The sequence below is a fragment of the Salmo salar genome, chromosome 01 (assembly GCF_965601325.2).
Source record: "Salmo salar chromosome 01, fSalSal1, whole genome shotgun sequence".
Classification (NCBI taxonomy): Eukaryota; Metazoa; Chordata; class Actinopteri; order Salmoniformes; family Salmonidae; genus Salmo; species Salmo salar.
The window spans coordinates 70,383,582-70,497,673 of NC_138291.1; the positions used below are offsets into that span (position 1 = coordinate 70,383,582).

Here is a 114,092-nt window from a genome sequence, read left to right on the forward strand (position 1 = left end):
AATTCAGACCATAACAGCAGCCCGGGCAACTGTACATTCCTCAGTGCCCCAAATTCTCCAAAGAACTGTGTCAGTCTTGGCCTAAGGTGAACTCAAGGTTCCATGTTTCAAGCCTTGGACCATCATGGCTTCTCCCAAGGAGTTGGGACTGGACCATGGACCCTATTGTTGCGGCTATAGTCCTCCCAGACAAGGAGATCATTGGTAGGTCTCCCCTCTGTCCTCCAGGACCTCATCGGGCTGCTGACGACCACTTAAAGGACACGTTCCTGACCTTGGCCATGGTGGCTCGCCTCATGAATGCAACCCCTCTGCTGCAGGCATACCTGCACGGTCCGATAGCTGGCCTGTCCACCGACGGTGACTCTAGAGCTGATGGCTGAAATGACTCAGATGTACACACTCCTCTCCCTATTAAACGCTGAGATATCACGTGCTAATGGCATAGCCCTGTCTATGGTCATCTTGTCACGTAGACAGCTTTGGCTCTCACAAAAAAGATGTCAGCCTCCGTGAAGAAACCCTTTATGGAGCTAACCATCTCCCCAGGCCAAGTTTTTGGTGCTGGTGTGGATGACATTTTGGACCAAACGGCGAAGCTATGGAAGGACAGAGACCCTGCAGTCTTTCATGGGTCCCCCTGCAACACATTACCCTACCCAGAGACCATTGCAGTCTAGACCTCAGCCCTCCCCTGCCTTGAAAGGCCATTTGGGCCCTTGCCATAATCAGCCACCTCAACAAGCTCAGGGTCAGCAGTGGCACAAGCAGCACAGGCAGAGGCATAACAAGCACCATCCCTCTGCTCCGAAGAAGGACGGGCCCATCATCCTGATGGGTTTTGCCCCAGTTAGAAGCTCTCTAACTGGAAATTGCCTTCTTCTCCAGCAGGGAGGCAATCAGACAACTCAAACCATCAGAACAGCACAGTGGATTCTATGGAATATATTTCCTAGTCCCCAAGAGGAATGGTGACTTTTGCCCCATCCTGGACTTGAGGCCTCTCAACCAGTGCTTGAAAACCCTCCCCTTCAAGATGTTATCTCTGTCCCGCATTCTACAGGCTATCAGCCCAGGCCAGTCGTTCACCAATGTTGACCTAAAAGATGCTTACTTACACGTACTGATCCACCTGGCTAACAGGAAGTTCCTGCACTTTGCATTCAAAGGGATAGCATACAAGTACCAAGTGTTACCTTTCGGCCTCTACCTGGCACCAAGAACATTGACAAAATGCACGGATACTGCACTAGCACCGCTAACATCAGAAGGGATGATAGACTACATTTCCTAGACGATTGGCTAATCTGCGCTCAGTCACGAGAACAGGCAGCAGCAGACACGACATCTCTCCTGAAGCACATCTCAAAGCTAGGCCTCAGGTTGAACATGCAAAACAGCCACCTTGTCCCCACACAAACTGTAGTGTTTGTGGGCATGCGGATCGACTCGTCTCTAATTAGGGCTCACATCACCGAAGAGCGAGTCTAGAAAATTATAGTTCACCTCAATCCTTTTGTCCAAGACCAGAAGGTGACTGTTCTTCAGTGTGAGAGACTGATGTGTCTTCTCTCTGCATCCTCTCTTTTGACCCTATTGGGACTTCTACACTTGAGGCCCCTGCAGAGGTGGTTCAATGCTCAAGGTTTACACCCCAAGGAACACAGGTATTGTCACCTGACTGTGTCCAAGGAATGCAAGTGAGCACTGGCCAGATGGTGATCCCTGAAATTCCTGTCAGGCGGGATACGCATGGGCAGAGTCCATCGGAGGGAACGTTAAAACATTTGCCTCCTTGACAGGCTGGGAGCAATATTGAGGGAGAGGGAGGCCAGCGGGACATGGAATACCAGCAGGTCCAAACACCACATCAACATGCTGGAGATGAGAGCACTCCAACTAGCTCTGCTAAATTTTCTCCAACAAACATGTGCTGTACAGACAGACAGTACCACACTGGTAGCGTACATAAACCACAAAGGGGGTCTGGGTTCCATCCACCTCTCCCAGATGGCACATACCCTTTTGCTGTAGTCACATAAGAATCTGGCCTCACTAAGAGCTGTACACCTCCCAGGGTTCCAGAACATTGCAGCGGACATTCTGTCCAGGGAAGGCCCTCCGGACCGTGAAGTGGCAAATACATCCCCAAATAATGAGTCTCATGTGGGGGAAGGGGAGGTGGATCTGTTTGCCTCAGAGAGGAACATACAGCGAGTGCCTCCTCTGGTTCTCAATCTGGTCACTTGGTCTAGGAAGAGGCTACACACCTTCCCCCCCGATCTCGCTAATTCCAGAGACTCTGGACAGAAGCGGGCCACCAGGTCCTCCTGATTTCCCCAAGATGGCCAAGACGCCACTGGTTCAGCACAATACTGTCACTCCTAGCGAGGGCACCATGGGAATGACCTCGAAGCCAGACCTATTTTCAAAGGTGGAGGGCACATTGTGGCATCTGAATCCCTTCTGCCTGCAGCTATGGGCCTGGCCGCTGAACAGGGAAAATGGTCTGGTTTAGATCTTGAGCCCTCTGTTGTTAACATCTTACAGAGTGCCAGGGCCCCGTCCAGTCATGGCAAGTTTTCTTAAGGGAGTCCGTCGATTGCACCCCTCAAGTGCCCCCTCAGTTCCCAAATGGGATTTGGATCTGTTTCTTGGACATTATCCAGACCTCCCTTCGAAACGTTAGACGTTATAGACTTCAAACTTCTCTCTCTCTTAAGACTGTGTTTCTGGTGGCCATCGCCTCTACCAAGACAGTTGGCGAGCTACATGCTTTATCTGTTAGTGATGAGTTTTATCGTCTAGACCTGGGTAAGGCGAGCGTTACTCTGCAGCCAAATCCTGCCTTCCTAGCAAAGGTCCTTCCCCCAAGGTAACGTAAACAGGGAAATGGTGCTAACAACTTTGTCCACTTCCATACCCCCTGGGACTCATGATGTTGATGTGTGCGCTCTGTGTTCTATGAGATCCCTAAATGCATACGTGGAGCAGACTCAGGCGATCAGTCACCCTGATCAGCTGTTTGTGTGCTTTGGAGTTAGAATACAGGTTAAGCCTCTCTCAAAACAACGGTTGTCACATAGGACTGTAAACACTATCCTGCAAGTATATAGCCTAGCTGGCTGCCCAGTGCCATCCTCTGTGGTAGCACACTCCACCAGGGGAGTTGCCACCTCCTGGGCACTGCTTAAGGGAATCCCCCTCTCTGACATATGTGTGGCTGCCAGCTGGGCATCCCCTAGTACCTTTGCAAGGTTTTACCGGGTGAATGTGTCTGACCCTCACGGTGTGAGCTCAGCTGTGCTTGGTGCTGCCCTTTCCTCCCAACAGTATCCTTTAGTTCGGCCGGGTTCTGCCTCGAACACCTATGGTGATGTGTTACTCTAGGCTGTGCCCTACGAGAACTGACTTACTCTGGTATTGTCATCCCATTGAGTGACTAGCATAGTCCCTCAAGCTTAATCACGGTTCTATGCTGGGGACTATGCTAGTCCAGATGTCGGTAAGGGTCTTCGGGAAGAGTCTTGAGGAAGTGATGCTACGTGCCCAGGTATTTATAGGGGGTGGGGTCACGCGCATCACACCCGTCGGACGGAAATACTCTGATATTAATAAGCTGCTCGTCAAACATCTCACATACTTTTGTATATATCAAATAAAATAAATGTTATTTGTCACATGCGCTGAATACAACAAGTGTTGACCTTACAGTGAAATGCTACCTTACAAGCCCTTAACTAACAATGCATTTTTAAGAAAAATAAGTGTTATTTACGAAAATAAACGGAAGAAAAAAATAACTCAAATAAAAATTCATAAAAAGATCAAATAATTAAAGAGCAACAATAAAATAACAGTAGCGAGGCTATATACAGGGGGTACCGGTATAGAGCCAATGTGCGGGGGCACAGGTTAGTCGAGGTAATTGAGGTAATATGTACATGTAGATAGAGGTAAAGTGACTATGCATGGATAATAAACAGAGAGTAGCAGCAGAGTAAAAATGGGGGTGGGGGGGACAATGCATATCGTCCGGGTAGCCACTTGATTAGCTGTTCAATAGTCTTATGGCTTGTGGATAGAAGCTGTTAAGAAGCCTTTTGGACCTAGACTTTGCACTCCAGTACCGCTTGCTGTGCGGTAGCAGAGAGAACAGTCTATGACTAGGGTGGCTGGAGTGTTTTGGCAATTTTTAGGGCCTTCCTCTGACACCACCTTGTATAGAGGTCCTGGATGGCAGGGAGCTTGGCCCCAGTGATGTACCATGCAGTCATGGGTGAACAGGGAGTACAGGTGGGGACTGAGCACGCACCCCTGAGGGGCCCCCATGTTGAGGATCAGTGTGGCAGATGTGTTGTTACCTACCCTTACCACCTGGGGGCGGCCCGTCAGGAAGTCCAGGATCCAGTTGCAGAGGGAGGTGCTTAGTTCCAGATATAGTGTATCTCATTGAGTGACCAGCATAGTCCCTAGCTCATAGATCCGTGGTTATGTGAGTAACCTTCATTCAAACTCCTATTAGACAGCTCTGCAAGCTTTATAATGTAAAAATATGTTCGTAACTCACCAAATATGGAGTTTCGCTAAGCAACTATCTTAATTTAATCCCATTACAGCCGGTATGTACTTCCCCCAAAAATGTACAAGCAACGGGGAAAAAATACTCTGACGGGTCATTCTCAACATCTATAATGCACAGATACTGAAGCAGGCCATACCCCATTTCCAGCAGATATTGTCCAAAAATGTTAGGGGATCACACTTATAGGTTCATCTTGCATAGGCCTACTGTATAATGTCAATCCTTTTATCTGTTGGTGGCTTTTTATCCACTGAATAATTCTTTGTCATTTTCCCCAATACATTTTTTTTATTTTTTAAGTAATGGTGATAACTGGAATGGGATCAATATGCCCTGCCGCCATAATTTGAAAAAGCTTATTGCATAAGACTGCATTTAAAAATAGCCTGTGTCAGTCATGTTGTTGCTTCTCAGGTAAAGGGAGGGCAAGGGTGGATAACGAATGAAAAAAACACAGTTGGCGACTGGAAAAGGCTCTATCGGTGAATGACCCCTTCAATAAGCACTTTTCATTAACATACTTCAAATCACGGTCACCATTGACAATCGTGTTAATTAGAATTTGTTTGAAACTTGCACAGATCCTAAGAAATATCTACCTCAAACTGTGTAAAAGGGAATACTATCAAAAATGTTATCCCCTGGGTCCCCTACACAGTTTAAAGGTTTAACTAATTTTAAAACCATTGACATTAATAGTCCTCCTAATCGATTATTGTATATCGGTCATCAGCACAATTGAGAGTAGACTAGCCTATGCACTACCTATAACCTAGAGAGTTGCTTGTTATTTCAGCATAATCGCATGCTTCATACATTTCAATAGGCTCTCGTGACGCTTGGCCAAATTTGTGTTTGAACATTATGTCACTTATTATTTATAGACTACGTCGTTCGAGAGCACAATCGGACGTCTTTGTTCCCACATTAGACTACATCTGAGGAAACATTTGATAGCCTTTTTAAGTAGTTCAGAGTGTAACATTGTTTCTCGAAGGCATCCACAGCGAGCGCCCTTAATCATTACTGTGAGAAATGTTCTTTCATACAAACGATCTTTACACAGGTCCTGGAATAAATATTTTTTCATATTTAAAAAAAAACAATTATATGGTAACAAAAAATGTTTCCATTGCGCATAACTTAAATACACTATTGAGGAATTATCGGACTGATGCACAGTGTTAATTCCATAGTTATATTTGTCGAATTCCATGAATTCAATGATAGTAATAGGCATATGTGGTTTTCCTAAGTGAATACGGACGATTGTATTGGTACACGATTATCTACTGTGGAGTTGTATTAGTTTAACTGATGCACAGCAACAAAAGCCATGCAGTTTTTTTTTATTTGGGAGGAACTCAATATTTTTTACAAGTGTTCTATATTGACAACAAACTGTTTTTGAACTTAAAAAATATAGGGTCCTTACAGGACCTTCGGCAATCCATTCAATCCAACAAGTTTGGAGAGCGTGTTGAGTTTAATCAATTCAGAACGTCGAGATGGAGCCCAACTCACCGAAGGTAACGTACTAACATAATCATACACCAACATATTCTACTTTCGCATAATATTAACAATTTGGAGACAGCTCATTTACAATACTTGTATGTTTTATTGTTTTTACATATTACATATATAGTTACATGGTTCTAAATCAGTCAGGTGTTATTAGTGCGTTATTTAAGGTTTTGGCAAGCCATAGTTATTGCGCATGTCGTGCTATTTTATCGGTTTCCTCATTTATTGAATATGAATAAGTCATTAATTAAGTTGTTTATTGCTATTTTCTCCACAGTGGGTAGGCTCTTCTTGCGGTTTACACGGACCATATATATTCTACAAGGCGTTTAAATTTCACCGGGACGGTAAACCAAGAATTCTGTCCCTCGGAGACTTTTTCTTCGTGAGATGTAAGCCTGGGGATCCGATTTGCATAGCGGAGCTACAGCTGTTGTGGGAGGAAAGGACTACTAAGCAACTTTTATCAAGCTCAAAACTTTATTTCTTACCCGAAGATACTCCCTCGGGAAGGACAGTTTACCATGGAGAGGTAATAACCTATTTTGCTCTCACGACGTGCCTTATGCACCCAAATGAATAACAGCGTATAGACTAACAAATATTCTGTGTTGATAAATCAATGTGGCATTTTCTGCATTCTTTGGTCATTAATTGTATAATATGCGCATGCATTATGTGATTCCCACATTGATCCATCACAAACGGCATGTGTCTATTACTGTGTTATTGTCTACTTAGCCTATTTGTTCATTGTGTCGACTGCTGAATGTGCAGTTCAATCTTATCCAGCTGTGCGTAATAACTCTCGTGCGGGGATAATTGTATTAGGGGAAGAAAACCCCCTATAGCCTACGAATCCAGCGTTTGTCATTTTATTTCATGATGGGTGACATATAGGAGGAAATTGCGAAATGGTAAAGCATGAGATCATAACTCCTACATTCAACAACAGTCTTTCATCATAGCATATGAATGGTTGCTGAATAAGCGCACACGACCTATTGAAAACGAGTGCTAACATGTCTAACTACTTAATCATTTTCAAAATGTCAATGAAATCATTCGCATTCCTAACGATATGATATTGTTGTCAGATCAAATGTACTGCCCTCTTACCCGAGGATCAGGACATGTCGAAATGCCAAAGCATTACAAAAGGACACTTACTGTAGTCCGATATGTTGGCATTAGCAATATGATTAACTGAGGCATTTTGCTAAGTGGCCAAATATGACGCCTGTATCACATTTCATAAGCGCGTGGCAGAGAGCGAAAAAGCTTGGGTTAGTTTTGTATATGCTTTTCTTGTGCGGTATATAAAACAATCACATATTTTCTATATGCCACTGTAACCTACCCAAATACTCTATTCGACACAACATCAAGTTGAAATATTTTTCGATCACTTGATTTTATGGTCACATGAAATATGCCTGCAGTTGCCATTAGGGAGGACAAAGCCTGGTTTGTATTTGATTAGCAATGCAAACATAACCATCTTTTCCTTTGCTGATGGTAAGCATTCTTTCCTCTTGAGTAATACAGTAGCTATCACATTTCCTTTTCATGAGAAAGGTATTTATAGTGGATGTTGCTATGAATAAATGTAACTTAATCCTTTTTTCTTCTTTACTCAACCAGGATCATCCAAATCCTTCATTTGCATTATCCTTTAGTTAACACAATGTAATGACTTTGTAATTACATTGAGTGCATGCACAGTCCATCATTTAGAAACACACTTCTGCAATAAGGACAAGTCAGCCCCACCCCTTGAGAAGCCTGATTTGCATTGGAAAGCGGTAACATCCACATGATTGGATATCTGGACAATATTATTTGACTCCTTCCAGGATCAAACGACAGAGTGACTCTAGAGTGTTGGTAGTGGTAAATGGATAGTTATAGCCTACAGCACAGCTGAAGTAGAGTATGACATAACATATAATGATATCTAAAACTGTGATGTTGATGCCAAAATCATGACCCCATTAAATGTGATTTTAAACTTGACCCTCAAAGCAAATTGCTCTACTTAGATTACATTGGACATTTACTCAAACAGGTAAACTGGCTGCAGTTATTACTAGTCAGTTAATTATATTTATGCAAATCTGCATAGCCTGAGACAGCTTTCAATTTCCAAGATTTACTTCGTAGTTATAGCCTCTGACTAATAGGTATGTCTAAGACTACATATCTACAGCACAAATGTACACATGTCATGAGTACAATAAGTGTTTTCCTCAGTGTGATAAAAGGAGGTTATAAATCTCTCTGGATATCGCTTCTTGAGTTCAATGCTCAACGCATTATGTCATTTCCCCTCTGGCTCGGGTATTTGTATGCTCTTCGCCCCTCCCAGTGTAGGCAGGGACAAGAGAAACCCATGTCCTACTGTGCTCATTTTGCGTTCGCTGACAACCCCTCTACTCCACTAGCTAAAAAATGCCTGCATGCTAATGTGAAAAGGCATTATGTTGTGTGGCACACCCATTGTGAATATCATACAACCTCTATTTGTCACTCTGCATTCTGTGGTCTGAGAACCGCCTATTGCAAAACAGTCACATGCGTTAAACTACTTATTGAGTGACACAGTATTAGGTATTGCCCTCAACGCCCCCCTCCGGTACATGTTGGCTCAATGCACTGTCTTTATTTGGCTCATGTTTCAAGAGAGCTGTTTTAGATAACACTTACAGCTACAACCGCCAAAGTGCTGCTACAGCTAATTGCTTAGGCCTTATCTTTGCAGTACTCTAGGTACCCTTCGTGGAAATGGAAAATTGGCAAGTAGTGTGGTATTTTTGCATCATAAGCTAATAATTTGTTATTATCTTGGATGTCACTGCTTCTCCACTCTATTACTATAAATGACAAAGCAGTGAGGTAGGAAAGCAGTGACTGCAGCAGTTTTATTGATTGCAGTAGAAATAAATGGTGGAATCTGTCCAGAATCAGCTTTGGTTCAAGGCAAAAATCCATACTGGTTGTGTTTGAGTGCTTGGGACATGTTTGTAGGGAAATCAGATGATATATTGTTTATTTGCTTTTTCTCAGATTTTCCTGGAGGGAGTATGTTTGCAAAAGTAATTTTCCAGTTATGTTATCTGGTGGTCCAGATATTCAAACAGTAACTCAATAGAAGGTGTTATGACAACTTACACTACATGACCAAAAGTATGTGGACATCTGCACGTCGAAAATCTCATTCCAATATCAATGGGTATTAATATGGATTTGGTCCCCCCTTTGCTGCTATAACAGCCTCCACTCTTCTGGGAATGCTTTCCACTTGATGATGGAACATTGCAGCGGGAACTTGCTTCCGTTAAGCCACAAGAGCATTAGTGAGGTCAGGCGCTGATGTTGGGCGATTAGGCCTGTCTCGTAGTCTGCGTTCCAATTCATCCCAAAGGTGTTTGATAGTGTTGAGGTCAGGTCTCTGTGCAGGCCAATCAAGTTCTTCCACACCGATCTCAACAAACCATTTCTGTATGTACCTCGCTTTGTGCACGGGGGTATTGTCATGATGAAACAGGAAAGGGCCTTCCCCAAACTGTTGCCACAAAGTTGGAAGCACAGAATCGTCTAAAATGTAATTGTATGCTGTAGCGTTAAGATTTCCCTTCACTGGAACTAAGGGGCCTAGCCCGAACCATGAAAAACGGCCCCAGACCATTATTCCTCCTCCACCAAACTTTACAGTTGGCACTATGCATTGGGGCGGGTAGCGTACTCCTGGCATCCACCAAACCCAGATTCGTCCGCCAGATTGCCAGATGGTGCAGCGTGATTCATCACTCCAGAGAACACGTTTCCACTGCTCCAGAGTTCAATGGCGGCAAGCTTTACACCACTCCAGTCAACACTTGGCATTGTGCATGTGATCTTAGGCTTGTGTGCAGCTACTCGGCCATGGAAACCCATTTCATGAAGCTCCCAACGAACAGTTGTTGTGCTGACGTTGCTTTCAGAGGCAGTTTGGAACTCGGTAGTCAGTGTTACAACCTAGGACTGACCATTTTTACACACTACTCACTTCAGCAGTCCCGTTCTATGAGCTTGTGTGGCCTACCACTTCGTGGCTGAGCTGTTATTGCTCCTAGACATTTCCACTTCACAATAACAGCACTTAAGGTTGACTGGGGAAGCTCTAGCAGGGCAGACATTTGACAAACTGACTTGTTGGAAAGGTGGCATCCTATGACAGTGCTACATTGAAGGTCAATGAGATCTTCATTAAGGCCATTCTACTGCATAAATGTTTGTCTATGGAGATTGCATGGCTGTGTGCTTGATTTTATACACCTGTCAGCAACAGGTGTGGCTGAAATACATTTACATTTTAGTCATTTAGCAGACGCTCCTATCCAGAGCGACTTACAGTAGTGAATGCATACATTTCATACATTTTCTTTCCCGTACTGGTCCCCCGTGGGAATCGAACCCACAACCCTGGCGTTGCAAACACCATGCTCTACCAACTGAGCCACACGGGACCACAAATCGCCTAATCCAATAATTTGAAGGGGTTTCCACATACTTTTGTATATATAGTGTATGTGAGATGCTTACTGTTTAGTGAGCATGACACCAAATCACCCTATTCATTCAACAATGGCAGGAATTTGAGGCAGAGGGGGAGGGAGGAGCCATTAAGTCTGAACGTTGCCCTCAAGTGAATTCCTTTTGCATTCTAAAATACATGTAAATTATTATCTTGTTTTATGGCATTACTGGTGGTAATTTAAAATGTAATTTAAACTGGATGTCATGCACTTCAAAGACAAAAACACATCATTTTGGTTTATGTTATTTCCATCCACATAAATTAGTTTTTTATATTCTGCTATTCTTTGATATACTGTATGTAAGGATGTGTTATAACAGTGACTTTTCCCTCCACACATGAGAAATTGGTGGTATTTGGATTGGTTCACACCTTGTCATTGACAAACCACTAACATCAAACATTTCCCATAATGCATGACTCTAAGCCCCAAGCTATTGTGGATCATTATAACCTTAGAGGACTGAAACCACAGATGAGATGTTTGAATGTGCTTAGCATAATTTCATTCTTTAGTGAATGCTCATAGCACTGCTTCAACCTGATATGATTTAGTCTTTGATTACACACCCCACAGTCAAACTAAGTCAGATAGTATTCAGTACTGTGTGTTTTAAGTATTTTTGAAATGACACACTGTACAAAACAACATGGTAGCTGCTTATAGTTTATAGCATATCTGATCGCCAATATCTTGCAGGCATATAGATTGCAGGCATAAAACAACTATTTAACCCAGTTCCATTTTAAAACAGTCTCAGTAGAATATATTAGCCCCTTAGCATCTCCTGGCCTCTTTTTTTTTTAGATAGTTGAGTTTGTTTTGAGACACTGTAGCCAAGGTCAGTGCTGAGGAGGAAAGATAATGAACTCATATTGCATTTCACTCCCTCAGCCGAGCGCACCATGGAGCATTGTTCATGTCACCATGCCCATTACTCAATTACTAATCTCCTTTTGGCCCAAGGAATTCCTGGGTTGACCCCCTGAGCCACCAGACTGAAACCTTCTCAGCATGACAGGGGCTGTCTGTGGGACTCTTGACTCTTAACTGAAAGACCTGTCCAACCAATGTACCACTTTGCCCTACAATGGTGACATTAAGGAATGTCCCTTACAGTTCAAAAACGGTGGTGTTCTTTTTATGGAATGATATGGATATGGATATGGATTTTATGCAATTATTGTGTAGTAGCATTAATTGTTGAATTTTAACAGTCATAAAAGCACACTGTTTCTCTGTAGTCAATAGGGCCTTTAACGCTACTTTAGATTGCTTTGAGATTGCTCTTTAGAGCTAGTCTTCCTAACATTACATATAGACATCCCTTGTGACCTTTGCTTCATGTCAATGCATCTGGAGCTTCAAGCACATCTGAAACTGGCTAATGACTCATTATCACCTAATTTATATCCTGTATCATTTATTAGTAGTCCTGGGAACGTTAATTGCTCTTACACAGTTGACATTCCATACATGTCATATAAGCGCTCATATATTATTTGTTTTAAAGTTTTAAAAAAAGGGGTCATATCCAGTATGTCCTGCAGGGGTTAAAGTAGATTACATTTCTTACAGGCATTTAAAAAAATATATCCTACTACAAAAATGATAGGGTAGCCTTCTCTGCTGACACTGACAAACAGATCAATAAAAACCGATAGGCTACTAAGATAGGCTACTGTTCGCTCAATTAAGTTATGAATTTTGATAACTAATAGACAGTCTTTTCATTGTCATCTCTTTACAGCAATAGCCATATGCTTTCTCTGCTTTTCACTGACAGTCGCAACTCAACAAGGATCTATTTAGTATTTGCAGCGTGCGCTGCCCATATTGTCGGCCCTTCTAACTGTAGGCTATGCAATTTTTTTGGAAGCAAACGATCCTCTATGGCCAAATCATGCATTCTGGTGTAGTAGCCTATTTTGAATTTTATTTATTTATGTATAGACAGGGGTAAGCTAATTAGGCTATAGAATTTTGGCACTTACATTTACTTTAGAGAAAGTTTAGCTTCCCCTAGCCTTATGGACTTGCTGCCTATGCCTTTTAATGTGGCATAAACACAACCAGTCATTATATTTTCAACTGATTATCAAACTATCACTTAAGAAATGTGCTCCGGTAGGCTACCTGGGCACATTCGTTCACTCAGAAAATAATTTCAACATCCAAACCCCAACAGTGCACCCGCAATTTGATGATTGGAAAGAGACATCAGTTACAAAACACCATGTGTATTGTAATGCCATTCTGCGATTAACATTAGGCCTACATTAGGCCTGAATTGATGCATCGACTGTTGTCCATGCACGCCTCGGTCTCGGCCACTCATCTCCACCTTGACAAAATGTGTTCTTCTCAAACCACAACGCAATTTGGAGCGTATACCACCCAATTTCCAGTCAATTCGCACATTTTTCATGTGGCTGACATGCAGTAATGTTAAATTAAGGTGTAATAGCCTATCGTTTTTTGGGCATGTTTTATTAATTGTGATAGGCTCACGTTTACCGGTACGGCGTACCTCCACTATTTCTTTTGCCGTGACTCTGTAACAGACCGTATTGCCATTCTTTCACTCTCGATGTCCTATATTAGTAATCATGAACCTTTTGTAATAAATCACATTGTAATATTATTGCTCCATAAACATCTATGGTTCTTGTAAGCCTATTGTATCGTATGATAAAGAGCATGAAATGATATAGCAGCAACTTCTTGTGAATTGTTTTATTTGAAGTGTCACTTCTTTCCATTGGTAGCCTCACGAGACCTCTGACCTATATATGCAGCTTGGTAGTTTTATCTTCCAGTTCCTTCCACTATCAGTACCTTAACTCTTTATGGTAACTCAATGTGGATGTTTTACTGCATTTGAATGTGTGGTCTGTTCATTAACTAACTCATGTCACTCAAGTAAATCAAGTTACAAAATAGGATAGTTGGTTACATGCTGGCACCCACACCTGTCACATAAAATGAAATGATGTTAGAGAATACTTTCTGTGAGGAAAACTATAAAGTATGTTATGAATACACTCACTCAAAATACATAATCCATTGTGAAATCTTCTGAGTGACGTAGTATCAAATATAATATATCCCTTATAATTTGCCGGTTTAGTATGTTTACGTAGGCAATTGCTTCAAAGCACAGTAAGAATACCAGAGGATTTTTGGCTGCTGGCATCACTGCTTAACAATTTCAGCTATCTGCTGTTGATTGTTACTAAAATGGAGGTCTATGTTATGGAAATGTGTACCTAAAAAAAAAAGAGTCTTCCTTGCGTCACGCCAGCACGCAAACAGTTTCAACCACCAACCAACCACCACTTGACAGCTCATTATAGGAGTGAAAAAAGCGAATGTCTTATGTTTCCGTTTACTGAGAAGACACTGCTATAGGAAGCTAACCATTACAGCTTTTCTTATTTACAGATTTGTTTTTGATTATCTCAGTTTTGTTAGCAGTGGAACGAGGATTATGCAAATTTACTCTGTATGAAGAGTAGTAAAGGCACTGTACAGATGTAGGATTTTAATTTGACACCCTGTTGCAGGAAATGCAAACTGGTAGTGTGTTTGAGGTTTAAAAAGGCTTCTTAAGTTTGTAATTTCCACTTTAAAATTTTAGACTTGATTTGCCCTAACAAATAATGTATCGACCCCTACATAAATTAGAATCCACACAATAATTCTAATTTCCTGTTGCTGCAGGATTATGTTCCTGCTGTGAGAAAGTGGTCAAATTAAAAGATCCTGTGTGTGTGTGTGTGTGTGTGTGTGTGTGTGTGTGTGTGTGTGTGTGTGTGTGTGTGTGTGTGTGTGTGTGTGTGTGTGTGTGTGTGTGTGTGTGTGTGTGTGAATGCTTAAAGGTAGCTTCAAGGGAAAGGTGTACAGACAGATGCAAGGTAAGCGTTAAAAAGTGTGTTTCTCCAGATGGACACATCTGTCCTCCAGATTCCGCAGCTTAATAACAATCTCGTACCACTCCGGCCCGATAACAAGCACAACAGCGCCCATTACTCCTCAAAATGAAACCACATTTCAACATTTCTATGTTACAATTTTTTCATTGCAATTCCTCAAAAGGGAAAGATTGAAAAAGCTATTTTAGTTTGCCTCAAAGGGTTGAAACAACCTGGAAAACAACTTGTTCAAGGGTGGTAGACTCTAGAATTTTACATTTAAACAAAAGGTTGTTTAGAAAAGTTCACCCTAGTTACCATTACAAGCTATGACCCCATCTCTAATAGTAACTATTATATTAGTCTTAAGGTGGTGTTAGGAGTTGACATATCCATGGTAGTTATTTTACTCCTGACCTCACACTCCCTGCCCTCGCACCTCTGATTCATAAGGGTTGGGTTAAATGCGGAAGACACATTTCGGTTGAATGCATTCAGTTGTGCAACTGACTAGGTATCCCCTTTCCCTTTCCTTCTCTTGTCTCTCTTATAGCATGAGGTCATTGCTGTGTCAGAGAAGGTGATTGTTCGGTTGGAGGACCTGGTGAAGTGGACAATCCCAGAGTTTTCGGAATGGTCCCACGGGCTGCGGGCAGCGCCTCTGAAGCCCTCTGTCCTGAGGGAGCTGGGCACCAACGGACACAGAGAGGCCCTCCACAGATACAGGGAGAGCACCTTCACCAGCGGCCTCAACTTCAGAGACATCCAAAGGGAGAGGTCTCAACTGGGTGAGGACAGCAGCTTTCCTGTCTTTCAAGCTATTTTGTTTGGCTGTCGATCTGTAGTTTGAACAAGCACTAGAATTCTGAGTTATGATTGAAATAATTTATACATGGAATTATAACTGTGTAATTATAAACCTCTTATAGATAGTAGTAGTCCCGTGTGGCTCAATTGGTAGAGCATGGTGTTTGCAACGCCAGGGTTGTGGGTTCGATTCCCACGGGGGACCAGTACGGAGAAGAAAAAAAAAGAAAAAAAAAATGTATGAAATGTATGCATTCACTACTGTAAGTCGCTTTGGATAAGAGCGTCTGCTAAATTACTAAAATAAATGACTAGGCTTTGTATAAATAGTTACCAGTTTGGATTACACATCACTGTAAGAGCCACACATGCACAATAATACATGTATGACCAATTCAAAATGGTTTCATTATGCATTTATTTTTGCTCCTGTTACATAATTGTACAGTTATAATTGCATGTACATTCTGTATAATTGCCTCAGACCTCTGACATCCTTAATTTGTATCATTGATGTCATTGAGGTATTTGATAGCTGCATTGTAGCAGTGGCGAAACGTGGCTATTGGACCTAGGTCTTCAGTGGGGGAAAATAATCTTCCAACACGTTGTACCAATATAGCAACAGTTAATGCGCCCAACTGAATCAAACAGGCCTAAGGCTGAGCCATGCTTCGGGATGCCACTCACACAGAGGCAGCACCCGCATGGACAATGCTACCAGCAACAACAACCAAACTGGTAGCCTAATGCCATCACTGTCACACTATCATCAAAAGAGAAAACAGTGACACGTAAAAGGATGTGAGATTAAACAGGTTTGTGATGCTGAAAGGACAGTGACTGTAATATGCAGCACGCACCATGGAGTGTTTCCCAGTTGATATGTACAACTATTACTTCCCATTGTAAACACCTTTTTCACGTTCAGCACACAAAATCTAAAGTTTAAATGCAACAATGTTTAAATGCAACAATGTTTCACACAAAGTTGTTTTCAAAGAGAGCTAACAACAGCAAGCGAGCTTTAACCTTTATTTAACTAGGCAAGTCAGTTAAGAACAAATTCTTATTTACAATGACGGTCTACACCGGCCAAACCTGCACGACGCTGGGCCAATTGTGCACCGTCCTATGGGACTCCCAATCACGGCCAGTTGTAATACAGCCTGGAATCAAACCAGGGTGTCTGTAGTGACGTCTCTAGCACTGAGATGCAGTGCCTTAGACTGCTGCGCCACTCAGGAGCCCTCCACTTACCAGATGACAATAATTTGAAACTTAACATCTTGTTGAAAGTTAATTTTTGCCACGTCCTGACAATATAAAGCTTTTATGTTCTATGGAAGAGTAGGTCAGGGCGTGACAGGGGGTTTTGTCTAGTTTAAATTTTCTATGTTGTGTGCTTCTAGTTTCTGTTTTTCTATGTGGTTTTTTTGGGGGGGGTGATCTCCAATTAGAGGCAGCTGGTCATCGTTGTCTCTAATTGGGGATCATATTTAAATTGTTGTTTTTCCCACTAGGTTTTGTGGGAGATTATGTTGAGGTAGTGTATGTTTCACCTCTTCGTCACGGTTTGTTATTTTGTTTAGTAGTTTATTTGTATGTCTTGCATAGTTTCACAGTTATATTAAAATGTGGAACGATACACACGCTGCGCCTTGGTCTCCTTCATCATACGACAAACGTGACAATTTTGAAAAGGGCAAAGCTAACAAATTAGCAACAACGTCCTCTTCGATAACACCTGCCGCAGCCGCTGCACACTAGCCTACAACAAAAGCTAGCTAGTTAGATCGTGCTTGCTATTGCGCAATGACCTGTCGGCAAAGGGTTCTTCAAAGGGCTCTCCTGCGAGGTCAGCCGAAGAACCCTTTTAGGTTCTAGATAGCTAATTTTTTACTAAGAGTGTAGCTTCTGAGGTCCCAGCCAATGGCTGACTTAGATAGCTAGATTTATCTCCCCAGAGACTGCCGAAGAAAAATCCTGATTAGGTATTTTTTTCTTTTCAGTGTTAATAATCCTTTCTTTTCCAACACAAACTGAAGATATGAAAATGATTCTATAATTTCAGCCAGTAGTTTTGAAAGTCGTACTCACGAGCCAAAACAGGTCCCTGTTTTTTGTACACTCATCCAATTGTGTACTACGTCATCCACTTCGTATGATATGTTACATTCTGCAAAAAAATGTAATGTATATATATCTATTTTTTGCAATTCGTATGATATGTTACTATACCAATTTGTACAATATGTTACGATTTTGTTGTGCCTTTTCCACTGAAGACCCCTGTCATCCAGTATACATGTTAAAAATGACAGATTTTGTGATTGATAAGCGCCTGAATTGGAACGCATTGGCTGTAGAGTAACATGCTACACATGTCAGAGCGCAGGTTCTCCATTTCACAGCGCTGTATTCGTGTTGACAGCTGTTATAAACTTGAGCGCCGCGCGACTTGAATATTCCCCATTCCTCCCTCTAATTGGCTACTTTTGCACATTTGCTGTTGTCTGAGTAATGGAAATGCTGTAAATCGAGACGAGTCTTTGTTCTGAAAGATGAGACGTTGATGATTACAATAAATACCGCTTTGATGTCATACAAGCAAGCCAAACACATGTGCACTTCACATTTCCATATTTGAAAACTCATGTCATTTACAGTATCAACTATATACAGTTGAAGTCGGAAGTTTACATACACTTAGGTTGGAGTCATTAAAACTCGTTTTTCAACCACTCCACAAATTTCTTGTCAACAAACTATAGTTTTGGCAAGTCGGTTAGGACATCTACTTTGTTCATGACACAAGTAATTTTTCCAACAATTGTTTACAGACAGATTATTTAACTTATAATTCACTGTATCACAATTCCAGTGGGTCAGAAGTTTACATACACTAAGTTGACGTTGCCTTTAAACAGCTTGGAAAATTCCAGAAAATGATGTCATGGCTTTTGGAGGTGTACCTGTGGATGTATTTCAAGGCCTACCTTCAAACTCAGTGCCTCTTTGCTTGACATCATGGGAAAATCAAAATAAATCAGCCAAGACCTCAGAAAAAACATTGGAGATCTCCACAAGTCTAGTTCATCCTTGGGAGCAATTTCCAAACGCCTAAAGGTTTTGACCACGTTCATCTGTACAACCAATAGTACGCAAGTATAAACACCATGGGACCACGCAGCCGTCATAACGCTCAGGAAGGAGATGTGTTCTGTCTCCTAGAGATGATTGTACTTTGGTGCGAAAAGTGCAAATCAATCCCAGAACAACAGCAAAGGACCTTGTGAAGATGCTGGAGGAAACAGGTACAAAAGTATCTATATCCAAAGTAAAACGAGTCCTATATCGACATAACCTGAAAGGCCGCTCAGCAAGGAAGAGGCCACTGCTCCAAAACCGAGATAAAAAAAGGCAGACTACGGTTTGCAACTGCACATGGGGACAAAGACCGTACTTTTTGTAGAAATGTCCTCTGATCTGATGAAACAAAAATTGTTTGGCCATAATGACCATCGTTATGTTTGGAGGAAAAAGGGGGATGCTTGCAAGCCGAAGAACACCATCCCAACCATGAAGCACGGGGGTGTCAGCATCATGTTGTGGGGGTGCTTTGCAGCAGGAGGGACTTCATGAGGATGGAAAATGATGTGGATATATTGAAGCAACATCTCAAGATATCAGTCAGGAAGTTAAAGCTAGGTCGCAAATGGGTTTTTCAAATGGACATTGACCCCAAGCATACATCCAAAGTTGTGGCAAAATGGCTTAAGGACAACAAAGTCAAGGTATTGGAGGGGCCATCACAAAGCCCTGACCTCAATCTTATCGAAAATTTGTGGGCAGAACTGAAAAAGCGTGTGCGAGCAAGGAGGCCTACAAACCTGCCTCAGTTACACCAGCTCTGTCAGGAGGAATGGGCCAAATTTCACCAAACTTATTGTGGGAAGCTTGTGGAAGTCTAGCCGAAACATTTGACCCAAGTTAAACAATTCTAAGGCAATGCTACCAAATACTAATTGAGTGTATGTAAACTTCTGACCCACTGGGAATGTGATGAAATAAATAAAAGCTGAAATAAATCATTCTCTCTACTTTTATTCTGACATTTCACATTCTTAAAATAAAGTGGTGATCCTACCTGACCTAAGACAGGGCATTTTGACTAGGATTAAATGTCAGGAATTGTGAAAAACTGAGTTTAAATGTATTTGGCTAAGGTGTATGTAAACTTCCGACTTCAACTGTATAGCCTGAGTTGTCTTGAACAGAAGGAGCCTATGTTTGTCGTATTGTGATGAAATTTTGTTGCGGAACACATACTTCAATGCAGTCATGACTCCATTTTATGCGCACCAAAATTAGTCTGTTTGTCTGAAGTGCCTTGTGAATGCCTCACACTGTAAAATCATATTTTATGATTTAGCTAGCCATGTTGGCAATAGAATAAGCTTTCGAATGATGACCACCTTACCCAGATTGTGATTTATAATATTTTTTGATTGATGGTGGGGGCTGTGTTTCAAACAAAAAACTACATGTGTGCTTGCCTCAGTTCCTCAACGGAAAAGCTAGGAGAGCTCAAAAAAGCACCTTATAGTTGAAGGCTCTTTCCTTGAGTCATAAAAGTGCATTGAAATTATTTAGGAACTGTGCACAGTTTGGAGAGGTCCATGGCCAGTTTGGAGAGGTGTGTGGCCAGTTTGGAGAGGTGCGTGGCCAGTTTGGAGAGGTGCGTGGCCAGTTTGGAGAGGTGCGTGGCCAGTTTGGAGAGGTGCGTGGCCAGTTTGGAGAGGTGCGTGGCCTAACTGAGACATCAGTTAGACCTTTCATTCAAACCCTATTCTTATTATGTTACTGAATGTATCCAGACTATTTTCAGATTTGATTATTGACAAATGCTGTGAAAGGTAGACTAAATGTCAAATGCACATAAAATCAACAGTGTAATGTTTGGATTCAGTTGTGTGTCAGTTGAACTGTTGTGTCCTCACTTTTTGGTCTGATAAAGTGTTCTCTTTCAATTGCTACCATGGTCATGCATATGCTTTTTATAGTTATTTTAGAAACATTTCAAACTATCCATATAGGCCAATTTCCATGAGTGTAAGGGTTTGAATTATTTTATTTTATTTTGTATTTTACTCCCTTTTTTTCTCCCAAATTGGGATCAAACCCAGGTCTGTAGTGACACCTCAAGCACAGCGATGCAGTTCCATAGTCCCCTGTGCCACTCGGGAGGCCAGTGTAAGGGGTTTTAATTAAGATCCCGGACTGCATCTTTAAATCAGAACATCATTAAAATATGATTGAAAAGATTAAATAAAAAAGGACAATTATTTCATAAATCCTTAGGCCTTCTCTTAAGGCATAGAAGGCCCTCATGGTTCAACACTGCTCATTGTGGTATTTTACTGCTGCATTGAACAGAACATGAATCACAAGATATAAAGGAGGCTGATGAGTCATGCTAATCCTTGCAGATATTAAATATTTGCTGGTTTATTTAAACAGAAGAAATGTGAAGGACTTTGAGTATATTTTAGTTTTTACCCCTTCAGATGAAGTAGCATAATTGTCATAGAATGTTAGTGACACATTCCACATTCTCTAACTCCAATTTCATGTTTTTCTATTTAGTTTTTTCTTTTAATTCGTAGTTAACAGAGTCCTTTCTGTCTTCATATAAAAATCTCCTATTGACGTCAATACAAGTAGAAGGTCTTGTCACACATAGTTGTATCAATTTGGGATTTCTAGAGATACTGCTGTAATGTTTTGCAAAAAATTATTTTTCCACTACCAAAAACATTTGACTAGAGAATAACTGAAAGAAGGTACAACATAGACAAAGAAAATTGAGAAAAAGCCCTTCAGAATGGGCTATTGATGGGTGGTATTGTTTTGGGTGTTGTATATGATGCATATATCCTCCAGTAGCTGGAGAGCTTGCTTGTTTTTTCATTTGAGTGTTACATTGCCCTTGAATACACTCTATATCATTACATTTTCATACAGAAAGTGGATTGGAGAATCAATAATGGCCGCTTTGTCATTCTACTACATGAGGAATCAATAGTGTGTGTGTGTGTGTGTGTGTGTGTGTGTGTGTGTGTGTGTGTGTGTGAGTGTGTGTGTGCGTGTGCGCCAGTGCTTCTCTATATGTGCGTTTGTGGTGATTATGTAATAGGAATAGCAGAAAATATCAGAGGGACAAAAAAAGCTGTATCGATTTTTCTGATGTCAGTCTCGTCACCTTCTAATATTGTCTGTGTCTGTGTGATGCTAATGAGCGATGTAGCCATTAATGACTCCATCAGGCTGTGTAAATGCACTTGTCCCTCCAGTGGAGTCTCTCACTGGCTGCCAGCTGAATGTGCCGGGTCAGCAGAACTCCCCTGGCAGGGCACCAGCAGCCCTAGCCCTGTGGCATGTGTTCCCTCGCTTGCCTGCCGTTGGCTCTCTAACGATAAGAGAGGAATCATTCAACAAAGGCACGCTATTCCAGTGAGCTGCAGTTTGGCTGTGATGAGCTGATGATTGAAATTAAATATGAATCAACAAGAGATATTGCATGCTTTCCTCGAGTGTCCTGCCACTAGCAAAGTAGGTTTTGTAAAAGCTTCTGAATCATTATTTGATTTTAGATATTTGGGGGAAATTATTATTTATAACTCATTGAGTTTCTTATTGTTGGATAGAGCTTTCGTGCTTTATCAGTTCTATTCATAACATGGATGATCTACAGTATATATCAGGGCCATTTATTCATTGAAAGAACAGGATACTGACAGAGATTGCATGGAAATCAATTGTGCGCTAAATAGTAATACACTGTTCTATTGTTCGAGGGAAACATTTTGTATGCTAGTGCATCCAAATATTTCCTGGCAGACAGTCAATGAGAAGTGCAGTGCATGGAAAGCTTAAATAATGCTCTCTACAAATGTGTCATGAATAGCAGAATCACAGTGCTATTGTTTATGTGAATTATATGATGTGATATTATAGCAACTAAGCTATGTGCTCTGATCACAAAGGATAGGAAAACCGAGATCTCCACTGTAATTAATTTCAAAAACAGTGCCCTTGCCTTGCCTGCTAGCTAGAGCGCCACATCGACCACAGTGATTTTTTTTACAGCGTGAAGCGAGAGTGGAGATGGCTATTATAATTCAAGTGCCGACTTGAGGAAGAATTAACTGTTTTCAAGGCTCTCCACATACTAAATGGTCGGGGTTAAGAGCAAAATTACACTTATCTGGACTTGCAGGTGTAAAGAGAGCAATTCCACCATGCAGCCTTAGCAGGGAAAGTTTACATCGATCCCCAAGAGAACTGTCCCAATTTTGGGCCTGTCAAAATTGGTTTCTTCTTGTTCTATTCCAGTGGACTGGACAGGAGACGGATAGATGTGTAATACAGTGAGGAATAAAGAGATTGTACAAATATAATCTGGTGTTGAACGGACTACCTGTGTTCTATTTGACAAATATGTAATTTCTGGGGAAGATATAGGAGAACCCTCAATGTGTTGTTACAAGAATAATATGATATGGGATCTCTACCATACAGGACATCTGGTAAAAGATATATGGCTTAAGATGTTTATTTTAATATATATTTTTCACTTCAAGCTTTTTACATGCAGTATATTACTGTGACATCAGTATCTGCATCTAGCCATCTACTGTATGTTCCAACAATTAAGAAAAGCCCCGATGTTGAGGAAGGAAATGAGGGTTGAGAGAGTGAGAGAGAGAGAGAGAGAGAGAGAGCGAGCGAGAAGAAAGAGCAAGAAGAAAGAGAGAACATGTGTGGATCATTTGGGTCATGATTCATTCTTCACAACTGCAGCTCTTTCACCCAGAAAGACTTGTGCTGTGACATGATGACATGAATTGTGCAAGGTCACATTTTTTACTCTTTCTCTAGCCCCCTCTCTTCTCACCTAGCTGGAGGTCGATGATTAAATTATTTACATGAAGAACATTCAACCATGCTGCTTTCTAGTTAACAACATGTACATTCCTATTTGAATGAAAATGGTATGTTTCACAGGTGCTCCATATAAATATAATTAATCCAGTGCATAAAGCATTATACATTATTTATAACTGTCCAGATGCTGCCACTGGCAATCTTCAGAAAATGTTTCAGTTTAAATATTTTGAATTGATACAGCCTATAGATTATAACCTTCGCATTATCTTTCAGAGAGAGCTCAGCGGAATGATAAGAGAATAGAAACCAGATTTCTTTCTCTAGCTTGAATTATCCCAGTAATAAACATATGATTGTAGTTTATGTAGCTTTTCTATTATACTGTGGGAGGAAACAGATGATGACACATATATTGTGATCCTATAGACAATGGCATGGATTTGAAATCAAAGAATGTCTTGTTGTAAAGCATATTCTTCATTCAACTGTGTGTTAATCAGATAGATGCCATACGCTCCCTTTGTCATTTTCTCTCCCTATGCAATTTCCTCAAACTAATTCTTGAACTATCCTAAGCTTTGAAGTAATTCAATGGAGTGTTCTATTGATTGTGTGACTCTGATAGCAGTGGGTTTTGGTTTATGGGCATGTCCTTTTCATTATTTTCAAACCTGTTGGAGAGAGAATCACAAGCTGTTTTTCGCTCACTGATCTGCTCATATCATTAATTCCCTTATGACTGAAGTTTGGCCGGAAGCCAAATAATTCTAAATCTGTAAGCAGTAAATTGTGTGGCGGGGTGGAAAAATCTATTAGATGTGGGGAGCGTTTGAGCATGCCTGGAATTTGAATGGGCCAGAAAAACACGTTCTAGCAGGCATGTGCTTTGTAATCAAATTTGGATTCCGTTGGCAAAACCAGTTTATTCATTTCATTTTCTTTCAAAATGTCAGATAATGTTTGTAATTTCAAGCTGTTTTTCACCTGTGTGCTTCAGGGGGTGAGAGGCTTTTCTGGTGGACTGTTAAACAATGGGAACCCAGGGGTGATCTCACAGAGGAAATGAAGGGTTTTGTCTGTCCATTAACCAGCTCTGAAACAACATATCTGTTATTGATGTGACCTCTCCTATAACATGAAAGCCATCCCAAACAGCTAGACACATAGAGGGAGCATTACTCCACTCAAAGATTCCCTAATCAAGTTATCTTTATTGGATTCGTTTCATTACAGTTGAGCAGAAAAAGACAGGATAAATAGACGTCAACATGCACACATGCATGCACAGACACGATACACAGACACACGCATACACAGAACCAAACACACACACACACACACACTTTTCTTAAAGCCATCATAGTGACATTATTAATTTCAACTTGAGGGCATTCACTTTGTTTGCGAATATACAATGTGGCTTTTATTATATAGGCTGCTAAGGCTCGTAGAGTCAGTATGCCTTGCCCTTTAGTTTTTATTGCCAGCCCATCATCCCACCATAATATCATTGAATATTTCATGAGAACATATATTAGTCTATCTTCGTTATGAATGCATTTCATGCTGCTCCAGTTGCAGTCTTTTTGTGCAGATTACAGTTACACGCTGGAATTCAATCAGAACTGCACTGCGAGAAACCCACACTGCAAAAACAGCTTTGCCATTCATATTCACTGCACAGGAACAAAGTCATTTTTGTCAGTGGGGGGTTGTTAGTGCTGTCAAACTCAGGGTCAATGATTGCCTTCCCACTGACATTGTTTAAGAAAAGTTTCAGTATTTGTAAATCATATTGAATAATGTGGATATTTAAAGGTGGACTCAGCGAAATGACGTTGCCACAAGCAGCACCACAGATATTCCGATGAGCGAGATGCAAGATTCCGCTCTCACACAGTCACACACATTATCTGCGCATGTGCATGGGTTCCCTTCATGTTGTTAGAGCGTGGTAGGTACAGGACCAAAACAGCTAAGAAGTTTAGCCTTGCGTTCAATGCTCTTAGTTGTTGCGGAAATTGACCCACTATTCTGTTTACTTTGTGCACCTGCGTCATATCGCTGAGTCTACCTTTAAAATGTTACGGTTAGTTTACCCATACGAAGTGTTACGTTTGGGAAGTACCTTTAGACAGTATGAGCAATGTTTTGTTGTTTCTAAAAAGTGTGATACTTCTCACAGGTAGAACAAAGAAAGACATAGGGCTAGTTCATAGACTTAATAATTCATAGACTCTTTTTTCCATCGTGTTGTCCTGGGAGTTATTTCATTTCCATCTTCTATGTGTCGGCCACTTGTTAAGATCAGTTTTATTCATTAGCCCTGTTACTCCACCATTTATCCCAGTTATTGTTGTGAAAACGAATTAAAAAGGAGAGTGAACAGTTTCTTTTAGGCATACATCATGGATTTTTGGAGGCACTTTATGCCAATCTTATTTTTACACAACAATATTATTTTTGCACAACAATATGAATATTTCTATATGTAACTGTTCAAGGTTTTACATTTTGGGGACAAAAAACAACATTGTTTCATCAATATGGCACTAATATCATTATTCCGTTATTAGAAATAAATGTTCCAGTAGTTGTTCTTACATTCATCCATGTAAATTGTTCATTGTACTGGATGTAATTATTTAATTAGTTCCAGTTGGCTTAGCCTATCTACTGTTTATTTTAAGCTTCCCTGTACAGATCTGCTAATATGAGAGTTTCTTACATAATGACAGGAATTCACAATGGGCTCTGTTGAGTGACAGCCCCCACCCCCTCTTCTCTCATTATAGTCCGTAGAATAGGAAACATGCATGTCCTCAATAGTCTGTAGTTTACTCCCCTTTCTTTCTGTCTTTAACTGAAATATTAAGTCATGTTCTTTTTTATACTCTGTATGCCCTCAGTGATCTACCATGATTTTTCAATTGGGGGGGGGCTTTGAGGAAATATACACAGCAAGTTTCATCAGGAATGACATGTAATTCCCTCTGACCCAATTTCAAATCTTGGCTCAAATGGGAACTCTGTGTCCCATTAAAGTTATATTTAAAGGAATACTCTCATCAATTATATTCTAGAATGCACGGAAAATGTATAGGCCATGAACTCATTCATGATCGTTATGATCCAAGATTACAGCTGCTCAATTGAGTTTGTGTCGAACAATGCCGCATGACAAATGCAAAGGCCGGCCCATCAGAAGAGATTGTATATCGTCACCTGGGAGAAAACCCCTTTAAACTTACAGTACCAGTCAAAAGTTAGGACACACCTACTCATTCAAGGGTTTTTCTTTATTTTTACAATTTTCTACATTGTAGAATAATAGGGAAGACATCAAAACTATGAAAGAACACATATGGAATCATGTAGTAACCAAAAAAGTGTTAACCTGTTAGGGCTAGGGGGCAGCATTGACACGGCTGGATAAAAAACATACCCGATTTAATCTGGTTACCACTCCTACCCAGTAACTAGAATATGCATATACTTATTACATATGGATAGAAAACACCCTAAATTTTCTAAAACTGTTTGAATGGTGTCTGTGAGTATAACAGAACTCAAATGGCAGGTCAAAACCTGAGAGATTCCTTTACAGGAAGTGGCCTGTCTGACCATTTGTTGAACTTCTTTTCCATCTCTATCATTTACTAAGGATCTCTGCTCTAACGTGACACTTCCCACGTCTTCCATAGGCTCTCAGAGCCCGGGAAAAAACAGAATGTCGTCATTCCAGCCCCAGGCTGAAACACATTATCGCCTTTCTCAAGTGGCCGATCAAGAGACACTGGCTTATGCGCGTGACCCCGACCGCCCCCGCCTTTGGGATTTTTTCCTCTGTTTGCCGAAAAGGAGATTCCCTGTCGGAATATTATCGCTTTTCTACGAGAAAAATTTCGTAAAAATTGATTTTAAACAGCGGTTGACATGCTTCGAAGTACGGTAATGGAATACTTAGAATGTTATTGTCACGAATTGCGCCATGCGCGTGACACTTCTTTACTATTTCGGATAGTGTCTGGAACGCACGAACAAAACACCGCTATTCGGATATAACGATGGATTATTTTGGACCAAACCAACATTTGTTATTGAAGTAGCAGTCCTGGGTGTGTATTCTGACGAAGACAACAAAAGGTAATGAAACTTTTATAATAGTAAATATGATTATGGTGAGTGCTAAACTTGCCGGGTGTCTAAATAGCGAGCCCGTGATGCCTGGGCTATGTACTTAGAATATTGCAAAATGTGCTTTCACCAAAAAGCTATTTTAAAATCGGACATATCGAGTGCATAGAGGAGGTCTGTATCTATAATTCTTAAAATAATTGTTATGCTTTTTGTGAACGTTTATCGTGAGTAATTTAGTAAAATGTTAGCGAATTCCCCGGAAGTTTGCGGGGGGTATGCTAGTTCTGAACGTCACATGCTAATGTAAAAAGCTGGTTTTTGATATAAATATGAACTTGATTGAACAAAACATGCATGTATTGTATAACATAATGTCCTAGGGTTGTCATCTGATGAAGATCATCAAAGGTTAGTGCTGCATTTAGCTGTCTTCTGGGTTTTGGTGACATTATATGCTGGCTTGAAAAATGGGTGTCTGATTATTTCTGGCTTGGTACTCTGCTGACATAATCTAATGTTTTGCTTTCGTTGTAAAGCCTTTTTGAAATCGGACAGTGTGGTTAGATTAACGAGAGTCTTGTCTTTAAATGGCTGTAAAATAGTCATATGTTTGAGAAATTGAAGTAATAGGATTTTTAAGGTTTTGAAAATCGCGCCACAGGATAGCAGTGGCTGTTACGTAGGTGGGACGAATTCGTCCCGCCTAGCCTAGAGAGGTTAAACAAATCAAAATATGTTTTATATTTGAGATTCTTCAAAGTAGCCACCCTTTGCCTTGATGACAGCATTGCACACTCTTGGCATTCTCTCAACCAGCTTGATGAGGTAGTCATTTCAGTTAACAGACGTGCCTTGTTAAAAGTTAATTTGTGGAATTTCTTTCCTTCTTAATGCATTTGAGCCAATCAGTTGTGTTGTGACAAGGTAGGGGTGGTATACAGAAGATAGCCCTATTTGGTAAAAGACCAAGTCCATATTATGGTTAGAACATCTCAAATAAGCAAAAAGAAACAACAATCCATCATTACTTTAAGACATGAAGGTCAGTCAATCCGGAAAATTTCGAGAACTTTAAAGTTTCTTCAAGTGCAGTTGCAAAAACCATCAAGCCCTATGATGCAACTGGCTCTCATGAGGACCGCCACAGGAAAGGAAGACCCAGAGTTACCTCTGCTGCAGAGGATAAGTTAATTTAGAGTTACCAGCCTTAGAAATTGCTGGGTCAGCTGTACGCCGCCCTATGGGACTCCCGATCACTGCTGGTTGTGATACAGCCTGGGATCGAACCAGGGTCTGTAGTGACGCCTCTATCACTGAGATGTAGTGCCTTAGTCCGCTGTACCACTCGGGAGACTGTTTGGAGTATGTGTGGTTCCCACCGTGAAGCATGGAGGAGGAGGTGTAATGGTGCTTTGCTGGTGACACGGTCAGTGATTTATTTAGAATTCAAGGCACACTTAACCAGCATGGCTACCACAGTATTCTGCAGCGATATGCCATCCCATCTGGTTTGCGCTTAGTGGGACTATCATTTGTTTTTCAACTGGACAATGACCCAACACACCTCCAGGCTGTGTAAGGGCTATTTGATCAAGAAGGAGAGTGATGGAGTGCTGCATCAGATGACCTGGCCTCCACAATCACCTGACCTCAACCCAATTGAGATGGTTTGGGATGAGTTGGACTGCAGAGTGAAGGAAAAGCAGCCAACAAGTGCTCAGCATATGTGGGAACTCCTTCAAGACTGTTGGAAAAGCATTCCAGGTGAAGCTGATTGGGAGAATTCCAAGAGTGTGCAAAGCTGTCAAAGGCGAAGGGTGGCTACTTTGAAGAATATAAAATATATTTTTATTTGTTTTAACACTTTTTTGGTTACTACATGATTCCGTATGTGTTATTTCATAGTTTTGATGTCTTCACTATTATTCTACAATATAGAAAATAGTAAAATAAAGAAAAACCCTTGAATGAGTAGGTGTGTCCAAACTTTTGTCTGGTACTGTAGAAGTAGTGGAATTAAATGCCTCTGATTTTCCCTGGCCTTCTTTTCATCCTTAGAACCAGTCATTTACACTGATAATCTCCTTTGGGTATGGTTTTCATATAACAGCCTGGCCACTGTTAATAATTTGTGAATGAGGAGTAGTGCTATACTGCAGTATCTGGATTCGGAAAGGCAAACAGAGCCATTAATCTCACTGGATGAATAAAACAAAGACCAAGGTACGCTGTTGGGGCCTGTTTACCACGGACAAAAGATATTGACTGTCAGTTCGGTAAAATCTCTGTTTCTGCTTGTCTAAGTCAACTTTCTTGTTCCTAACAATAATACCTTTCTGGTATAGGCAATTATGGGTCTTATGTTTGGAGTATGGTTGTGGTGATGCAGGGTTGGAGCTATAATTTGGTTTAGGAGGCATAAAACCTCTGGAACATTGGGATGCTGCCTTATTTGTAATAGCCATAGTCTTTGATAGTCAAAGGAACCAATTTGGCGCAAGGAGCTCTGAATAATTTCATCATGTATTACAGAGCCTATTAAATGCAAACTTTTCAATCTAGCAATCAATAACGCAGACAGCTTACACTGGCCCCATGCCAACGACATTAGAGCTGCTAGCGCTTGTTGCTAGGGAGCAGAGCCCGCTTAGGGGAAGGAATGTTTAATGTAATAGAATCACATAAATCAACAAAGGGAAAGTGCTGCGTTCTTTTTCTAAACCATTTTGAAATAGGAGTATGTTTTTTTAAATGTCGTTTATTGCAACAAAAAAATGATGTGAACTGTGAGAACATCTGGAACCAAATTAAGAACAGTGTGTAGAGTAATTGTGCAGTTTTTTTCTTCTGTATGCATATAGCTGGCCTGAATTCTTGCGCAGCACACTTGAATAAATGGAGGTGAAAATTATATAAATGTTTATTTTTGTCTCAGGAGGACACCCTCCCCCTCTCCACTCCTTAAAAAATCTAGAACAGAAAGAGGCACTTTAGTGCTGTTAGATAATTAAGAACAGGAACCAACTTGCAGAGAGAGCAGCCCTCTGCTGCCCTTCATACCATTTCAATAGAACATTTCCTCTGGGTGTTTGTGGCCTTTTGTGAGAATACCATTCGCTTTGAAGGCTTTACGGACATGCCTTGTGAATATAACAGGGACTAATAGTTCTCTTAGGGCTGATCTAAACCGGGCCATTTTTTGATGCAGCTGATATTATTGGTTGTTGTGAAGAGGCGAGTCAATACTTGAGTGTAATGTAGCAGTGGTGATTGGAGCCCATTGAATCATGGTGGATACATTATGCGTCATGAATATGAAGGGGTTTTGATTTTTTTTCCCCCCTTAGGGAGGACAAGCTAGTCGTTACTGAAATATGATTGTCTTTTTGCATTCCATCCAATATTTATTACTGGCAGATGCTGTGCTTTTTTGGTTCAATAAAAACAAACAGCTTGAGAGCCAGCATGCATATAGCTCTCTGTGTCGTCCTTTATATGAAAAGTGTATATGCTGCAGGAAAGAGAGTAGGATGAATCCGTTATGTGTTATACATTATGAAAGAAGTCTTTGGTAAATGGAAACAAGGCAACCTCTGAAATCAATACAGAGCTGAACAGCAAAAAGGTAGTGGATGGAGAGAGAATACAAAATAGTCTCCTTCTCCAGTTTCCCTCGTTTATTCCCTCTACTTTGAAAAGCTTTACATGTTGTTTTGATATCTGTGGGGTACCTACTGTAAGAACAGATATCAAAGTGACGTTATTGGCTCATACATTTATTACCTCTCTCAAACCCTATCACATTAAGCTTCAGTAAATTCCTTGGCTGGTTAGATAATGTGGACATTTTGACAACAGCAAATTTCAGCTGAGTGAGTGATTTAGGACTTAGCGACTGACAGATTGTATGAGAATGATGTATGTCCGCATTTTTGCCCCAGTGAACAGAACTTCAGTCACAGTCTTTTGAAAGATCTTGTCAGTTCTTTTGCCTGGTGTAATGATTTTAAGCTTGTTTGAAATGTAAGCCATACAGTTTACAAAAGCAATTTGGTTAATACATTGGGTTTTTCCTAGCATAAAATCGTTTTTTGGAGTCTGTGTTTGAAAATGCATGTTCCTTTACTCTTCACCATGCAATCTCAATGGAAGGAAACCCACAAGTAGGTTTGAAAGGGTTGTTATCAATGACCGGAGAAGTGAAAAGCAAAAATGCGCTCATTGCCTATGGTTGTTCAGAGTAATGGTGATGCAGGAAGCAGCGGTATTATAAATAGTAGGCCTGTATCCCAGATTCATCGACCTTGTCCTTGAGTTACCTTGTAATTGAGTTCTGCACTTAGATTGCTTATGGAGGCACTATAATCCATCTACTGTATAGTTACAGTTGAATTGCATATTGTGTAATACACTCTTATATGTCCTCGGTTATGAGTAGTAATCACCTGTCTTGAATGGTTTTGATTACAACCTGTCACATTGTGTTTATGCTGATGATACAGACACTGTGTTGTGTTTATTAGTTTTGAGATGGCTTGACGATGCATAAAAATAAATAACTATCTGTTACATGGTAGTTTAATCATCATAGAAGTGCCTCTAGGTCCTACACAAAAGCTTCTTGTCAAAAACCAGCTGCTTTAGTCGAAAGTAGTAAAAACAGAGAGAGATCAATTACATAATGTCCTTTCTCTCCGGATTTTAACTCTCTAGTGACAGAGCTAAGGCCCCAGCCAATTAAAATTATTATGTAAAGATAACAATGTCCTTTATTTGGAAAGGTCAGACTTTACGAACAAAGGGACATAAAGTGTGTATACCATTATGCACACGCACTTTCTCTCTCTCTCACACACACACACACACACACACACACACACACACCACACACACACACACATACACACACACACACTCGCACTTTCATGCACACACAGGTACTTAGTGCTACTATACAGTAAATGCCCCATGGCTTCTTCCCCAGCAAGTTGAATCTAATCAAGAGAATGCTGGGAGGGCCCTCAGGAGATTGCCAGGTTCCAGGGTTGGCTAGTTCAAATAAAATCCTTGACATTTGGATAAAAACCAAGTGCCACCAAGCAGTAATTGCATGCGACCACAGAAACACACATCTGTGGTGTGTGTGTTTGAGGAGGGGGCTTTCATCCCCTCCCTTTTGAAGAATTAGTCATGTGTAGTTAACTGGCTCGGTTGTCTGTGAAGGGTGGCTCTATTGGACTATGGTACCAAGTAGGGCTGGGCTGCAAATGAATGGTGTCAAATAGAGGTGTGCCACCTGACCCTGTACGATAGAAATACTCATTTTTGTAGAACTATTCAGATCATATTTCATATCGATGATTATCATCGACAATCATGATATTAATTATTATCCATATCACCCAAAACCTAGTACATGTACAGTACCTCATATAAAAATCCCCATTGTTATGTTATGGAATGTTTGAGTAGGTGCTACTACAGAATGCCTGCATTCAACACCTCATTATGCATAACACCTCCGGCTGGATATGTGCCAAGTAATGCTACCCAGGGATTGTTCAACAAATTCTAATAGCTAAATATTCGGTCTATACTGTATGCAGAGTGAAAGAGAGAGAACAAGAGAAATAGGGAGGGAGAAGGGAGGGTGAATGAGGGAGTGTTCCATTTCTTTATGATTTATCTTTCCCTTGCCCTGGTCTAGCAGTTTTGCCAACTCAACCTTGCATTTCTGTAGATGTGTTGCAATGCATACATGGTGGATTTTAATGCTTATATGGGCCAAGTGGTATATTTTATTATTTCATGTCTAACAGTACACGGTTTGGGCTCAATACTAGTATATTTCACCACCATAAAGTATATGTTTTTTTCCTGTCATATATTGCATGATATACATAGCCATATCAGCTGGTAGATTTTGATGGATTGTCTGTGGTTTTCTCTAAGAAGGTTACAACATTTTCTACATAAACTGCCTGTTTCTGAATGACAAGACTGCCTTAAGGGGCATTTCTTACATGCTTGTTTTCCTAAAATGAACAATCCTGGGAAAACTGCTGCTTGAATTTACCTATAAGTTGCTTGTTAAAACCTGTCAATCTAGATGTGAAAATCTCTGTTGCCTAGACATTTGCTTTCCCTTTGCCTCTGCTATTATCAGTTTACGTCATACATAAAGTATTATTAATTCCCCTATCCAAGTGAAATGTGTCATTATCAGCGTGTGTGTGTGTGGATTTAAACTATATTTGTTTGAAACTAGGGCTAACTGTTTGTTTCTACATTTGTTTTGTTCCAGGCCAGGAAGATGACGGCAAGAAGGTGCTGGTGATGAGCTACCCCCAGTACTGTCGGTACCGCTCGGTCCTGGCCCGGCTCAGAGAGCAGCCGTCTGCCCTGCTGACGGACCACACCGTGCTGGCTTTGGGCGGAATCGTCTCCCAACACGACACCACACGCATCCTCTACTGCAGGGACACCTTCGAACACCCCACCCTGCTGCAGAATGAGAGCATCTGCGAAGAGTTCGGTAAATCCCAAAGCGCTAGGGTGCAGGTAGTAACTGCTCAGTTTCAAAAGGTTTTCTCCAATTTTGCGCCGACTAAACACCACCCAGGGTGGAGTCACTTCTACTTTGATTCAAGTCACTTCAGGGGATGGATTGAAATTCAATTCATGATTTCAAAATGCCCTATGGACTTGAGATGATTCAATTCACTTCCTAAATTGACTGAATTGAAATTGAACTGACCCCAACCCTTCAAAACACACCAGACTGAGTATCATCGGCCCTTAAGATAGTCTTTCTTTAACTTTGTGCGTTTCCACAAAGAGCACTGTTGTATAGCTTAACTCATAGTAATTGAGGAACAGGTCAAATGTTTTGGAGAGATTGTCAGTGTGAGTAATTGAATTTTAAACTGAGAAGCGAGGAGGTGAGGGGAATCAGTTTCATACCTAGGAAAACACTGTATGAATAGCATGCTCACATTCTGCTGCTGCTCATACTACTGGCTCATAGTGCCAGCGCTCATACTACTGGCTCATAGTGCCAGCTCTCATACTACTGGCTCATAGTGCCAGCGCTCATACTATTGCCTCATAGTGCCAGCGCTCGTACTACTGGCTCATAGTGCCAGCTCTCATACTACTGGCTCATAGTGCCAGCGCTCATACTATTGCCTCATAGTGCCAGCGCTCGTACTACTGGCTCATAGTGCCAGTGCTCGTACTACTGGCTCATAGTGCCAGCGCTCATACTATTGCCTCATAGTGCCAGCTCTCATACTACTGGCTCATAGTGCCAGCGCTCGTACTACTGGCTCATAGTGCCAGCGCTCGTACTACTGGCTCATAGTGCCAGTGCTCGTACTACTGGCTCATAGTGCCAGCGCTCGTACTACTGGCTCATAGTGCCAGCGCTCGTACTACTGGCTCATAGTGCCAGCTCTCATACTACTGGCTCATAGTGCCAGCTCTCATACTACTGGCTCATAGTGCCAGCACTCGTACTACTGGCTCATAGTGCCAGCTCTCATACTACTGGCTCATAGTGCCAGCTCTCATACTACTGGCTCATAGTGCCAGCGCTCGTACTACTGGCTCATAGTGCCAGTGCTCGTACTACTGGCTCATAGTGCCAGCGCTCATACTACTGGCTCATACTAGAGGTCGACCGATTATGATTTTTCAACGCCGATACCGGACGATTTTTTTGTATTTATTTGTAATAATGACAATTACAACAATACTGAATGAACACTTATTTTAACTTAATATAATACATCAATAAAAATCAATTTAGCCTCAAATAAATAATGAAACATGTTCAATTTGATTTAAATAATGCAAAAACAAAGTGTTGGAGAAAAAAGTAAAAGTGCAATATGTGCCATGTATAAAAAGCTAACATTTAAGTTCCTTGCTCAGAACATGAGAATATATGAAAGCTGGTGGTTCCTGAGTTTAACATGAGTCTTCAATATTCCCAGGTAAGAAGTTTTAGGTTGTAGTTTTTATAGGAATTATAGGACTATTTCTCTCTATATGATTTGTATTTCATATACCTTTGACTATTGGATGTTCTTATAGGCACTTTAGCATTGCCAGTGTAACAGTATAGCTTCCGTCCCTCTCCTCGCTCCTACCTGGGCTCGAACCAGGAACACATCGACAACAGCCACCCTCGAAGCAGCGTTACCCATGCAGAGCAAGGGGAACAACTACTCCAAGTCTCAGAGCGAGTGACATTTGAAACGCTATTAGCGCGCACCCCGCTAACTAGCTAGCCATTTCACATCGGTTACACCAGCCTAATCTCGGGAGTTGATAGGGTTGAAGTCTGCTGGCAAACACACAAAAGTGCTGTTTGAATGAATGCTTACGAGCATGCTGGTGCCTACCATCGCTCAGTCAGACTGCTCTATCAAATCATAGACTTAATTATAACATAATAACACACAGAAATACGAGCCTTTGGTCATTAAAATGGTCAAATCCGGAAACTATAATTTCGAAAACAAAACGTTTATTCTTTCAGTGAAATATGGAACCGTTCCGTATTTTATCTAACGGATGGCATCTCTAAGTCTAAATATTGCTGTTACATTGTACAACCTTCAATGTTATGTCATAATTAATTACGGCCTTTGTTAGGAATAAATGGACTTCACACAGTTCGCAATGAGCCAGGCGGCCCAAACTGCTGCATATACCCTGACTGCTTGCACGGAACGCAAGAGAAGTGACACAATTTCCCTAGTTATAAGAAATTCATGTTAGCAGGCAATATTAACTAAATATGCAAGTTTAAAAATATATACTTGTGTATTGATTTTAAAGAAAGGCATTGATGTTTATGGTTAGGTACATTGGTGCAACGACAGTGCGTTTTTCGCAAATGCGCTTGTTAAATCATCACCCGTTTGTCGAAGTAGGCTGTGATTCAATGAGAAATTAACAGGCACCGCATCGATTATATGCAACGCAGGACACGCTAGTTAAACTAGTAATATCATCAACCATGTGTAGTTAACTAGTGATTATGTTAAGATTGATAGTTTTTTATAAGATAAGTTTAATGCTAGCTAGCAACTTACCTTGGCTTCTTGCTGCCCTCGCATAACAGGTAGTCAGCCTGCCACGCAGACTCCTCGTGGAGTGCAATGTAAGGCATGTGGTTAGAGCGTTGGACTAGTAACCGGAAGGTTGCAAAAACGAATCCCCGAGCTGACAAGGTAAAAATCTGTCGTTCTGCCCCTGAACAAGGCAGTTAACCCACCGTTCCTAGGCCGTCATTGAAAATAAGAATGTGTTCTTAACTGACATGCCTAGTTAAATAAAGGTGTATAAAAAAATTATAATAATAATACATTTTTAAAAAATCGTCAAATCGGTGTCCAAAAATACCGATTACCGATTGTTATGAAAACTTGAAATCGGCCCTAATTAATCGGCCATTCCGATTAATCGGTCGACCTCTAGCTCATACTACTGGCTCATACTACTGGCTCATAGTGCCAGCCCCTGTTAGTGTTACACCATATTCAGGCACAAGCCTTTTTCACACTCTAACTGAAATTCCTTTATGTAAACACCAGTTCTCTCAATCCGCCACATTAATGTGTGTTTTATTCATGTTAGGAAACATTAAATTCACCCATGTTTAATCCAGATTTTTATTAGGTCAAGTGCCAGGGGCAGTGAATAATGGGCCGTTGTTATAGCTAGAAGTGACCGTAAACGATTGTATTTATGCTTTTCCAACGCTAATCCTGACCTTTATCATTGGCCAAATCTTTTTCTAGGGTTGCCCCTTTAACAGACGTTCTGTTGACAAACAGCCACCTCAGGGCGTGTGGACATAATGTCATTTGTGTCACTGCAGACTTACTGGAACACTGCTGATAATTACAATTCTGCTATCTAGAGGGGGCCAATAAGTGACACTGTCATTTATATAAACTTGAGGGTTTATTATGGTTTGGTTACTCAAGGCCCTAGTAATAGCAAGGCAACTTGACATGATGTCAGACAACTTTCTTCCTATTTCCATATTCATGTAGCCTAATTTCTACCAAACTGCAGAGAGGGTATTTACAATGTGACTATCACATATTATTATCACATTTTCTGTGAAAATACTCTTCTGTACAACCACACAGATATGATAGAACAAAAATGATGAATTACATAAACAAGGAAGAAAAGTTTGAAGTAATATTAGTGTTCCAAGGCAGTTCCACTGAGAGATAGAGGCAGTATGATGACCTTTGCTCTTTGGCAATCATACTAGAATTGTAATTCTGTGGTTAGAATATGCTGTCCGAGAACATGTTGTTATCTTGAACATTGGTATAATTACCTGCCTGACAACTGTGGAACCATGCTTTCAGAAAATTTTGAGTCATGTTATTCTTCTTTTCCTGCAACAAAGTAATAATGTTGCTTACCCTCCCTGCCCCCACCTCTGAGAAACATAATACCCATTGCTTAAACAAACAGTGTTTTGAAAGCTGATGAGGCACTCATGTTTGAGGTGAAACTACAGGCTCGTTCCTTCGTTTAGTCTTTTATTCTAGCTGCTATGTCTGGAAAGGAAATAGAATCTATCTATTTATGCAAAAATGGTTGTTATTGTTTGCCTGTTTGAGATGTTTCCACTCATATTTGTTTTAATGTTCATTAAAGAGGAGCATTTTCTGGAATCCATCTGAATTATTTTAGTAATCCCCGGGGGGGGGGGGGGGGGGGGGCGGGGGATTTATTGCTGGATATTAATGCTTACCAGATGCATAGATCCTAAAGAGATTCTATTTTTAACGTATTGTGAAATGAAGGACACTTGCTCTGGAGTGTAAACTGTGTTAATGTTCCTGTAAAAGCACTGTAGCATGGCCAGTATGAGGCCAGAATGTAAACACACTGATAAAGGAATGATTTCCTTTGTGTGCCTGTGTCACTCCCCTCCACTGAATCTCAGTAAAGCTGGAGATTGCCTAAGACAGGCCCATTTTTATCCTGCTAAACTGTTAACATGTGCTCTCCCATATAGATTGGAATAATGTCTGCTCTGAAATCTTTTTTTTTCTAAGCTAAGATCAGGTTATATAGCTGGCACTGTTTTAATGTATTTGGGTAATCATATAGCTTTTATTTTCTCATATACACTAAGTTTTTCCACAAGATGTTAGCAAGAACCTCACATTGGTATTGAACTAAAAGCATTTTCTGTCCACTGAATTAGCATGACTGTGTGGTGAAGCATAGTATCCCTAATTTTTCATCTTAATTAGAAACATACAGGACAAGCTGCCCAGATGCACATTATTATAGGCCTTTTAGTCTGTACAGAAAAAAGCCTGGAGAGGTATCATTTATCTGGACAGAGCGAGGAGGGAGAAGACTTTCACAGGCTCTTGATGTGGCTTAATTCCTACACAACACATCTTATAGAGGTTGAGGAGTAGAATGCTGGAGCCTCGAGTCAGATCCATGAGTCATGAGTGATGGTATTATACACCCTTGAAGTTTAAGTATGTTGTGAGGGGGCTATTTTGCTCCTCATATTTGCAGGTAGGAGCATGTTGGTCTTTTTGAACATAGTTTATGAGTATCGTAAATAGCATCATTTTTACTTACACTACTCTCTCACATCCTCATTACAGTACAATGGAGGAAGGCCTTTTTGTTAGTCATCGAGGGAAATATCTCACTATTTCTCAGAAGAATAGATTGCCCTACAATCAGACAATAGGTATAGTGGAAAAGCATGCCCTGACCTATTTGAAATGAATATGATTATTTATAATCACCATGCTGGAAGATTTTACATGATAAAGTCGTAACGATAGCTCTTTGGTTAACTCAATCCCATCAAATGTAACCAGAGCGTAATCTATGAGAATAAATATGGTTTATTGATGTATGGGTGCATTTATCCGTGCATTCATTTATTTATAGGTCGCTGTGATTTCTCCCTTCCGGTAATGAATAGCATAAGTCTTGAGCTCCTCCACTGCTCGGTAGTTATATATGAAACAGATTGTTTGGTTATTTAAAACCCCAGACCCATTTAGTTTTTGTTTCACTCTGTCAATAGCAATAATCTGGAAACGTTTGAAGGTTAGCCCATTTTTAGCAAATCCCACATTACGTAATTTTGTCTGTTTTACATTGGCGCTCATGGAAAGACATGCCATATTTGGGACAGCCCCTCTGTGTGTTGTTATGCTTGACTTTCATCCTTAAAAGGTTTTTTTTCTCTTTAAACAATAGCCATTAAGCGACACTGCCAACTCAAAGGCACTAGGCAAATCTGAAACTGGACTTTGTAAACTCTCCAACATGTAAACTCTCCAACATGTAAACTCTCCATATATGTATTTTTAGATCATGACACTATCAATGTATCTGTTTTCATATTTTTAATTACATATATTTGCTAATGGGACAGGGCAGATAAGATGTATGATGGTGGTGTGGGGGCAGAACGTTTGTATGTTAAAATCACACACTGTAACTGGATCTAAATGGAGTAGGGTGATGTTATCAAGATTGAGGTCAGAGTTCAGTGCATTCCTTACTCAGCTTGTCAGCCTTGTTTTGGTTTAAGCTGGCAGAGTTCAGAGAATGATCTGTGTTAATGAGTCCCAATGACACACTGCAAAGAGCATGAGTGTGTCACATGAAGAGGAAAGTGGGTGAAAAGAATGGAAGACAGAGAAGGAGAGATTTAGGTGTGCTTAAGTTACATTTTGATTTGATTCTGAAAGAGTAAAGAAAACGTGTTATCTCTAGGTTTAAGTTAAATGTATTGTATTGTACATGTGGGAATGGTATAGGGGGAATTCAATGGTTGAGTGTACCTTTATATTAGTGTACATTAGTGTACACTCAAGCACTACAACGTTGAGTTTGCACAGCACAAAGCATACACATTCACACCCTCAAACACACTCCATCCAATGAGAATGATTTCATAATAAACGTGTTTGAACAGTTTAATTGGCTCTTCCTGGAATAACTCCGTTTCACTTCATTTGATATGATGAAAGAGTAATGTTCCCTCCCAAGGGGGGCATACACAACACTGCATAAATAAAGCTGCAGTGGAAAATGACAGCAATAATAAACAAGGCAAATTCATCCGCACTCCTGCCAATTTTAGCTCAAATTGCTTTTGGTTTATTTGCTAATCATGTTAATTAGCAGATCTTGTTTTAAGTAAATTGAATATTAATTCCAGAAGGATGAAAGAGCATGGTTATTCAGTATAAGTAAAGTATCAGAGGGTTGTTGGGTAAGATGTCACAAAAATATTCTCTTCACACAACCCTTTTAAAATGACATACAGTAGACACTTTTCTATCTAAGCTAGTTTGAGCCTTTATGACATGGAATGTAGTTCTGTACTAAGGCATTTAGTATATGTACAACTACAAACTGAGGAACAGAGACATGAACAACAAAAAAGAGCCTTGATCTTTGCTTGGGAACTTAAACCTCTGTGTCCTTATTAAACAACATCGAGATATTACGGACTTGTGTCTTCAGCTGCATCATTAGCTTGCAGGGCTGTTAACGTTTGGCTCTGTGGTTAAACCAACCAGATGGAATAGTAGTGGACATAATGGAAGTGTGTATGCCCACTTAAGGGCAATGTAGTTAAATGCTGGCAGTTAAATGCTGTGTTCACCTGTGAGGTAGGGAAGCGAGAGGCTGAACTGAAAAAGGACTGTTCAATTTCCTGTAAACATACATGCTGCGATGTGGGCCTGTTGCCATGGGTACTGCGGTCCAGACAGGATCTTGATGATGATTGATAATTACTACCTGGTGTTTGGTCTTCATCTTCACATATATATGGCTAGATTTGTCCTCCACGATATATCTGGCAAATTGTTCCCTTTGATAATAGGTTTTTAATGTTCGACAGTCAACGTTTGTTGGGTATAGCAATCATTTTCTCATGTAATTATATTTCCCAGAAATAAATTCAATGTAAAATCAATTGTGACTTGTGACTTATCCAGGATGGTGGCAGAATTTAATTTACAAATTCTTGCAACAAACAAAAGGATAGAGGGTGTTGTGTCGGTAGTCGCATATTGAAATTTGAGTATTTGAAAATGGCTATTGCATTTACTTTTATTGTTATTCAAATGAGATTTGTTGTATTTGTCATTTCCATGATAAGAGCATGGCATTGTGCTACTCGTTAGCTCACATAAACACAGGCAATTGGAAGCCATCTCATTTCAGTATTCAGCTCTGAAAGTATAACAAGCCATCACATTATTTCACTACCACTGTCACTTACTAGCATACTACTGTAGGCTACTTGTCACACTATATTTCACATTTCTTAACACCTGCAGTAATAGTAAACCACTTAGATGAGAGGAAATAGTCATTTTCTCACATCAGATGGCGTCACTCCTACGTTCCTTAAGTAAAAATACCTTAATAGAAAATGACTCAAGTAAAGTGAAAGTCACCCAGTAAAATACTACTAAAAGTATTTGGTTTTAAATATACTTAAGTATCAAAAGTAAAGATTATTTCTAAAATATACTTAAGTATCAAAAGTAAAAGGAATGGTACAGATAATTTCATTTATTTTAATTTTATTTTTTAGATAGCCAGGGGCACACTCCAACACATAGACATAATTTACAAACAAAGAGTTTGTGTTTAGTGAGTCCGCCAGATCAAAGGCAGTAGGGATGACTGGGAATGTTCTCTTGATAAGTGCTTGAATTGGAACATTTTCTTGTCCTGCGAAACATTAAAAATGTAACGAGTACTTTTGGGTGTCAGGGAAAATGTATGGAGTAAAAAGTACATTATTTTCTTTTGGAATGTAGTGAAGTAAAATAAAGTTGTCAAGAAAAGTACAGATACCCCCAAAAAACTACTTTGGTAGTACTATAAAGTATGTTTACCTAAGTACTTGACACCACTGATTTCATAAATACTGATTCTACCACCACAAAACACCTTAGCTAGATGTATAATTAGGTAGTGAATACCTAAAGTCAATATTAGCTACAGATTTTGTAAAATTAACTCTGACTCTTTTGAGGATGAAAGGTGGTTTAGTGGACAATGTCACCTTGGTAACATTTTCAAATGTTAGGACAGCATAATGTAGCCAAAATTATTTTAAGCTATCCAGAATTATCAGACAAATCAGTGCTAGCTGACGTGAGGCAATGAGGAAATAGTCTCAACTCAAAACTCTATACGAGTTACAAAGACTGTATGAATGCAAAGATGCCCGGGTTCTGTTAAAGAGATAATGATTACTCAACCTCCCCTGTGAGCAGGTTTGGGGAGTAATACGTTCCATTAAACTGATTACAAAAAAACTGTAACTGTAATCTGTTCCGTTACCAGCAAAAATATTTTAATATGATTACAGAAACAATTGAAAAACCGCATTACTTCTAGAATTTACTTTTAACTTCAGAAAGGATGTGTCACGGCTGTTCAAAGGATCGGACCAACGCGCAGCATGGTTGTAGTTCCACATATTTATTTATTCCGTGAAACATTTGCAACACACCAAAATACTTGTAACAACAAACCGTGACACAGAGAAAATAACACTACTCAAAAATTAACAACCCACAAACACAAGTGGAAAAAACCCCTACTTAAATATGATCTCCAATTAGAGACAACAGGGACCGGCTGCCTCTAATTGGAGATCATCCCAAAACCCCAACATAGAAATAGAAACCTAGAATAACCACATAGAAATAGATAACATAGAAAACCACCCAAAAATACCCCCTGTCACGCCCTGACCTACACTACTATAGAAAATGACATCTTACAAAAGGTCAAGACGTGACAGGATGTTTGTGAAAAAATTATTTGATACCGTTCCGTTTTCTCAATGATATTCAAATCAGCATTGAAAAAAGGTGCAAGTTTAAGTTTGTTCTGCCTGATCGAGTCTGACCACGTCAGAGACCAATGATGACACGCCAAATGTGTTTGATGGATCGTGGGAAAGAGCAGCAATAGGATTTTTTTGTAGGCTACAGTCCAAGCTATGTCTTCCAATGGTATGACTGCTGGTGTAGCCTACGGGTGATACGAATATAACTTTTTATTGATATCTACATAGAGCATTGATGTTAATCACACTGCTACTCTCTCATTTAGCTATTTGCGCCTTACGGATTGTGGTTGTTGTGGATGGCTGTTCACAAATGTTTGTGTATTTTAACCCAATAATGGTTTAATTGAATTGTAAGCTGCTTATCAATCATTGTTTTTTGAGACCAGTGGACAGCCAGTAAAAAATGCGCTTTTGCAACAGCTGCATATTGTGGGAGTTCCTAAGAAGACCACGAGTGAGGATTTTATTGTTCAATATAATTCATACTGATTCAAAAACAAATATCCATAGGCCGACCGGTACACATGCTCAAACTCGCATACTTTTTGATAGACTTAAACAGCTGCAAATGATCGAGATATCAAAGTGTCACCAAAAAAAAAACGTAAACAGCATATGGCATACATTTTTCACATGCAAATAGCACTTTTCGGCAGTACTCAGATCGTGCCATTCCATGAGAGGAGAATTTATTTTTCAACTCAAAGCAATAAGCCCAATCAGTCCTCCATTACAACAACATAAACAGAGTAGGCAAACAATTCCTTACTTTTTGGGTTATGCACAGGTAAAACAATTTGGCTAATCTACTGTATATTTCCAAGTCCTACTCTTGAAGATCAAGGAGTATTTAATTCATTGGAATGACTGGAAATCTGACAGAGTTTGGTTTTTAATGTAAAGATGAAGCCTAACTGTATTATTTGAAGTGGCAGCAATAGGTTAGAAGAACCCTACATAACCAACACATTTAGTAAAATGCACCATCCATTTATGGTGATCTATGTAAACTCTAACATTGATTTATCCTGCAATATATGTTGTTCAATTGGTAATATTTGTTTTTGTCTTCCTCTAATGCATCTTAAGGGTAACGTAATCTAAAAGTAACTGAAAGTAATCAGATTGCGTACTGAGTTTGGGTAATCCAAAAGTTATGTTAACAATTACAATTTTGAACAGGTAACTAGTAATTGTAATGGATTACATTTAGAAAGTAGTCTTAAATAAATCTTTGAAACATACAGTATACAGTATGGTTATGGGCTTAAAAAAGTACACCTGTCTGATATAGAGTTGGAATGTATTACATTTTGAGTTTGCATCCCAATATTACACTTTATATACATCACAGAAGACTGAAATATAACACAACCGTTTGATATTGAAACACCGGATTTTCGGCAGTTGAAAAAAAAAGGTGTATTAATTATGAAAAATATGAATAACATTCCACCCATGAGGACACTAGAGGGTGATTTGGTATTTGACTGCAGGAAAGGGCTGCTACACAATTTGTATAGGAAATTAGGACGTTGGCTGGGGAATAGCATAATGGCAGAGGATGAGTGAAGATCACAATGCTACCCCCATATCACCCCCTCCACCCCCCCACTGTGTTACCCTCACTGTGTGACATTTCTAAATTAAGAATAAAAGCATCCTACATATGGGAGAGAGAGAAAGACTTGTATAAACATTAGGTTATAGACCTTTAGGTTGTGTGGGTCACACCGTAGGCTGTTGTTCACGGGGGATTTAGCTCATTTGTAGAAGTCTGCTTAATCCTACAGTACATGTAATATCATGGCCTGACATGTGTCAGGAGTACTGAGCTGCCCTCTGTTAGAGCCCCCTTTCAAACACATCAGGCTCAGTGACTGTGAAAATGTCACAACAGTGGAGCTACCCAGCAGGAAAAACATACACAATCAGAAAGTTTGCTGCCTGTACGGATTTTGTTATGTGTTGTTATTTGTTAAGTTTTTTTGTTTGTTAGAAGCTTGTTGGCTGTAAAGTTGTACATGTGCTTGGTTTGCTTCATAATCTGTCATATTTAGTTGGGTTACAGAAATCATGAATAATGGGTGTTCACTAAAAGATAATGGAAATGAGGAGGAAAATATGTATGCCAGTCATCTTTCTTTAAACCACCTCCCAGGGCCAGTGTGAGAACAAATCCATTGGATGGGCATCCGATATCCATAAGGAGCACGTTTTTTTCATGGGAACTCTTGTGTGTGCACGCTCTTGTTATAGTAAAGACCATAGGCAGCGCACAAGTGTCAAGTTTTGGGAAGCTTACAATTTATCCTACCATTTCTACCGATCTGCGTGGCAGTTAGGATTTTAATTTGCATAACAAGTTTTTGATTCAGAAAATTATTGTCACGTGGTTAATCATAAAATCTGAATTAAAATTATACAATCTAAAAGTTAAAATTCAACTAATGCAAGAGCACCAGCCTCTGTCATATGGACACATTGATACACTGGGATCCATAGTTGACTAAAGAAATTTGCGCATGGAACTCAAAGATATCTTATAGGCTAACACAGCAGTAGGCCTATAACTAAGATCGTCAACTACACTGAACAAAAATATAAACGCGACATGTAAAGTGTTGGTCCCATATTTCATGGCCTGAAATAAAAGATCCCATAAATTGTTCACAAAAACCTTATTGCTCTCAAATTATGGCCACAAATTTGATTACATCCCTGTTAGCGAGCATTTACACTGTAACGAGGGTCATCTAATGGGGACCAAGACGCGGCGTGTGACGTGCTCATATTTACTTTTATTTAACTCAAAATCAAACAAACAACAAAACGACCGTAAACAGTCCCGTCAAGTGCAACATACACAAAACAGGAAACAACCACCCACAAAACACAGGAAAAAACACCCCTACTAAATAGGACATTCAATTAGAGGCAACGAGGAACAGCTGCCTCCAATTGAAGGTCAACCCAAGGAACTTAAACATAGAAATAGACACACTAGAACAAACATAGAAATATACTAACATAGAACATAAACCAAAACTCCCGAAACACATAAAACAAACCCTGCCACGCCCTGACCAAACTACAATAACAAATAACCTCCTTACTGGTCAGGACGTGACATACACAGGTACACCTTGTGCTGGGGACAATAAAAGGCCACTCTAAAACGTGCAGTTTTGTCACACAACACAATGCCATAGATGTTTCAAGTTTTGAGGGAGTGTGCAATTGGCATTCTGACTGCAGGAATGTCCACCAGAGCTGTTTCCAGTGAATTGAATGTTAATTTATCTTCCATAAGTCGCCTCCAACTTAATTTTTGAGAATTTGACAATATGTCCAACCGGCCTCACAACCGCACACCATGTATAACCACGCCAGCCCAGGACCTCCACATCCGGCTTTTTCACCTGCGGGATCATCTGAGACCAGCCTCCCGGACAGCTGAAACTGTGGGTTTGCACAACCAAAGAATTTCTGCACAAACTGCTAGATACCATCTCAGGGAAGCTCATCTGCATGCTCGTCGTCCTCACCAAGGTCTTGACCTGACTGCAGTTTGGTGTCGTAACTGTCACGTGAGTTGACGCTGCAGAGACGAAGCAGGTACGGGGAGTCAAACATTTAATAAATAACGGACATGGAACGAGACAGGAACAGCGTCAGCAAACCGAAAACAAAGACAAAAAACAATCAATGCAGAAGCGGGGAACAGAGCTGGGGAACTGACAAATATAGGGGAGGTAATAGCAGGTGATAAGTGAGTCCAGGTGAGTCCAATAACGCTGATGCGTGTGACGACAGAAGGCAGGTGTGCGTGATGGATGGCAGGAGTGCGTGATGCAGGGCAACCTGGCGCCCTTAAGCGCCAGGGGGAGGGAAGAGCGGGAGCAGACGTGACGGTAACCGACTTCAGTGGGCAAATGCTTACCTTAGATGGCAGCTGGAGAAGGTGTGCTCTTCACGGATGACTCCCAGTTTGTACTGGGAGTCATCAACTGTACCAGGCAGATTGCCAACAGTGTGTATGGTGACATGTGGGCAAGCGGTTTGCTGATGTCAACGTTGTGAACAGAGTGCCCCATGGTGGCAGTGGTGTTATGGTATGGGTAGGCATAAGCTACGGTCAACGAACACAAGTGCATTTTAGCGATGGCAATTTGAATGCACAGAGATGCCGTGATGAGATCCTGAGGCCCATTTTTGTGCCATTCATCCGCCAACATCACCTCAAGTTTCAGCATGATAATGCACAACCCCATGTCGCAAAGATCTGTACACAATTCCTGAAAGCTTAAAATGTCCCAGTCCCAGGCCTGCATACTCACCAGACATGTCACCCATTGAGCATATTTGGAATGCTGTGGCGTGTTCCAGTGCCCTCCAATATTCAGCAACTTCGCACAGCCATTGAAGAGGAGTGGGGCAACATTCCTTAGGCCACAATCAACAGCCTGATCAACTCTATGCGAAGGAGATCTGTCTGGTGACTGACTGGTTTTCTGATGCATGCCCCTACCTTTTTAAGGTATCAGTGACCAACAATAGCATATCTGTATTCCCAGTCATTTGAAATCCATAGATTAAGGCCTAATGAATTTATTTATATTGACTGATTTTACATGAAGTGTCACTCAGTAAAATCTTTGAAATTGTTGAATGTTGCGTTTTATATTTTTGTTCAGTGTAAGTAAAATACAACGGTCTAAAGCAACAAATAAAAACAGTATGGGACACTTTTTAAATGCCTATCCTTGAGCTCTTCTTGCCATAACGTGGACTTGGTCTTTTACCAAATAGGGCTATCTTCTATATACCACCCCTACCTTGTCACAACACAACTGATTGGCTCAAACACATTAAGAAGGAAAGAAATTCCACAAATTAACTTTTAACGAAGAACACCTGTTAATTGAAATGCATTTCAGGTGACTACCTCATGAAGCTGGTTGAGAATGCCAAGAGTGTACAAAGCTGTCATCAAGGCAAAGGGTGGCTACTTTGAAGAATCTCAAATATAAAATATATTTTGATTTGTTTAACACTTTTTTGATTACTACTTGATTCCATATGGGTTATTTCATAGTTTTGATGTCTTTACTATTATTCTACAATGTAGAAAATAGTAAAAATAAAGAAAAACCATGGAATGAGTAGGTGTGTCCAAACTGTATGGTACTGTATGTATTTGTACAGTTGAAGTCGGCAGCTTACATACACCTTGGCCAAATACATTTAAACTCAGTGTTATACAATTCCTGACATTAAATCCTAGTAAAAAATCCCTGTCTTAGGTCAGTTAGGATCGGCACTTTATTTTAAGAATAGTGAAATGTCAGAATAGTAGTAGAGATAATGATTTATTTCAGCTTTTATTTCTTTCATCATATTCCCAGTGGGTCAGAAGTTTACAAACACTCAATTCATATTTGGTAGCATTGCCTATAAATTGTTTAACTTGGGTTAAATGTTTCGGGTAGCCTTCTACAAGCTTCTTGTGGAAGCTTCTAAATCATTCTCTCTACTATTATTCTGACATTTCACATTCTTAAAATAAAGTGGTGATCCTAACTTACCTAAGACAGGGAATTTTTACTAGGTTTAAATGTCGGGAATTGTGAAAAACAGAGTTTAGAATGTATTTGGCTAAGGTGTATGTAAACTTCCGACTTCAACTGTATATAACGTGACGTAATGATGCCACGTAAAATTTGGCGCTATACGTGCAACACAGCATTCCTAATCTAGCCCACAATGTCTGCTGTGTGGATCGAGCAGTCAATAAGTCAAGCAGTCATTTGAAAGAGTAACACAATTTCAGCAAGACAACTCAAATGCGAAATCCATTAACGCAAAAATAATGCAATTCATTGCCTTTGACAATCAACCATTCTCTGTTGTGGGTGATGTTGGCTTTCACCGACTGGTCAAGCACCGGTACACACTACCAAGTGCGCTATTTTTCAGATGTTTCCCTACCGGAGTTACACAGTAATAGCGCCTCTGCTATTAGCTTCACGACATACATACTATGGAATGCCGTTTGGGTCTTTGCGTGTCAAAAAAGAGACAGTAGCACAGTCAAAGCTGCACAAAAATGTCAGCAAACAAGCAAACACCAGCCACGAACGATGTGTTTACAATATCGCATTGGTAAAAAAGCATAATTTGTTCGACCACAACTTCTGGGGTAGCTAGCTTTATTTTGGTACCTAGCTAGCACCAATACAACCAGCCTGAAAACAATGACCAGTAGAAACTGCAGTAATTTTCATTATTCTTAGCAATGATTTAGGAATCCTTGTAAGTTTTAGCTAGGTTGCCACTTGTTGTTCGCCTATTGAAATTGAATTTCAGTTCATGAAAATAAATAGCTAGCCAGCTAGTTAACCCTGTTTCCCAAAGCTAACGTTATAAGCAGCCAGCTAGCTTCATCTGGCTAGTGAGGCTCAACCGGACCGGGTTATGTGTAAACTGGAAACCACATATCCTGAGGCTGCATTTATTGTAGCTGGGGATTTTAACAAGGCTAATCTGAAAACAAAGCTCCTTAAATGTTATCAGCATATTGAATGCGCGACCCGGGCCGGCAAAATCCTGGGTCATTGTTACTCTAACTTCCGCGACGCATACAAAGCCCTCCCTCGCCCTCCTTTCGGCAAATTTGACCACCACTCCATTTTGTTGCTCCCAGCCTATAGACAGAAACTAAAACAGGAAACGCCCGTGCTCAGGTCTGTTCAACGCTGGTCCGACCAATCTGATTCCACGCTTCAAGATTGCTTCGATCACGTGGACTGGGATATGTTCCGGATAGCGTCGAACAACAACATTGATGTATACGCTGATTCGGTGAATGAGTTTATTAGCAAGTGCATCAGTGATGTTGTACCCACGGCGAATATTAACCTGTTAGGGCTAGGGGGCAGTAATGACACAGCCGGATAAAAAACGTATCCGATTTAATCTGGTTACTACTCCTGCCCAGTAACTAGAATATGCATATAATTATTGGCTTTGGATAGAAAACACCCTAAAGTTTCTAAAACTGTTTGAATAGTGTCTGTGAGTATAACAGAACTCATATGGCAGGCCAAAACCTGAGAAGATTTCATGCAGGAAGTGGCCTGTCTGAGAAGTAGTGTTTCATCTTGACTCTTTTTATTGAAGACTGAGGATCTTTGCAATAACGTGACACTTCCTACGGCTCCCATAGGCTCTCAGAGCCCGGGAAAAAGCTGAACGATATCGAGGCAGGCTCTGGCTGAAACACTTTATCGCTTTTGGCAAGTGGCCGCTCAGAGTACTATGGGCTTAGGCGCATGCCCGAGTCGACCGAATGCTTTCTTTTCTTTTGTCTGTTTACCTAAACGCAGATTCCCGGTCGGAATATTATCGCTTTTTTATGAGAAAAATGGCATAAAAATTGATTTTAAACAGCGGTTGACATGCTTCGAAGTACGGTAATGGAATATTTAGATTTTTTTTGTCACGAATTGCGCCATGCTCGCCACCCTTATTTACCCTTTCGGATAGTGTCTTGAACGCACGAACAAAACGCCGCTGTTTGGATATAACGATGGATTATTTTGGACCAAACCAACATTTGTTATTGAAGTAGAAGTCCTGGGAGTGCATTCTGACGAAGACAGCAAAGGTAATAACATTTTTCTTATAGTAAATCTGACTTTGATGAGTGCTGAACTTGCTGGGTGTCTAAATAGCTAGCCCTGTGATGCCGGGCTATCTACTGAGAATATTGCAAAATGTGCTTTCACCGAAAAGCTATTTTAAAATCGGACATATCGAGTGCATAGAGGAGTTCTGTATCTATAATTCTTAAAATAATTGTTATGCTTTTTGTGAACGTTTATCGTGAGTAATTTAGTAAATTCACCGCAGTGTTCGGTGGGAATGCTAGTCACACGCAAGCGTCCCACCTAGCCCATAGAGGTTAAAACCTTCCCCAACCAGAAACCGTGGATTGATGGCAGCATTCGCGCAAAACTGAAAGCGCGAACCACTGCTTTTAATCAGGGCAAGGCGACCAGAAACATGACCGAATACAAACAGTGTAGCTATTCCCTCCGCAAGGCAATCAAACAAGCTAAGCGTCAGTATAGAGACAAAGTAGAGTCGCAATTCAATGGCTCAGACACGAGAGGTATGTGGCAGGTATGTCTACAGTCAATCACGGACTACAAAAAGAAAACAAGCACCGTCGCGGACCCTGATGTCTTGCTCCCAGACAAACTAAACAACTTCTTTGCTCGCTTTGAGGACAATACAGTGCCACTGACACGGCCCGCTACCAAAACCTGCGGGCTATCCTTCACCTCAGCCAACGTGAGTAAAACATTTAAACGTGTTAACCCTCGCAAGGCTGCCAGCCCAGACGGCATCCCTAGCCATGTCCTCAGAGCATGCGCAGATCAGCTGGCTGGTGTGTTTACGGACATATTCAATCAATCCCTATCCCAGTCTGCTGTTCCCACATGCTTCAAGAGTGCCACCATTGTTCCTGTTCCCAAGAAAGCTAAGGTAACTGAGCTAAATGACTATCGCCCCATAGCACTCACTTCCATCATCATGAAGTGCTTTGAGAGACTAGTCAAGGATCATATCACCTCCACCCTATCTGACACCCTAGACCCGCTCCAATTTTCTTACCGCCCCAATAGGTCCACAGATGACGCAATCGCAATCACACTGCACACTGCCCTAACCCATCTGGACAAGAGGAATACCTATGTAAGAATGCTGTTCATCGACTACAGCTCAGCATTTAACACCATAGTACCCTCCAAACTCGTCATTAACCTCTATGGGCTATGTGGGACGCAAGCGTCCCACCCCTGGTACACCCTATCAACAACAGGTGAAATATCAAGAGCGCCAAATTTGAAAACAATAAAATGTCATAATTCAAATTTCTCAAACATACAACTATCTTACACCCTTTGAAAGATAAACATCTCCTTAATCTAGCCACGTTGTCCGATTTCAAAAAGGCTTTACGGCGAAAGCATAAAGTTAGATTATGTTAGGAGAGTACATTGACAATAGCTGTGTGTAATGTTTTGTCAATTCAAAGACAGGCATCACCAAAAGCAGAAAACCAGCTAAAATTATGCACTAACCTTTGACAATCTCCATCAGATGACACTCCTAGGACATTATGTTAGACAATACATGCATTTTTTGTTCTATCAAGTTCATATTTATATCCAAAAACAGCGTTTTACTATGGCGTTGATGTTGAGGAAATCGTTTCCCTCCAATAACCGTCAGTCAATCAGCACGACAAATTAAATAATTACTATTCGAAAACATTGGTAAAATATTATATTGTCATTCAAAGAATTATAGATTTACATCTCTTGAACGCAACCGGATTGCCAGATTTAAAAATAACCTTACTGGGAAATCACACTTTGCAATAATCTGAGCACTGCGCCCAGAAAAATACGCTTTGCGATACAGACTACCCGCCATGTTGGAGAGATCTAAAATCGAAAATACTATGTAAATAATCCATTACCTTTGATTCTCTTCATCAGATGTCACTTCCAGGAATCCCAGGTCCATAACAAATGTAGTTTTGTTCGAAAAAGCTCATAATTTATGTCCAAAAAGCTCCGTGTTGTTAGCACATTATCTATGCCTGCCGGACTTCTCGTCATGAACGAGGGGGAAAAAAATATTTACGTTCGTTCAAACATGTCAAACGTTGTATAGCATAAATCATTAGTGCCTTTTTTAAGCAGAACATGAATAATATTCAAGGCGGACGATTGGATTCTCTTTTAAAACGTATTGGAACGAGAGTACCCAACATGAACTCGCGCGCCAGAGTCTAATCGGCCACCACCGTTCCAAGGCTCTTGTTCGGTCAGATCTCACAGTATAAGACTCAAAACACTTTGTAAAGACTGGTGACATCTAGTGGAAGCCATAGGAAGTGCTCAACAATTAATAAGCCCCTGTGTGTTTCAATGGCATAGGCTTAAAGGTAATTCAACACATCAGGTATCCACTTCCTGTCAGAATTTGTCTCAGGGTTTTGACTGCCATATGAGTTCTGTTATACTTACAGACACCATTCAAACAGTTTTAGAAAATTCAGAGTGTTTTCTATCCAAACCTGAACAATAATATGCATATTCTAGCTTCTGTGTTGGTTTAGGAGGCAGTTAAAAATGGGCACATATTTCTTTCAAAATTCTCAATACTGCCCCCTAGCCCCAACAAGTTAAGACCCTGGGTCTCGACCCCGCCCTGTTCAACTGGGTCCTAGACCTTCTGACGGGACACCCCCAGGTGGTGAGGGTAGGAAACAACATCTCCACCCCGCTGATCCTCAACACTGGGGCCCCACAAGGGTGCGTTCTCAGCCCTCTCCTGTACTCCCTGTTCATCCATGACTGCGTGGCCATGCACGCCTCCAACTCAATCATCAAGTTTGCAGATGACACTACAGTGGTAGGCTTGATTACCAACAACGACGAGACAGCCTACAGGGAGGAGGTGAGGGCCCTCGGAGTGTGGTGTCAGGAAAATAACCTCACTCAACGTCAACAAAACAAAGGAGATCATCGTGGACTTCAGGAAACAGCAGAGGGAGCACCCCCTATCCACATCGACAGGACAGTAGTGGAGAAGGTGGAAAGTTTTAAGTTCCTCGGCATGCACATCACGGACAAACTGAAATGGTCCACCCACACAGATAACGTAGTGAAGAAGGCGCAACAGTGCCTCTTCAACCTCAGGGGGCTGAAGAAATTTGGCTTGTCACCAAAAACACTCACAAACCTTTACAGATGCACAATCGAGAGCAATCTGTCGGGCTGTATCACCGCCTGGTACGGCAACTGCTCCGCCCACAACCATAAGGCTCTCCAGAGGGTAGTGAGGTCTGCACAACGCATCACTGGGGGCAAACTACCTGCCCTCCAGGACACCTACACCACTCGATGTCACAGGAAGGCCAAAAAGATCATCAAGGACAACAACCACCCGAGCCACTGCCTGTTCACCCCGCTATCATCCAGAAGGCGAGGTCAGTACAGGTGCATCAAAGCTGGGAAAGAGACTGAAAAACTGCTTCTATCTCAAGGCCATCAGACTGTTAAACAGCCATCACTAACATTGAGTGGCTGCTGCCAACATACTGACTAAAATCTCTAGCCACTTTAATAATTAACATTGGATGTAATAAATGTATCACTCGTCACTTTAAACAGTGCCACTTTATATAATGTTTACATTCCCTACATTACTCCTCTCATATGTATATAGTGTACTCTGTACCATCTACTGCATCTTGCTTATGCCGTTCGACCATTGCTCATCCATATATTTATATGTACATATTCTTATTCATTCCTTCGTTGTTGTGAAATTGTTAGATTACTTGTTAGATATTACTGCATGGTCGGAACTAGAAGCACAAGCATTTCGCTACACTCGCATTAACATCTGCTAACCTTGTGTATGTGACCAATAAAATTTGATTTGATTTGAAGCTAGCCACAATAAGGATTAGGCACAATAGTGGAATTTGCAGTTTGCCTTCAAAATAAAAGTATTTCATTGACAGTGATGCAAATGAATACAAATAGTAGAATTATACCATACTTTTATTTTTAAGGCTAACCGCAAAGTCCACTATTGTGGCTAATCTTTATTGTGGCTAGCTTCACATAGATGGGTCCGACCACCATTAATCAAATAAGAACTTATAAATTAGGGTTATTTTAGATGATGACACCTAGCTTTATATACACAGCTCAAAAAAATAAAGGGAACACTTAAACAACACAATGTAACTCTAAGTCAATCACACTTCTGTGAAATCAAACTGGTGTTCTATAGTAGCAACACTGATTGACAATAAATTTCACATGCTGTTGTGCAAATGGAATAGACAACAGGTGGAAATTATAGGCAATTAGCAAGACACCCCCAATAAAGGAGTGGTTCTGCAGTTGGGGACCACAGACCACTTCTCAGTTCCTATGCTTCCTGGCTGATGTTTTGGTCACTTTTGAATGCTGGCGGTGCTTTTACTCTAGTGGTAGCATGAGACGGAGTCTACAACCCACACAAGTGGCTCAGGTAGTGCAGCTCATCCAGGATGGCACATCAATGCGAGCTGTGGCATGAAGGTTTGCTGTGTCTGTCAGCGTAGTGTCCAGAGCATGGAGGCGCTACCAGGAGACAGGCCAGTACATCAGGAGACGTGGAGGAGGCCGTAGGAGGGCAACAACCCAGCAGCAGGACCGCTACCTCCGCCTTTGTGCAAGGAGGAGCACTGCCAGAGCCATGCAAAATGACCTCCAGCAGGCCACAAATGTGCATGTGTCTGCTCAAATGGTCAGAAACAGACTCCATGAGGGTGGTATGAGGGCCCGACGTCCACAGGTGGGGGTTGTGCTTACAGCTCAACACCGTGCAGGACGTTTGGCATTTGCCAGAGAACACCAAGATTGGCAAATTCGCCACTGGCGCCCTGTGTTCTTCACAGATGAAAGCATGTTCACACTGAGCACGTGACAGACGTGACAGAGTCTGGAGACGCCGTGGAGAACGTTCTGCTGCCTGCAACATCCTCCAGCATGACCAGTTTGGCGGTGGGTCAGTCATGGTGTGGGGTGGCATTTCTTTGGGGGGCCGCACAGCCCTCCATGTGCTCGCCAGAGGTAGCCTGACTGCCATTAGGTACCGAGATGAGATCCTCAGACCCCTTGTGAGACCATATGCTGGTGCGGTTGGCCCTGGGTTCCTCCTAATGCAAGACAATGCTAGACCTCGTGTGGCTGGAGTGTGTCAGCAGTTCCTGAAAGAGGAAGGCATTGATGCTATGGACTGGCCCGCCCGTTCCCCAGACCTGAATCCAATTGAGCACATCTGGGACATCATGTCTCGCTCCATCCACCAACGCCACGTTGCACCACAGACTGTCCAGGAGTTGGCGGATGCCACCTCATCAGGAGCATGCCCAGGCGTTGTAGGGAGATCATACAGGCATGTGGAGGCCACACACACACTACTGAGCCTCATTTTGACTTGTTTTAAGGACATTACATCAAAGTTGGATAGCCTGTAGTGTGGTTTTCCACTTTAATTTTGAGTGTGACTCCAAATCCAGACCTCCATGGGTTGATAAATTGGATTTCAATTGATTATTTTTGTGTGATTTTGTTGTCAGCACATTCAACTATGTAAAGAAAAAAGTATTTAATAAGATTATTTATTTCATTCAGATCTAGGATGTGTTGTTTAAGTGTTCCCTTTATTTTTTTGAGCAGTATAGTTAGCTAGCTAACTATATAGCTACTGAAACAGATTGTCATTTTTGCAATGTTTTTGGGGGAAGAACACTGTTTGCATCCATGAGCTAGCTAGATTTTTTTTGTGACCAGCACTGTAGGTGTGCTAGACAACTTTACCAGCATCGTAGCATACGTATCGATGATTCATTGTGACATATGAAGTACAAGTGATAGTGTAGTCAATGTGTAATAACTGTAAAAAATGTATGAAAGCGTTAAATTATTATGTGACGTGCAGTCATATTCAGATCCTGATTGGTCAACAAGCTTATTTGACACGTCAAATAGTGTTATTTGACGTGTATCTTTTTTTCACACACAAAGACCCAAATGGCATTCCATAGAAATCCTGGTTGAGAATGAAACGACTGAAGAAATGAACAACGAAACAGCACTGCAAGTAAGTGAAAGAAATAGGTTATAATTATGTTTTATTGGTACTGGGGACACGTAAATGCCAACAAAATAATTTTTGAGTCAGTGTGTGTGTGTGTGTGTGTGTGTGTGTGTGTGTGTGTGTAACCTTTATTTAACTTGGCAAGTCAGTTAAGAACAAATTCTTATTTACAATGACGGCCTACCCTGGACGATGCTGAGCCAATTTTGCGCCGCCCTATGGGACTCGCAATCAAGGCCGGATGTGATAGAGCCTGGATTCGAACCAGGGACTGTAGTGACGCCTTTTGCACTGAGATGCAGTGCCTTAGACCATTGCGTCCAGGTGTGTGTGTTAACTACTTAACTGTACTAGAATGCTTAAAAGGCTGCAATTTTTTTTAATAGCGGTTATCGTTTTTTTTGGCAAGGAAAATATCGGTATTGGCCAAAAATGTAATATCGGTGCATCACTACTTCAAACATGCATACACCATTGTGTGAAAGAATCATAAAGTATAAACATTTAGAATTAGGCACCATTTTCAAAAAATGTTAAGTAGATGTTTTTTGTACATTTCTATTAACCCCAGAATAATTTCTTACAGCGTGGCTGTGTGGTTGAGTGGATATAATTCCAACTCTCTGCCCTCCTGTTTCTAATCTGTCTAAATAAAGCATTGAAAAAATAAAGGTGGAATTCCACAAAAAATATTATCCATAGGCCCTAATCATCAATAAATATTTAGATTATAAACCATTTGCATTTTTAAACCATTGATTGTATGATGCCTATTACATGCACTGAAACCCTAAAATTGTTTTCACAACACTCTCTTAAAAACACCAATATTCAGGTTGAAGAACCACTTTAGGTGTTTGAGTACACTCTGTCTATTAAAACACTTACATTGGGTTGAAATTCAAACACCCTCCAAACACCAGATCTCAGCTTAGGTGCATTTCTTTTCATGGTTTCTATACACAATCATGGTGTTTTGAGACTTTCTATTTTTACAGTGTATCTTAGCCACACACTCCTCCCCTTCTTCTTGTCTCAACATTTAAAATTATACTCAAAACACATTATCTTCACACTTAATTTTGTTGCTTTTCACTGACACCTGCAACTCAATAATCAGCTAGGCCTATTGCAACGTGCGCTGCCCAAATTGCACGCTTCTCAAATAGGCATAGGCCTACGTACTTGCGATTTGAAACAATCAACAGCTATTTTTATTTTAAATAAGCTCATGATCCTTTGTGGCTAAGTCATGCTCTCTGATAAAGTATTTTATTTAGAGAGGAGTAACTATATAATTTTGGTGAAATATCAATTTACATTAGGGGAAGCCAGCACCTGCCAACATTCCTTTCCAATTCGCAAGTGGTTGACACCAGAGATCGGTATATAATGATGAAATGCTCATGTCTCCGCCTTAACAATGGGAGTGGTTGTCCCAAAGGCGGGAAAGCAGACGACAAGTTTAGGTCTGCATATTAATCCCATAGAAACGCTTATTCTGGACAGATTTTGGCGAGAGTGAGCCCTGTTGCTTCGCCTCTTCCACTCTGCTGAAAATATCTCACTGGAGAAAGCATCCGAGTGAGCGAAACATCACCCCTCTGTCTCACTATATGTAACCCATGTATCTGACACTGTCTGGACAAAAATAGTATGACATGCCATACTCTTTTTGTCCAGACAACATCAGATACATGCTGCAAACATAATGAGACAGAGAGGCGCTGTTTCGCTTGCTCACATGCTTTATCTGAGATTGATGCGTCTTTCTGTCGGAGCACGTCTCAGTGACATATATGATCAATATTTCAATATTTTATTTGGATGGGCAAGGAGGTATGGTAGGGCAGGCCAGGCCCTTTAAAGCCCGCACATAATGCCGGCCCTGCTTCCTCCATCTTACTGTCTTTCTGTCTCTCTTTCACTGGTTAGTGAGAAGGAGAAACAGTAAGTACTAACGCGTGTTTGCATGCTTGGCATTATGTGCATGTGTTGTGTGTCAACATCCCCAGTGTTTACTGAGAATAAGCAAACCACATTCTTCACTAAATGTAGAATAGCTCTCAGCAGCAAAATGATGTCTTGTGCTGTGGTTGCATTATATTATTCATGGCCTGTTCACTAACAAATCCTTTTTTCTGAAATACCTTACCAATATTGAAGTGTACATGTCTATCCTGCAAAGTCTATGTATAGAAGTGAAATACATTTGAAAACCTTAAATTCATAATAAGGTTGTAATAATAAATCATTCCTTTTATAGTTCTGATTTTGAAAACTTTGTCATCTGTTACAATTGCTATTATTTTGTAAATATATCGTATCATTTCAATTTAGAGGCATCTAGAATTGTGGTTTTCTGAACATTTTGTGTTAGCCTTGTATTTTTTGCCTTGTTAGCCTTGTGTTAGCCTTGTTAGCCTTTGTGTTAGCCATGTCCCCAACGGGTGCAGGCGGCGAAGGTCGAGTCATGCGTCCTCCGAAATATGAGCCGCCAAATCACGCTTCTTAACACCCGCCCGCTTAACCTGGAAGCCAGCCACACCAATGTGTCAAAGGAATCACCGTTCAACTGACGACCAACGTCAGCCTGCAGGCGTCCGGCCCACCACAAGGAGTCGCTAGAACGATGAGCCAAGTAAAGCCCCCACGGCCAAACCCTCCCCTAACCCGGACGACGCTGGACTAAGTGACGCCTCAAGCACCCGGGTCTGTAGTGACGCCTCTAGCACAGTGATGCAGTGCCTTAGACCGCTGTCACACTCGGGAGGCTCCTTTGTATTGTTCTAATAATACCCAACACTTTACACACAACTGGCAGTCAGAGGGGATTTTCAGCCTGATGGATTTTTCACTGTGCTTCCCTCCTCTGTATATGAACTTTGGCCTTATTTGGGTCACAGGGTTGTAGTGAAACCATTTCTCCCTTTTGCTGGGAAGATGTCGGACTCTCAAAAGCATATTTGGACGTCAATGAAATATAGGCCCTATAATTAGTTGAAAGTCATGTGGGAATAAAAACAAAGAAGTTGCTATTTTGGACCAAGAGTCAAAGTGGCACTTGCGTCAGTAGTGATTCAGTAAAGAGTGCAGCTCATTTATATGTGGTTGTGGATTTTTATTTCACTGAGTACAGTAGCATTTCATAAGACGTTGTTGCAGCAGCAGTGTATTTTAGCAAGGAAGCATTTTAGTGTTATTGCACCATCGCTCTCCAGTATATACCAATGCCAGCTCAGATTTAAATAGTGCATATAGTTCAAAACAGGATCATACAGTATGTGAATGGAAGCTATAATTTCAAGCTATCAAGACATCATTATGGTAGTATTTAGGTTGAATGTTATTCTTCACTTTTATACAGTGTTCTTTATATTCATTGCTGCATAATCCCAGGGAATCTGTCAGATGAACGTCCCCTGCTGGCGTGTTCTTCAGATCCCGTGGCAACACTGTCAATGTGGAATGTCAGAACCCATTCTGAGGTGTCTAATGGCTTTTTCAAACAAGGCGTCCGCGGAATGATAATGAAGTGCTAGTTCTTAATTGAATTGGAGAAATTAGACAAAGTACTGTCAGACATTAAGAGGAGCATTGGACTGCATCAAAAGATCAAGTTGTCAGCTTGCACCACTGCTGAATTTATTGTGACTTTCATGCCTCCGGGGTGCTGCTCAATGACAGAAATGATGGATTTTCCCTAGGGTGTGATTTTATGTATGCCTTTGCCAAGAGAGCAAGCTTTTATTCAAGGTAACTTATGCATTTGACCTGCACTCTAAATCTCTGCCACTTTTTACAGCTGGCCATTTAAACAGCTGTGTATTCCTCCAGGGGTTTGAACCAGCAACCTTCAAATTCAACCTTAAGTCAGGTCAGTGACCCCCAAAAAAGCCAGAGCAGACCTAATGCCTGTGTGTTATTGTGAGGTGGTTTCCTTATGTAACTGCCATCAGGGAACATGATCAGTGGCATACAGGCTCAGAATAATAAAATGATTCCTCACATTCCTCCACTTGACCTTGAGGCTCATTTGAAGTCGATATGCTGAAAGTCTGAGGGGGGCTTTCTGATGTTTTTAAACTAGCACAGATGTCGACAGATCCATGTCAAACCCATGGCATCAGCTCAAAGACAAACCTCTGATGTAGTCAGAGGAGTTAACACACACGATTAGTTGTGCCCCAGAATTTATTTTTCTCACTATAACCAAATCACACGTTATAAATTGAGACTGAATTGCATTATCAGTTTCTAAATCAAGTGTCAACTCCCTCCATCCAGGATACACTGCTGTGAAAATCAAACAAACTTCTAAAACCACTATCTGGAAATCAGTGAATCTCAGCCATAGTGATCATAAACAGCATGTAACATTTATCTCCCAGTCTTCACATCTGCAGCATTTGATCTGTGAAATGTGCACTGCACACAGTGTTATTACACAATACGCTCTCGTCTCAGTTACATGCTCAATGTCATGAGCTTACGGATTGGGTTTCTAAAAAAGACCCACATTGAGGGCTCTATTTTAACAAACCTAACACAATGGTAACTCTAAGGGCTCTATTTTAACAAACCTAACACAATGGTAACTCTAAGGGCTCTATTTTAACAAACCTAACACAATGGTAACTCTAAGCGCAGACGGTAGCTCTATAGGTTCAGGGGTGTGTCAGAAATATTTTAGTTATTTTCACTATTACAATTATCAGCGTACTTACTGGCGTTGGTGCGAAAGGGCTGGGTTTTGATGACTAAACAAGTTGTGTGTGTGTCGAGGCACTGGCCAATCAGAACGTGCTTCATGGCGATATATGTGGTTGCTTCAAGTTGTGTATTTACGGTCTTTTATATGTTGCCTTGGAATCAACTCCAATTCCAATGTTAGTCTGTTATAGTTTGTTAAATAGCTTACAGAAACGAAATAACAAAATGTAGACCAATCTTGGATAAATAGTTAACTTGAACCTAGTCCACATTGTTCTAAGTAATTGCATGGCTTCTATAGTATTCACACTGATATAGGGTCTGCTCCCAAATAGGATGTTTTATGAACATAATCAGAACCAACTTACAGATCAGATCACATTCACACATCAGAGGTTGCATTGTATGCGCGCCACGGACGTGGTAAGCATAAAACCAGGAAGGTGAATCATTCTAATAAGATTGGTTGTAATAAAATTAAACGAAACAACAACAATAAATACATTTAAAATATAATGATATCATAAAAAACAGACACGCATTGCTGTTGAACCAGACTTCGTTATAGTAGACCTAAGGGAGGGCTCATCTTTTATTTCATGATGGGTGTGGACACGTTGCCTACATCATGGAGGGGGTTTTATGCAGGTCCAAAACAGGACTTGCAAGGCTAAAATAATGTGGGCCTGCCTGCAATGAATAAATAAAAAGGGAACGTCAGCTCACTGCTTTATATTTTAATTTATAATTAAGATTTATTTCCAAGCGGTCTCAGGAGCCAAACCTTTTATCAACAGTTTTGACTAGAACACGATTGCAATGGGCAGACCAAAAAAAAACTTCATTGAGAGGAGGGGAGGATATGCTTGGTTTTTAATGGAAAAAAACACGTTTTTTATGTTACTAAATACGAAGTATACAGACACCAAAAGCACATTAGGCTACTCTCGTTCCATGCGCATATGGGAAGTGTGCGTCACAGCTGGATGAGCTCAGTTTCCGCTGTCAAAATTCATACTATTAAGTGCATTCGTGAAAGTATTTAAACCCTTTGACTTTTTCACAATTTGTTACGTTACAGCCTTATTCTAAAATGGATTAAATAGTTTTTTCCCCCTCATCAATCTATACACAATACCCCATAATAACAAAGCAAAAACAGGTTTTTAGAAATGTTTGTAAATGCATTAAAAATAAAAAACTATCACATTTGCATAAGTATTCAGAACCTTTACTCAGTACTTTGTTGAAGCACCTTTGGCAGTGATTACAGCCTCGAGTCTTCTTGGGTATGACACTACAAGCTTGGCACACCAGTATTTTGGTAGTTTCTCCCATTCTTCAAGCTCTGTCAGGTTGGATGGGGAGCATTGCTGCACAGCTATTTTCAGGTCTCTCCAGAGATGTTTAATCGGGTTCAAGTCCAGGATCTGGCTGGCCCACTCAAGGACATTGAGACTTGTCCCGAAGCCACTCCTGCATTGTCTTGGCTGTGTGCTTAGGGTTGTTGTCCTGTTGGAAGGTGAACATTTGCCCCAGTCTGAGGTCCTGAGCGCTCTGGAGTAGGGTTTCATCAAGGATCTCTGTATTTTGCTCTGTTCATCTTTCCCTCGATCCTGACTAGTCTCACAGTCCCTGCTGCTGAAAAACATCCCCACAGCATGGTGCTGCCACCATGCTTCACCGTAGGGATGGTGCCAGGTTTCCTCCAGACGTGACACTTGGCATTCAGGCCAAAGAGTTCAATCTTGGTTTCATCAGACCAGAGAATCTTGTTTCTCATTGTCTTGAGAGTTTTTAGGTGCCTTTTGGCAAACTCCAAGCTGGCAGTCATGTGCCTTTTACTGAGGAGTGGTTTCTGTCTGGCCACTCTACCATAAATGCCTTATTGGGGGAGTGCTGCAGAGATGGTTGTCCTTCTGGAATGCTCTCCCATCTCCACATAGGAACTGTGGAGCTCTGTCAGAGTGACCATCGGGTTCTTGGTCACTTCCCTGACCAATGCTCTTCTCCCCCTATTATTCAGTTTGGCTGGACAGCCAGCTCTAAGAAGAGTCTTGGTGGTTCCAAACTTCTTCCATTTAATAATGATGGAGGCTATTGCGTTCTTGGGGACCTTCAATGCTGCAGACATTTTTTGGTACCCTTCCCCAGATCTGTGCCTTGACACAATCCTGTCGCTGACCTATACGGACAATTCTTTCGACCTCATGGCTTGTTTTTTGCTCTGATATGCACTGTCAACTGTGGGACCTTATATAGACAGGTGTGTGCCTTTCCAAATCATGGCCAATCAATTGAATTTACCACAGGTGGACTACAATCAAGTTGTAGAAACATCTCAAGGATGATCAATGAAAACAGGATGCACCTGAGCTCAATTTGCAGTCTCATAGCAAAGGGTCTGAATACTTAAGGTATTTCTGTTTTTTATTTTTAATAAATGTGCAAAAATTTCAAAAAATCTGTTTTCGCTTGTTCATTATGGGGTATTTTGTGTAGATTGATGAGGATTTTTTTTTATTTAATCCATTTTAGAATAAGGCTGTAATGTAACAAAATGTGGAAAAAGTCAAGGAGGTCGGAATACTTTCTGATAGCACTGTAACCAACTGCTTTACCGCTAAAACCAGCTTTTGGTTGGTCTTAAATATCCCTAACAACGCTGCCAGAAATTATCACTTTGGATCATGTTTTTAAGGACACACCTCAAACATTCCCACCCTGCCTATCTGAGCGCAAGCGAGCTGATATAAGACATATAAATGCCCGAACATGGTTTTAGGGCTGGAAAATGCCAGTTTTTACATGACGAAATTGCAAACTTAACGTGTGTTTGACACTAGCACCTCCTTAACCCCAGCTGAAAAATAGAGCCCCGAGAGTATTATTTAGGCACTTTTTCCTACGTAGGCCTGTTTTAGAAATGGAATCTCTTGTTTAAACTGATGTCACATGGTGAAAAACAAATCTCAATGAGGTAGAGCTCAGGTCAGCTCGTTTGTATTAACAGTCATGAGTCATCCATTACGCAAAGGATTGGACTTCAGGGTATTGTAAGACTTCAGCTTTATAGAGGGAGAAAGAAATAAAGATAGAAAGAAAGGGAAAATAAAAATAAAATACAGTGCACTGTCCTGTATTACAATCAGGCCAAGTATTGTGAAAACTTGCAGTTGCCAAGCTGATTACAGAACATGGTGTAATTTTCCTTGCCTTTTTCTCTGCCTGTTTTGGAAAGAATGTGAAGTGAAAGGTCATTGAGTCACAATAGCGTTCACCAACTGTAATTACTTCCTCCTTGATTTCATTGGGGTTTGTTTTTTTAACATTTTTTTTCTTCAAACCATGATGAGAATTTGATTCGGCAAAAAATTATTCCCCTGGCTGCCTCTAACCTTGGACGTAATTTAATTGTCATTGCACACGGAATGTCGCTCTGAACTACTTGACTTAACCTGGCTCAAATCGAGTGCCTCCTCTCTCCTTTTAGTTTATCATTGTTATTGTTACAGTGGAAGGCAGTCTGCCAAGATGTTACAATACAGTTGGTGGTTGACATAAAATGTGACCATAGAAAGACTCTGGTGGTTTGAAAATACTTTGTGTACTGTGGAATTATCTGCATACCTCTAACAAAGGACTCCAATCAGACAGGTTTATGTGTTTTATAACTGACAATATTGAAGGTCTCAAATCAGCGAGTTACAAGGAAACTAAGAATGGAAATAATGATTAGATCAGTGTATGTGTTGTGCAACAACATCACCTAATGTTCTCATGGATTTAACTTTAGAGGATTGGAATTGTTATTCAGATATTTACATCGTTTTTATGCTACACTCCTGAAACCTAGAATGGAAATGTTTATTTGCTAAATGCTTATTATACAAATAATTCAGAATTAGCTTGCTTATCTTCCTTCCCTAGGCCCTGTGTGTGGTTGTGTCTTTCTTTCCCCAGAAACATTGTCACTAGGATACTAACCAGCACATGTTTTGTCCCCATACTCTCAGCCCCTAACCTGAAGGGTCGGCCACGAAAGAAGAAACTGTCAGTGTCCCAGCGAAGGGACTCCCAGGGCCACAGTCAGGGGCCTCAGGGACCGCAAGAACCCAGCACCCCAGAGAACAAGTCTCCCACCAAGGTACACCAGTCACATGACATTTGATTTAATAGTGGGCATGCATAAAGATGGTGGCCCCCATGTACTTACCACAAATAACTATTTTGCTAAGTTCGTTGTATTATACACTGCTCTCCATTACTCTTTTTTTGTATCTGCATTAGCACAGTAAACTTGATCCCAATTCTAGTTCCCAGACTGCAAAAAAATATATAGATTATGCTGGTTTATTTGCACATTGAACCATGTCACTAGCCGTAGTTTAAAACAATGACATCATATCTGAATTCCTCCATCTTTGAGTGCCTTCGCCATTCACTTCACTTTATTTCAGTTTGGTTGATTAAAAAATGTAAAGGTTGTGATTTATATGGAGTGATATGATAATCCTTTTGACAGAATCATGCATTCATTAAATAGCCCCCACTTCCTGTTGAGTGTTAACCCTTCAACTCCCACTCTTATATTTCCTACAGGTAAAACCTAACTGCAAGGTGACGGTTCCCACCAGGGGCACAATGGCCAAACCCAGGATCTGTAAACAGGCATCTGTGGAGGAGAAGGTGGAGAGGGAGAAGAAGGAGGAGAAAGAAGAGGACGAGGAATCATCAAAGGAGAGTCGTGCAGACGAGCAGGCCTTCCTAGTAGCCCTATACAAGTACATGAAAGAGAGGGACACACCTATCGATAGGATCCCCTTCCTGGGATTTAAGCAGAGTGAGTGAAATATCTTCCTTTTATATTCATATAAGCTTTGAATATAGGATATATAATCTTCACACACCAGGTCCTGTAAAAAGCATCATATGTGGGTCCATAACGCTTCTTCTCACACTGTCAGAGCGTCGCATGCATGGGAAGCACATCTCGCTCAGATCAAACGCTTCTTATGTAGGTCGAATGTTTCACTTCACAACAATGAGGTTTCACATGCTAGGGAAGATTATGTCTTATATAGAGAACCATACAAGAACCGTCATTCAATATTATTTCTCGGCACAGCCATGCGTCATTGTGGTGCAATTCACTCTATACAAAAAGAGGTGAGCTGTTTTACATGTTAGTCTCTCTATACAAATGTAAGCTGTGGTTCACGATTAAACCCCATATAGATATTTGGAAAGAGACGTCATCTTCACACCAAAGAGGCTGTTCTTAAGTTGGCCAATGTGGTTGAGATGATATGATAGTGACTCAGTATGCATGCATATTGTAGTTACTGAGTCTACAGCATAGCATCGTTTGAATCGAAGCATAACGCCAACTGTTTTACATACAGTACATGTTCTGAATTACAAACCAAGCAAGACTTCTCATTAAAGCTTCCAATAATGCAATTTAAACTTGTCCTTGGCAACTTGACTGTTTAAAAAAATAGAACTACTACAAAATATGCTCAGACGCAATCAGCTTTCATGATTCCTTTCAGTCACTGCAATAGCCTCAAGTATCAAAGCAAAACTTTCCTGTTATGGAAATGGTGTTTTTGGTATTTGTTTTATGAGTGGTCTATAATTAAGAAAACAACTGTTTAAAAGCACTGGTTTGTCGAACGGTAATACACATGTATTCCTGTCCTCTTTCAATGTGCCTCCTACATGCTTTGTGTGATTCTTAACAGAAGCCATTTAATGACATATTCTTCTCTAAACCATTGGCTCTGAAATGCACACAGAGCTACCAATTCCACTTCCTCTAAAGCACAATGTAGGGCAGACAGAGCAGTGCAGATACAGGTGAAATACTGTAAGTGAATCGGTCAATCTATCCCCTTTATTGTAATGGCATATTCTACACAGGGCAATGCTATAGCTCCAGCTCAAAGTTTGTTATCTGTTCCACCAGAAAGGAAGCTTCTTTGGGTCTTCTTTGCCATCTATTTAGCTTTAGCAGTGTGCCTGCTCGCTGCACAGGACGTAAGATAAATGAACATCAGAAGAAGAAAAGCCACATGACAAAAAGAGGTTTCATTATATTCCATTCACTTGAACAAACAGCTATTCCCAGTGTTGGTACCACATTCTGAATGTACAAGGAGGGGGCTGGGAGTGTGTGTCAGTGTTGGTACAGTTTGACATCATATTGCACATTTTAAATTGCATTAGTCGCAAATAGGAGAATGAGGAGTTGGGTAGGGGAGGTGATGCACATTATTTCAGCCTGCCTTTAGAGAGGTTATTTTTGCCTTGTTTAGTATTTACCTGTTTGAACTTGTCTGTTTTTGTCTACATTGTGTTTAGTCTGTTTTGCCATCTTTATCTCTGTGATAATTGCCCTGTTGAATAGAGTGAATTAGAGAAAAAACAGGCAGTAAGTAATCTAAGAAAGAAGCATTCTCTTATTTTCTTTATTTTTTCTGTGCTTCCTAATTCTGCTTGCTATTGTGGTAATTACAGTCTATGCATAACAACCCCATTAATAGGCCTTAGCTGCTATCCAGTTGAAAACACAATGCCACTCTGCAGTTCAAATAGAACCCACCCAGCTTCCTTTGTTATTCTGCCTGTTCATTGACAACAGCCACGGAAGAGGAGAAAGGAAAAATCAATGCTGTCAAATGCAGAGATAGGAAAATGTCATTTTGAAAAATGCAAGCCTTTGTGTACGCAAAGATTGAATTTTGATGGATTTCTCCCTAGGCGAACCTTCCTTATTTATAGGTCTTCATTTAAAAATGATGTTACAATGATGTTACAGAAAGCAGATACAAATGTCATTGTTTGGAAAATCGCACAATAAAGTGGGTTCATTGTTTGCGGGGAAATATACTGTCAGAGATGGAATGATTTCAAGATTCATCTGAAAGGGTCTTTGTTGGATTTTGATCACCTGCCTAATCACTATGCTACACAACCGCTCTAATCCATGTGATATCATCTGTCATTGGATCTTTGCATGTAAAATTCTATGCAAAATGGCATTGGCATTTGAGCCAACATTGGTAACGAGTGCTAACATGTCAAGTAATACTTGATGCTCATAATGGTGTTTATTCAAATCCCCTTCAGCTGAAGTGTTACAGAGCTAGCTAGGTGTCAGGATGTATCTACAGTAGTTTATGTGGCTACAGTGCATTCGGAAAGTATTCAGATCCCTTCACTTTTTCCAAAATATTTTACATTACAGCCTTATTCTAAAAATGTTTTTTTTATTAATCCTCATCAATCTCACACAATACTCCAAAATGACAAAGTGAAAACAGGTTTCGATTTTTTTTCAAGTGTATTATAAATAAAAAACAGATACCTTATTTACATAAGTATTTCTGACCCTTTGCTATGAGACTCGAAATGGAGCTCAGGTGCATCCTGTTTCCATTGATCATCCTTGAGATGTTTCTACAACTTGATTGTCGTCCACCTGTGGTAAATTCAGTTAAGCAAAAACCAAGCCATGAGGTCGAAGGAATTGTCCTTAGAGCTCCGAGACAGGATTGTGTTGAGGCACAGATCTGGGGAAGGATACCAAAACATTTCTGCAGCATTGAAGGTCCCCAAGAACACAGCAGCCTCCATCATTCTTAAATGGAAGAAGTTTGGAACCACCAAGACTCTTCCTTGAGCTGGCCGGCCCGGCCAAACCAAGCAATAGGGGGAGAAGGGACTTGGTCAGAGAGGTGACCAAGAACCCAATAGTCACTCTGACAGAGCTCCAGAGTTCCTTTGTGGAGATGGAAGAACTCCACCAATCAGGCATTTATGGTAGAGTGGCCATACGGAAGCCACTCCTCAGTAAAAGGCACATGACAGCCCGCTTGGAGTTTGCCAAAAGGCACCTCTAGTACTCTCAGACCATGAGAAACAAGATTCTCTGGTCTGATGAAACCAAGATTGAACTCTTTGGCCTGAATGCCAAGCCTCACGTCTGGAGGAAACCAGGCACCGCTCATCATCTGGCCAATACCATCCCTAGGGTGAAGCATGGTGATGGCAGCATCATGCTGATTGCAGCCCAAATAAATGCTTCACAGAATTCAAGTAACAGACACATCTCAACATCAGCTGTTCAGAGAAGACTGCGTGAATAAGGCCTTCATGGGACTGGGAAATTAGTCAGGATCGAGGGAAAGATTAATGGAGCAAAGTACAGAGAGATCCTTAATGAAAACCTGCTCCAGAGAGCTTTGGACCTCAGACTGGGGCGAAGGTTCACCATCCAACAGGACAACAACCTTAAGCACACAGCCAAGATAATGCAGACAAGTCTCTAAATGTCCTTGAGTGGCCCAGCCAGAGCCCGGACTTGAACCCTATCAAACATCTCTGGAGAGACCTGAAAATAGCTGTGCAGCGACGCTCCCCATCCAACCTGACAGAGCATGAGAGGATCTGCAGAGAATGGGAGAAACTCCCCAAATACAGGTGTGCCAAGCTAGTAGCGTCATACCCAAGAAGACTTGAGGCTGTAATCGCTGCCAAAGGTGCTTCAACAAAGTACTGAATACATATGTAAATGTGATATTTCCGGTTTTTTTTTATATACAGTACCAGACAAAAAGTTTGGACACACCTACTCATTCAAGGGTTTTTCTTTATTCTTACTATTTTCTACATTGTAGAATAATAGTGAAGACATCAAAATGATTAAATAAAACATTTAGAATCATGTAGTAGCAAAAAAAAACAGTGTTAAACAAATTAAAATACATTTTTGATCCTTCATAGTAGCCACCCTTTGCCTTGATAACAGTTTGCACACTCTTGGAATTCTCTCAGCCAGCTTCATGAGGAATGCTTTTCCAACAGTCTTGAGTTCCCACATATGCTGAGCACTTGTTGGCAGCTTTTCCTTCACTATGCGGTCCAACTCATTCCAAACCATCTCAATTGGGATGAGGTCGGGTGATTGTGGAGGCCAGTCATTTGATGCATCACTCCATCACTCTCCTTGGTCAAATAGCCTTTACAAAGCCTGGAGGTGTGGTTTGGGTCATTTTCCTGTTGAAAAACAAATGATAGTCCCACTAAGCGCAAACCAGATGGGATGGCGTATCGCTGCAGAATGCTGTGGTAGCCATGCTGGTTAAGTGTGCCTTGAATTCTAAATAAATCACTGACAGTGTCACCAGCAAAGCACCCCCATACCATCCCACCCCCTCCATGCTTCACGGTGGGAACCACACATGCAGAGATCATATGTTCACCTACTCTGCGTCTCTAAAAGACACGGCGGTTGGAAGCAAAAATCTAAAATTTGGACTCATCAGACCAAAGGACAGATTTCCACAGGTCTAATGTCCATTCCTAATGTCCATTGTTTCTTGGCCCAAGCAAGTCTCTTCTTATTATTGGTGTCCTTTAGTAGTGGTTTCTTTGCAGCAATTTGACCATGAAGGCCTGATTCACGCAGTCTTCTCTGAACAGCTGATGTTGAGATGTGTCTGTTACTTGAATTCTGTGAAGAATTTATTTGGGCTGCAATCAGCATGATGCTGCCATCACCATGCTTCACCATAGGGATGGTATTGGCATTTATTTGGGCTGCAATCTGAGGTGCAGTTAACTCTAATGAACTGATCCTCTGCAGCAGAGGTAACTCTGGGTCTTCCTTTCCTGTGGCGGTCCTCATGAGAGCCAGTTTCATCATAGCGCTTCATGTTTTTTGCGACTGCACTTGAAATGTTCTGTATTGACTGACCTTCATGTCAAGTAATGATGGACTGTCATTTCTCTTTGCTTATTTGAGCTGTTCTTGCCATAATATGGACTTGGTCTTTTACCAAATAGGGCTATCTTCTGTATCCCACCTCTACCTTGTCACAACACAATGGATTGGTTCAAACGCATTTAGAAGGAAAGAAGGAAATTCCACAAATTAACTTTTAACAAGCCACACCTGTTAATTGAAATATATTCCAGGTGAGCCTCCCGAGTGGCACAGCGGTCTAAGGCACTGCATCTCAGGGGTGTCACTACAGACCCAGGTTCGATCCCGGGCTGTATTACAACCGGCCATGATCGGGAGTCCCACAATTGACCCAGCGTCGTCCGAGTTAGCAGAGGGTTTGGCCAGGGGGGCTTTACAAGTAGGCCGTCATTGTAAATAAGAATTTGTTCTTTACTGACTTGGCTAGTTAAATAATGGTTAAATAAAATACTACCTCATAAAGCTGGTTGAGAGGATGCCAAGAGTGTGCAAAGCTGTCATCAAAGCAAAGGGTGGCTACTTTGAAGAATCTCAATTATAGAATATATTTTGATTTAACACTTTTTTGGTTACTACATGATTTCATATGTGTGATTTCATAGTTTTGATGTCTTCGCTATTATTCTACAATGTATAAAATAGTAAAAAATAAAGAAAAACCCTTGAATGAGTAGATGTGTCCAAACTTTTGACTGGTACTGTACATTTGCAATAATGTCTAAAACTTTCCGAATGCAGTGTATGTGACAGTATATTTGCATTTGTTGATCTGACTGAATACCATTGATCTCCCTGTTTGTTGTCCCTCTAACAGTAAACCTTTGGACTATGTTTCAAGCTGCTCAGAAACTCGGAGGATATGAGTTGGTAAGTGTTTACATATGTCCTGCGCCATACTTCACAATCTTGGTCAGGCCCACATTTCGCAAAATGATACCGTTGTTTTAAACCTCCTCTAAGTGGAAAACACGTTACCCTCCCATTTCAGGGAAATTTGTGAAGTCTGTAATTTTTTTCCCATGTTGAGGCTCTAAAATCAAGGTGTCTATTAGATACAGTGAGACAGCAGAATGGGGACCTTTCGCTTGGCAGTGTACCTCACATTTGTTCAGTACTAATTTGGGAAGTGTTTCCAAAATTGTTACGTCTTTTGATGTGAAGAGTAAATGTATTGTGAATATTGGTTAGTTCGTTAGTCACATATAGTCATACAGAGAGACGAGCCGCCAAACTATAAACAGGAAACTTGTCATTTAATCGGGATGCGTTTCCTTTGAAGTCTTTTTATCTACAGCTGATTATCACTTTCATGCTTGCTTTGTGAGCAGGAAGCCATGTGGTTGGTTTGTGTAGTTACAGTATGTATTTAATGGTATAACTCATCACTCTGTGGCATCATAAGTCTTCTGCATGCTTCGGTTTGACCAAATGAGTGTGCTCACATACTCCTTTAAAAGTTTGCCCTGAACATGAGAAAAGAGCAGCAATAGATATTTGTCCATCTTGAGACACCTTAGTCAGTATACACTTCCTCAAAATAGTCAGAATTAATCTAAGATAACTCAAGAAATGTTGTTAATTTTGATGTTTTTGCCGAGGTGATCTTAGTAGAGCAATTTTACATCTAACCAAGGTGTTTGGGTCGGTATTTCTCAAGTGAAAAAATGGACATAAACAATTTGTCTCTTGTTGAATTACAACAAACATTTCATTGAAGAATCCCTACTGTTGACCAATCACCGACAATGGGGTGTAGACTTTGGCTAACGACTTCAGCTTGCCTCGAGAAAGTTTTCTGTGTGCATTAACAGCCTAAAGAAAACATTGCTGAAGACCAAAACAAATAAAAACGTCACAAAATGTCAGCGTGCACTGCCCGCCACAGGAGTCGCTAGTGCTCGATGGGACAAGGACATCCCTGCTGGCCAAACCCTCCCCTAACCCGGACGACACTGGGCCAATTGTGCGCCAACCCATGGCTCTCCCAATCGCAGCCGGTTGCGACAGAGCCTGGGCTCAAACCCAGAATCTCTAGTGGCACAGCTAGCACTGCGATGCAGTACCTTAGACCACTGCGCCACTTGGGAGGCATTTAATGCATCTCTACCACTGTACTGTACTTTTCCCTGTTTTGCCCCTGCTGAGGTAGAGACTGCAGTAGCCAGCTACAGCTGGTGGCATGTTATGGAGATGGTTTTGCATCAGAGAGTGGTGATTTGATGTATTTTATTTCTGTGGCATACACCAATTGGTGCCCAGCCAATCTGGGCTTAAAAGACACAATTCTTTATGGTCTCTGTGGCACACTTAATAACTTTGTTAGTATTAACCACTCACACTAGGAAAATCACTATCTATAAAGATGTTGTCACAGAATTATATACAGCATAATTAAAATGATTTTCTCTCTCAGATCACAGTTCGCAGACAGTGGAAAAATGTATATGATGAGCTGGGTGGAAACCCAGGGAGCACAAGTGCCGCCACATGCACACGAAGACACTACGAGAGGTGAGTTATTAACAAAGCCCTGTCCCATTTTCCTAATGCAGTGGAGGAAGAGGAGCGCTACTCTCAGCCCCAGTATCAGGTGTATGTAAACCATGCTTAGGGAAGTAAGGCTTCCTTCCTATTCCTGACATGATGTCAAATGTAATGATGTCTTTAGCCATGTCCACAGACTCTCTCTCACACTGCTGCTCCATGCATACTAACACAGAGCACAGCTATATTCACCAAACCATTCACACTTCTCTCTCTCCAACCAGCCTTTTTTATTGAGATGGTCTGAACCAAAGCAAACAGCAAACGGATATGATCCTGGGGGAGCCTGAGGATATTATGCATGCACACACAGATTACGTGTCAAAAGAGGGCATGCAGAGCAATATTGTGAATGCATATAGTGAGTATGTCTATAGATCTAGGCAAATGACAAACAGCCAGGCTGAATTGCTCAGTCAATATGTGTAGGTTTATCTATGCTCTGTCTATGTACGAGTTCATACCAAATTGGATACTTGAATATGGTTGAGTAGTTAGATTATCCCAAATAGCACTGCAGCTTAATTAAACTTCCTGTGCAGCCAGAAGGGACTGTATTTGCTCTGCCTTTTGAAAGCCCTTTCCTAGCCCTGCATGAGTAGGAGGACTGGTATAGACAGTGTCAGCACAGGGGGTTGGGGGGGACCAGTGAGGTGTGACTGCTGCGCTGGCCTTTCTCAATACAGCCACAGAAAGCTGAGAAATTGTGCTGAATCAATACATCCCCAAAATATCCCCACTGCAGTGAATATCACCCTGTCAGAAAGAGAGCGGGAAATCTCAGCTGAACCCAAACAGGCCAGGGGAGGAGAATTTTAGCTGAGGCTCACTATTCCAGCAGCTAGGAGGGCAATTAACTTCATCGTATTAGCTCAGGAAACAAAGCTATTCTCTCTCCCTTGGAAGTATATGATAAATGACCCTGTTTGTCGGTTTGGTGAAGTATGTGTTTGGTCCCTGGTGGCGTCGTTGTTTTCCCTTAATGATTACTCAGCATTGAGAACACAATAAGTCATTTAAACTAGAGCATGCAACATTTATCCTAGTGTCTTTTGATTTACCCCCCCTAAGTCAGAAGTAGTGGAAACATTTGGTTGTAATTGCACTATATTAACTGAACGCGCTGATCTTGGTCTTTTGTTTGGGACTTTGAATGTCCCCAAGCCCTGACTGCAATTTGAACTGATCCACATTATCCATTTACCTCTTTAATGGAAGTCATCTGAAACGGTTGCCTTGGAGAAATTATTTTCAATGATAGAGATCGAAATAATGACTGTATTTATGGCGTTGAGCAGCAGGCAGTAGAGAACATAGGTTATCTTTTGTTCTGTTCATTCTGAGGTACTTGTCATTTGGAAAGTTGCTCATTGCAGCCATTCTACTGTGCATTAGCTTAAAGGGAACAATCTATATTTAACGTCCAACCCAAGGTCTAAAGCTCCAGCTGGGAAAGCTTTAATGATATTTATTTAAACCGTTTCCCAAGATTAGCTGTCAGAGCTCTGCTCCCTGAATTAAAAATGAGGTCATGAAAAGATGGCATCAATAACCTTGAAATAGACTGCTGCATTCTCTCCCTGCATGTCGCTTCATGCTGATTCTTTGATTATACAGGTCAGTGGCTTTTTGCTGCCGTTAGTTATTTAAGCTCTCACTTTCTGTGTGAGCTGCTACTGCTACAGAAACAGTACATTTATACTGTACATGTTGTCACTCTGATAGTTCCTGTGTTAATGCAGATTTAATGCCTGCCATGCATAGGATTTTTTATGTAATTGCAGGGGGGAATATCCATGGCAACAGTGGAGGGAATTGAAAATTATTTTCTCAGAGGTTGTACAGAGGATAACAAATAACAATAAATTCCACTCATATTAGTTAATATACCAGGTAATGTCCGTTTTCTATCTGATGAATAACCACATGTACACACTAGACTGTGAATATTTATTTGGTTTGGATACAAGGTTGGTTTCTTTTGCATACATTGCAGATGATATCATTGATTCTTGTATGCATTCCTCCTCGTATTGGTGTGCCTCTGCACTCACTCAAGCTGCACCTCAAATTGAAAATGCATCCCACAGTGTATAGACTCATGACAAATTGGAACAACTTGGCAAGTCGCCACCCCGTGGATCATGTTAGAGTAGACTAAATCCTAAACACAGCCCTTACTCTGTGTTGCTTCTTGTTCCTCTATGCAACACTCAAGTCTCTTTATTACAAATCGTACAACGCGAGTAAAAAAAAAAACACATTGCTGTAAGAACCTAAAATGACAAGCTATAGGAAAAAACTACTGGACAGATTACAGCTGTGATAGCACTTAGATGAAGGAAGTTTGATTGCTCTCCCTCCTCATTCACCTGACACAACAAAGAAATACATGAAATATACAAGGCTTTTAAACCTAGTGTTTGCATTTAGGGGCTTCCAAATTGTGCCATACTTGCAGAGTTAGACATTCGGAAATACTGATAACAAGTCACAGTATTATTTTAAACATTCTTGCCTTTGGCTTAGGAACAGTGCATGTGATTTTTGTTGATGTATAATGATGAACAGACTCTTTTCATTATATTATAAATCTGTTCCTAATGTTGAGATTGGATTGAAGAACATAATGTTCTACACAGTGAACAACAGACATAATATCTAGCAGTTAATACAAACACTTACCATCCATTGCTCAACACCTGTCATGATTAAGGTTAGCTGTGTGCAGTTGAATGGAGTTTAGCCTTGGGGGAATGGTAAAGGTCATTTTTAGATCTGGTATTTCCAGACTCGACAAAAGGCCTTTCACTGCCCTGTTTAACTGCGTGAATCAGGATCACTTGAAGTGGTTGACTTTCTACAAAAGAGAGGCTTTGAAGCCAAATCTTTCCAAAGCTGAGGGAACAATGTCTGTTTATCCCGCTCTGACTCAGCTCTGAAGATTGGTATTTGCTTTTGTACAGACAGAAGTTATTGTTTTGCCAGTTCTTTGAAGCAGCCTAAACATAACAGTTGGTGATGAATATGTATTTTATGTTATGCTTCTTCTCTTCAAGAGGTTGTTTTAAAACTATCCCAAAATAGGGTTCCGTTAACGCATTAAGAAAACCTCTGAACTAAACAGAACGCCAGCTCAAATAAATTTCAGCACCAGGAAAAGTACTGAATGAAATAGCCTATAGGGGTTTTCCGGCGCTTTGGTGACTTAGGCATTTCTTGGATTCCACAGGTCAATCCCCTTTAACTCAGATGACAGACCAGCTAACTGTTGATAAAAACATATTTGCTTGTTTGGCATGTAAGTGCATTATTTTAATGGGACAGACATGCTTAATTGACTATGTCACTGAATTACAATTGTAGTGATTTCCAAATAATCTTACAACAATACATTATACTAAGAAATGTCTTTAGCCTAATTACATTCCAATATGCTAGAGAAATCACTGTCTGTCTCTTTTGCCTATTGAACTTTTTAATGTTTTATTAGTGGATAGGTTACGTACTCAAATCTACCATGAACATCATAGAAAATGGCTGCTCATGTAAAGGCTCAATGATGAATAGCCATGAGCGGAAGTTAAGTATTTATTGACCTCACAAAAATGTAAGCTCTCCTTCCCTCATTGAGTAATTCCCTCATTGACTTTTCCATGTCATGTTGTGCTCATTCTGCCCTCTAGTGTGCAGGAAAGTATGCTGCATTTGATTTTGGTATTGCCTGTGATATTCATTACGAGAAGTGTTCCTGAGAGGCATTTCCTGCTTTGAACTCAACCAAGGATTTATATAAGAGAAAGCCCTATATTTACATAAATGTAGCCTATCACTGTGCAAAGAGCCTCCCTGCTGCATTCACATGTGGACTGAATTCCTTTCATGGCCTCTCGATTGCACACCCTACCCGGCCCCCTGCTTTCAGGAAATTACTACTTACATAAGTCATATTGTATTATCATTGCTGTATTATGTGATCAGGAGAATGTTATATGCTCTCCCTGTACTTATTATCGGTCTTTTACAGAGTCACTGGGTGCTATTTATAATGTGAGTTTTCATAGTTAACTGTTCAGCGACAGAGAAGCAGAAAATAATCCTGCCGTGCTAAAAGAACAGTGTTACTTTTTTTTCATTTCCAAAAATAAATAAAATAAAAGACTGTCTGGAATATTGAGTTTAACGATTGTGATGTAACATGGATTTAAAGGAGAATGTTCCACTGAGATGTGACAAGCACACCAGTATGGACGGTACCCCCACCTCTCAGTGGCATTCTGGAGAATTAATGTAGTGCAGGGCAAATTTGATGGGGTTGGGGGCCTCAAAAATATTGGATTTCGTCATGAGAGACCGCATTCGCTCGTGCGTTTACATACCCACATCCATATCCACACTTGCAGTCAGAGCCATCCCTAGCCTTTTGGGGGCCCTAAGCGAAATAATTAGCTGACTTGGGCTAATTGACTGACTGTTAGTGACTGACATAACAATAGAAAAACTGCAGATTCAGAACCAAATTTCGAAATTGCACTTTGTGTATTCTATTATTCTAACTCTAAACAGTAAGTTGAGCCCCCGACTGAGCCCCCCCGTGTGAATTGATCCGATAGAACTGTGTGTCTTCGTCTGTAGCCTAGCTCCTAAAACTCAATGCAGGATTATTTCATTCTCATCCATGTCTGCTGATAGATACTGATTTGTAATTGGTATTGCTAGACGCCAAACTCAGAAAGGCATGGTATTCATTCTTACAGCAGATGGTACAGTATCTTTGCAGACCTGAAATGTCAGTGTATATGAAATTGCTCCCTATTTTCCTTACTCTATTTATACAGTAAGTCACGTCGAGTTCACCGCATTATTTCTCAATGGTGCAGTGGTTTATGGTGAATAATTTTTTCACTCCATTAACATCTGTCTTTCTTCTCTCTCTCGCCGTCTCTATTTTCTCCTTCTCCCTCTTTCAAATAAGTCACATTTAATCGTACATTTCCTTTCTTGGCCTGGGGCCCGGTGCCAGCTGTATGAAATTTAGTTTTACTGCCTCTGCTGCCAGCAGTTTGGTTCTGAGAAATCCCACTGAGCCGCTTGAACCAATGCAGACGTTTTTATCTCAGTATCAAATTTCTCGGTAACAATTAAGTACCTTACTGTGATTGTTTTCAAATAAAAGAGCAATTTCTAAAGCAAGAATTTTGCTAGGAGTGTCAGGGAGTGGTCTGAGTGGGGAGGGGAAAACTGAAAACTAGATGTTATTGGCAGAGAGGTTTGGAAATCTCTTTCTTAGGCCCTATTTCCATTACAAGATACTGTGTAAAGGAGAGTCTGAGGAGCAGGGTGGTGAAAGATAATTCTACTTTTCAATAACATTACATCCTTGCCTTACATTGTGGCTGGCAACGCAACATTTTTGGTCCACTGCTCAAATTGACCATAAATATCACAGTAAGCACAAAATATTCAACAATGACAGAAAATGTTCTTCTAAAACATATCACACTATTGAATAATGCAACCAAACCATATTACACTCTTGAATAATGCAACAATTCACAAGCATGTACAGTACCAGTCAATAGTTTGGACACACCTACTCATTCCAGGTTTTATTTTTTATTTTTTATTTTTTTACTATTTTCTACATTGTATAGTAAAAATAGTAAAAATAGAGAAAAACCTTTGAATGAATAGGTGTGTCCAAACTTTTGACTGGTACTATATGTGCAGACAAAGGGTTTATTTTCTCATCTGTAGGCTACACTCATTACATTTTAGCTTCATTCCACAAGCACAGAGTTGCTAACAGCATGTCTTCATCAATTAACGTTAGCCTATCAAAAATGTACGATTAACCCCCAAACTAGGCTTAATTTTTATCAATATCATATAAAACATCATGTGGTAAAAGCAAATGGCGACTGAAACCGTGAGAATAAGTGAATTCACCACAACAAGATGTTTTATATGGAAGGCCATACCCACCACCAAAAATGTAAATGCCTCATGATTTGTCAACGTGCACAATTAGTCTGTGCTTCAGTCTGATCAACTGTAGCCTCCTGATAACAACCACAGCTGCAGGTAGCCTAGAGAAGCCTATGCACTCTGATCCCATCTGGGCCTGGCCAGGGGAAATGTAACGTCATGTTTTTATAGCCTAAGCTCTGTTTTTATTGCTTAAAATAGGCCCATTTATTTCTGTTCTGAGAAAATGTGAATGTGATCAAATGTGGTTTATATTCACACTTCGGTGGCTAGGCTACCTAGGCCTTTTTAATCCAAAATGATTGATTGGAATTAAGTCAATCAACAGTGATGACATACTGTGTGAGTATCTTTTTAATTACAGATGCAAAGGCCTACACGATGCCACCCTGCATACAGCGAACTCAGCCCAGTTAGTTTTTGTCCAATTGCAGTTGTTGTCTCTGTCTGTGTAAAGGGTTTTAATGTTTTCATCCTCCCTAGGGCCAGTTTTTTTTTTACCAGATGACCTGATTATAAAAATAATCTGGTCCAATCATAGCCCATATAAAATTGTTGTTTTTACAGATGATTTATTACTATGTCGTATGCTACAACCAGTGGCGGTTCAAGACCATTTCAACTGGGGGGGCCAAGCTGGGGCCAGTTGTACTGTTAGAGGGGCCAGTTACATTAGACGTTATTGTTGTCATATCGTTTTCTTCACTGCATTGCAGGCATTAGCAGGCAAAAGACCATGTTCAAGACCACTGTCTAATAACTGATGTAAAAAAAGAACGATAGCAAAAATGTGTTATGTACAAATTATTTCATACTCCACATTTAGGGGCGCCACAAGGGGGTCCAAAATTGTTGTCACAGGGGCACTGCCCCCCCCCCCCCCCCAGAACCGCTAGTGGCTACAACCAGGGTCCGGAGTTGTTTAGGTTACTACGCGATCGGGTAAAACTCTGGGCCCCAGGAAAACAATTTACCCCCCCCCACCACTCAGGGACCTGTGGTGCCACCTCTGAAATGTCCACACAATATTACAATGAAAAAACATATCCTATTTGTATGATCTGCATTTGACATGTGTTTGGTGGTGGGGATGGGCTTCCATAGTTTTACGTGGCTCATTGCAGCCAGCAGCTACTGTAACAATTTCAGAATGTAACAGGCTGTTACTGCAATTTCAGGTAAAAACTCAATAAAACAAGTCTCAGATATTAGGAAAATTTGCATACATTTCAGCCTTTTAAAAAACATTGCTCTGCTATTACCATTTATACTGTATGAGTGTTAGCTATTATTGTTGCTGAGTGGCACAGCGGTCTAAGGCACTGCATCTCAGTGCTAGAGGCGTTACGACAGACCCGGGTTCGACTCCAGGCTGTACCACAACCGGCCGTGATTGGGCGGCACACAATTGGCCCAGCGTCGTCCAGGTTAGGGTTTGGCCGGGGTAGGCCGTCATTGTAAATAAGAATTTGTTCTTAACTCACTTGCCTAGTTAAATAAAGGTAACAAAAAAAATAGCTCAATGAGACAATTCTGCTTACACTGCCCTGCTTCAAGGGGGGCAACTGTCGTGCGAGTGTCGTGCGCTACCTCTGGCGAGTGTCGTGATGTCACCAGGCAGACCAAAACACCATCCCACCAAAACAGACTGATATTTCAAGTGGTCTTTTCAAACAGCTGTTACACTAAAAGGGCATTATCATAATTTTCAACATTTCACAGTATTATTCCAACTTCATAGTGTGGAAATACAGTGTACATTTAAAACACAGGAAAATCACGTTTTTGACTGCACTGGTACTTTAAAGGCATTTCTGTTTGTGAACAAGCGAACCACTAATGATTCCTTGTTTGTTCTACCACAATGTCCCTTAAAAAGGGAATTGAGCAACTACTTAATGTGCACACATGAGAACGTGTTCATGCCTAAGTTGTTTCCTAATAGCATTTGGATTGCTATCATGAAAGCTGGCCTCACAAAGGAATGGGTGAGGCGAGGCTTTCCAAAATAATATTGAACATTTCATCACTGGCTGGTACCTCTTTTTGATATTTGATACTGTAATGTTTTGTGGTGTTTAACCTAGAGTATGCCACATGTTTTTCTCAGCATTTTCGTCAGTCCTTATATTGTTTCACACATTTGATAAGACCTTGGTGATAATAACCCCCATGGTGTCAGAACCCGCCCTGTAGTCTCATCAACAGCACAGCTCAGTTAGAATGGATGTTTTTTTAGTTACTCTAGCAGCTGTAGTGTGTTAACTGTTTCCCTGGTAATGTGATGTAAAGATTAACACGCCCTCACTGGGGGCCTCAGTCTTGCCTCATCTCCGGGCCCTATGCCAGGTGTTAGTTGGCTTCCCAGCTCTCTCAGCACATACCAGCTCTGTGTTGAAGCATGCTCTATAGTCTATACTAACTGACTCACGCCCACCACCAGTGTACTCTGGTCAGTCAAGTGTCAAAATTAAGGTTGAAAGTTCCTTTCAGAATTTCAGATTTAATTCAAGTTGTGTCTTTGTCTATGCCACAGTTGTAGGCCTAGCATCTCTGGTTTATCTAGATGTGAATGTCCTCTTACAATTTAAGTTGGACCTTTTCATTATTGACTGTCATGTCTTGAAAAAGGTCCCAAACCCGAAATGTTGACACCTAATAACACATGCAGAGGTAATCGTGTGTGGGGGAATTCTTATAAATTGATTGCAGTTTTATTCCTAGCACCACTTATGAGAGACCGCGTAGTTGTTAATCTTTAAAAATGTGTTGATATTTCGACATGTTTCATTGCAGCTACATGGGCAGGGTGTGTAACAGCATTCCTAAGAGGTGATACATTTATAGCCTTAACTTTGTTTTAGGTTAAGGTTAACTCAGTCTCTTCCCCTCTGATCTTTCCAGGCTCCTCCTACCCTATGAGAGGTACACCAAAGGAGAGAAGGACAAACCCCTCCCCTCAGCCAAACCCAAAAAACAGGAGCATGGGGCCCAAGAGGGGGGTGCCAAACCAAAAGGGGTCACAGCGAAACGACCTAAAGGTGGACTAAACCAGAGACAGGTGGCCAGGAAGGAGAGAGAGAGCGACGACACAGCAAAAAGCCGGGAGCTCTCACAGGTCAGTCCTACTCATTTTCTGCCCGTCTGTCTCACACTCTCTCGTTCACACACACTCTTTCTTAGAAAGATAACATATGCCAACGTCACACATGCATCATGTATATGTATTGAATAACATTATGGCATGTTTTCCCACTAAGGTATCTGAGGAGAAAGAGGAGAACCAGGAGCCTGCAGTGATGAAGCAGGATCCTCTTCCCAGAAAGGAGCCTGAAGAAGAGTTACAACACACCCTGAAGAAAGAGGAGACATTGAGCCAGGAGGAAGTATCCTGCCTGAATCCCCCCAACACAGACTGCCACCGAGCCACACCTGTCCTCCACAGTGACCTGTGTCCACAGCCCGAGTGGAGACATCCCAGCCAGCCACAATCAGACACATTTAACCCTGAGCAAAGGGACCAAGCCGATGGAACCCTCTCTAAGACCCCATATCCACACAACTGGGACAACAACAACAGTAAGCCTAGGTATAGCAGTCTAGCTGACCCAAGCACACCTGACACTCCGGTAGCTAAAGACACAGACAGTCATGGTTATGGACATGGTGGGAGGGTGGGTAAGGTGCTGCCCATGTGTAAGCAGAGCCCACCCCCACTGCAGCTGTACTCTACAGAGTCACTCACAGACAAACAGGACTCCCCCAGTAAAAACAAAGAGATAAATCAGTGTCACGTGCACACGCCAACAGCATACTCCAAGGACAACCTGGGGGTCATGTCCCCACTAGCCAAGAAGAAGCTCCTCTCCCAAGTCTGTGAGACAAGTCATTACTCATTCAGTTCCCCTCCTCTTCCTCCTCCCACTCCATCAGCCAGCGTGGGTGATGTGAGTGACAGCTGCGTAGAGGAGGTGGTGAAACTGAGGCAGGACTCCATCCCGGACAGCCCAGAGATGGCTCCTGTCTTCAGGCCTTCTGTCATCCAGCACGCCCAAAGCGTCAAACCCCAGCAAGAGAGGAGTCCTCTGGGGGATCTGTCTGAGCCTTTCACTTGCAGAGTGAGCCACTTCCAGCACCGGCTCAACCCCTCCTGGCACCACTACCTCCACAGGACTGAGCACCAGGATGGAGTGGAGAATGCAGGGGAGACACGGATGCAGCAGCACCCCAGTCAGGCACCACCAGGCTTTGCAGGTGACTGCTACTCCTCCCCTCACCTACACAACCTCTACCGGCAGACAGAGAACTGTCTGAGTCAAGAGCGAATGGCCAATTATCCCAACAGAGACAAACAAGGACATTTTATCGGGGAATGTCAGGGCAGCGAGGGCTTCAGCTTAAACAATCCTGACAGAGAAGGGTTGGCTTACAGAGCTCCCCACTTCTCTGAGAGGACACAAACACATGGGGATAGACCATTGGACGAGGAACCCCGTGATTTCAGTATTTCCAAGCCTGTCACTCAAAGGATGTCTTTCACAAAGCCCTCTTTCTGTGGCCTCCCATATCCCATGATGCATCAGAGTTTAGACTATCACCCCAAAGCATGCAGAGTCCTCCCCATGACTATATCTACCCCAAAACAAAACCCAGACCCCCCTCAGCCCTTCTTCAACCCTAAAAGCCACGCTGAGACTGTCAGTGCCTCCAGACCCATTAAAAGAAGCCTGGGGGAACTAGAGAACGAGGGGGTGCCAGACCGCAAGGTGCGAGTGGTGACCCCCATGCACCCCGCCGGCTCTGTCCGCAGGGGCGACCCACAGGGGGAGGAGCTCAAACCAGCTGAACCGGCGCACGCCATCCACCTCCACATTCCCGAGGGCCACACCTACCCTCCCCACGCGCCCTTCTACCCAGGGATGTACCCCGGGATGCAGGACGCCCTCCATCACAACCTCCAGTACCTGAAGAGCCAGACAGCTGTGTCCCCCCTGGTCCCTCCACTAGCCTTCCACTCCATGATGCTACAGAGGCAGCTGATGGCCTCACAGCCCAGCCCCCATCACTTCTACAGGCACCCTGGGGGGGCGGCCCTGTACGGGGACCTCCTGCACCACCTGTACCCCCTGTCCACACTTACCCACCCACAGCTGTCCTCCATGCACCCCAGCACCAGACTCTAACAGACAAACCCACATGGAGCTTAACTGTCTCTACCTGGGACAGTGGATCTAGTGTTCTATTATTCAGTTAGCATGACAACACTGGTTAACTGTAGCTGGTGGATTTAGTCAGGCACACAGTTACATTTTTTGTATTTCTTGTTTGTTTTTGCACTGTGCTGTATCACCACTTAAGTTACCTTGTCTCAATTTGCACTCTGTAGTGTTTGTGTTCACCAACCAGGTCCTTTCTCTCGCTCAACAGTCAGGTTCTTACTATCTTTGAGTGTGGAGGGACGGGAGACAGAGAAAAGCCATTGGCATGCATGTCCGGGGATAATCAGATTTGCTGGGTCTCCAAAGGGATGGACTACATCACTGCAATGCAACAACCTCATCCTCCAAATGTGTTCTGTGGATTTTATCAGGTTGAAATACACAAAAAACATGAGGGGCCTATCTAAAATAGACTCTTTACGCAAAGTTTGCCATTGGAAAAGTTAATGCAGCTGTTAAGCATTAGGCTACTCCACCTTCAATCAAGTTTTTAATATCTTTTTAGAGCTCTCTAGTGTGGTGCTTTGGCCTGTTTCTGTTCATGTATAAGCCAACTACATCTGTATTCTTAGGAATTACTGTGTTAAACCACGGTGCTGTAAAAAACCACAAGGTCCTGAGGTATTGTATGTACAGTACCAGTCAAAAATTTGGATACAACTACTCATTCCAGGGTTTTTCTTTATTGTTACTATTTTCTACATTGTAGAATAATAGTTAAGACATCAAAACTGTGAAATATATGGAATCATGTAGTAACCAAAAAAGTGTTAAACAAATCAAAATATGTTTTATTTGAGATTCTTCAAAGTAGCCACACTTTGCCTTGATGACAGCTTTGCACACTCTTGGCATTCTCTCAACCAGCTTCAAGCGGTAGTCAAATGGAATGCATTTCAATTAACAGGTGTGCCTTGTTAAAAGTTAAGCAGTGGAGTTTGAGCCAATCAGTTGTGTTGTGACAAGGTATGGGAGGTATGCAAAAGATATCCCTATTTGGTAAAAGACCAAGTCCATATTATGGCAAGAACAGCTCAAATAAGCAAAGAGAAACGACAGTCCATCATTACTAAGTAGTCAATCTGGAAAATGTCAAGAACTTTCTTCAAATTTCAAGAAAGTTTCTTCAAGTGCAGTCGCAAAAACCATCAAGCACTATGATGAAACTGTCTCTCATGAGGACCGCCTCAGGAAAGGATGACCCAGAGTTACCTCTGCTGCAGAGGATAAGTTTATTAAAACCTCTTCAGCGTCTTTTTTTTTTTTTTATAGATACACCTCTCCTGAATCGACCCACGTCGTCCGATTTCAAAAAGGTTTTACAGGAAAAGCAAATCATTAGATTATATTAGATGAGTCCATCGTAAAAAGCAGCTTCATAGCCATTTTCCGACCAACCACTTGCATCACATATAATCAAAAAACAGCTAAATGCAGCACTAACCTTTTACAAACTTCATCAGATGGCACCCCTAGGACATCATGTTATACAATGCATGCATTCTTTTGTTCAATAAAGGTCATATTTATATATAAAAACAGCATTTTACATCTCTGTCTGACATTGACTTCATTATTTCCCCTCAAAAGCGTCCCGGTAAACAATGCTGCATTTGCCTAAATTACTATACTATAACGATTTTTTAAATGTATATTGTCAATCTAACATTTATAGATGAATATCTCTTGAGAACACCCGTCATACCAGATTTTAAATTAACTTTACTGGGTAATCACACTTTGCGATAAAAGGAGATGCGATACTCAGAAAATTAGCTAATATACAGAGCTCGGCGCCATCTTGGAAAGAATCTCATGTCACGTCTTATCTTCTATAATATTGTCAATAATCGCCTACCTTTAGTTGTCTTCATCAGAAAGCATCCCAGGTCCACAACAGATGTATTTTCGGTCAAAAAGTCCATACTTCACGTTCCATTAGCCTGATGTTGGTAGCGCGTCCTATGGCTCTCTCGAAGCGCAGCTCTGAAGTTCAGAATGAATGCAATGCTCGCGCATGTAGGTTCGTTCAAACATGTCAAATGTTGTATAAAATAAATCTTCAGGGCCTCTAACACCAAGAGAGCCAATAAGATTCGAGGGGGATGATGTCATGGCCTTTAAAACCGTATCCAAAGGTGGGGGCAGACATGGCCGCCGGCGTCATAATGGTGATGGCCCATCCCCTGTGACCAATTTCAAACTCGTGTCATTCACTGAGTTTTGACTCTATAAGGCTCAAACCACTGTGAAAGGACTGGCGACATCTAGTGGAAGCAATAGGAAGTGCTCACTGAACCATGGTTAACGGTGTGATTAATAAGGAAAGATGAGAAGTCAAGTCCACAATTCAGAATTCCACTTCCTGTTTCAATCGGTCTCGGGGTTTTGACTGCCATTTGAGTTCTGTTATACTCACAGACACCATTCAAACAGTTTTAGAAACTTTAGAGTGTTTTCTATCCATATATAATAAGTATATGCATGCCCTATCTTCTGAGTTTGATTAGTAGGCCGTTGAAAATGGGAACGATTTTTTTTCAAAATGCGCTGTGGCGCCCCCTATCCTACGGTATCCTCAAGAGGTTAAAGTTAACTGCACCTCAAATGAATGCTTCACAGAGTTCAAGTAACAGACACATCTCAACATCAACTGTTCAGAGGAGACTGTGTGAATCAGGCCTTCATGGTCAAATTGCTGCAAAGATACCACTACTAAAGGACACCAATAAGAAAAGAGACTTATTTGGGCCAAGAAACACAAGCAATGGAGATTAGACCAGTGGAAATTTGTCCTTTGGTCTGATGAGTCCAAATTTGAGATTTTGGGTTCCAACCACTATGTATTTGTGAGACGCAGAGTAGGTGAATGGATGATCTCTGCATGTGTAGTTCCCACCGCAAATAATGGAGGAGGAGGTGTGATGGTGCTTTTCTGGTGACACTGTCAAGGCACACTTAACCAGCATGGCTACCACAGCATTCTGCAGTGATACTCCATCCCATCTGGTTTGCGCTTAGTGAAACTATAATTTTGTTTTTCAACAGGACAATGACCCAACACACCTCCAGGCTGTGTAAGGGCTATTTGTCCAAGGAGAGTGATAGAATGCTGCATCAGATGACCTGGCCTCCACAATCACCTAACCTCAACCCAATTGAGATGGTTTGGGATGAGTTGGAGCGCATAGTGAAGGAAAAGCAGCCAACAAGTGCTCAGCATATGTGGGAACTCCTTCAAGACTGTTGAAAAATCATTCCAGGTGAAGCTGGTTGAGAGAATGCCAGGAGTGTGCAAAGCTGTCATCAAGGCAAAGGGTGGCTACTTTGAAGAATCAAAAATATATATATATATATTTGTTTAACACTTTTTTGGTTACTACATGATTATATATGTGTTATTTCATAGTTTTGATGTCTTCACTATTATTCTACAATGTAGAAAATAGTCAAATTAAAGAAAAACCCCTGAATGAGTAGGTGTGTCCAAACTTTTGACTGGTACTATAGATAAAAGCTCATTTTCATCAGAACACCCAAGCTGTGAAGAAACCATATTTGACGTTTTTCATCAGTTTTTTAAGGCGAGTCGTATCGCTTGTCAGGAACATTCTCTCAAAATGTTTTGTTGACCCCTGAGAGATGGGAAGGTGACCCAGATACATTAATATATTGAACAGAAAGTATTTGTACTACACTTAACATTTGAGTCACTGATGCTGCCTACTGTGACATCTGACAGCACTTATCTTGACACATTGTAGCTCTGAAAAATCACTTATTCTTTCATGTATGGCTGTTTACTCAGCCTCCTTAGTTCAACAGCATAATGTATGATAAATAAAAATGTGTCTTGTAGATTATTGCTTTGTGAATATGTGCCTTTCTTAATCTTCAATTACTGGTTGCAGCACTACAGTTATAAGGTTCCATTCTATCATCACATTGCAGTGCAAACTCATTGGACTGTAATTGTATAGTATCATAGTTAATGTTTAGCAAAGGGATAGTTGAGCACTGGTGTAGAGAATGGCTACTAGAATAGATTTATGTGCCACAGCCAGGCTCAGTGATCAAAAGTAACCCTGTAGCGCCTGAGGACTAATAGCACCTGGTCTGGGTTTACAACCATCAGAACTGTTTTAATGGGTATTCGGGACATATGAAATATAGGTAACACATAGCCGTTTAATTTTGTCTTGAAGCCAATCAGAAGAGATTTAGCAGACACTTAAGATAAACATTAATTTACAATTACATGTTCTGAATGTCATGTTTGCTTCAGCAGCTTTAGTAACTACTGTTTAGGCTCCTTAACATTCAAAACTATTCTCTGGCATCTTTCTCTGTCTGACATCTTCTGTAAATAATAATGTAAATACTGTTGACTTCTGATAGTCTTATCATGTGTTATACGTTGTTATAATCTGTAAATAGTATAAATGCATAAAGCTGCTTATACAATCTAGATGTGTCAAAGGTCACCTTACTATATTAGATCTGAACACTATTTGTAGGACACTTTTATTTGCTTGTTTTCCCACATTGTTTCCATACTGTTCATCTTTAACGTGTTTTTGATACGATGTGCCATCTGTTTACCAATCATTTAGCTGGCAAACAAGAAGAAAAACATTTTGTATTATATGATCCTCTGTATATTTAATTAAAATATTTTACTATCAACGAATGTCTTTCTCCCCTTAATTGTGGTGGTACTATACCAAAGATCGGTGAGGTTGGAAAATATAACTCATTTTCTAAGAAGATCCATGATGAAATATTGAAATGTCATGTAGAACTAACTACAAAGGTACAGGTAACTGCCAAAATAAAGGAGACACCAACATAAAGTATCTTAATAGGGCATTGTCACATCACAAACAGCCAGAAAGTGTCTGGAACTCTATTGGAAGGATGCGACACCATTCTTCCATGAGAAAATCCATAATTTGGTGTTTTGTTGATGGTGGTGAGAAATGCTGTCTCAGGTGCTGCTCCAGAATCTCCCATACATGTTCAATTGGGTTGAGATCTGGTGATTGACACACACAGACTTTAAATCCCCTATGCTTCTTTGAGACCACTCTTTCAAAGTCACAGCAATCTCTTCAAGCCATGGTAGCCAAAATAATGGGCAACTGGTCGTTTTTATACATAAAAGTAAGCATGATGGGATGTTCATTGCTTAATAAACTCAGGAACCACACCTGTGTGTAAGCACCTACTTTCAATATACTTTGTATTGCTCATTTACTCAAGTGTTTCCTTTATATTGACAGCTACCTGTATTTCAAGGCATATTGCAGGCATTTTGCCAGTGTTGGGTCTAACTCAATGTCTTAAGTCTTAATCACTGTGCAATTTGCTTACAGTATGTCTGGAACGGAAGGTTGCTAATAATTCAAAGGTTTGTGTTCCCATTTATAGTAGTTGTATAATGACTTGTAACATGTTTTCAGTTGAGAGATATTCTAGATCTCTCACCACCACTAAAGGTAGGTCTCTACAAGGTGTCAAAAGGCACTTAAATATTTTGTCTCGCTCATTCAACCTCTGAATGGCACACATACACAATCCATGTCTCAATTGTCTCAAGGCTTAAAAATCCTTTAACCTGTCTCCTCCCCTTCATCTACACTGATTGAAGTGGATTTACAGTTGACATCAATAAGGATTTTCAACGTTTTGCTCGCCTGAGGTGGAGTATCTCATGATAAGCTGAAAACCACATTATCTACCTAGAGAGTTTATCTGTATTTTTCGTAGCTGTCTACATACCACCACAGACCGATGCTGGCACTAAGACCGCACTCAATGAGCTGTATTCTGCCATAAGCAAACAGGAAAACGCTTATCCAGAGGCAGCGCTCCTAGTGGCCAGGGACTTTAATGCAGGGAAATTTAAATCTGTTTTACCAAATTTCTATCAGTGTGTTAAATGTGCAACCAGAGGGAAAAAAACTCTAGGCCACCTTTACTCCACACACAGAGACGCGTACAAAGCTCTCCCTCGCCCTTCATTTGGCAATTCTGACCATAATTCTATCCTCCTGATTCCTGAATACAAGCAACAATTAAAGCAGGAAGGACCAGTGCCTAGGTCAATAAAAAAGTGGTCAGATGAAGCAGATGCTAAGCTACAGGACTGTTTTGCTAGCACAGACTGGAATATGTTCCGGGATTCTTCCGATGGCACACAGTCATTGGCTTCATCAATAAGTGCATTGATGACGTCGTCCCCACAGTGACCGTACAAGCAAGATGTTGTAGCAAACAAGTCTTCGTTTGCCAAGGCAACACACCATCCCTGTAGCAGCAGCACACCTTTTTCCCTACTCCCATCCTGCTTCTCCTGTCTGTGGAACAGCTTGTTATGTTGTGGTCATAGACATATAATCCATCAAAGGGTTTTGGAACCTCTAAACCTGGCAATTTGACTGTTAAACTCATGGGTACACTAGCAATGGCTGCCAGTCTTGACTTGATTGGGAACTGCCATCTATGGATTATATGCCTATGGTTGGTTACAGCTGTCATTTGCCTTTCCCAAATTTCAAAATACAATCGTGCAAAAAACATACAGTTTCAAAAGCAAATGCTGTCATTACTAAATGTGTCAGGTGATCGGTATTTTAACATTTAGGGCTGTCCCAATGCAGAAAAAAATATTGGTTGACCAAGAGGCATCTGTTCTTTTGACCAATCGATTCGTCCCCCCAAAAATTAAGTGTATTTTTCCATATATTCACAAATCCTTTGCTTTTTCATCAAATCAACGATATTCACTGAGCTTGTCTGATGCTTTAAGCACACTGTTTGATTAAATAATTAAGACAAACAAATGACTACAGGAAGTCCGACCAGCAATTGATTTGATTATGCCAGGCCGGGCTCAGACTTGCTGCCCTGTGTTAAAACAAAACAGTGAGTGACTGTGTGACTCGCATCCATTGTGTCTCTCTCCTCCCTGGTGCAGCGACCACCACAGAACATTAAAATGTTTATCATGTTGCTAAACATAATTACAGCCATTTCTAACTGAAAAGTTCTGTTATCAAAATCCCTCATTTGTTTAGGAAAAGGATTCCCTATTCCCTCAACCCTTACTCTCTTTACGTGGCACATGTATGCATCACATACACATGACCAATATGTCCTGACCTAAAGCATATCATAATCACATCAATAAATTGGTTAAAACAAACTCTGAACACCGTAACACGTGACAGCAAAATGGATGCAGAGGAAGTGACAAATAAACTCGAAACAGGGGAATGTTTACTGGTTGGTCAGGAAGTAAAGGGAAAGTCAGATCTATGGAAGACATTTGACCTATGGGAACTACTGGAGATCAAGAAGAGGAGGGTAAGGAGCAAGCACTGCGTGCATATTATGTGTGCCAAATAGATGCTGTATAGATTACAATATACATTTTTTGACTGTTTGGAACAATGTAAAAGACACTAAATAAATTCTAAGCGTACCAGAGAGTCTGTTGTAGCATTTTTTTGTCAAGCCCTTATTACAGCAAAGACTAAAAACAGTTGCTTTCATTTGTGAATGCAATTTCCGCTTTATTTATTGTTTAAGCTAATTATCCAAGGCTCACTTTATTTTATTTTAAAACTAAAATGCTTGACTGCAGTTCAAACCATGAATGACTCGCATGCTGTGTGATGACATTAACGAATTAATGATTGATACAGTAGCCTATATAAGTATTGAAATATAGGCCAAAGTAAGTTACGGTATTAAGACTAAACAGGATGCCCTCTTAGGCCTACAGCTCAATGGTGGTTATACAAGGCTGCTATATTAAACCTACTAAAGATAATGACATTACCTACAGTATGATCATAAGAAGAAGAAGAAGAAGAAGGAGATCAAGAAAATTGAGCATTATTATTATTATAAATATAATTTTGGGGACAATTTGGAACAGTGTCAACAACACTAAATAAATTATAAATAACATCAGAGAAGGTGTTCTTTATATTATTTTTTTTTTTTACCCCATTTTTCAAAAAGATTTTTGTGATATCCAATTGGTAGAGAGAGTACTGTCCCATCGCTGCAACTCCCGTACGGAGATGCGAAGGTCACGAGTCATGCGTCCTCTGAAACACAACCCTGTCAAGCCGCACTGCTAGAGAAGCTGTTCTAATGATAAAAAGCCTTTATTAGAGCAAATCAAAGAATTAAAACAGCCGAATTTGTGAAATTGTTTACTTGACATATCGTTGCGTGAGGCTTGATGCTCACGGAATCAGCAGGCTATTAAACAAACACTCAAACAGGATCTGTCTTTATATATATATATATATATATATATAGATGATTTATAATGCCAGGCACCTTTGTAACCCGATTCAGGAAACTGGGCGTATGTCGCAAGTCATGACTTCACAGGAGAGCCGTTTGAACGTAAAACATATATTTTTCTAAAAATGCATTTTTTGGGCAGAAATGCCTTTTCGAACATGTGAACTTTCATGTGCCTTAATAACAAACTTGCCTGCCATCTGTAAACATGAATAAAATTGTTAAATTATGAGCCTTGTTGGTTAAGCCACAGAAAAAGCGAGCAACCTTCCCACTAGCCATGATTGGCTGAGATAATGAGTGGGCTGGACATGCCGAGAGATGAGTTCGGATGGTCTGCCATATAGAAGGCTTCTGTCCATTTGAGCTCGTCAGTCTGTGTTGGCAATCCTGTCGAACATGGCTTTTTTAAATGTATTGTGTAGTGGAGCTGCATAAGTGTTGCTCTCCACTTTCTGGAGGATCAAGTTTTGAAATCAGCTTGCAGGGGTTGCGTGCATTTAAAGGGCAGGTATTGACTGATATTTAAATTGATGTGGCAAAGTACCCCACACCGGGTACTCCCGGCTCCATTTCCTCTAGGGGGTGCATGCTAAGAGTGAAAATCTTACAGTTGATATACTAATCGGATGTCTTTGAAGAGTTGAGAGAATACTCCTTTCTAATTTTCTTGACCCAACCAGTACACTCAATAAAATGGCAATGCTTTTTTTGGTCCAATTGCCCCTTAGCCTCCAGACCTGCCTGTCAGGAATCCCGCTTCCTGAGTCTGTTTCTGCCTGAGATGACTGTTTTTGTTTGAGTGTGGTCTAAGGTTCCTGAACGCACCCTGTCTGGTTGCCAGGCAACGAGGTTAGGCGGGAGATCTATTATTACCCGCACCTGCATCTCATCAACCTTCTGCACACCTGGTCCTGATCTTCACCTCTTCTTAAACCCTGAGCTGACATCCATTCCCTGCCGGATCGTTAGCAACGAACAGTATGTTGTGCCAGCGTATCAGCCTCATGTTTCCTGAGATAGTTTTGTGCTTGTTACTGGTTACTCACTCCCGTTTACTCTGTCTACATTCAACTCCCTTGCCTGGCCGTCGGTGCTCCGTCTCCTGGATCACTCAAATTACACATCAAGACTACCAATAAATACTCACCTTCATTTTACTCACCTTGTCCTGGTCTGCTTCTGGGTTCTGTCTTAGAGAATCGTGACACTGCCTCTTTATTGTCTGCTACGCTCTTTCAATGTGTTGTGTGTGACATCCTGTGTGAGGATCAACAAAGTTGTTTCTGTGGTTGACTGTCTGGTGATTGTAACCCAGTGTGATGGAAAATGTTATGTGAAGAGACAGCCTTGAAAATGTTAATCTTGTTTTAGTGTCATAATATAATCCTTGGTTCCTGCCTGTGCCTGGTAAAGATACGAAGGGGGTGCATGATCCCCTCAGGACCATCTGGCAGAAAACTTATAGAACATATTCTAGGCAAAGATATAGGAGATGGTGCCAGACACATGCCGGAACCAATCCTATGAACTATGCCTATGTAATGTGTCTGTAACCACTATATAAGAGATCTAACAGGACTGCCCCGAGAGTGCTCCTCACTGACGTTCACTATGGTGCATCAAGTTTGTTGGAACCTTTCCAGTTAACTGTTAATAAACAATGATTAAATTAAAATCGACTTCAAGTGTCCCTGTGTAGATTTTCCACAACAATTTGGCTTCATGAACTAGATTAGGGATTCTGCCTTCGTAGTTTTCCAGTGAGGGTCTGCGAGAAAAACCGTTGGTGCATTTTATGAAGCATGATGGAAATTCCCGTCTGACCAAAAGACGACGAAACCCGCCCAGACCAGATCCTTTCTGCGAGGTGCCCAGGAGACACATCATCCACGAACAATTGAGGGACATGTCTTCTGAATTTCAGTAAGTCAATTTAAATGAATCTGTTTAAAAACAAAATAAAATGATAAAACCAATAAAATGAAGGTGAGTAATGCATAAAAGGTACCCATAGTGTTATCTCTATAAGGCTATTCACTAGTCTTCTGAGAAGACTAGCACAAGGGCGTAACGGTACCATGGAAAGCCCCCACTGACAGCTGTCTGTAGGCATTTACAAGACAAATGTCTACGTGGTCTGCGGCCACTACTAATAGCAAGTGGTGTTATTATATATGTATGTGAAAGATACATATGGTGCATAGATGCGCATGGGTAATAAGGGAGATTACCGAGTGTGTTTGGGAATAGCATTAAGTGAATGTGGATGTGAAAGTTGCGTGAGTGTGGAAAGGACGTGTTAATCTAATTTGAAATGTGTATAATAATTCGATTTAAATTTGGATAATAAGAGGATTGAAATTGAGCTATTAATTACAGAATGAATGAGAGCTATCAGGGGACTAGCTCACGTGTGAAAGAGGTGAATTAATACCCCAACGAGTTCTGTGTGAGCTGAGTTTTTCGATCTATAATGTTATCTAAGGTTATCGAGAGATTCCATCCACCGTAGTCTGGGACTACTAGCACGAGTGTTATTGAGTACGGGGTGTTTTATATGTATAGAAAGTAGCGGCAAGAGAACCGTTGAAGATACATATGGTGCATAGGATGTAACAATAGAATCGTTGAAGATGCACATGTGGGGGTGTGGATGTAAATACCTAGGTCCACCACCGCCAGTCAGATCTACAGGTAGAGGATAACATGTCTCAGGATCTCAATCAAGGATAACATGTCTCAGAGGGTAACATGACTCATTAGAGATAACGAGGATAACATGACTCATCAGTGGAGTTTGATAGTATAACGTTATGCATGTGGCGATGTAAAAGGAGAAAGTACTATTCCTGAATATGCTGTTACTAGAGAACACTAGTGTAAAGGAAGTATAATGGATTACTAGAGATAAAGTAACATATGAAGAGTACAATGGGTTACTAGAGATTTGAAGAAGTAACAATATAAATAATAATAATATACAACTTGCACACCCACACATAGACGTACGTAAGTGGTGTAAAAAGTATTAAGATCAATTAATAGTATAATGGGTTACTAGATTTGATAAAGTAACAATGTATATGATTGCATAATGGATTACGAGAGTTTAACTTGCTAGGTAGAGACTTAGTTTGGACAGAGCACGCCATCTAGACAGCGCCAGCCCAGGTATTGTGAAAGTTGATCCCAGAAAGAGACTAGTCTCGAGAGCTACCTTAAAAAAGGAAAATCCCTCCAAAGTTTCTCTTCCCTTCTGAATTGGCCAATGTATTTTATAAATTCAGAGCATTACACATTCATCTTAAAATAATAGACATTTAATAAGTGTGAAGCAGAAAGTGAATATCCAACAGAAATGTGAATATATAGAGTAACATTGTTAGGGTATACTAAAATCAAAACAATGCTTTCCAATATGGAGAAAGGTATCACGTTTGTTTTGTTTTTTAACCTTGCGATAGGGGGAAAAGCAGAACATTGTTTGAGAGTGAACAGAGTGTATAAGCAGAAGAGATTGAGAAGGTTTTCCTACTGGGAAGAAGGGAGTCCTAGTTGACGGAAACAGATAGGGAGACTAGTGAAAGTAACAAAGTGAATGGTAATATTAGTGGCTTTCAGATAGCACTAATAATGCAATGTCTTAGTAATTTGAAGAATAAATATTTCAATATAAGGTCACATGATGAACAGAGGGATTGAGCATTGGGACTGATATTAAATTAGAGGCCGCCATCTGGTGTTTGGGTTAGAGATATGTTTCCTGCGGAACAATAGATAGTAGCCAGTACTAACTGAACTCAAACAGGCTGTAAGGGACACTGTGGGGAAATTTGGGACAGAGGTATGACTAATTGAAGAGACATTTTTGACAATTTCCAACTATTATTACTCAGTTCTATAGTTTGGGTAGCACAAATGATTTAAGTAAGAAGGTAATGTCATCTAAATGTTGTTGCGAATCGCATCTCTGCATGTCTGTCAGACATATCAGTGTGGATGACGGATCACCAGCTCAAGCTGAACCTCGGCAAGACGGAGCTGCTCTTCCTCCCGGGGAAGGACTGCCCGTTCCATGATCTCGCCATCACGGTTGACAACTCCCTTGTGTCCTCCTCCCAGAGTGCTAAGAACCTTGGCGTGATCCTGGACAACACCCTGTCGTTCTCCACTAACATCAAGGCGGTGACCCGATCCTGTAGGTTCATGCTCTACAACATTCGCAGAGTACGACCCTGCCTCACACAGGAAGCGGCGCAGGTCCTAATCCAGGCACTTGTCATCTCCCGTCTGGATTACTGCAACTCGCTGTTGGCTGGGCTCCCTGCCTGTGCCATTAAACCCCTACAACTCATCCAGAACGCCGCAGCCCGTCTGGTGTTCAACCTTCCCAAGTTCTCTCACGTCACCCCGCTCCTCCGCTCTCTCCACTGGCTTCCAGTTGAAGCTCGCATCCGCTACAAGACCATGGTGCTTGCCTACGGAGCTGTGAAGGGAACGGCACCTCCGTACCTTCAGGCTCTGATCAGGCCCTACATCCAAACAAGGGCACTGCGTTCATCCACCACTGGCCTGCTGGCCCCCCTACCTCTGAGGAAGCACAGTTCCCGCTCAGCCCAGTCAAAACTGTTCGCTGCTCTGGCACCCCAATGGTGGAACAAGCTCCCTCACGACGCCAGGACAGCGGAGTCAATCACCACCTTCCGGAGACACCTGAAACCCCACCTCTTTAAGGAATACCTAGGATAGGATAAAGTAATCCTTCTAACCCCCCCCCCCCCCCCCTTAAAATATTTAGATGCACTATTGTAAAGTGGTTGTTCCACTGGATATCATAAGGTGAATGCACCATTTTGTAAGTCGCTCTGGATAAGAGCGTCTGCTAAATGACTTAAATGTAAATGTAAATCTAAATCAATAATCTGTTTCCATTGCATGGAACTGTGTACAGAATTGAAGCAGATTCAAGTATACAGTTGAAGTTGGAAGTTTACATGCTTGGTCGCAAATGGGTCTTCCAAATGAACATTGACCCCAGGCATACTTCCAAAGTTGTGGGGAAATGGCTTAAGGACAACAAAGGCAAGGTATTGGAGTGGCCATCACAAAGCCCTGACCTCAATCCTATAGAAAATATGTGGGCAGAACTGAAAAAGTGCGCACGAGCAAGGAGGCCTACAAACCTGACTAGATGTCAACAGTCTTTAGAAAGAGTTTCAGGCTGGTTTTTGGAAAAATGAGCCCGAAATTGTAGTTTTTCTATGTGGCTCACATTTTGGCTGTAGTGTTTCCAAGCGCGTGGAAGAGAGCGCGTTCTTTGGTATTTTTCTCCGGTAAAGACAATAATGATTCTCTGTCTTAAATTTGATTGTTTATATACGTATTAGGGTACCTAAGGTTTGATTATAAACATTGTTTGACTTGTTTGTAAAAGTTTATTAGTAACTTTTGGGATTCATTTTGTATGCATTTTGATGGAGGGAAACTGGGTGGATTATTGATTGAAGCGCGCCAGCTAAACTGAGTTTTTATGGATATAAAGAAGGACATTATCGAACAAAAGGACCTTTTGTGATGTAACTGGGACCTTTTGGAGTGCCAACAGAAGAAGATCATAAGGCATTTTTTATATCGCTATTTCTGACTTTCGTGTCGCACCTGCCTGGTTGAAATATGTTTTTCATGTGTTTGTATGCGGGGCGCTGTCCTCAGATAATCGCATGGTTTGCTTTCGCCGTAAAGCCTTTTTGAAATCTGACACAGCGGCTGGATTAACAAGAAGTTAAGCTTTATTTTGATGTATTACACTTGTGATTTTATGAAAGTTAAATATTTATAATACTGTCGTTTGAATTTCGCGCTCTGCAATTTCACCGGATGTTGGCCAGGTGGGACGCTACCGTCCCACCTGCCCATAAGAAGTTAAACAATTTATAGGCAATGCTACCAAATACTAATTGAGTGTATGTAAACTTCTGACCCACTGGGAATGTGATGAAAGAAATAAAAGCTAAAATAAATAATTCTCTCAACTATTATTCTGACATTTCACATTCTTAAAATAAAGTGGTGATCCAAACTGACCTAAGACAGGGAATTTTTACTCGGATTACATGTCAGGAATTGTGACAAACTGAGTTTAAATGTATTTGGCTAAGGTGTATGTAAACTTCCGACTTCAACTGTATCAACTGCCTTTTCTCTCATGCATTTTCAACCCAGGAGTGCAACATGAGTCCACGTGGAGTGAGCATGTAGAGAGATCCCATCCAAATTTCTCTCATGCTGCTGGTTCACTGGTAGGAAAACGGACAAGACATAATGGACTGTAAAGGACAGTTGAGAGAAATCGGGGCATTATCAAGCGCCATCCACTTTGAACATGTGCCATTGGGAGGATGAACTGAAACGGCAGAAAAATGAGTGCCGGGAGTGAGGGGGTTGGTCAACCGGGATTTAGGCTTGTTCAAGATTGTTTATTTGGGGTATCAGGTTAATTTTGGAGGTCTACACACTGCAAAATGTATAGCACTTTAGACTAGAAATGCATTGGGATACCAATCTGTCATTAACATGCCACTCGCGACATAAGCTTGAGCTGAAACTTAATTGCCAGAATCCATAAATTGAATTGTGTAATGAAGCATATGTGTAACTGTATGAAGTGAAGGTCTTAAGATATGGTTTTGCAAGTTGTATTGTACAACCCAGAATGAAGGGTTTGAAAGTGTCTGTGGTTTTATGCGTTGATTTTGTTTACTTGCTACTTTGATTGTAGATTTGAGCTTTAGTATGATGATTATGAAGGAAATTAGATTCACTCCCATGAATCTAACTATAACCTTTATGATTTATTAAAATGATGTATTTAGATACAGAGGCTAAAATCTAATGCTTACCTTAATGTAATGATTATTATCACACAAGTAATAAGAGGATGGAATGTGATGGAACATTTTATCTTGTGAAGAGACAGCCTTGAAAATGTTCATCTTGTCTTAAATAATCCTTGGTTCCTGCCTGTGCTTGGTAAAGCTATGAGATAGGAGATGGTGCTAGACACATGCCGGAACCAACCCTATGAACTACAGTATGCCGGTGTAACATGTCTGTAACCAGTATACAAGAGATCTAACGGGACTGGAACCTCTCCAGTTAACTATTAATAAAGAATGATTCATTTAAGATTGACTTCGAGTGTCCCTGTGTAGAATTTCCACGACACCAGTCTATTCAGAGACCTGACATATGCTCTCCAGCAGTCACTCAGAATGGTGGAACCTCTTCGAAAGATATGATGAGAACATCAGCAAAAGTGAACGACATTTGCAGGGCAATAGTCCCGGAGGAATGTTGTTGCGGATTCTCTGGATGTGGTGCACCGCCTGAGTAGGCTGAGAGATGGGGAGAACAACCAGCCACCACGACCAGTGATCATGAGATTCATCTCCAGGACAGTGAGGGATCTGACATTGAAAGTGCAAAGAAAAATGACTATTTAAAGAACCTGAGGTTCAAGGAGGACCTGACAGCATTTGATAAAGAAGCTCGGAATCGTTTGTGGACGATGATTGAGAGAGCAAGGAAAGAGGGGAAAAGTGCATACTTCGCGGGAGCCAAGGCTTTTGTTAATGAAAGGGAAATGTGCACTGACGCCTAGCTTGATGGCTACTGGATTTACCAAGGAAAAGAGCATTATTTGTGTGAGTCAAGTTTTTTTTGTTCGTTTTTTTATGGCAGGGAAATTCACACTGACACTTAATGTTCGTTTTACCAATGCATGGTGCAGATGTTATTTGCAATTGGTAAAAAAATATATATATATTTTTTTCACTTTAGATCTACCACCTGCATGGTGCAAAGGACAGTTTTTATTTGCAACTAGCAAGAACATTTAATTTGGTGAGATCCCGGTTCATATGAATTTATAGTATACAAGTTTCATATTCTTCATATAGTCACTGTGATAGTAAATGTCCATTTCAGTCTTCTATTAATGCCAGCAGAATCCGTAATATTTTGAAAAGGAAATCTTTTTTTTGGTATTGTTCCACAGATACTGCGTTTTGGAAGTGTCAGTGGGAGAATGATATTTGGCTCTCATTTGGTCAGCAGGTGTTGCTATTTTAAAAGGCAACTTTAAGGGTCCCATACTGAGTCATGAAGCAGATAATGCAGGGAGATGGATTATGTTATAGGTAGATGTCAACCACATTCAATTCATTGTTCTGAATACTTATGCTACCAATATTTTTTAATTTCACCTTTATTTAACCAGGTAGGCTAGTTGAGAACAAGTTCTGATTTGCAACTGTGACCTGGCCAAGATAAAGCATAGCAATTCGACACATACAACAACACACAGTTACACATTGAATAAACAAAACATACAGTCAATAATACAGTAGAACAAAAGAAAACAAAACGTCTATATACAGTGAGTGCAAATGAGGTAAGTTAAGGCAATAAATAGGCCATGGTGGCGAAGTAATTACAATATAGCAATTAAACACTGGAATGGTAGATGTGCAGAAGATGAATGTGCAAGTAGAGAAACTGTGGTGCAAAGGAGCAAGATAAATAAATACAGTGAGATATAATAATAGTAGTAATAATAGTAATCCCAGTTCTGATGTCAAGAAGCTCTTGAGGGTAGGGCTGCCATCTTATCGGCACTTAAACAACCATGCTATTTTGTTTGTTTTTCGTGTTGTTAATAACTTGTTTTGTACACAATGTTGCTGCTACCGTCTCTTATGGCCGAAATGAGCTTCTTGACATCAGAACTGGGATTACTCACCTTAAATTGGATGAGGAGTTCTTCTTCAATGAGTCAGACGTGAGGGATATACTACAGACACCCGACCAGGCCCAGATTGCTTTATCTTGGCCAGGTCGCAGTTGTAAATGAGAACTTGTTCTCAACTGGCCTACCTGGTTAAATAAAGGTGAAATAAAAGAAGAAGAAAAAAAAAGGTCAACATTCACAAGGCTGTTGGGCCAGACGGATTACAAGGACGTGTACTCTGAAAATGTGCTGAACAACTGGCAAGTGTCTTCACTGACATTTTCAACTTCCCTTTTCAACCTCCCTGTCTGAGCCTGTAATACCAACATGTTTCAAGCAGCCCACCATAGTCTGTGTGCCGAAGAACACTAAAGTAACCTGCCTTAATGACTACCGACCCGTAGCACTTACGTCTGTAGCCATGAAATGCTTTGAAAGGTTGGTAATGGCTCACATCAACACCATTATCACAGAAACCCTAGACCCACTCCAATTTGCATACTGCACCAACAGATCCACAGATGATGCAATCTCTATTGCACTCCACACTGCCCTTTCCCACATGGACAAAAGGAACACTTATGTGAGAATGCTATTAGGTGACTACAGCTCAGCGTTCAACACCAAAGTGCCATCAAAGCTCATCACCAAGGCAAGGACCCTGGGACTAAACACCTCCCTCTGACACTGGATACTGGACTTCCTGAAGGGCCACCCCCAGGTGGTAAGGGTAGGTAACAACACATCCGCCACGCTGATCCTCAACACAGGCGCTCCTCAGGGGTGCGTGCTCAGTCCCCTTCTGTACTCCCTGTTCACTCGTGACTGCACAGCCAGACACGACTCCAACACCATCATTAAGTTTGCTGATCACCGACAATGATGAGACAGTCTAGAGGGAGGAGGTCAGAGACCTGACCGTGTGGTGCAAGGACAACAACCTCTCCCTCATTGTGATCAAGACAAAGGAGATGATTGTGGACTACAGGAGAAGGAGGACCGAGCACTCCCCCATTCTCATCGATGGGGCTGTAGTGGAGCAGGTTGAGGCTTCAAGTTCCTTGGCGTCCACATCAACAACAAATTAACATGGTCCAAGCACACCAAGACAGTTGTGAAGAGGGCACGACAAAACCTATTCCCCTCAGGAGACTGAAAAGATTTGGCATGGGTCCTCAGATCCACAAAGGATTCTACAGCTGCACCATCGACAGCATCCTGACGGGTTGCATCACTTCCTGGTATGGCAACTGCTCGGCCTCTGACCACAAGGTACTACAGAGGGTAGTGCGTACGGCCCAATATATCACCGGGGCCAAGCTTCCAGGACCTCTATACCAGGCAGAGTCAGAGGAAGGCCCTAAAAATTGTCAAAGACTCCAGACACCCTAGCCATAGATTGTTCTCTCTGCTACCTCACAGCAAGCGGTACCGGAGCATAAAGTCTAGGTCCAAGAGGCTTCTAAACAGCTTCTACCCCCAAGCCATAAGACTCCTGAACAGCTAATCAAATGGCTACCCAGACTATTTGCATTGACCCCCCAACACTGCTGCTGCTCTGTTATTATTTATGCATAGGCACTTTAATAACTCTAACTATATGTACATAATTACCTCAATTACCTCGAAACCAGTGGCCCCCGCACATTGACTCTGTACCGGTACCCCCTGTATATAGCCCCGCTATTGTTATTTACTGCTGCTCTTTAATTATTTGTTGTTCTTATCTCTCACTTTTTGAGTGTATTTTCTTAAAACTGCATTGTTGGTTAAGGGTTTGTAAGTAAGCATTTCACTGTAAGGTCTAAACGTTGTATTCGGCGCATGTGACAAATAAAATTTGATTTGATAATATTAGGTACATTTCCTGTTCACAAATGCAAATAGTCTAAATCCAAACCTAAACTTGTTGTATTATTAATGAATATGATTTGTTTATTTAGTATTCCTGGCAATGTAAATAGTTTGTATATATTCTTGTTTGCATGTGATTATTCCTCTTTTGTTTGTTATTAATAAAAATTAAAAAAAATGCTACGCTATCAGCCTCATGCCAAGAATATGCATAGCCATACGAGACAACTCCAATATAAAGGCTGCATTTCAAATTCATAAGACACACCCTATATTAATAATGATATAGTTATGTAAGTATACATGCAATCATAATTGACTGTAGCGCATATAAAGCACCCACAAGCTACCCGTGGCTGAAAACACAATAATCTCGGGATAAACAGTGACGAATTTCCGGGCAAGGTGGTCCATTTAAAAATCATTCCTTCCTTCCTCCCTTGCCCTACAAGTGTATACTCATCAGACATCATTGTGTTTTCAGCCACCATTAGCTTGTGGGTGCTTTATATACTCTACAGTCAATTATGATTGCATGTCTACTTATATTAACTATATAATTATTCATATACTCCTACTGTATGATTGCTAGCAAATTAATTAGCTAACTAACGTTAACCTGCCTAGCTGGAACTTCTGAAGGAAAATGTTTTATTTCTACAATTTCCAAAAGCTAACAAAACAAAAACATCATTACTTTTACGAGAAGTGTTTGTGCGTCATGGGTATTAGTAGCACAATTTCTAACTCATTTACATTCGTTTTTACTTACACTTGTATGTTGAGGTTTTACATTTTTGCGGTCTTTTCTTAGCGGGTGTACAATAATCTCGAATTTAATTATTGGGTGTTTCTGGCCCCGAAGTGAATACAATTGCAAACTCAATCAAAAACAAGGGCTGAAGGACTTATGTTGCGAACTTCCCTTGTTTGGCTAATCTTTTTTTTTTAAATGTATTTCTTGTTTGGACCAACGTCCAAATTGGTGACGGGAATTGCCCCAAGGGCATAAATCTAGGGTGTTTTTTATGAGTTTGAAACGCAGCCAGTGTGTCTTAAGTGTTTGGAATGCAGCCAAAGTGTTTTTAGTATTTTTTGCAAAATTGCCGGGAAGTCACGTGTCCTACTCATATGAGTACACTTGTAACAACCTAAAGCATTACGAAACTGCTATCCTTCCTTGGGGGGTAAAAAAACGCCACCTGCTGGAGGGAGACAGATTTTCCGTCGAGTTGGGCCACTTCCTTTGCCTCTTCCGCACTGTCTGTATCCAGAAAATGAAGGGTCGCTTCCGGACACGGTAGATTCCTCCTCACCACTGTCTGAGATGCACATTATGGAATTCAATTCAAATAACAGTTAATAACAATTTCTTATTAATTAACTTAGTTGGAAATTATGACTATTTTAAATTCCATTCAAAAATGTATTTGACGGCGAAGAATATTTATGCCATCATGTGCCACAGGCCCAATGAAGGGACTGTTCTGGTTCGAATTGGTAGCCAGTAAACGCGATATTGTAGCTATTTTACTGAATTAGCAACATTGATATTTGGTTGCTCATCGTCACTAGCTTATACATAACCATTCCCAGGTAGGCCTACAGTAGGGGAGGCTGTGTTCATTGCTCTCAGCTGACTAACATTTTCACAACCCTACGCAGGAAATTTGTGTGGGGAATTCTTGCTTTTTTGCATGTCATCATCATGCAAATACAGGTAAACTATATGTTTATGCGAGATTACATGCATCAGTAGCTCGAAATAGATCATGGTGTAATATAAAACACCATGGAGCTGTGTATTGGCAGCAGCAGCCTGGCTAACTAGCTAGCTAACGTTAGTAGTGATGAGCCATGCATGGGGTAGGAAGAAATTCTAGCAGCGTTAGCTAATAGTTAGCCTTTTAAAAATGACCTGTTACATTTACGACAAGCTGTTATACACAGTTAATATCGAGAGCCCTTATGTACCATCGCTTAGCTAAATACTTTAATTGTATTTACATGATTCTGCCGTCAACCATATTGCCATATTCATCTATTGTTGGCTGGTTGTTGATAAGGATCTTGCAGGCCACTTCGTTTTCGGCTTTTGCAACCTTAGTTGTCAGTTAGGTGACAGAATGAATAAATGAAACAGCCAATTGGTTTTGATTTAAACAAATGTAGGCTTGATTTAATAGCCTATTGTTGAATATTAATCAATTGCAGTAATATAGCTGTGTATTTTTTTTAAAATTTATTTTACCTTTATTTAACTAGGCAAGTCAGTTAAGAACAAATTCTTATTTTCAATGATGGCCTAGGAACAGTGGGTTAACTGCCTTGTTCAGTGGCAGAAGGACCGATTTTTACCTTGTCAGCTTGGGGATTCGATCTTGCAACCTTTCGGTTACTAGTCCAATGCTCAAACCACAAGGCTACCTGCCGTTGTAAGTCTACTGTAGTTGGATTACGTATATCAGTCATATATCAGCTGACTGTGACCATTGTGTGTTTAGCTTCCAGGTCGTAGGTGAAATGCAGGCGAAGGTATGCGCCAAGAGGACCTCTCTCATCACTGAGAATGGGCAGGCTTGTGGGGCATCTGCGGACTCCCAGCTCCCATTTAGGTGCCCTCGGTGTGGGGAGCATGAGAGGTTCCATAGCCTGGCCTCCTTGAGAGACCACCTGGAATACAGCCACAGCTACTACCACACCATGCATGAGCTGAGCCTTCCGACTCGTAGGGGGCACTCTCACCCAGAGAGAGTCCTGCATGTGCGCTCCCTGAGTGACACACGAGAGGTCACTAGCTGCATAGAGAGGTGTCGTACACATAGTGTGGGGACGCAGGCAGCGGAGGAGATACAGACTGAGGAAGAGGAAGAAGAGGCCCGTAAAGATGATTTAAAATTCCACAAGTCCAGCCCTGGGACAGATCATATCCCCTTTCCATTTGACAACCCTCCAGACCCAGGCAGCGAGCCTGAGGCAATGTCCCCAGAGTGGAGTGTCTGTGCTGGGGAGGTGTCGGTCCGGCGCAGGCTTGCCAAGGTCCTGCTGGCAGCGGACAGCACCATGCAGAGGAGGCTGCACAGGGTCAGCACGGAGCTGGCCCAGACGGACACAGAGCTGCTGTGTGAGCGTGCCCACTCCCAGCACCTGGCCCAGGAGAGGCAGGAGGTACAGGAGCGGGAGAGGGCGCTGAGCCACCAGGTGGACATGGCCGTGATGGTGATCGCCACACTAAAGGAGCAGCTGAACGAGTCAGAGTACGAGCTGGAGAGGAGAGAACAGTGAGTAGTGTCTGAGCCAGTAACTCAGTCTTAACATTTCCTTACAGTATTGTTAGTCAAAATCATAATCATGAGGTCAAATGGCAGACAGTATACTAATCTGGTAACTCCTTAGATTGTTGCTGTTGCTAATGAAGTTACTATAATTTTTGCAGTAGCAACATTCTTTAGCATGTTACCAGATACTCCCCCCATTGTTCCCCCCTCAAATCTTGAATTTGTATCTCTGTTTTGTTTCTTATTTTTTTCATTTTTTTTTCAGAGAAGTCATCACCATTCAGAATTTTCTGGAGGCTGCAGCCCAGCATGAGATATGTGGTAAAGTTCGGATCCAACGTTTCATTGAGAACCTGCTCAAACGCATCGCCCTGGCTGAGAGGCTACTGGAGTACTATCAGAGCTCCCCCAGTCCACCAACCTACACCGATTACATGGTACTGTACAATATCAAGCCTGTTTCCTACTACTGACAGCAATGTGTTAACAATGACAGATTCCTTTTCAAAGTATTTTGTGGCAGCTGCTCTTACTTTTTTTTAGATGGCAACGGAAAGACGGTTAGGGAGAGAGTAGAGAATATCATAATTGTTACACATTTGAACCCTCGTGAGAACTGTTGATCGTAACTGGCCTCCCAGATTCAGTTGGGGAGTTGAGAGGAAGCCTATTCAGATATGTTTTCTTCCTCCGTATTTATCTAGAAAAGGAAACATGATAACCTTCCAAACATTCCAGAACTGCATAATATCAGCTTTTGAGCTTTGGTGTAAACAGTATAAATACCTGACATCTTTTCATCTCCCCTGCAGCACCAGACAGCTGAAAATGGACCTCATAGAATAACCAAAAGCAGGCGAGTTTGTGAACTTCATTTTTTACTATTGATATACATGATCTACGTTTTCCGTAGTTGGGGCCCATGAGCTTTGGCCTGTGCCTTTAGTGTCTCACTTTGATTACAATGCTGAGTTTCCAGTTTCAAAGGTTAGGACATGGTTACATATAAATTATACATAGGGATCCCTTGTCGCAAATTAGATTTTGTGTCCTTATTCATTAGTAATGATTCTGAGTTTTATCTTCTCCACTAATCCTGAGTCTGTCATCGTTACCTGCTGCCTGTTGAAGCATTGGTTTTGTGTCTGAGGTTTGTTGCACTGTCCCCTGATTCTAGGTCAGCAGGTTATCAGCTGTCACAGTCTTGTCCCCAGGAGGGTAGAACGCACCCCTCCCAGTTAGGACGGGCGTTCCCCAAAGGCCCTAGTGAGAGAGTGGGTAACTCTGGCTACTTCAGACCTGATCGCAGGGATGAAGCCTGGACCCAGCGCCGCAGATCAGCTGGATTTGAGGACTAGGTAACCTGACCAGGGCCCGACAAATGAATGTATATATGATATGTATTTACTGAATGTATAGATAATACTGAGCAGGGGATGCTTTATGGCCATGTGTACGCTAGTTTTTGCTCCATTCTGTCCTAGAGGTTGCTACTGTCCTAGTTTCAATTTTGGAAGTACTGTAGTAACTTGATGGATAGGTATTTCTGATCCTCATTGATGTTTTAATTAGTATTAAATCATACTATTGATGGGTGTAGATCTAATAAAATGCAGAATTGTATACAACAACAAAAAACTAGATGATGGAATTGTTAAATGCCCACACCAATAGAAATCCACTTTTGAGGTGAAAGATGGCCAGAGCTTACCCAAGATGTTGCACAACAATTTAAGTCATATTAGTCAAAGTACGATATATTTGGGCTTTAAGTGACAAATCCAAACTTCCCACTTCTTGCAAATCTGTGTGAATGTGGTATCTCTTCCTGTGATATGACATACAAATTATTTTCAGCCTATGTTTCAGGGCTGGGTTTTATTTGAATGTTACCACCCACCATCATGGCATTGTTTAGAGCGTTGGCCCGAACCAAAAGGTCGCTGGTTCGAATACCCGAGCCGGCCAGGTGAAAAACCTGTCTGTGCCCTTGAACAAGGCACTTAAGCCTAATTTGCTCCAGGGGCACCGTACTACTATGACTGACCCTGTAAAACAACACATTTCACTGCACCTATCTGGTGTATGTGACAATAAAAACATTTATTTTATTTTTATTAATCAGAAACAGCTGCAAAGTTATTCCTTTTTGTGACTGAGATGAGCCAAACAGTATTGTGTCCAATTGGCTGCCTGAGCCATTGAGCAAATTTAAATATGGGGTACAAATGTTTACACCTCCACTTTTTTTTTTACCAGAAAACTATCATAATCCATTGGATAATTCATACATTTTCACTTTTTTTAAATATTTTTTTTAGCTAGTCTGTATTTAATTAAAATCGGACCATTTTATAAATGGTATAATTGCGTGATATAATAGCATAAAAAAACACAATTGTCTATCCAGATAATGAAAAGGCACCCGCAAAATAAAATTAAAGGAATTTATAGTTTCATGTCATTTGCGGTGTGCATGATCATGAGCAAAGACATTGTAGCCTATCACTTCACTTTATGAGCATGGGCTGACATGACTTTGCTGTACTGAAGCCTGCTAGCAGCCTAAAGTACCTACCAAAGGTTGCACCGTGTCTATTACAATGTAGAAAAACGCATATCAGCTGTCTTTTCATATTTATACATATTAGCAGAGCTTCGTCTTATTCTTTCTAACTATTTCTATCGCGTATTCACGGACGCAATTTATGGAAGATGCCAAAACTTTGGAGATAACAATAGATGGTGAAGTCAAAAATAGGCTAGTGGTTTCCGTCTGTGGCAAAGTTTTCCATAAATCATTGCTTATGACAAACCCAGGTCCAGAACCAGCCAATTAGCCAGCTGGCTAATCTTTTGAATAGTTAAAAAATAGTTCATAGTTGGGTTCTTCCGAAGAATGACTAAATAAATATATATATATATATATATATATATATATATATATATATATATATATATATATATATATATATATATTTTAAATTTATTTTGTCATTCTTCGGAAGAACCCAACGTGTATTTCCTTTCTAGGACAGGAGATTACGTCAATATAGTGGCGGCAACTTCCTTTGGGGGAGTCCTTTAAACTCAAGGTCAAATGCAGCCGTTTTTATCTCAATATCAAATCATCTATCAGTAACGATTAAGTACGTCAATGTGATTGTTTTCAATTAAAATGGTAAAAAAAAAAAAGATTGCTTCTGAGCTAAAAGCCATTTTATAAGTAAGACTTTTGCTAAGACTGTCTGGTCTGAGTGAAGGACCTAATGGGAGAAGCCGAATGGAAGGGATATGTAACCTGAAATCTAGATGTTATTGGCAGTGAGGTTTGAAACTCTTTATCGGTCTATTAACTTATACCGCCTGGTAAGCCAAACTCCACCCATGCAAAACGAGCTGAAAGTTCATGCGACCTTTTCAAACAGCTCTTTCATCATTTTCACAGTATTATTCCAACCTTGTAGTGTGTGTGTGTGTGTGTGAGAGATTTACTACCTTCCTCTGGGGGGGACTGGCTCTAACCAGAATAGAAAGTGGAGTGGAAGGCCCCAGTGCACAACTGAGCAAGAGGACAAGTACATTGGAGTGTCTAGTTTGAGAAACAGACGCCTCACAAGTCCTCAACTGGCAGCTTCATTAGATAGTACCCACAAAACACCAGTCTCAACGTCGAAGAGGCAACTCTGGGATGCTGGCCTTCTAGGCAGAGTTGCAAAGAAAAAGCCATATTTCAGACTGGCCAATAAAAATAAAAGATTAAGATGGGCAAAAGAACAAGGACACATGACAGAGGAACTCTGCCTAGAAGGCCAGCCTCCCGGAGTCGCCTCTTCACTGTTGACGTTGAGACTGGTGTTTTGCAGGTACTATTTAATGAAGCTGTCAGTTGAGGACTTGTGAGGCACCTATTTCTCGAACTAGACACTCTAATGTACTTGTCCTCTTGCTCAGTTGTGCACTGGGGCCTCCTACTTCTTTCTATTCTGGTTAGAGCCAGTTTGCGCTGTCCTGTGAAGGGAGTAGTTCACAGCGTTGTACGAGATCTTCAGTTTCTTGGAAATTTCTCGCATGGAATAGAACAAGAATAGACTGACGAGTTTCAGAAAAAAGTTATTTGTTTCTGGCCATTTTGAGCATGTAATCGAACCCACAAATGCTGATGCTCCAGATACTCAACTAGTCTAAAGAAGGCCGATGTTATTGCTTCTTTAATAAGGACAACAGTTTTCAGCTGTGCTAACATAATTGCAAATGGGTTTTCTAATGATCAATTAGCCTTTTAAAATTATCGACTTGGATTAGCTAACACAATGTGCCATTGGAACACAGGAGTGATGGTTGCTGATAATGGGCCTCTGTACGCCTATGTAAATATTCCATAAAAAATTTGCCGTTTCCAGCTACAATAGTCATTTAACCCATTAACAATGTCTACACTGTATTTTTGATCAATTTGATGTTATTTTAATGGACAAAAAATGTGCTTTTCTTTAAAAAGTAAGGACATTTCTAAGTGACCCCAAAGTTTTGAACGTGTGTGTGTGTGTGTATATATATATATATATATATATATATAGTGTATATATATATATATATGTGTATATATATTATATATATATAATATATATGTATATGTGTATATGTATATATATATATATATGTGTGTATATATATATATAATATATATGTGTATATGTATGTGTATATATATATATATATATGTGTGTGTATATATATATATATATATATATATATATATATATATATATATATATATATGTATGTATGTATGTATGTGTGTGTGTGTGTGTGTGTGTGTGTGTGTATATATATATATTATATATATATATGTGTATATATACATACATACACAGGAAAATCTAATTTTTGACTGCACTGCCTCTAGGAGCGCAAAACAACTAATACAAAGCTAAGTATTTTATTCCAGCCCTGGTATACAGGTCTATATTGCGCTTCTGCACCTAATCATAATACTAGTGTAATTTAATTATTAACAAATCATATACAGTAGGCCTAGCTTTGCAAAAACTGAGGAACAGCAGTAATTTGCAATAGAAATCTATGAAATAAAAACATTCTGGTATCCTGAGCATGCAGCTGTATCTGTCAAGCACATAGACTAAAGCTGTGGTCATCAAGAACAGGCTGATCATGCTTGCTATGTCATATTTCATAACGGGTTTTAAGGTTCCATGTCACATTCCTCTTTTTTAATGTACAGAGATGCATACTTTGAATCAAAGGCCCGTGATTTTTAACCAACACACGTAATTTGTTTCTATGCCTAACAAGCAAAGATAACAGATATGTCCTTTCATTTAAATGTATGTGTGACGGGTCGTCCTTTCTCTTGGAAAAAGAAATGGAAACTAGGTGAATGTAGCGAAACGTGGGGATAAATTTGAATGAAATCGTGCATCCTTATTTGCTGTGATGTTGTATCTATGTTTACAAGTCAATGCACTCCATCAAACCATGAGAATGTATTCGAATGGAAATCAATATAAAACAAATGTCTCTTTTGGTATTTGTTGTAACTGTATGTTTTCTTATTGGTGTTGATTGATATTTTGAATAGAGCTACTATATGTCTCAAAGTGAAATGTAGTTTTATGAAATTAAGGCAATGTAGCAAACACATGAACATACCCAATCTTTTTATAGTTATTTATTTATTTACATGGTGCTGCTGTATAGACCAGGGTTGAAGTCAATTACAAGTTAAAATTCAGGAAAATAATTGGATTTCTAAAGCAGAACTCCTGAATTGACTGAAATTTAAATAGAATTGTCACCAACCCTTATGTAGACCAAGTCCCCTTCTGGCATTGATATTGAATGTTGAACTATACTGTGCTTTGTGGCTAAGTATAACTTTTTATTTGGTTATTTTTCTGACATTTCATAATGAAACCGTGACACGACAGCCTTTCTCGCTGGAAGTTTTCATGGATCATGGGGATGTCAATGGGACAAGATCAAAGCCTAATATGTTAATTGTCTACAGTTGAGGCCAAAAGTTTTGAGAATGACACACATATTAATTTTCACAAAGTCTGCTGCCTCAGTTTGTATGATGGCAATTTGCATATACTCCAGAATGTTATGAAGAGTGATCAGATGAATTGCAATTAATTGCAAAGTCCCTCTTTGCCATGCAATGAACTGAATTCCCCCCCCCCCCAAAAAAAACAACCCATTTCCACTGTATTTCAGCCCTGCCACAAAAGGACCAGTTGACATCATGTCAGTGATTCTCTCGTTAACACAGGTGTGAGTGTTGACGAGGACAAGGCTGGAGATCACTCTGTCATGCTGATTGAGTTCAAATAACAGACTGGAAGCTTCAAAAGGAGGGTGGTGCTTGGAATCATTGTTCTTTCTCTGTCAACCATGCTTACCTGCAAGGAAGCACG

At 40.9% G+C, this 114,092-nt stretch overlaps 2 protein-coding genes across 5 annotated transcripts; both read left to right on the top strand.

Moving 5' to 3' along the window:
• The first annotated feature begins 5,983 nt into the window (after nt 1-5,983).
• LOC106607837 (AT-rich interactive domain-containing protein 5B) lies at nt 5,984-90,090 on the top strand. Its single transcript, XM_014205248.3, has 10 exons — nt 5,984-6,114; nt 6,390-6,644; nt 15,160-15,394; nt 33,811-34,041; nt 65,898-66,028; nt 66,484-66,724; nt 72,468-72,520; nt 74,067-74,164; nt 83,090-83,303; nt 83,446-90,090. Exons 1-10 carry the CDS (start codon nt 6,094-6,096, stop codon nt 85,366-85,368), a joined length of 3,402 nt encoding a protein of 1,133 aa, XP_014060723.2. The 5' UTR covers nt 5,984-6,093; the 3' UTR covers nt 85,369-90,090.
• A 15,487-nt stretch (nt 90,091-105,577) lies between these two features.
• Nucleotides 105,578-110,574, top strand: LOC106607841 (protein ZNF365). 4 transcript variants are annotated; one of them, XM_014205259.3, is made up of 6 exons: nt 105,633-105,732; nt 106,040-106,094; nt 106,879-107,655; nt 107,918-108,089; nt 108,465-108,508; nt 108,830-110,574. In XM_014205259.3, exons 1-6 carry the CDS (start codon nt 105,702-105,704, stop codon nt 109,008-109,010), a joined length of 1,260 nt encoding a protein of 419 aa, XP_014060734.3. In that variant the 5' UTR covers nt 105,633-105,701; the 3' UTR covers nt 109,011-110,574. The 4 variants fall into 4 exon arrangements, with proteins under 4 accessions (XP_014060755.1, XP_014060763.1, XP_014060745.1 ...); XM_014205280.3 differs by lacking the exon at nt 106,040-106,094 and having other exon boundaries at nt 105,578-105,674; XM_014205288.3 differs by lacking the exon at nt 106,040-106,094 and having other exon boundaries at nt 105,591-105,732.
• The last annotated feature ends 3,518 nt before the right edge of the window (nt 110,575-114,092 follow it).

Excerpts from the sequence above, each read along its gene's own strand:
- LOC106607841 (XM_014205259.3), top strand. The coding sequence starts at position 105,702 with ATGCACATTATGGAATTCAATTCAAATAACA. Across the intron at positions 106,095-106,878 it reads TCATCATCATGCAAATACAG|CTTCCAGGTCGTAGGTGAAA; the intron begins GTAAACTATATG and ends TTGTGTGTTTAG. Across the intron at positions 107,656-107,917 it reads GAGCTGGAGAGGAGAGAACA|AGAAGTCATCACCATTCAGA; the intron begins GTGAGTAGTGTC and ends TTTTTTTTTCAG.
- LOC106607837 (XM_014205248.3), top strand. The coding sequence starts at position 6,094 with ATGGAGCCCAACTCACCGAAG. Across the intron at positions 66,725-72,467 it reads CTTCCTGGGATTTAAGCAGA|TAAACCTTTGGACTATGTTT; the intron begins GTGAGTGAAATA and ends TCCCTCTAACAG. Across the intron at positions 72,521-74,066 it reads AACTCGGAGGATATGAGTTG|ATCACAGTTCGCAGACAGTG; the intron begins GTAAGTGTTTAC and ends TTTCTCTCTCAG.